Consider the following 121,896-nt stretch of genomic DNA (forward strand, 5'->3'; position numbering starts at 1 on the left):
CTTTGTAGCTAACTATCAATATACCTTTTAAGCTATTTAGAAAGCCATTTAGCCAAGTTGCTATTTTAGAAATTTACATTAAAACTGTGCCCTTTGGGCTACTTAGGAAAAAAAAGTAGCTCTCAGCTTGAAAAAGGTTGGAGACCCCTGGTTTAGGCACTTTTTGTCCCATGCTTAAAGGAATATTGTGTCATATTACATCACTAGATTACATTGTTTAGTGCAACCAAAAACAAGTGCTACACGGCACTAGTATGAATTCAAACTATGAAAACCCAAAGTGACCAAACATTATGATTCTCACTTTTTTACCTGAGCTTTTGACAAGATTTTTGGGAATTTTGGGAGTACCCGTAGCAGCAAGACAATAACCTCCCTCTAGGTGAGCCTTGTGTTATCTAAAATAAATGTGAATTTCTCGACTTGCGAAAACAGTAATCCCTTGTTTTTGGCATAGGCGTTCTAAAAAAGTCCAGCAATAAACCTTTATTTACTTATTTGATATCAGGAATATATAATATGTTAGACTGTAGCAAACTAACAATTATAGATCGACAAATAAAACCACAGCACAGAATTACAGTTGAATGAATAATCTTTATTGTCATTATACAAAAGTCCAACGAAACTGGAGGGCGTCTCCTTTCAGTGTTAGAAAGCGATGTAGAGAGCGCCAGGCTAGGTGAACCACGTCTCCGTGAGGATTTAAAAACAAGATTCTCAAGAGCTTGTAGCTTGATGTCCGTTTCATGGTTAATGGATTTAGTCAAGTAAAATTAATTTGTATAGCCCTTAATTACAAGATGTCTCAAAGGACTGCACAGGTTACAATGACACCATCCCCTGATCTTAAACCAACATTCGGGCAAGAAAAAACTCAAAAGCTCAGCACGAGGACAATAAGAAACCTTGAACGGGGCCCCACAAGTGGAAATCCTCTTCCAGGATGACCAGGGTACAATAGATTTAGCATTGTTGAACAGTACACAGAACATCGTGAACATCAACAAAAGAAAAAATAGGTAATATTTTGAATTTTTTTTCCAGAAAGTGCATGACAGCTTCCCATCTCTGCCGGCTGGTCGATGCAGGCATTGACATGCTTCAGGTCTACATGCTGGTCCGCTGACTTATCTCAAATCGTCCTTCTACCGGGTATCACCACCAGCCTGGCAGTCAGAAAAAGACAGGATAGAAAAGTATAAAGTGGGCATCTATAATAAGCTATTCAATAGAAGTGAGTCTTAAGTCTAGATTTAAAAGTTTCCTCTGAGGTTGCAGATCTTAGGGCCCGGTCACACAGCCGTTTGCGTCTGTATCGCGTGTAAAATTTTGCATTTTTTTTTTTGCCCGTGGTTGCCCGCGATGGAAAATGCGCAAAATTGGCCAACCCGCTGTTCATCGGTGGTATGCCCGCAAAACAGACGCCGGCGACTGTTCCGCTTCCTCATTGCGTCATTTTCGCGTCATTTTCTCGTGTTGACTACGGGTATAAAAGCTCCCGAGCCGGTGTTGTGCCCAAATCCGACTCCTACGCACGAAATTTCCCGTCCTACCCATGTGTAACCACGCCGTGGCCGCGGCCAGAGCACGTCGTTCCGCGTCATTTCCGCGTCATTACCTCGTGTGCCGCCCGCGGTTAACACTTGCTCAAAGTTTTGAGCAGCTCAAAACTTTTTCCGCGCGGCCAACCGCGTGTGAATTTCTGACCGCGAGTAAAGCACTGCTGTATCTCGTCTATATGGCGGTCTCAAAGCGTCCAACAGCGCCCAACAGCGTCTACTTCACGGCCAAAAATTTCTGGCCGTGATTCAGCCTCGATACGCCCGTGAAAGGCTGTGTACCCGTGCTCTAAAGTATTGAGCAGCGCAAAACTATTTCGCGCTGCCAACCGCGCGTGAATTTCCGACCGCGTGTTAAGCACTGCTGTATCTCGTCTGTATGGCGACCTCAAAGCGTCCAATAGCGTCCGCCTCACAGGCAGAAATTTCTGGCCGTGATTCAGCCGCAAACGGCTGTGTGACCGGGCCCTTAGAGAATGCCACTGCACAGAGGTCTGGACGGCAAAAGCTTTCAAGCCTGCAAACTTCTTCTTGGCTCTTGGTGACACGAGTAGACCGGCATTTTCCGAGCGGAGGCTACGTGCAGGTACACAGGGGTAAACCAAATGAAAACATTTGTATGTTAGTAAGAGAACATTAAAGTCACATCTTTGATGCTTAGACACCGGGAAACCAGAAAGCAATACATTACAGTAATCAAGCCGAGAAGTAATAAACGCATGAATAATAATTCCCGCATCTGATCGAGACAGCCTCGGGTAAATCTTTGCAATATAATGGCGGTGGTAGAAGGCTATTCTAGTAATATTTTTCACATATAACTGAAATGACAGATTAGGATCAAATATGAGACCTAGATTTTTGACCGAGTCACTATTGGTGATATTACATTTGTCAGGGTTCAGGGCAATTTGAGAACAAATCACGACAATGAGCTGGACCAACAATCAACATTTCTTTTTTTTCTGGGTTAAGGCGCATACAATCAAGTGACATCCATCTTAGTATTTCAATAAGACAGGCCTTCAGATTTCTAAAACTTAACTGACCAGTTTTCTCCAGTGGCAGATACAGTTGAGTGTCATCTGAATAGCAATGGAAACTAATGCTATACTTGCTAATAATATCACCATTGCAGAAGCAGAAAATACTAAAAAGAAAGGGGCCAAGTACAGAGCCCTGTGGAAGGCCACAGGGGATAATAGAATGTTCAGAGGTCAGATTGAAGTGAACACATTGTGTCCTGTCTGACAGGTAGGACCTAAACCACGAAAGTACTGTACGGTTCCTGAGATATCGATGCATTTTTCCAGACGAACGAGTAATTTGTTTTTGTCCACCGTATAAAAAGCAGCACTGAGATCCAGCAGCAGTAGCAGTGATGAGGCACCGGAATCTACTGCTAAGAGGAGATCATTGGTTACTTTAGGCAGGGCTGTCTCAGTCAAGTGATATGCTATGAATGCTGACTAGACAGTTTCAGAGGGATTTTTTTCCGACCTAAAGTCGTTCAGCTGATGTGCATGTAATTTTGCAAAAAATTGTAGATTTGACACTGGCCCATAATTGCATAGGCTTTCCGGGTCAAGGTTAGGTCACTTAAGCATCGGTTTAGTGACAACGACTTGAAAGCTGCCGGAACAATACCCAAGGATAGCGATATATTAATAATATTTAAAACTGAAGGTCCTAAAATCCCAAACAGATCTTTCACCAGTAAAGCCGGAAACGGGTCAAGCAGGCAAGTAGTTTGTTTGGGCCTACTGACCATCTGTGGCAGACCATCAAGGGACTAATGACTAAAACTGGAAAACGTTTCTGAACAGCCCCCGACACGGACCTAACTCAAAACCTCTGCATCCTTAGGGTAAGACGAGGTTGCAGAATGTTCATTTAAAACTTAATTCTGGATGAGTTCAATCTTTTTACCACAAAATAGCATATAATAATAATAATAATGCATTATATTTAAAAGCGCCTTTCAAGCCACCCAAGGACACTGTACAGACAATAAGAAAATACAATGTAAAAAATTGTAAGCGAAATATTAAATAAAAACAAGACATAAAATCATAAAAAACATAGGAAATGGAGAAGCTATGTGTTGTAGGCAGTCCTGAACAGGTGTGTTTTTAGACGGGACTTAAAAGTGGAGAGAGGTGTGCAGTTTTGGAGGTCCGGAGGTAGATTGTTCCAAAGCTTTGTAGCAGCGCGACTGAAGGCTCTGGCTCCCATGGTGCTCAGGTGGGCAGGAGGCAGTGACAGTCGGAGGGAGGACGAGGATCTGAGGGACCGAGTGGGGACGTGCTCCTGGAGAAGGTCGGACAGGTAAGGAGGGGCCAGGTTGTGAATGGCCATATTTATATATAGGATCAGTTTGTAGCTGATGCGATGTTGAGCAGGAAACCAGTGTAGCTGTTGGAGAACGGGGGTGATGTGCTGCTGGGAAGATGTTTTTGTGATGATGCGAGCAGAGGCGTTTTGAACCAGCTGAATTTCATGGAGGGACTTTTGAGGAAGGCCTAAGAGGAGAGCATTGCAGTAGTCAAGGCGGGATGTGACAAGACTGGACGAGAATAGCAGTGGTGCGGGGGGTGAGAGAAGGGCGGAGTCTGGTAATATTGCGGAGGTGGAAATAAGCAGTGCGGGTGATGGTGTTGATATGTGAGTGGAAGGTAAGCATGCTATCCAGGATGACACCCAGACTCTTGACCTGGGGGGAGGGGGACACTAAGGAGCTGTCGATGTTGAGATAGAAATTGTTTACTTTGGATAAAGTGGATTTGGTGCCAAGAAGGAGGATTTCTGTTTTATTGGCATTTAATTTAAAAAAGTTTGTTGTGAACCATGTTTTGAGTTCGGAGGTGAGGGGGGGAGGTGGAAGTATGGAGTTTGGTTTGCAGGAGAGGTAGAGTTGGGTGTCATCAGCAAAGCAGTGAAAGTGGATATTAAATTTGCGGAGGATATGACCAAGAGGCAAGAGGTAGACGATGAAGAGAAGAGGACCTAAGACAGATCCCTGGGGTACACCTGTGGTGACTAGGGAGGGCTTTGAGGTGAAGGATATCAGCTGGACAAACTGAGTGCGGCCAGTGAGGTAGGAGTGGAACCAACTGAGGGGAGTGTGGGTGAGACCAATGGAGGAGAGTCTATTGAGGAGGATAGGGTGAGAGATTGTGTCGAAGGCGGCGCTCAAGTCTAGGAGGATGAGGATGGAGACTAAACCGGAGTCAGATGCTATGAGGAGATCATTTACAATACGGATTAGGGCAGTCTCTGTGCTGTGGCGGGGGTTGAAACCAGACTGAAAGGGTTCATAGAGAGAGTGGAGGGGCAGGTGGGAGTGGAGTTCAGCAGCAACAGTTTTTTCAAGGATTTTTGAAATAAATGGAAGGTTGGAGATGGGGCGGAGGTTCTCAAAGTTGTTGGGGTCTGCACCATGTTTTTTCAGTGTAGGGGTGACAGCAGCGGTTTTGAAAAGTGATGGGACAATACCAGAAGAGAGTGAGGAGTGGATAATGGCAGATATGAGAGGAAGCAGGGAAGGGAGGCAGGATATAACAAGGGATGAAGGGAGGGGATCGAGCTGGCAAGTGGTGGGCTTGGATTTGAGTATGAGGTTGGATAATTCAGCAGTCGTGGGTGGAGCAAAACTGGCGAAGAAGTGACAAGGAGAAGGAAATTCAGATGGGGAGGGAGCAGACAGGTTTTGAAGGAGTTGGTGATGAATCTTAAGGATTTTGTGATTGAAGTACTCCATTATGGAGTTGCAGGTTGTTGAGGAGTACAGGTGGAGGGGTTTTGGTGGCTGGAGGATTTTGTTCATGACAGAGAAGAGAGTTCTTGAATTTCCTTCGTTGGAAAGGATGAGGCCGGAATAGTAACTGGATTCGGTTTGTGCAATTTGGTCCTTGTATTTAGCAATATGGGTGATCTACATGTCCTTATGGATGGTGAGGCCGGTTTTCTTAGAGAGTCGCTCAAGTTTGCGTTTTTTTTATTTCATTGACCCAAGAGCGGGTGTAAACCAGGGGGCAGGTGTGGAGAATGAGGCAGTCCTGGTTTTCAGGGGGGCAAGAGAATTTAGAATATTTGTGAGGCAGGCATTGTAGTGAGCGGTGAGGTCATCCGGGTTTGAAAGAGTGTCTGGGGGCGGGGAACTGTCAATAATGGAGCAGAGGGTGTCAATGTTGATATTTTTGGTATTACGAAAAGAAATGAGACGGGAGGTTTTGACAGTAGAGAGACAGAGTACGGTGTTAAAAGTGAGGAGGACATGATCGGATTCAGAAAAAACATCAGCAGTGGGCTTGGAGGGGAGAGGCCAGAGCAGCAAACCAAGTCCAATGTGTGGCCTTCAATGTGGGTTGGGAAGTCAATAAGACTGTGTATCCTGAGGCTCTCCAAGCAGGATGTGAAGTCTCTGGTGAGTGGCAGGTTGGGGTTGTCCATGTGAATATTGAAATCCCCCAATAAAATTAAATTTGGCGAGAGAGTGGATAAGTGTGTAATTAAGCTGGAGAATTAATTGATAAAATCACTATGTGGCTTCGGGGGGCGATAAATTGTAGCAATGATGGTTGGCGAGGGTCCAGGGAGCTTAAACACCAGGCATTCAAAAGAGCTTGATGCAGGGACGGAGACAGGCAAGACTTTCCACTTCTCGCGGTGGATTACCGCGAGGCCTCCTCGACGGCCACTGCCAAGGGGACGGCAGATGTAAACAAAGCCGGGAGGAGTGGAGTCATTCAGAGCAGCGAAGTCGTTTGTTTGTTGCCAGGTTTCTGTTAAAATGAGGAAGTCAAGTTTGCGTTCGGCGAGGACGTCTTGGATGAGGTGGCCCTTGTTCCCGAGTGAGCGGATGTTCAGTAGTCCAAAGTTGACGGCGGAGGTGTCATGTTTGACGGCGGCAGTGCTGTTAGCCGACCTAGCCAGACGGGCTAATGCATGAAAGCGTTGCGGCCGCAGTTTCTGGGAGGGCGTCGAGATGTGGACCAGGTTTAGTTGATTGAGCCAGGGTTTTTATACTCGACGTGTCTGCGCGACCTGCGGTGAATGTAGCGGCGTCGAGGCAGGCGAGCGATGTCAGGATGATGGTGCAGCTCCAGTGGCGGAGGCTCCAGTGCAATCCACCGGATCCGGAGAAGATCCGCGACAGAATAGTGGAGCAATCCTGTCGCTGGATGATGGCAGAACGTCAGGAGTATCAGGAATAATCCAAAGGCGGGGAGGGTTTGGCACACCATGACGAGGGAGAGAGGCCGGTGCAGTGACAGCTGGTAAGTTTAAGCTACCGGCGTTAGCCCGTGGACTAAGTTACGATTGGGGTTTGATTGATCAGGTGAAACGATGGTTCAGGTTACATCAACTGCAGTACCCACAGTCCAAAACAGAAGGGCAAAAGAAAGATCAGAAAGAATATCTGAGCTTCGAAAAGTTTGGAAAAGTTTTGGAGTGAGAAGCGGCGACATACAAGCCAGCGTCCTCTCACCCCGTAGTCATCGGCAGAAGAGGTAGAGATATTCGAGTTAAGTTGCTGTTTGGTAAGGTTCCTGATTGTGTCGAACAAAAATTTCTGATTTTTTTATGTCTAGCAATATCTTAGAGAAAAATGATGCATTAGCTGAGGCAAGAGCGAGTTTGTATTTCAGCAAGCTGTCACACCAGGCCAGTCGGAAAACCTCAAGCTTTAGAGTGCGCCATTTTTGTTCAAGTTTCCTGCAACCTTGTTTAAGTGACCTGGTTTCTTCAATAAACCAAGGTGTTTGCTTTTTTGGTTGAAATATTTGCCATTGGGGCGTCACAAAGTCAAGAACATTAACCAAAGCAGTTTTAAAGTCGTTTGTAAGTGAGTCAACAGGCCCATTATACAAAGGAAAGGCCGCAGTTGCCGGAGGTAATAGTTCTTTTAAAGCTGATGAGGTTGCATCTACTAAAACCTAAATTTTCCTTATCACAGTTAACATTAAACAGCATCTCACACTTAACAAGATAGTATCACAGATAGTATTGGGATACGGTAAACATTTGAGGCTACCACACCACGGGTAAGAACAAGGTCTAGACGCTAGAGTATTCTTATCTTTCTGGGTGGGCACATCAACTATTAATTTGAAACCAAAGGTAACAATCAGTGACTTAAAAGCAATCGTAAGTGGGAAGTTATGTGAACACTAAAATCACAAATAATTATAACCTTGTCCACATAAGTTACTTTGTCAGTTCACAGTTCCGACAATTAATCCCAAAAATTTGACTTGAAACTTTTCAGCTGTCCAGAATTCTGATAAAGCAGGATTCTGAATTGATGTCGTAGACACGAGGACTCGAGCAACACAAAACTGCCGCCATTTAAAAACCCAAAAGGCATTGGTGACTTACAGGCTCAGCAGGAATGGCTTCTGAGCGTTGTTACATAGCCGCAGCAGCAGGTCAGACCTGCGGCCCCGCTATTGCTTCCTCACCCTATAAATGCCTCAGTCTTTTCCCAGACCAGATAAACATCCATGGACCACCCGCTGGTGATCAGCATTTCTTTTCTCTCTTCTGACTTTCCTCACTGTCCGATTTACTGAATTTTTTTTTTCAATGTAACAAGCCGCTATAACACTTGTAGTGGCCGTGCTTCCTAACTTGCCTTTGGTGACATAGGCCTTGTGCGTCCAGCGTACACCAACCTAACCCAGTTGCACAAACAGACACTCACGCCCACCCAACACTCATACACAGCACTCCACAACCTGCTGCCATGATAGCATTTTCTGTGTGTTTTCTGGTGCACAACACAATGTTCGATGTAAATCTGCAAAGTAAGGAAATTGCGGAAGGAAAACGGGATACAGCGAAGGATTCATGTATTTTTAAAAGTGCACGTCTATATGGTAGTTTATGTATTTCTGCCTCTTCTTCAAATCAATATTGTTTTTGTTCATGAATGATGTCTTTTTCATCATTAGGTTAATAATATAACATGTCTTTTTATATATTTCAGAGCACAAATAACATTATTTAATAAAAAATTCCTGGATCAAGAATGATGTATTGCTGTTGATTTATAACATTTAGGTTTCTGAGATCAGTTGGACCCGTTGCCACCCGAGAGGCACAATCTGCGGTCATAACTAGTCCCCATGGCAACTGCCTTGTGATTTGTGATAGTGTGTGTTTGTACGTAGGTAGTGTTTGAGAGAATGCTGTGAAATGTATCTGCACTTATTAAAATCTCGTTCCTCACTCCTCTTTACATCTTCATTTTCTGCTGATGTATCACTTTTGACAGTCAAGACAAAAGTGATGGGTAGGTAGGTAGTTAGGTAGTTAAGTAGGTAAATAGGTATGTAGGTAAACAAGTATATACTTTAATCTTCACGGAGAGCAATTTGTTTGTATGAAGTGGTCGGATCCCAACACACAGCACAAGACACTCCCGTCTCTGTTGCTCAGTGCAGTCAGTGCAAAAGGTAAATACGACGATGTAGCTTATTGTTTGCAGGATTTTGTGACCTTTTTACTAAAGAACATTGCTTGCACCTTGATTTGAAACCATTATTTAGGACAAAATGATAGTCAACCTCAACACTTTCATGTAACTGAGACAATGACAATGTGACAAAGTTTTTTTTTACTTTTTTTGAATTTATTAAAAAGAGAAAACTAAGAAATCACATTTACATAAGTATTCACAGCCTTTGCCATGAAGCTCAAAATTGAGCTCAGGTGCATCTTTTTTCCACTGATCAGCCTTGAGATCTTTCTACAGCTTAATTGGAGTCCACCTGCAGTAAATTCAGTTGATTGGACATGATTTGGAAAGGCACACACCTGTCTATATAAGGTCCCACAGTTGAATGTGCATGTCAGAGACCAAACACAAAGCATGAAGTCAAAAGAAATGTCTGTAGACCTGCGAGACAGGATTGTCTTGAGGCACAAATCTGGGGAAGGATACAGAAAAATTTCTGCTGCTTTGAAGGTCCCAATGAGCACAGTGGCCTCCATTATTCGTAAATGGAAGACATTTGGAACCACCAGGACTCTTCCTAGAGCTGGCCGGCCTTCTAAACTGAGCGATCGGGGAAGAAGGGCCTTAGTCAGGGAGGTGACCAAGAACCCGATGGTCACTCTGTCAGAGCTCCAGCGTTCCTCAGTGGACAGAGGAGAACCTTCCAGAAGGACAACCATCTCTGCAGCAATCCACCAATCAGGCCTGTATGGTAGAGTGGCCAGACGAAAGCCACTCCTTAGTAAAAGGAACATGGATGCCCGTCTGGAATTTGCCAAAAAGAACCTGAATGACTCTCAGACCATGAGAAACAAAATTCTCTGGTCTGATGAGACAAAGATTGAACTCTTTGGTGTGAATGCCAGGCGCCATGTTTGGAGGAAACCAGGCACTGCTCATCACCAGGCCAATACCATCCCTACAGTGAAGCATGGTGGTGGCAGCATCATGCTGTGGGGATGTTTTTCAGCAACAGGAACTGGCAGACTAGTCAGGATAGAAGGAAAAATGAATGCAGCAATGTATAGAGATATCCTGGATGAAAACCTGCTCCAGAGCGCTCTTGACCTCAGGCTGGGGCGAAGGTTCATTTTTCAGCAGGACAACGACCCAAAGCACACAGCCAAGATCTCAAAAGATTGGCTTCAGAACCACTCCGTGAATGTCCTGGAGTGGCCCATCCAGAGTCCAGACTTGAATCTGATCGAACATCTCTGGAGAGATCTGAAAATGGCTGTGCACAAACGTCTCCCATCCAACCTGATTGAGCTTGCGACTTATTGCAAAGAAGAATGGGCAAAACTGCCTAAAGATAGGTGTGCTAAACTTGTGGGATCATATTCAAAAAGACTTGAGGCTGTATTTGCTGCCAAAGGTGGATCAACAAAGTGGGGCGGCAGTAGCTCAGGAGGTAGAGCGCTCGTCTTGGGATCAAGGGATCCCAGTTCGAATCCCGGCTCGTCCGTGTTACATGTCGAAGTGTCCTTGGGTAAAACACTGAACCCCTAATACCCCCAATAACAGGTTAGCGCCTTACATGGCTGCATGGCCGCTATTGGGAAATGTGGAGCACATTGTAAAGCGCTTTGGGAAGTCATTGACTTGAAAAGCGCTATATAAATGCAAATCATTTCATATTAAGCAAAGGCTGTGAATACTTATGTAAATGTGATTTCTTAGTTTTCTATTTTTAATAAATTCAAAAAAAGTAAAAAAAAAAACTTTTTCACATTTTCATAATGGAGTATTTTGTGTATAATTTTGTGATAAGAGATTGAATTAATACAATTTGGAATGAGGCTGTAACATAACAAAATGGTGAAAAAGTGAAGCGCTGTGAATACTTTCCGGATGCACTGTACATATTGGCTGCCCTAGACTATACGCCACAGATATATATGGTGTTTTGTGAAAATAATACATACACTAGCGGTGGCAATTCCAGCTTTTTTAAGAACCAGCTCTTCTCGGCTCAGCTCACACATTCCGCCATTTCTACAAAAAATTAAGTCAGCAGGGGGGAACGCAAAACATTATCACCTCCTTCCTAGTTTCAGTAAATGTTACTGAGGCTACTCTTACTTAATGTGGGGATAACTGTCATGTCGCAATGCACATTTGATACAAATGTGCATGTTTACGTCATTCAAAATCTAACCTGCCCAGAGGGCATATTTGGCTTAACATGTGTTAATTCATTAAGATTGCAAAATGGTCAGAAATTAGCAAATTAGTTTCAAAAAAACACATTCAAAATTAAATCGTAATAAAATTGAAAATTGTGATTTCATTTAAAAATAAAATAGTCATGAAATGATTCTTTTCCATACCGGCCACTCTTACTTCATATCCATAAATGGTCAATTTAAAGGTTTTATTAAAAGTCAAGGCTGCGACACCACAATTTACGTTATATTTTCCGCTAAATTCAATTCCAAGCTATCAAAATGTGAAATGAACAAATCTCTTTAGAAATTTTCCTTGCAAAGGGGAAAATGTTTTATAAAGAGACAGCAGCCGCTAAAAATGGAAAGGCCGCCTGGATTCGCATCTATCAACAAAACGGATGAATCCATCATGTCGATGTTTAAAGAAGTGGTTAGGTGCCAGCAGTTCCCCTTTTCACCAAAAGGTGACAGCTTTACCCCATTTTCCAGTCTTCTTCACTTTTCATTTTCCCAGGTGTTTTCAATTAGACAATTACTCACCTTTACTATGCTATGGATACCCTAGGCTCCCACCTCACTTTGCCAAACCGTTTAGATTCCTGAAGACTTTCACTCATCAAAACAACAAGCAACGCCTGCCACGAACCCGTTCTTCAATTACCTCCATGTTCCAGTTTTACCAGTCCAAAACCTGCTACACAAATCTCCTCCTCCGCTTCCCTCTTTGTCCCATAATCGTCCACGCAAGCTATCACTTTCAATGGTAGTGTCAAGTCTTCTTTTAAAAATGTTTCTTCACACCAAGATCCTCTCTCTAGTCTCCCTCGCAAGCCTCCCTCCTAAATCTTCTCCTCAGGAGTCCCAAACCCTTATCCCCTTCTTGCCAGTAAATACTTTTGTTTTTGAAGTTTAAAAAACATCCCTCCTAGTGGGGTTTGAACAACTCACTCATGTCCCGCATTTGGGTCTGTCCAACACCTAGTGACATGGGAGACATCAAGTCTGCAGTTGTTCTGTACTAAAGTTATGGCAAAATACCCTGATATCGCCACAACAACACTGAAAGCCCTGTTGTATTTTACGAAATCATATCTGTAGAAGCTGGGTTTTCTGCAATGACTGCAACCAAAACCAAAATACAGAGCAAAGAGGACCTGAGTAGCACACTTTGCGAGTGATGGTCCCCCATAACCCCAAGATGGGACTGTCTCAATCCAGCAAATACAGCTAAAATTGCACTTTTTTGCTCATTTGATTTATAAAACCCATAAATTGTAATTTAGCTTGACCAGCTGGAAACATATGTTGACCCGGAGAGGGATGGGCGCCAGCAGGCTGTACTGCCCAAGACACACCACATGAAATGGTGCCCCTATGACTCTAAGGGTTAAGGGATCCAACCAACCAACTAACCAACCAACAATTTCCTGTAAAACAAATCAATTAAAAGATGAATAAATAAATGCGTTGAACACACAAATACATTCTCATTCCAATCTAATTAATTGCTTAAAAATAATTATCAATATTTTGTTTTGTTTATGAAGCCCCTGAACTGTAATTTATTTTGTTTGAATTTCTAAAATAACAATTTTACATGTTATTACTATCTTTTTACTATGTTATTACCAGGTCAATTATGAAAATATGGTTTTAACCAATAAAAAACATTTTAAAAATAATTTTACTAGAAATCACAATGACCCAGCACTGGTGAGCTTTTTTTCTGAACAGTTCAGTGGGCATGGGTGGCACCAAGGTGCCCCTGGAAACACGTTGGTGACCCCTGTATTAAACAATACTGTACCCTTCATTCTTACAAGTAAAAAGAGATTCCCTCAATGATCTATTCAAACAAATGAACCAGAGAGCATTTCCATAGGAAAACTTTATTTTATTATTGAAAATGTTTGCATTTAATAACAGACTGGTGGAATGTGTTTCATATACCATTAGTCAATTTTTTTCTTTGCAGTTTCAGACATTAAAACCATTTTCCACAACATGTCCAATTCAATTGTATTAGCAAGATAGAAGAAACAGGATAAAGCCACCCAGTAACCAGGACTGGTCAATCGAACAGAAACATTGGAGAAATCAAAAGCAAATCTGATGTAACACTGTGTTAGTGACAGACTGGAGTGAAAAAAGATGAGAATGAAAAATTAACTAAAAAAAAAAAGAAAATTTTATAAATATTTATGGTACGCAAACATGGCACAAATATGCAGCAGTCATTTGGCAAATTTTTTTGCTCATATTTTTTTTAATCTAACTATGGAACAGTGCAAAAGGGAAAGGAGTGGGGATGAAACTTTCCGATTGAGCGCTAGCTAAAATACATAGCAAAAGATTCAAATTTTATAGAAAACCATTAACGTTTATAAAAATGTTTCCACTTGTTCTCATCTATATTTACATAGGCTATTTACCTAAAAAGTAGTATGCTCTGTTTTACCCAAGTGTATTTCTTTTTTTCTGAAAATTTAACTTGAGTTTCCTAAAAATGTGAATAAGGCTATTGCACCAACCCAGGATCCAGGTACAATTCTAATATGAATGTATTTACAAAAGAGAACTTTGGAGTCAAGTGACCAAGGGCTGAGCATTCAAGGAAGGCATTTTACAGAAACATGACGTGCTTTTTATTTTCCACTTGCTAAGACCCTCGCAAACCCAATTTATCACATTCAAACCCAATCTGGTCAAGTTTTAGAGCAGGGGTCTCCAACCTTTTTGTAGTCGAGAGCTGCGTTTTGTTACTAATTAGCTTCAAAGGGAACTTAGTTTAATATGATTTTTTTTAAAGAGGAGGTTAGTTCGATGGCTCACTAAATAGCTATAAAGGTACCTTGGTGGTTAGCTAGAAACATAAACAGGTAAAAAGCTAAAAGTGAGCTAGATAGCTAGCTAAAAGTAGAAAGCCATCTGAATAGCCGGATAGAAAGTTAAAAACAAAGCTTGATAGCTAGCTACAAAGAAGGTCAACATTTAGTTGATACCTAACAAGAAATGTAAAATGATTGCTAGAAAGCATGCAAAAGAAGTAAAAAGCTCGCCACATAGCTTGCTAAATAGCTAAAAAGCTTGATAGTTAGGTAAAAAGGTAGCCAGATAGCTAGCTAAAAAAAACTGCAAATTTTTTTGCTCATTTGCTTTATAAAACCCATACATTGGAATTTAGTTTGTTTAATTTCCTGTAAAATAAATCAATAAGAAGCTAAAGAGATACATTTGTTTATTACATAAATAAATTCTCATTTTACTCTCTTAATTAAATAGCTTAAAAATGATTATCAAACTTGTATACATTTTCATTTTGTTTGTTTGTGAATGACAACTTATCATGTTATTACTCTGTTGTTACTGTGTTATTACCAGGTTCACCAATAAAAACATATTTTTTCTAGAAAATCACAATGACCCAGCACTGGTTAGCTAGTTTGAGAACAGGTCTGCAGGCACCATGGCCGTCCTTAGCGGGCACTCTGGCAGCACATTAGAGACCCCTGCTTGAAAGAGTGTTCAACAAGTGACAGCAGAGTAAAGAACGCCAGATTCAAACTCATAAGATTGTCTTAACAGCTTGTTTGTTATATTCACTTTTATTCTTTAATTTTTTTTTTATTTTTTTTTTTCATTTCATTACCTGTACTTTTGTAAAATTACAATACAGTTTTCCCTCGCTCGTTCACAATTTATCTTTCACTGACTTATTTTGCTGATTGTAGAACAGTGGCAGCACAATGTTTCTCAACTGGTGGGTCCAGACGCAAATGTGGGTGCTGGACCCGTTTTGAGTGGGTTGCAGGCCTTTGCCTTGGCAAAAATAATAATAAGAACAAAAATATGGCAAAAATATTAAGAAGAAAAATGTGGAGGGTCAATTATACTCTTTAACAGTAGGAGGCGGCAATGCCGTGATTAAATATCTTTTACCCGTTCAGTTTAATCGGCGCTTTTGAGGGGTACTACATTTAATATTAATGTGATTTTGTTGCTTTTATTTCCCTTTTCTGCCCATAATAATGGGTCCCAAGAAAGTTAGTGATAAGAGGAGGTAAAAGTGGATAGTATTGACAACAATGATGGAGTCTAAAAAGGAAACAGTTGCGAAATATGAATATGATGTACGAGTGTCTGCTGGAAGGTACAGTAATTGGTTTAAAATGTTATATTTCAAGCTTTTTGCCAATATATCAATCTGTTTTAATCACATAATTTGAAAAATACTGATGTTTAAGTACACTCTTAGTAAATATTTTGAATTTATTTTAGTATGTGGCTATTTTCTCTAGTTTCGCTTATATGTGATATAGACTTTTATGCGATGTATGCTTATATGCGTGTCTATATGGTACTTGCAGTCGTTTTGGTTTTAAATTTCCTTTTTTAATTTTTTGTAAAGGTGAATATATTTTACTATGTTTGTTTTAGACTGCACAATCCTTTCATTTGATAAATCTGAAATGTTTTTTTGAGTTGGGTTGCAGCTTGTCATTAGGGTGAAGGGTGAAATGGTGGGTCCAGAAGTCAGACCAGTTGAGAACCAATGGTTTAGAAAACATAAATATGTCATTGTCTTCAGAAGTATCCCCCATAAAATATAATTTGAAACTCAAAAAATCCTGCAGAAGGGGGAAAAGCAAAATCACTAAAAACAAGCAAGTGATGTTTTGTAGCGCATGGCTCTCCAGATTTTTCTTATTGCTTTAAAACCAGCAGTCTCAAATTCAAGACCAGCGTCCAATTGCGTCCCCCACGATGATAGTTTGAGACCCCTGCCTTAATATGAAAGTTATAGGGACAGTGTGTATCATTAGCCGCCTACTGGTGGAAAATATAATTTATTTAAAAAACAAATGTTGAATTGAAAAATAGGCAAAAATCCCATGAACTATGAAATAAAAGTCCATGTTCTAAAGTACTCGTAGGTAGATCATTTTGCACTTATTAACATAAGTCTCACTTAGATAAAGCTGATGTCATTGTCAGCAATCTTGTTGCTACAGGTACCCTCAAAAACAAAAAAAGTATTTTTCCTTGATTTTGCCTAGCTTTTTTAAGTTCTTTTTTGTATTTTCTTTTCTTTCTTTGTCTTTTTGTTTTTCCCTGTTTATTTACTTTTGCTTGCTTTTCATTTTTTTTCCTTTGCAAAGGGCTGGGCAAAAAAATGAAGAATTTTTTGGTTGGGTCACTTTAAGTCTCTGTAATTTGTCTTCTTTGTAGCACTCGTTTTCGGTTGCAGGGCACTTCAAGCAACATCTAGTGGTGAATTAATACACGCTGTCCCTTTGAGATAAGTGCAACTCATGCAAAGGATGGATTTATTTAATAATGATTGATTTGTTTTTACATTAATTATTTATATTTTTTATTTCTAGACTTTATTATGTGTAGCCCTTTTTTATATTAGAGAATAGTGGAGTTTATTTCTAAATCAGGAGTTTTCTTTTGGAAAACCCAATTGAGCCCAACCTAGCCCAGACCCTAGCTCCGGCAGCCCTCAAATCAATTGAGTTTAGGGACCCCTGCTTTAAATTGACGGTGCAGGTTATCTGATCACCAGATGTCACTGTATTGTGTGGTGCAACCAAACATGAATGCTAAAAAACACAATACTACAAATTATGGAAACTCAAAGTGACCAAAACAAACATTTCTTATATTTTTTGCTCAGCCTTAAGACAAAAGGAGGGGAAAAAAGGAAAACAGAAAATTCAGAAAAAATAAAATGGTAAATAGAATTAAAGAGGCAAAGAGAGAATAGCAAAAAAAATGTAAAAAAATGAAATACAATTAAAAAAACAAGAAAACTAGAAACTCTTGAGAAAAAAAATACTAAAATGGGAAGAAGAAAAAATAAGAATTGCTGACAAAATGCATATTGACCAATCACGTCTGACTACTTTGTTCTCTTATAAATGTTTTACAATTTATTTTTGTAGATCTGGTTTCGTTGTGTTTCTTTTGGGATTACATGTTGCTTGACTTTAATATTTCTCAGTATAAAAAAATACAAAGTTTGAATAAGCTACAAGTTTATTGTAGAGTGGGTAAAACAATAAATGTTATAAGAATTTGCCTGTATCTTGGAATAATTATTTGGTCATTTTGTGTCTAATGTTACATAATAATTGCTAAATGATCATTAAATCAACACCAAAAATCTAAAGAGCCGTTTTGGAGCCAAAAGAGCCTGTTCACTTTGGTAAACTAGGTCAAAAGAGATGGTTCTTAAAAAGAGCCGTAATTCCAACTACTATTAAGAACAGCTAGCAGTCATGACACTTGGCAAATACATTTCTGACTTATTTTTTGCATTTTTATTTTCTGGGGGTGTTAGCGAGCTATTGATGGACGCTGCAACAGTTCTATTTACCCTAAATCTCACAGTCACAGCATGCTGCAGTCAATCTTTGTTCAGACATTATCAATATGTCGAAAAACAAAAAATGTTATTTTTACATATTTTTATTGTAATTTATCTATTTTCTGGATGCCTGTACATTGATTTGAAATCTACCTTGTGCTGACCTTGTAACATTTGATAATATTTTAGTTTTTCTATTTCCTTCTCTTGTGCCGGAGAGTTTGCACAATGCTATGACTATTTCTGAACATGTTAACATATTATTCCGACCTACAAGCAGCCACTTTTTAGCTACATTTTGAACTACTAGTTCCCAAAGTGGGGTCCACTGACCCCAAGGGGTGAAAACATTTTTCCAGCGGGTCCACGACATTATGTCAGAGACAGAGTAAAAATGAAACATTTTCCCATGGCACCAGAGGCAGGACTGGACTTGACTTTGATTGTGGTTTGCGCTGCACATGTTTTTTTGAACTTGAAAAGTGTGAGGCAGGGTTTTCAACTCTATTATATACGTCTATAAGCTAATCATGATATAATGATTGCACTTTGAAGTGTTTAAACATGTTTTGATTTATTGTGAAAAAATAAAAAGCAAGCAAATGTGAGCCACTAAAATTGAGTATTCTTGTACCAGAATGGTGTCCAGCACTACATTATTGGTGAAAGTTGAGGTTGAGGGTCCGGGAGCTCTTTGAACAACCCACTGGGGTTCTGGACCCAGGTTGACTTTGGGAACCACTGTTTTAAACACTGCAGCTTTAACTACGGCCCTCGGTCAGCAATTCCTTAAGTGTGGGGTGCTTGGCGAGGAAAACGTCTAGCTGCCCTTTTCCACAATCAATGTGCTCTAAATACAAAACATTTATAATGTCCTTCTAGAGGACAAACTAATTTTGCCAACATCATTTGTATAATACATAACAGGAGCAAAACGAGATGTTTGTCTGTACTTTATTTATTATTTAATATCGAATTAAGTACTCAATTTATACAACAGAATTTATTAACAGCATTGGAAGTTATCTATGAAAATTGCTTCAGTTCTCTTTCTGTCTCATCAGAGTCTTTGTCAGGTCGCTGGAGTTTGCTTTAATCCTCAAGGAATGATGACAAGCGATAATAACTTACTTGGTCACTGCGGAAACAACCTTTGACAACAGCAAAAAAAAAAATGTCTGTGTGGCACTATTCTCCATGGTATGGTTCCCCTGCTGCTGCCATCTAGAAATATAGGGCTAACATTTTAGGAGACGCAACCCTCATTCGCATTTGATTCCACATTTTATTAAACAGCACTAGTTTTCATAATTGCACCGTTACATAAACAACGTGCAGTAGAGCTGTTGGCGCTAAGTGTGCGCCTGGTTCAACCCTGCTGCTTAAAATCCAGTGCGGCCAGTACAGAGACAAAATTTAGTTCCTCAATTTGAGCGTGCGGCTTTTCATTAGGTCTGCTCTGTAGTCCGGAATTTTCTGTACACATTTTAACTTTAGCATTTTTTGGGGGGGCGGTAATGCACCAAAATGGAGTTGTCAACTGCTCTTAAACTTAGAGAGAGAAAAAATTCAAACTGGACTGTGCGGATTTCATTATTTTGACTAATATTGCGCAATGTTGCTGTTGGTTGATAAGCACACACTTTGAGCGGATCTTTTTTTGCAACCTCCGAGTTTGAATAAGATGAGAGGGCTCAGGGGAGGTCCTTGAAAGCATTTTGATTGTCTACTACCCTTAAAACGTATCAGTTTTGTTAGGTGAACACTGTGATTCACAAGACAACAGTGAACTGAATAATATGCAGGGAATAAAACTAGCAGCTGGCTTGTATGACACGATCATTGTACTATATGCCATTTGAAATTCTTTCAATGGTTAAACTTTTCATAGTATTCTTAGTATAGTGGGATTTTTTTTTTTAAAGATTTGCATATTTGCTGATTTTGTAGCCGTTTATAGGTATATACTGGGCTTGGCTTTTCGGTGAAAGTTGATGCAAATGATGGGGCTCTATACAGTCATGTATTATAAATTGAAAATGTATAAAATGTGTGAAATTTAACAAGACTTGGATGTGTGTGGAAAAAGATCAGGGGCACTGGGTGTTATGTTATACTGTACAGTATAAACTACACTCAGCGAGTGACAGAGACCCAGCTACTCTGCTCTATAAGAGCAAGGGGCCCAATTCGCTCACTTGACCCTGCTTCCCCTGGAGATGTCTTGCATTTCCAAGGCTTGAAGTATATTAAATAATAAAATATCTTGGTTGCATAATGCTGCGAACACGCACACAACACATTCATATATATATATATATATATATATATATATATATATATATATATATATATATATATATATATATATATATATGTATGCGGTTCACTGATCCCTTAACCGCATGGGTCATCAGGGCACCAATGAGAACGCAACTCTGAACAGCCGTCTCCACTCTTGACAGTCCCTGGCCTGTTCTATATAAATCAATTCGAGAAAAATGCCTTTTTACTTTTCCTTCTACTCTTAGTGTTTTACTTGTTTTGCTGTTTTTGACCAGTACATGAGCTTGAAAAAATAGAAAGGCCAGGTTTAGGTCTGCAAGTTGGACAGATGAGCCTGACACTGGCTTTGTTTTCCTTGCATTTTCAAAGAGTAAAGTCTGCCAGCAGAGAAATAAAAAAAAATATATTAAATACTGTTGTGTAACCATGTTAGCATAATAATAAAGTACACTTGGTTGCATTGTGCGCAAACACACACACATATATCATGTTCTATTTCTGAATTACTTTAATTCTTTTTTTTTTTTTTAATTCATTTTCAAGCCTCTTGTCCTCACAAGTTCTGGCAAGTACTGCCATCCATACCAGCTGACTTAATTTATTATTTATCTTTTATTTATTTTCATTTCTTGCCTGTAAGTTCTCTGTGTATATCCTAATCGTTAGTTTGATTATTATTGCGCACTATTACATCATTGTCACATTTCCCTAATCATGTTGCTGTTCTTTTATATCCACACCCTTTTGAGTGGATCTTCTTTGTCTATGACATGCAAGAAATAGAAAGGGCTTGGGGTAGCTTGGACTTTCTTATCTGAAGTCTTCTCTCCCTTCCTGACCTAATTGGTGTTAAAAGTGTCGACAAAAAATGTCCAAACTTCATATTCAGGGATCAGAATGGAGATTTTCATTTTCAGCCGAAATAGCCAGGGTCCAGGGCGGAGCCCGGTGGGGGGCTCAGGGGGGCAAAGCCCCCCTGAAGTCAACAGCATTTATCTTATTTGCTATGTGAACATTGCACTAGAATGAATTAAATCCAACAAAACAGAAACCATGTATTATGTATATATATATATATAAATTAAAAAAATAATAATATATTGACATTAAAAGCATTCGTAATATTGAACATGATCATGATACCAAATAATCTATTTTAATCATGTTTATAACAAATTTTAAATTTTGTTTATCCTGTTCGAAATATTGTATAAACACAAAAGATAAAATCATTTCATAAATAAATAGATTTATAAATACCTCAGATTGGGATTTTCTGTCACACAGGGGAACCAGTGGTTGACTGCTGCTAGTATTTGAAGTGGAAGGATTTGGAACGGCCAATAATGTTGAACCGGTGGCTGCCGATTTTAAATGCGGATCCGAGTGCATAATTTGATCGCCGGCAAGCTATTTTTGCTTTGTGCTTGTTCATTTTAGCATGATCGATCAGTGCCACACAACCTCGCGTACCATAATTGATCAGATCGACACAGTATAGACACTTTGCTTTCCCTGGAATATCACACTTTGCGATGAACTGGCTCAAAGTTTCTGTAACTTCCTCGATCTTTGCGCCGATTTTAACGTTTACTGTGACAGTCTTCTCCAGCCATGACCACTTAAATTTATTCTTGATTCCTTTATCAATCTCGGAGACAAAAGCCTCGTCTTCTTTTCTTAGTATTTTCATATTTACTTTTTCAAACACTCATTTCACCGTTTGAAAAGACCGGATGGAGCGACATGTTTGAGAAAGCCAATGCTCTGAACAAAAGCTCCGCTGATTGGTTATCAGCGAACATATCGACCAATGGTCTAAATGCTAACTTGGGGTGATGAAACAGTCACGTATCATACCTCACCCCCCCCCCAAAATATTTTCTCATCGAATTTAGACGATTTACGGGAATGACCTTTGGGGTTCAAAAACAGCGGAAATCCGCGGATCCGCGGAAAATTCTGATCCCTGCATATTGTTAGAAAATGATATAATGAGATTGTAAATGTGTTTAATTGCTGTTAAAAGTGTTGCTAAAAATTGTTTAAACCTCACATTGTTTATTCGCTGTTAAAAGTGTCAATAAAAATTGTTCAAACCAGAACTTGCAAGTTCAAAATGCATCAATGTCTTCTCTCTTTATTATGAGTGTCCACAAAAGTTTAAACTCATTCGACAAATCCAAATTGAGATGAATAAACAGTGGATGTGGCTTGAAAGAAATGTGTGCACTGGCCATGCATATTTGGCCTCAAAATTCCCTATTCTCAGAAGTTTAGGGAGACCGGTTCCTACCTAGGGCTGTTTCAAGCAGCTGCGTAAACTTCTGTTGGATATTGAATTATCTTATCTAATCTTAACACTAAGGCAAACTGCAGTTCTTATTGCCCTTAACCATTTTCCATTTGAAGGAGCTGATAGGAGTTATTACTATTAATACTGCAAGGAAAGCTGAGGAGCTAATCTTTCAATGTTACGGCCTATCTCTAGATTGTTACGAAGAGTGAAGGTGCCTAAACTGGGTTAAAAATTGTACTCTTTGTTTAAAAAGCACTTAACTCCTAAGGCATGTCGAACACACATATTCACACACATGAACACACACACACACGCACCGACACATACACACAAAAGCACAGAGCTTCAGTTCCAATTTGCTACTTCTATTTGTGCTTAACTGTATAAATGGACATTGTTGATATATTTTTTTACTCTAACCGACACTCTTGGTTTAATGATGCAGTTCAATTGTGATCAGTTTCCATTAGAGAAGCATGGACTTGATTTCTTTATGATCTTTCCTAGTGATGAGAACCTTTAGCCTCATAAAGCACTTTCATTATGCAACATCATCTGACACAGGATGGGATACATTGAAATACCTTTCAAGTAGCATGAACAGAGAAAATGGTTATAAGAGATCAAAGAATTAGGAAAAACTGTGCCATCCACATAAATAGAAAAACTGTCGGCATTGATGTATGTGCGTAGCAGTGTGTGAGAGTGTTTGTGGTTGTAACGATGTTTGGATAATATTTAGAGGAAAAAACGTATACACAATTTAGCAGCTGATAACTCACTTATCTATTTTCAAGTGATGCCAGCAAACCCTTACTTGAAAAAAAGGACATTTATTATAAAATTATACTGCGAGTACAATAAAGAAGTAGAAGTTCAAACACAATTTAGGGGAGAGTTTATAAAAAAAAAAACACCTACAAGCGTTACCATCACCTCAATTTGATATATGTTTGATGGAACTATTCGGGACGTCCATAAGAATTGTACCTGAAGACAGCGTACATCGACAATGCCCAGAAAATGTTTTAAGAAATTATTTGCAGCAAGCGTTAAGCGTGTGAATTAAGCTTGGTATTACCATCTTCATTAAAAAGGTTTCATGATGCGATGGACAAATGATTTTGAAATGACTCCCTCACAACTAGCTTGCCACAAAGACTCTCTTGGACATCGTTGAATCATTTCCAAAAATATTTTATTCTGTTGTGGGGCTTGTCGAAGTACGTGGCCTTCTCTGCCCTTTTTATGGACAACCTGAACATGTCCATCAGCTTGAAATTTATATTTATTCAAGTGATAGTAATTTGGTTGATAGGTCTTTGTTAAACTACCTACTAAATGTTTACTCCCAGTAACCATCCATCCATCCATTATCTGCACCGCTTATCCTCAGTAGGGTCACGGGGGTGCTGGAGCCCATCCCAGCCCTCTTTGGGCAGTGGGCAGGGGACACCCTGAACTGGTTGCCAGCCAGTCGCAGGGCACACAGGGACAGACAATTCACTCACTCATTCACACCTAGGGACAATTTGGACCAGCCAATTAACCTGACATGCATGTTTTTGGAATGTGGGAGGAAACCGGAGCGCCCGGAGGAAACCCACGCAAGCACGGGGAGAACATGCAAACTCCGCACAGGGAGGTTGGTAGCTGGATTTGAACCCATGACCTCAGAACTGTGCCACACACGCGCTAACCACCGCACCGCCGTGCTGCCCACTCCCAGTAACATTTTGCAATAAATTCCCTTCCTTCAAAGTCAAGTCTGCCTCCCATTAGTCGGCTCAATGGGTTCAGTCTATAAAGTAAGAATAAATAATGGTCAGTTGCTAAAATGATTTTTGGAACACCCTGTTCTAATTGGTCCAGAATGTTCCAGATCGAATGGGTGCAAAACCTTTACCATTACCACAAATAGTGGGGAATTCAAGTCAGGGAAGATCAAGGGAAGGCAGCCACTAGGTCAGTTCATAGTCAAGCCCACAACCCTAAATGATGAGGTAAACAACCCCCCTCCCCCTTTCGTTCCAAACAATATTTCACAGCTGCCTGTCCTTCCCATCACAGCTAATGAAAACTAATACTTTCTAACTAACTTTCCAACCTCTCTGACCTCGCAATAATGATCCAGAACACGTAAGCCGAAAACAGAAAAGGGAAAAATGTTGAGCAAAAATCCTCTAAACTCCCCAGAAAGCTGTAGAACGTATCAGCACCGGCAGCAGCAGCAGCTATTCATCAAGCTTCTGCTAATTGTAGTCAAAGTTCTTTTCATTCTCACGTTGACAACCAAGTATTTCCAACACAAATTTTAGAGGAGAGGAGTTGGCAGAATCAGAGTAAGCAGGTAATGGAGTTTGTTTGCAGGCATGGCGGCCGTGTCAGCTGAAACCATGGCCCTGCCCCTCGATACCCTGGGAGTGATCCAATATGTCTCATGTTTTCAAAAGTTCTTTTTTAGACTTTGTAATAGATGTTAGCAGGACTCTGCGGTGGCATCTCTTGGACTATGTAGACTGGGTGTCCGTAATCGCCACTGACTTTCTCGTAGTGGGGGCAAAAGACGCTGTCAGCAGTCCTGAGTGGGATGATGATGTCGCTGGGCTCTGAGCCGTTATTGTTCCCCCCACTGCTTCGCTTGGGTGTGGCCAGAGTGCTCAGAGACAAGGTGGCTGCATGCTGTGGCGAGTTTTTGCGGTGATGCCGCCGGTACTTGAGCAGCAGCAGCACCAGTATGATGATGATGACGATAAAGATGACACTGCCTGAGGCAATACTGACGAAGATGGCCACCCCAGAGCCGATGATATTGGATGACTTCCCACCTGTGTTGTTTGCATCACTTTCTCTAGAAGCAGCACCTGGCAGACACATTAAGAGAAGAGTATCAATAACAAAATAACCATGTTTTGTGGTCGTCTGTTATTTATAACAGTATATAGCAGGGGTCGGGGACCTTTTTGACCCAAAGAGCCATAAAAGCAAAAAATGTTTTAAAACAAATTGAGAGAGCCACATCATATATTTTCAGACAAAATTGAAAAAAACTGTCAAACACGCTCTCTAGACAAAAGCTAATTCTTCAGCACATTTTATTTCACTGTATGTCATTTGAGGATTTAATCAAATGTATGAAATGATAATAATGCCAAATCCTGTGTCCCAAATCAATGTAAATATGCCATTTACAATTTGCCTTCCACCTTAAGAGTGTCGAGGCACTGTTTCCGTGAAATTTGTCCTTAGTAACGGTTTTAAAACAATGTGCATGCAAAGTTCTTTAGTAAAAATATCACAAATGACTGCAAACGATAAGCATATCGTCATATTCACTTTGGGTGTAGACTGCATGAGCGAGAGAGAGAGAAAGAAGTGTCCACCAGTATCCCTCACCCAATCAAAGTCGTTTGCCACCCTTTTTATTTATCAGTTGAAAGGGTTTCTTATCAAACTTCTGCATTAAGTTGCTTCGGCTTCATATGGACCAAATGGAAAATGGAAATGCCGGTCTACATGTGACTCCGAGAGCCAAGAAGTCTGCAGGCTCGAGAGCGTTCTGAATCCGGGCCCCAGTGTTATGGAACGCCCTGCCTCCGGAGATAAGGTCTGCAACCTCAACGGAAGTTTTTAAATCGAGGCTTAAGACACACTTTTATTCCAAAGCTTATGATTGATGCCCACCTCATATACTGTATTGTCTTATTCCGACTGCCTGCCTGGCTGATACGAAGGAGAAGGACGATTTGAGATGAGTCAGCGGACCAGCGTCTGATCTGAAGCATGTCAACCCCTGCATTTACAAGCCGGCAGAGATTGGAAGCTGCGTCGTGGCCATTATAGACTTTCTGGACTAGTTTACAGCCTGGGGGCGTCGTTGGTGTCATGCTTTTTCCGGACATCTTCAACATCTTACCTAATGTTTACTATTCTGTGCACAGTAATGTTAATGGTAATTCACCCTGGTCAATCCTGGAAGGGGGATTACCACGTGTGAGGTCCTTTCTCAAGGTTTCTCTTTTTTCCTCACACTGAGGTTTTTGAGTTGTTCCTTGCCCGCATGCGGGTTTAGGATCAGGTAATTGTGCAATTTTGTAATTGTAATCCTGTGCAGTCCTTAGAGACATTTTTGTGATTAAGGGCTGTAAAAATAAATGTGACTTGACTTGACCTGACCAAAATCGGGATGAAATCACTTGACTTTGGAACGCCACAGAGAGATGTGCAATAGTTACATTTTATTTCGGAGCCATATGTACTCATGAAAAGAGCCATATATGGCTCCCGAGCCATAGGTTTCCTACCCCTGGCATATAGGGTCTATACACCTCATTCATGGCCGAATTTAAGCATTTTAGGGACTTTCAAAGCCAATTTTCCAAATTTTCCAGTACCATTAAAAAAGGAAATCATGTGCTGATCAAAATAATGGGAGCCCCAACCTTATCTTGGTTTAAAACCCTAACTTGCAGCCCAAACCTTAGCTCCTAACCCTCGCCCTAAACTTTAACCTAGCTGTAACTCTTGCCCTAACCCATTTGCAAACTGTAACCCTAGAGCTTAACCTATTTTGGAACCCTACATTCAGTTTAGAACCCTAACATTGAGCTCAAATTTTATTTGATAGCCCTACACCTAACCCTAGCGGTAACTTTAACCCTAACCCGGTTTCAAACGCAACCCTAGGTCTAAACATATTTTGAAACTCATCATTCAGTTTAGAACACTAATAACCCTGTAAACCCTGTAACTTGTAACTACCCACCCCTGGTTCGAGTCTATATTCATGAATACCAGATTGTTTGGATACTTTTTTACTCAGTTATCATTTTCAGAGGATTTCAAATGGTAGTTGAGTAACTCACCTGGCTTTTCAAGCACTTCATTGGTTTTGTATGGGTCCTTGCTGTCTGGATGCTTAGGAGAGTAGGGAAACCTAGTAGGCTTGTTTTTTGATGAAATGGGGTCTGTGGGATCTGAAATGACACAATACCATTCAGATTCTCAAGTGTGCAGTGTTCAATTATTCATCAGTGTTTCTGGTATAAGCAAAAGGCGGAAAATAAAATCTTAAATACATTCATGTATGTTCACAATAATGAGAAGAAATACTGTTGTTGATGCATTTAAAAACCATTTAGGTTTGTATTCTGTTATGGTTTGGTCCCTGCAGCCGCTCTTTAGCCCAAAATATGTCGGCTTTACTCCATCAATCAATCCCCTTCTTTTTTCTTCTCCCTAGGTGTTTCGAATTTGACAGCCACCTCTGCTATAAATATATCGGGCACCCACCTCACTAAACGCAGTGTTCATTTTACCTCTGAAAAGTGATGCGTCCCGGGGACTCGCATGCTCAAAAATCTATGGGTCCCAACAGAGATCTATGGGTCCCCAAAATTTAGTGTTATCGAGGTTGAAATTGTAAATCAGCGACAAACATGTAATATAAATCTATATATTCATTCCGTTTTAATCATCACAGTTTATTGGTAATACAAATCAGTTATCTCTTCAAGATTTTTCAGTTCACAACAATATTGTAAATTATACAAAATAATATTGCTGAAATAATTACATAAATCTATACTTTCATTCAGTTTTAATCATCACAGTCAATTGGATGTCGTATCCGGTTATACTTGCCTCTCTCTTCCTGCAGCAACAGAATTTCCATAGCTAATTTGTGGCTTTCATTGTCGTTGTGCCGATCCAATGTGCTTTTCTGAAAGTTCGTATTGCAAAATGATTTATGCAGTCCCGTTTTTTTTGTCACGCCGGGTACACGCATCACAGAACATGTAGCCTCCATTATCATCCTCCTCATAGCATAACCAGGAATATAATTTAGTCCATTTTGGCAGAAAAGTCCTTTTTTTGCTAGGAGTATTCTTTTATTTTCTTTCGTCGAATCGTTCGCTTCAACGCACGTGTTTTCCTTGCCTTCGCGATCTTCTGAAGAATTTCTCCACTGTTTTTTCGTGCCGGAATTATTGCCGTTGTTATCACTTTCTGCATCATGTTTCGACTTATTACTGTCACTGAAGAAATTACCAATTTTGTGTTGATTTTCACCTTAACTCGACGACAAGCACCACAACAATGACGTAATCTCGAAGCAACAAGATCTCGTTGGCCGAGATCGGCCTGCAGACGAAAACTCGAACCGTGAGACCGAAACATCAATGGCGGATCTGCCTGACGAAAAGTTTGGAGTGCCGTAAATCTTTGTTAAAAAAAATTATCGGGTAATAATGACAATTTTGTGTCAAAAAAGTTGCGTCCCGGGGACGCACATTGATTCGACACTATGAGTCCCCAGCAAAAATGATGCGTCTAGGACGCAGAGACGCGGGCAAACCAGAACACTGCTAAACGTTTTGATTCCTGAAGACTAACTCATTAAAACAGTAAGTTTCGCCTCCCACTACCTCCTCCTTGAATCCCCCCCACGTTCCAGTTTCTCCACTCCAAGACCTGCCACTCCAAACCTCTCTTTAAATGTGTTTTTAAGTCTCCTTTTATGGATACTCTTCACCCCAAGATCTCTCTCAAGTTCTTGCTTCTCGTTCCAAGACCTCCCACTCAAAATCTCCACCTCTGCTATCCACCTCCTTCTCACCAGTAAAGTTGTTGGTTGTTGCTGTGTAACTAAATGGCCCCCTAGTGGGGTTACACCAAATCCTTTGTGTCCAACGTTTGGGTATGTTCAACACTTCTTGACACTTTAGGTTGAATTTCATATTCTATGACATATACTGTTTGTGTTACTCAGTGTGTTGCCAGCTTGGAAGGCTTAATTATAGTGGCCTACGAGGCCAGGCACAAGTGTGTTGCCCATAAGGCAATCATTTTTCCTTATGATAGATGGATACTTTATTCATCCCTCAAGGGAAATTCACATTTCCAGCAGTATCCTTATGTTAAAAAATAAAATAAGGTATTTAGAATACAACAAAACACAATATAACATGTATAATAAAAAGCACTTAAATATTGTCAAAAAATTAGACACTGTTATAAAAATAAAGCAAAATATGAAGTCAAAGAGCTCATGGCGGGCAGCACGGCGGCGCAGTGGTTAGCGCTTGTGCGGCACAGTTCATGTCATGGGAACCTGTTGTGGGTTCAAATCCAGCTCCAGACTTCCTGTGCGGAGTTTGTATGTTCTCCCCGTGCTTGCGTGGGTTTCCTCCGGGCACTCCGGTTTCCTCCCACGTTCCAAAAACATGCATTTCAGGTGAATTGGCCGGTCCAAATTGTCCCTAGGTGTGAATGAGCGAATGAGTTGTCTGTCCCTGTGTGCCCTGCGATTGGCTGGCAACCAGTTCAGGGTGTCCCCTGCCCACTGCCCGGAGATGGCTGGGATGGGCTCCAGCCCCCCCGCGACCCTAATGAGGATAAGCGGTACGGCTAATGAGATGAGATGAGATGAGCTCATGGCATGAGAGAGAAATAATCTCCTCAGTCTGTCCGTGGAGCAGAACAGCGACAGCAATCTATCACTGAAACTGCTCCTCTGCCTGGAGATGATGCTGTGTAGTGGATGTAGAGAATTGGCCATGATTGACAACAGCTTGTTCAGATCCCGTCTCTCAGCCACAAGAGGCTAAGGCTGTCCAGCTCTGTGCCCACAACAGAGCCCGCCTTCCTCACCAGGTTATTCAGACGTGAGGCATCCTTCTTCTTAGTGGTGCCTGCCCAACACACTGCCGCGTAGAAAAACGGCACTCGCCACAACAGTTTGATAGAACATCTGCAGGAGCGCTTTGCAGATGTTGAAGGATGCCAGCCTTCTGAGAAAGTAGAGTCGGCTTTGTCCTTTCCTGCGCAGAGCTTCTGTGTTGGCAGTCCAGTACAGCATATTGTCCAGCATCACACCAAGGTATTTGTAGGTCTGGACAAACACGTTTTCCTTTGATGTTTACAGGTTACGGGTGAGGTGTAGGCCACCATTTCCCTGGTCTTGGTGGTGTTTAGGTGAAAGGGGTCAGCGTCGGTCCATGAGACAAAGTCCTTGATGAATTTCCTGTAATCCTCCTCTTGCCCATTCCTGATAAATCCTACGATAGCAGTGTCGTCAGCAAACTTCTGCACGTGGCAGGATTCAGAGTTGTACTGAAAGTCGGACCTATACAGGGTGAACAGGACCGGAGAGAGCACGGTGCCCTACGGTGCTCTCGTGCTGCTGACCACAGTGTCAGATGAACAACCCCCCCTGTCTCACTTTCTGGGGTCTGCCTGTCAGTTGGTCCGTAATCCATGCCACAAGTTGTGAGCATACTCCAATCGCTGTCAGTTTACCAATGAGTAGCAGAGTCTGTATGCTGTTCAAGGCACTGGAGAAGTCTAAAAAAGTAATCCCCCCAGCAGCGCTGCCCCTGTCCAGGTGAGAGAGGGATCGGTGTATCATGTAAACTATAGCGTCCGCCACTCCCACGTTCTCCTGGTAGGCAAATTGCAGAGTGTCGATGGCATGGCGGCCTTGTGGCCTCATCACATGTGATATCAGGGTGACAGGCCTGAAGTGGTTGAGCTCCTCAGGTCGCGGTTTCTTTGGAACTGTTATGATGCTGGGTGACCCTCCCTCGTTCCAGGCTCAGGTTGAAGATGGGCTGTAGAGGGTCTCCCAGCTCCAACACACAGGCCTTCAGCAGTTGTGGGGATACGCCGTCTGGATAAGTTGCCTTACTGGGTCGCAGCCTCCTCAGCTCACCAAACACCTGGGCTGCAGTGATCTTGAGTGGGGGGAGTATGTGCTGGTGTCTAGAATGGGAAGGGGAGCTAGACGGGGAGCTACAATACTCCAGGGTGAGAGCGCGTGGGGGAGGTCAAACCTGTTAAAAAAGTTGTTCAGCTGGTTAACTCTCCCTACATCTCCTTCCATAGTCGCACCCTGCCAAGTGCTGCAGCCGGTGATAGTCTTCATCCCTTTCCACACCTTCTTTATGCGGTAGTTCCTGTAGCTTCTTCTGAAACTTCCTCCTGTACTGCTCCTTCACCTCCCAGAGCTGGACTCTGAGCTCCTTTTGCATTCGCTTTAGCTCCTGCTGATTGCCGTCTTTAAAGGCCCTCTTCTTCTGGCACAGAAGGCTCTTGATGTCATTCGTGATCCAGGGCTTGTTGTTGGCACAACAGTGTCCATACAGAAGTTGATGTAGTCAGCAGTGCACTTTGCAGCATCCTCAATGTCCCCACTGTTGAACCCTACTGTAGATCCCAGTCCGTGGATCCAAAGCAGTCTCTCAGAGCCTGCCCTGCCCCAGCAGACCACTTCCTGAATGAGTGTGTGGTTGTTTCTAGCCTCAACACGTTTGGTGTGTAGTGAGGCTGAAGCAGAATGAGGTTATGGTCTGCTTTCCCCAATGCAGTCACTGTATGCATCCTTAATATTTGCATACAGCGGCTCAAAAGTCCAATTACCCCTAGTGTTGCAGTCCACATACTGGAAGAAAGCAGGTAGTGTTGTTTCCAGTCACATGGTTAAAGTCCCCAGAGATTAACAGGATGGCCTATGTTTGTAGTTTAGCAACAGCGGCGTGGATGACATCACGCGCTACGTCGAGTTGCCGTCCGCTGGGATGTAAACAATGACAACAATGGCGTGTTCAAACTCTCTGGAGAAGTAATAGGGACGTAAGCTTACCGCCAAAAGTTCGATGTCCCTGCAGCAGATGGAAAACTTTGTGTTTACATGCTCAGGATCAACCCACCTGTACGTACATAGCGAGTCCACCTCCTCCCCGCTTCCCACAGGCTTTTGTGTCTCTGTCTGCCCTAACTGTGCTGAAGCCGGGTAGCTCCATGTTAGCGTCTGGGATGCTAGACGTGAGACACCTTTCAGTAAAGCACAGCAAACTGCACTCCCTGCATGCTTTGATGTTTTTCACCAGCACAGCCAGTTTGTCGGTCTTATTTGGCAGTGAGTTTAATTTTCCCATAATTATGGACAGTCCTTAAGGCTTATATTGCCGCTAGCCGCTTAGCCTTTACTTTAGCGACAGCTCTGCAGCTACGATAGGCAGACATGGGACCAAGTCACACATGTGCAAGTCTCAAGTAAGTCTCAAGTCTTCACCTTCAAGTCCCAAGTAAGTCCCAAGTATTTTTTTCTTGGGCAAGTCAAGTCACAAGTCAAGTCCCGAGTCTTAGATTGCCAAGTCCAAGTCAAGTCACAAGTCATAAAAACAGCGACTCGAGTCGACTCGAGTCCAAGTCACTAAGTCTCAAGTCCCCATGTCTGACGATAGGCCCTCATCTTGTCAGTTAAATGGGGAATCACACCGGCATGGGAATTCTTCAGGGCAAGGAGTTGATTCTTCGTCCAAACGCATTTCTGTGCGTAAAAAAATCAATATCCATAGGATATAAAGTACTCCAAGGTAAAGTTGTCAAACGGGACAAAAACACAGATAGAAGCATAGAATAAATCACAAAACGAGCGAAATAACACAATGACACCGAGCTGCTGGACGGGCTGCCAATCGTGAAAACGCAACATACTACGTTTTAAACATAATACAAGGCTAAAAACTGATTCTAAATTCTGTGAGAACTGTTTTGTCTCAATCTTAGAGACTGCTGATAATTTGCTTTTTGTTTTAATTAGTTTAATTTATATTTTTTGTGTGTTTTTCACACGAATTGTTTTGTATTTAACTATTTTCATTTAACATCTGTAAATATTTTAATTCACATTTAATGTGTTTTTCAACGATCCCCTACAAAATGTATGAACTTACTAATTACTAAATAATTTGGTGCTGTCACGATTGCCCAGTGTCCTAACCTGGCCCCACTCGTTTGGCACCAGCTGCTGCTCGTTGCCTGATTAGCTCCCCTTCTATTTAAACTCAGTGCTCTCATTCACTCCTTCTCAGTCCGTCAACAAACCTCTGCACTTGCAAGACATGCATTTTGACTCTGTCCGGTATCCTGCTCGTGTATTCAGTATCTGGTATCGATCCCGTCTGTCCCGCCCTGTCCGGTGTCTTGCTCGTGTATCCAGTATTCAGTAATGATCCCGTCTGTCCCGTCCTGTATCTTGCTTTTGTATCCAGTATAAGGTATCGATCCCGTCTTCCCCATCCTGTCCGGTATCTGCTCGTGTATCCTGTATCTTGTTTCAAGCCCGTCTGTCCTGTCCAGTTTTGATCTCGTCTGCCCCCGACTTCCTGTTTTACCGCGGCTGACTTCTCTGTCTCACTTCTTCTGCGATTCGGCGATCGCTGGGGTTTACGTTCCCGCACATGAATTCCCCATTTCCGTAAAATAAAGCTTGTTGTGAAAGCGTTACGCGTTTGGGTCCTCCGTCTGTTCGGTTTCTGACAGGCGCACAATGTTTTATTATTTCTGGTAATATAAAGAACCGTTTGGGAGTCGAAAGCGCCAGCTATTCTCAGTGAGCTAAGCCAAAAAATAAGTTTTTCTAAATAGAGCTGTCCTTTTGGGTACTACCAGTAGGGGGCGGTGACACTCCACATAACAACGCCATAATGACAAGGCACCAGAGCAGGCTTGTTGGTTTTCATTCACTTTTCTTACTTCATTTAATGTGCCGCATATAGAGTTGACTGCAAAGAAACATGGCGATGGCAACAATCTAAGCCTTTTCAAGCACTTCACTAAACATTGTCATGACCTTGATAACACAACATTAAAATTTAAGCATTTAACAAGGATTTCAAGCACCCCTACAAACCCTGTTTGCAAACATAGAACCATTAATGCGTTTCTACACCACGTCCCTGCACATTGGCTGAATCGTGCACAAAAATCCACATCAACCATAGTTTGTGTTTTGACAGGACATTTGAATCCTACTCACTTTGTCCCACTTTCATGATCATCTTCATAGACTTGGTTTGGCATACACCACCCTCCTGGTTGTCGATGCCTTCCATGGTGCCATTTGAAGTTGCTGTATCAAAAGAAAGATGGAAAAAGTTTAGTTAGAATGCTCATGTTTCTTTGTCCAATTAAAAACCTAAAATAAAATCAAACAATATCGCTAGATTTTTGTGTACAGTAAAACATCAACCCAGTATGGGATGGAAATCAGCACAGAAAACTCAAACCCTATGACTAACAACTCCTAAAGTATGACTAAAAACATCACCACCAACAAACTATCACTGAATTTAACACTTTAACGTTCCGACGGCCTTTGTTGATTAACAAAGGCGTGTCTTCACGATGTCACCAGTCACTGATGTACGTCATGCCACAAATCATGGAAAAGCCTAAACTCTTGGGATTTTAGATATGATATGCTGACCATTTCAAAATATATTCATCACAGCAACATCACGATCAGTCTGAAAAAATTACCCGAAAACTATAAAGCCGATAACGTGCTTTTGTAGTCAGCTGATTACAGAATTCCCCACAAATGTGGACTTGTTACATCCAGCACTGTCCATTGAATCTAACCGTGTAAAATATTTACTCCAAAACACACGATAATGCCAACAGTTTATTGGAGATGGAACCAATAAAGAGGTGCAAACAATTGTTGTCTGTTCAGCTAAAACAATCTCCAATACCTTAAGAAAACTATTAAATTATAACCAGAATGGCAAACGCTCAGCCAATGATCAGCCCCAGGCAATGTTCCCTCTAATTTTCCACAGGTCTGAGCGTTCACACAAAGTCGGTGAGCAACGCTTGAAACAACAGTGAGCAACCATAATCCCAAGTGTGGCAACTAAATCATTATCAAACATGTCCATAACTTGACATCAAGTTACATTTTGCTGAGTTTCTGGCAATGCAAAATTATTTTTCTCTTTTGAATAAATTGACTCTTGTACTATTGCAAAGGTTGTACGGCCTACAAACGTCGTTTGTTCTTACAGTTCTTTCACAAGATATCCATTTCTTTTTATTTCCTGATATATTTTGTCGCATAATATTAACATTTTTGGGGGCCTATCGGTTGTAAGATACAAAACTGTACTTAATCACATTTTTTAGTGGAAGTACAATGTTGGCAACAAGATTCACTTGATATAATTGGAAATTATTTGAATGCAACACAAACTTTTTCTTCTTTTTTTCGTGTTTTTTTCTACTTTTTTTAAATTCCTTTATAAAAAATCTCATTGTGTTTACTTTTTCCGAGCTGTTACTTTTTTCTTTTTGTTCTCTATTTACTTTTTTCCTACATTTCTTTCTTTTTTTTTCTGGCTTTTTCTTAAATTTTTCCTTCTTTTTTCTCTTCCTTTTGTTTCTTTTTTTCTCAGCTTTTCACTACTTTTTCATTTTGGTATTTTTTCTTTTTTGTTCTATTCCCCCCTTCCTTTAAGTCATTTTGTGCATAATTTTACATAATATTTGGTCATGTTGGGATTAAATAAGCAAAAACTACCTGAAGAGCCGTTTAGGACCCGAAAGAGCCGGTTCCTTTTAGTGAGCCGAGCTGAAGGAGCTGGTTCTCGACTATCTCTACTAACTTTACTCAACTTCGTTCCACTTCGACTCGACTTCAAAATATCACATTTAGGACACAACGTCAGGGGAACCCGTGTATTTTTACCTTCATGCACTGTAACTTTGACTTATGTCGCTTCTTAATTAGTAATTTTGAGCCCTCATTTTTGTGCGCTGGCTAGATTTTCTTGTGCGCTGAGAATGTGCGAGCAGTGCGCAATTGCGCACGCGCGCAGCTTAGAGGGAACACTGGCCCCAGGACAATCAAACACAGTCTGCAGTTAACTTTAGGTGCTGTGACAGAAGATATCTGTGTTAAGCAAATTTATTTTCAAGAATCACACAAAATCCCTCTGTTAGAAAAAGGCACGTGCAGAAGAGGTTACAATTTCACCAAAGACTACATCAACTGGGCTTAATAAAAATGAAGAAACATTTTGTGGACTAATGTAAGTAAAATTGTCCTTTTTGGATGCAGGGGACACAGACCGTGTGTGAAACGACCCCCAATTCAAACGTCAGTACATATTGAAGAGTGTAGCATCGTGGTATCATTGTCTAGGCATGTTTTGCCTACTCTGGTGTAGGGCACATTTATCGCATACCAGGGATCATAGATCAGTTTGTGTATGTTAAGATACTTTAGGAGGTTATTTTGCCTTTTGCTGAAGAAGACATGCCCTTGAAATGGGTGATTCAACAAGACAATAACCCTGAACACAACAGTAGACGAGCAAAGTCTTGGTTCCAAACCGATTAAATAACTGCTATGGAGTGGCCAGCCTAATCCCCAGGTCTCAATCAAATTGAGAATTCAAATTGAGAATGCTGGTGGTGAAGCAAAACCAAGAATTTTTAATGATTTGTGGAATGTTTTTAAGCGATAACTTAGTAAAACAACAACTAAAAGGTGCCACAAGTTGGTTGACTATGCCACACAGTTGTGAATCAGTTTTATATATATATATAAACACTGTAGACAAGTCATGTTTATTTGTACAGCCCTTAATCACAAAGAGTCTCAAAGGACCACAGATTATTGCAAACCACAAACTATTATTGGTCATGCACCTTATTATTAGGATTGGTAAATCCCACATCATTTTGGAAAAACAAAATAGTTTTGAGTTTGTACAGTCAACGTTGCTATTTTTTTAACACACAATACTGGTCCTTGTTTGTTTTCTGATAATCGACTGCACCTACTGGTACCTTGTTTGGCATTTAACAAAAAAAAACATAATAAACCTGAAATATTTTGGGTAGTCACATTGCAATGCTATTATTTAAAACAGCAATGTGTAAATAAATATACAGTGCATCCGGAAAGTATTCACAGCGCTTCACTTTTTCCACATTTTGTTATGTTACAGCCTCATTCCAAATTGTATTAATTTAATCTCTTATCCTAAAATTCTACACGAAATACTCCATTATGACAATGTGAAAAAGTTTTTTTTTTTTTTTTACTTTTTTTGAATTTATTAAAAATAGAAAACTAAGAAATCACATTTACATAAGTATTCACAGCCTTTGCCATGAAGCTCAAACTTGAGCTCAGGTGCATCTTTTTTCCACTAATCATCCTTGAGATCTTTCTACAGTTTAATTGGAGTCCACCTGCAGTAAATTCAGTTGATTGGACATGATTTGGAAAGGCACACACCTGTCTATATAAGGTCCCACAGTTGAGTGTGCATGTCAGAGCACAAACACCAAGCATGAAGTCAAAAGAACTGTCTGTAGACCTGCCAGACAGGATTGTCTTGAGGCACAAATCTGGGAAAGGATACAGAAAAATTTCTGCTGCTTTGAAGGTCCCAATGAGCACAGTGGCCTCCATTATTCGTAAATGAAAGACATTTGGAACCACCAGGACTCTTCCTAGAGCTGGCCGGCCTTCTAAACTGAGCGATCGGGGAAGAAGGGCCTCAGTCAGGAAGGTGACCAAGAACCCGATGGTCACTCTGTCAGAGCTCCAGCGTTCCTCTGTGGAGAGAGGAGAGCCTTCCAGAAGGACAACCATCTCTGCAGCAATCCACCAATCAGGCCTGTATGGTAGAGTGGCCAGACGAAAGCCACTCCTTAGTAAAAGGAACATGGAAGCCCGTCTGGAATTTGCCAAAAAGCACCTGAATGACTCTCAGACCATGAGAAACAAAATTCTCTGGTCTGATGAGACAAAGATTGAACTCTTTGGTGTGAATGCCCGGCGCCATGTTTGGAGGAAACCAGGCCCCGCTCATCACCAGGCCAATACCATCCCTACAGTGAATTATGGTGGGGGCAGCATCATGCTGTGGGGATGTTTTTCAGCAGCAGGAACTGGCAGACTAGTCAGGATAGAAGGAAAAATGAATGCAGCAATATATAGAGATATCCTGGATGAAAACCTGCTCCAGAGCGCTCTTGGCCTCAGGCTGGGGCGAAGGTTCATTTTTCAGCAGGACAACGACCCAAAGCACACAGCCAAGATCTCAAAAGATTGGCTTCAGAACCACTCCGTGAATGTCTTGGAGAGGCCCAGCCAGAGTCCAGACTTGAATCCGATCGAACATCTCTGGAGAGATCTGAAAATGGCTGTGCACAAATGTCTCCCATCCAACCTGATTGAGCTTGAGACTTATTGCAAAGAAAAATGGGCGAAACTGCCTAAAGATAGGCGTGCTAAACTTGTGGGATCATATTCAAAAAGGATGTATTTGCTGCCAAAGGTGGATCACCAAAGTATTAAGCAAAGGCTGTGAATACTTATGTAAATGTGATTTCTTAGTTTCCTATTTTTAATAAATTCAAAAAAAGTTAAAAAAATACGTTTTCACATTGTCATAATGGAGTATTTTGTGTAGAATTTTGAGATAAGAGATTAAATTAATACAATTTGGAATGAGGCTGTAACATAACAAAATGTGGAAAAAGTGAAGCGCTGTGAATACTTTCCGGATGCACTGTATGTAACTAAGTGTTACAATATTAATTGTTCTGGGTTACTTTGTCTATGTTTGTGCTTATGCGACACGTGAAAATGTGAAATAATGAGGTAAGATAAAATGCTTATACATTTTTATTGAACTCATTCAATTTTAGACTGTTTTATTTCATTCTTCACTCGAACCTAGCGAATCATTTTCTGATTCACCGGGCTTCAAACATCACCGCTTACGTCAGGGGTGTCAAACTCATTTTAACTCGGGGGCCACACGATCGAACAAACATTCTGTTGGGGGCTGGACCAGTAGATTAAAGAGAAAGAAAAAGAGTGATAAAGAAATAAGAGAAAGAGGGGGGATAAAGAAAGAGAGAGAGGGGGAGAGCCTGAGAAACAAAAGAGATAAAAAGAGAAGTCATGAGAGAGGGGGAAAGAAAGGGGGAGGAAGAAAGAAATCTAAAAGAAATAGAAAGACAGAAGGAGAGAAAAGAGAAAAGAAAGCCCAAAGGGTAGGAAGAGAGAAAGAGAAAAGAGAGAAAAGGAAAAAAAGGAAATTAGAGCAAAATAAGTTAAAAAGACAGAGAGAGAAAGAGACAAAGAGCAACAAAGGAAGGGAAAAAGAGAGACACAGAGTGAAAGAGACAGAGAGTGGGAGAAAAGGAGTGGAAAGAGAGAGAGAGAGAGAAGAGAGAGAGAGAGAGAGAGAGAGAGAGAGAGAGAGAGAGAGAGAGAGAGATAAATAAATACAAGTGCAGTGTCTTTGTGAGAAGCACCATTCTTTAGCAACATCAAGTTGACATATTTCAACCTGCAGCTTGTTTTCATCTTGTGCTTCTCTGAGTGTTGTCTCGCGGGCCGGATTCAATCCCTTAGCGGGCCTGATCTGGCCCGCGGGCCGCCAGTTTGACACCTGTGGCTTACGTCATCAATCAACAAACAACTTGTCCCAAGGTTCATGATTTTTTTTTTTTAAGTACTCAGCACACGCTTCAGGGATTCGAAACCGAGAAACACATCACTAGCGATTAGTGTAAAGATTACAATTCTGCACAGGAAAATTAGGGAAGGAGAGAAGTACCAATACCAGGACAATAGTATTGATCTGATCCAAATGAGAAGTCGACCGATTATCGGGCGGGTCAATTATTGGCACCGGGAATTTGACGGATATCGGATCGGTATCTGCTTCATTTTATCATTTGATGAGCCGATTGTTAATCTCATGTAACTGGGACTATTGCGCCTACTTGTTCCCTCCTCTCTTCCTCTCTCCTCCTACCCACCCCGCACCTTCTGTTTGGATAAGCGACCGGGGCGGAGCCACTGAAGCAGCAGTGAGCGGCAGCTCAGCTAACTTGTTCCGATGTGCCTAGTTCCGCGAAAGAAAAGCGTGTTTGCGAGAGTGTGTAAAATGTGTATTTCACTTGTTTTAGAAAGGTTTGTTCAAGTGGAGACTCATAAATTATTTATCATAACTTTAGTTTGTCAATCAAATATGTCTGTTTGTGATTGAGAGAGAGCATTAAAAGCACGCTAAGGCTAAAGTGGAAGTGATGAGCTCTTATCAAAACTTTGGTTTGTCAATCTGGGTCTAAAGCAGGAGTGCCTAAACTTTGAAAATTTGCAAGCTTAAATTAAGTCATGTTGGTTGTATTGTATTTTATTTATTTAGGCTATTGTACAAGATTTTAAGGAACTATTTAAGTTTTATGCACCTTTATACAAGTTGCTGCTCAGCCCAATTTCATTTACTGCACTGTTTGTTTTTGGTTTAAGTGAAAATTTAGTCATGTTAGTTGTGTTAAAATTCTAATTTATTTTCTGAAAAGGTTCCAGAAAGCTAAATATGTTTTTGTGAATTTTAACAATTATTCTTAGTTTTTTTTATTACAGATTTCTTACGTCAACTTTTAAGCTTTTACTGCACCACCACTTTCACAGTCATCATCGTTATCATTGCTCTCTCCATACATTCTCAGCATATACTATGATAAGAGTATCTAATTATAATGACAATAATTCTCATTGGTGTTCATGGTGACAACTGACTGCTATGTGTGTGTGTGTGTTTTACGTCTTACAAGTATCTTTGCACCTGCTGCCTTAGGGGGTCCGCCGCTCAGGTGCAGGACCACCAGGTTTGAGGGACTTAGAGAAGAAGGCTGGAAGGGTGGGGGTGCGGAGAGTCAGGCCAGCTCAGTAAAATGGAGACTAAAAAGCTGCCGTGTCTTATTGTCTTGGCTCCATTCAGAGCACAGTGACCTGCGTTCTCTGCGTCTGCCTTGGACCCCTCCCTTACTTTAGTCCAAGATCTCTTCGCTCTCCTTCTATCAAAACTGCTGCCCGATCTAAGCGTTTTATATGGGAACCGTTGCCTTTTCAACTACGGTTATTTCCCCCTGAAGAAACGTTGATTTAGAATTAAATCAACAGAATCAGCTTCTCTTTGTCGGTTTACCCTTTTTTTGTTGGTCTCTCTGCTACTATTCGGATGTGTATTTCCGTTGCCCATGATGGGGACAGACACAAAACTTGTTTAACAAGGCCTTTACTCTCTCTTTGCTCGTGCGTCTCTCAAGAATTAGAAAAGGCATTAAGGACATTAGAAGTTCTACAACAGAGGTCGGAAAGATATGGCTCAGAGATAAATATATTGATGCATGCATCATCGATTATTGCACATGCCATGATTATTCTGATCTGCAAAGGGTTCGAACAAGTAGATATACAGTGAAGAAAATAAGTATTTGAACACCCTGCTATTTTGCTATTTCTCCCACTTAGAAATCATGAAGGGGTCTGAAATTTTTATCATAGGTACATGTCCACTGTCAGAGATATTCATTGTAAAGAAAATCCAGAAATACCAATGAATGATTTTTTTATAACAATTTATTTGTGGACACAGCTGCAAATAAATATTGAAACACCTGAGAGAATGAATGTTAATATTTGGAACAGTAGCCTTTGATTGCTATTTCAGAGGTCAAACGTCTTTCACCAGTTTGGCACACACTGCAGGAGGGATCTTGGTGCACTCCTCCACACAGATCTTCTCTGGATCAGTCATGTTTCTGGGCTCTCGCTGAGAAACACGGAATTTGAGCTCCCTCTAAAGATTTTCAAATGGGTTCAGGTCTGGAGACTGGTTGGGCCATGCTAGAACATGGATATACTTCTTACGGAAGCACTCCTTGGTTTTCCTGGCTGTGTGCTTCGATTCGTGGTCGTGCTGGAAGACCCAGCCATGACCCATCTTCAATGCTTTGACTGAGGAGAGGAGGTTTTTTGCCAAAATCTCACAATACACAGCCCCAGTCATGCTCTTATTAATGCAATGCACTCGTCCTGTCCTATATGCAGAAAAATACCCCCAAAGCATGATTCTACTACCCCCATGGTTCAGAGTAGGAATGGTGTTCTTTGGATAGTGCTCTTCATTCTTCTTCTTCCAAACACGCTTAGTGACTTGAACTTGAAAGAAACATCTCCTGAATGAAACTGGGACGCATCATCAGCGATGTTTCCTGAGTTCATTGAGTGTTTTGGGTCTTCTGGATAGTGCTCTTCATTCTTCTTCCTCCAAACCCACTTAGTGGAATTATGACCAAAAAGTTCTCTTTTGGTCCACAAATCTTTCTCCCATGACTCCTTTGTATCATCGAAATGGTCACATGCAAACTTAAGACGGGCCTTGACATGATTAAGCAGGGGAACCTGTTGTGCGATGCATGAGTTCAAATCATGTCGTCTTTGTGTATTACCTAAAGCAACCTTGGAAACGGTGGTCCCAGATCATTTCAGGTCATTGACCGACTCCTGTGTTGAAGTTCCGGGCTGATTCTTCACCTTTCTTAGAATCATTAAGACCCCACGACGTGATATCTTGCATGGGGCTCCACTCCGATTGAGATTGACCTTCATGTTTAGCTTTTTCAATTTTCTTATGATTGCTCCAACAGTGGACCTTTTTTCACCAAGCTGCTTGGCAATTGCTCTGTAGCCCTTTCCAGCCTTGTGGAGGTGTACAATTTTGTCTCTGATGTCTTTGAACAGCTCTTCAGTCTTCGCCATGTTACAAGTTAGTCTTAGTGATTGTATGGGGTTGACAGGTGTCTTTATGCAGCAAACGACCTCAAACAGGTGCATCTGATTCATGATGATACATGGAGTGCTGGTGGACTTCTAATGAGCAGATATTTCAGGGTCAGAATTCTAGATGATAGACAGGTGTTAAAATACTTATTTGCAGCTGTATTAAATACATTTTTTTTAAAATCATGTATTGTGATTCCTGGATTTTTCTTTTTAGTCTATCTATCTCACATTGGACATGCATGCACCTACAATGAAAATTTGAGAACCCTCCAAGATTTCTAACTGGGAAAAAATGGCAAAATAGCAGGGTGTTAAAATACTTTTTTTCACTCTAGGGCACAATTTTACGACAGTTTACAGTCAAGGTGCCACTCCAACAGATCCTGTTTTTGCTGCAAATTGGTAAATATTACTTTATATGAAAGCTCATTAAAAAAAATCTACGTTTATTGTCAAGACACTATAAGATGACAAGCCAGAAAACAAACTTTAACCTGAATCAAATGTTTGCCCAAAATCTTGAGCAAAGTACCTAGAAAATTTGATTGGGTGAGTCCATGAGGCTTTCACATCAGGCCCGCCAAACAAAAATTGTTAAAATACAATGACAATATATTTAATCAAAAATAAAGTTCAGCTAATAAGACATGGCCTTTGGGTGCTAACTTTGTCCCCTTTGTCACATTGTGTTGATAATTAAAATACTATAAAACAACCGTAAATTCCAGACTATAGAGCGCACCTGATTATAAGCCGCACTCACCATTTTTTGAGTGATTTTACACTTTTGTTCATACATGTGCTGCACCCATGTATAAGCCGCGGGCGCCCGCAGTAAAGCTTGAGACACAGTCACAATTTTAACTCAGGCCTGGCTGTAAGTTCCACAATTGTAACTTCATAGACAGTCAACAAATCTAGAACCACAATTCACATCACAAGTTAAAATGATACCCGTGATTAAGGTATGATGCAGACCTGTACAGTCGGGGTCCCGTTGAAAGTGATCCAAGGAAACAAAATGTATATTTCCAAAGTTAAGGGTGGGAAAAATATATATCAACTATTGTCCGCTGGGACAACAGACAGATCTACCAGTAACTCAGCTTTACCACATTTCCCATCAGCCCGCGCTTGCTCCGCTCTTTCTTTTTGATTCGTCCGTAGAACACATAACAGAATAAATCTCTAAAATAAATACATTACAGAAATATACAGTTGCAAATACATATTATACATGGTTACACATATTTACGAAGAAAGACGGTACACCGAGAGAGTTTTCAAAGCTTTAATAATAATAATAATATAACTTTCATCCCAAACCGTGCCTTTGAAAGGTACCAACACGCTAGTAGGATCGTGCTCGCAATGAATCTAGCATACCTGTGAGGAAAAGGCCTCCCGTGAATGTGACTTTCACGGTAGATCTTCATCAACTTCCTTCTCATAACTGTTGCCATCAAGGTCAGGTTCCTCAGTATCGGAACGTGTCTTAGCTTTACAGAAAATATGAGCGAAAACTTAGACATTGCACTTTTTCTTGGTGCACATCTTCTAATGGTCTTAATCTTACCTTTTAAACTCCTGCGCGGCTGGTGGCCGTTAGAAAAATTCCATAAACTAGCCGCTTCACTGAATAAGCCGCAGGGCTGAACATTTGGGAAAAAAGTAGCGGCTTATAGTCCGGAATTTACAGTAAATATCTAATTTGATGCTTAAAAACAGGGACCTAATATATTATTTTACTTTCATTCTGAAATGGAAAAAATATTTTAAAATGCTACAAAAATATTACTACAGTCATACTATACAGTAAGACCTCGCAGTTAATGGGGACCAAAACCACCCGCGATAAGTGAAAATCCGCGAAGTAGTGGCGCACCTTCAAAAAAAAATAATTGTTATTATTATTATTATTTTTTTAGACGGGGCAGCACGGCGGTGCAGTGGTTAGCGCATGTGCGGCACAGTTCTAAGGTCTTGGGAACCTCCTGTGTGGGTTCAAATCCAGCTACCAGACTTCCTGTGCGGAGTTTGTATGTTGTCCCCGTGCTTGCGTGGGTTTCCTCCGGGCACTCCGGTTTCCTCCCACATTCCAAAGACATGCATTTCAGGTGGATTGGCCGGTCCAAATTGTCCCTAGGTGTGAATGAGCGAGCGAGTTGTCTGTCCCTGTGTGCCCTGCGACTGGCTGGCAACCAGTTCAGGGTATCCCCTGCCCGCCGCCCGATGATTGCTGGAATGGGCTCCAGCACCCCTGCGACCCGACTGAGGATAAGCGGAGCAGCTAATGAGATGAGATGAGATGAGATTTTTTTAGACCCGGTTAATGGGGAGCAAAACCACCCGTAAAATGTGAAAATCTGCGAAGTAGCGACGCCCCTTCAAAAAGAAAAAAAAAAAGATTTTTTTTTAAAAATTATTATTCTTTTAGACCCCGTTAATGGGGAGCAAACCCACCCGCAAAAAGTGAAAATCTGCGAAGTAGCGACGCCCCTTCGAAAAAATAATAATATTTTTTTTAAATCTCATCTCATCTCATTATCTGCACCGCTTATCCTTATTAGGGTCACGGGGGGGCTGGAGCCCATCCCAGCCATCCCAGCTGTTTGCCAAATCACCAGTGAGAGGGGGCGCCCTAGCTCTCAGGGAGTCCAATGATCGTTGGAAAAAAAGGCCAGTCCTAAATTTGGTACCATCAAATATCAACTACCTAATAACTAATTGGAGCAATCACCTCCAAAGAGATTTCAAAGTCTACATTATCCAGTTGCTAAATAATATAATAAATAACTAAGCAGACTTATCTTTGAATTTCTGCAAATAATTTATAAGAAGGAAAAACATTTAGCATTAGATAGATTGAATTCTTTTTTAAATGCTTGGACACAGATTAAAACTTGAATATCTAAAAATAGATGCATTTGAGAATAGCGGAATCATTGGCACAATACGGCCATACTTCCCTTGGAACCTAGTATTGGTGGCCCTGAGGAAGATGAGTTTGAGACCCCTGCTCTCGACTAACATCCCGCCTGGATTGTCACATGTAAACAGACTCAAACACACGCACACAGACCCACATATAGACACACAAGAGTTATTGAAAAAAAATACTGTATTTTCACAAACATGGGGCGCACTGTGTGAAAAGGTAGTCTCGGTACCTGGTTATATTTCTGTATTCAACACGACATTGCTAGATACACTACGGTGCTAGCATCGATAAGCACTTCAGCTAACAATGCATTGCATGTGACGTCACACATCCTCTTACGCGCAAGCGGGATATTATGGCAATTAAGCAAGAGACACCTAAAAGTCAAAGAAGACTCATAGAAGTCCCATTTAACCAGTTAAACAACTTTTTTAACAGGTTTGACCACACCAACTCGTCCTCACCCCAGAATACTGCAGCCGCACAACACCCCCACCCCACCCTCTGGACACCAGCATGGACGAGGACATCCCCCCACTCAAGATAACTGCAGCCCAGGTGTGTCGAGAGCTGAGGAGGCTGCGAACCAGCAAGACAGCTGGTCCAGATGGAGTAGTCAAGTCACGTCAAGTCATTTTTATTTGTATAGCCCTTAATCACAAATAGTCTCAAAGGGCTTCACAAGTTAATACATATAAGAAGTTTAGGTTACCCGTATGCTATAGAGTAGAAGTGAGTTTTAAGCTTAGATTTAAACATTTCCACTGAGGTTGCAGATCGGATCTCAGGGGGAAGAGCATTCCACAACACCGGTGCCCGGATGGAGAACGCTCTCGAACCAGCGGAACACTTCTTGGCTCTTGGGATCACCAGGAGACCGGCGCTCTCGGAAAGAAGGCTTCGGGCCGGGACATAGGGGGATATCAGATCTGAAAGATATGAGGTGGAAAGTCCATGTATGATTTTGTATAGTAATAGGAGAACCTTAAAATCGCATCTTAGGCTAACAGGGAGCCAATGCAGGTTAGCCAAAATTGGGGTGATGTGATCGTACTTTTTTGTCCTCGTTAAAAGCCTCGCTGCAGCATTTTGTACCAGCTGAAGACTCATGAGTCTGGTCATCGGAAGACCGGAAAGTAGTGCATTACAGTAATCGAGACGGGAGGTAACAAACGCGTGAATTATGATTTCCGCATCCGACTGAGAAAGTATAGGACGAATTTTAGCCATGTTACGGAGATGGAAGAAAGCGGTTCTAGTAATTTTCTTCACATGTGTTTGAAAGGACAGATCGGGGTCGAAAATGACACCTAGATTTTTAAGTGAGTCGCTCTGTGTGATGTGGCAATTGTCTATGTTCACAGCGGTTTTAGAGAATAAGTCACGGGACTTAGATGGACCAATAACTAACATTTCAGTCTTTTCAGAGTTAAGAAGCAGGAAATTGAGTGACATCCACTCTTTTATCTCAGTGAGGCAGGCCTCCAAATTTTAGTTTAGTGTGGCAGATTCCTCCATCGGGAGATAGAGTTGAGTGTCATCTGCGTAGCAATGGAAACTGATATTATACTTGCGAATAATATCACCTAGTGGAAGCATATAAATGCTGAAAAGAAGGGCCAAGCACTGAACCCTGCGGAACCCCACAGGTAACACTAAATGGCTCAGATGTCAATTCGCCATATTTAACGCAGTGTGTTCTATCTGAGAGGTAGGATCTGAACCATAAGAGGACGTTTCCTGAGAGACCAATCCATTTTTTCCAACCGTTCTAGCAAGATACTGTGTCAAATGCAGCACTAAGGTCCAGCAGCAGCAAAAGTGATGATGCGCCAGAGTCCATTGGTTACCTTAATCAGAGCTGTCTCAACAGAGTGGTTAGCCCTGAATCCTGATTGCATTGATTCAAAGAGATTGTTCTCGGACATGAAATCATTCAGCTGCTGTGCCACTACTTTTTCAAGTATTTTAGAAAGAAACGGTAGGTTTGACACAGGTCTATAATTACATAAGTTTTCTGGATCAAGGTTGGGTCGTTTCAGTGTGGGTTTAATGACGGCAGACTTAAAAGCCGCTGGAACTACACCTGAGGAGAGTGATATGTTTAAAATATTTAGAACTGAAGGTGCAAGAACGCCAAAGAGACCTTAGTAAGTGAACCTGGAAGCGGGTCGAACTGGCAAGTCGTCGGTTTGGCCGTATTCAACATCTGTTTAAGATTATCGAGTGACAGTTCACTAAAAGGGACAAAATCTCTGGACAGCCACCATGTCGTGCATCTATAGATTTGAATGCTTTAGTATGTGTTGAATTAATACTGTCTTTAGCGATTTCTTCCTGTATGCTTTGGATCTTCTTAGTAAAGAAGGCCATTATGTCGTGGGCAGAATGAGTGGAGCTATCTGGGATAGTCTGTTGCCTTGTAAGCGATGCTACAGTGTCGAAAAGGACCTTGGGATTGTTCTTTTGTGACACAATCACCTTCGAAAGGTAGGCTGATTTTGCAGAGGCCAGGGCCGCTTTATACTTCAACAAACTATCACACCAGATTTGATGGAAAACTTCAAGCTTGGTAGCGCGCCATTTTCTTTCAGATTTCCTGCATTCTCGTTAAAGGGATCTAGTTTCATTATTAAACCAAGGTGTGCGTCTTTTAGGTCGTGATTTAAGCCGGATGGGCGCTACTGAATCCAGGGCACTAGCCAGGGTAGCATTGAATTCATTTATGAGTGATTCGATAGAGCCTATGTAGGAAGGAAAGGATGCAACTGCTCCTGGAAGAATATCGGAGAGCTCAGAAACTGTGCCCGTGCTTATATTGCGTCCAGTGAATCCTTCAGTTTTTTTGGTACTACATTTAGCTAGCACCTCAAATGTAACTAAATAATGATCCGAGATAACTGTAGTACACGATAGCACCGTCATGTTTGAGGTTGAAACTCCTCGAGTCAGAACCAAGTCGAGCGTGTTTCCATCTTTATGGGTTGGCAAATCAACCAGTTGATTAAAACCAAATGCATCAATTATAGACTGAAACGCAACAGTGAGTGAACTGAGTGGGGAGTTCATATGAATGTTAAAGTCCCCCATAATTATAATTTTGTCTGCATAGGTTACTAGTTCAGACAAAAGTTCAGCAAATTGGTCTAAGAAAGTTGTGTATGGTCCTGGTGCGCGATAGATAGTTATCACATAAATTGACAATGGAGAGGACCTCATAACAAGAGCCTCGAACGACTTGTGATTATTAGAGGTACGAGGAGTAAATTTGAGCGTTTTCTTAGAAATGAGCGCTACACGCCACCCTTTTTTAACGTGCGTGCTACATGGCTACTCTCGTAGTCTGGGGGAGAAGCATAATTTAGCGCTAAATACTCATCCGGGGGTAACCAAGTTTCACAAAGACCGATACAGTTAAGTATATAATCGCGAATAATATTATCTACAAGTAAAGCTTTAGGAGCAAGCGATCTAACATTCAAAAGACCAAATTTTAGCTTTGAATCATTTAACTTAGCTGTAGTCTTTGTAGAGATCGTCACGAGATGTCGCCGTTCATGTGCGTTGGGCTTGCGTCGGTTGACTCGCAAAATCGACGAAGAAATAATGGTTGGATTAGACAGATCTTCATGTCGTTGCTCCTTCAACTTCACACGCTTCCCTGCACGACACTGTTTTCTGTTTTCTGTCTTTGCGCCGTCTTCGTCTTCGATTTTTCTTTTTCTTCGGTGGAGCGGGAAAGCAGGGCGAACCCGAGTCCCTTTGGAGCTCATTCGGGATGTCATGGGTGGTATAGAAGGTGCCCGAAAAGTCGAAATTTAGACGCCCACCCAGTCGGATGAGCTCCTCCCGGCTGTAGGTCTTATTGGCCACGCATGTATCCAAAAAGGAAAGCAGGGGGACAGTGGTAAATAGTAGGATAGCCGGATAGCAACTAGCCGCAACGTAAACACGCGCCGCCATGTTGGAAACCGGAACCGGAGTATCCCCCCGACTGCTGAAGGCCTGTGCGTTGGAGCTGGGAGACCCTCTACAGCGCATCTTCAACCTGAGCCTGCAACAGGAGAGCGTCCCCCAGCTGTGGAAAACATCCTGCATCATTCCAGTCCCAAAGAAACCAAGACCTGAGGAACTCAACGACTTCAGGCCGGTCGCCCTGACATCACATGTGATGAAAACCATGGAGCGGTTGCTGCTGCACCACCTGAGGCCACAGGTCCGCCAAGCCATCGACCCTCTGCAATTTGCTTACCAGGAGATGGTGGGTGCTGTGAGGATTACATTTTTCGACTTCTCCAGTGCCTTCAACACCATACAGCCTCTGCTACTTAGTGGTAAACTGACAGAGATGGGAGTAAGCTCACACCTTGTAGCATGGATTACGGACTACCTGATAGGCAGACCCCAGTATGTGAAACAGGGGGGCTGTACATCGGACACTGTGGTTAGCAGCACAGGATCGCCGCAAATGGGCCATGCTCTCTCCGTTCCTATTCACCCTGTATACGTCGGACTTTCAGTATAACTCTGAGTCCTGCCACGTGCAGAAGTTTGCTGATGACACTGCTGTCATGGGATGTATCAGAAGTGGGCATGAGGAGGAGTACAGGAAATTGATTCAGGACCAATGGAGCGGTGCTAACCACCTGCATCTGAAAACCACCAAGACCAGGGAGATGGTGGTGGACTTCAGGAGAACTAGAACTCACCCAGTTCCTGTAATTATCAAAGGGGAATGTGTAGAATTTGTCCAGACTTAAAAAAAACCTGGGTGTGCAGCTGGACAATAAACTGGACTGAACTGCCAACACAGAAGCTCTAAGCAGAAAAGGACAAAGCCGACTGTACTTCCTCAGAAGGCTGGCGTTCTTTAACATCTGTAAAAAGCTCCTGCAAATGTTCTATGAGACTGTTGTGGCAAGCGCCCTCTTCTATGCGGCAGCGTGTTGGGGAGGCAGTGCCAAGAAGAAGGATGCCTCTCGTCTTAATAAACTAGTGAGGAAAGCGGGGCTCTGTTGTGGGCACAGAGCTGAACAGCCTGACAACTGTGGCTGAAAGACTGGCACTGAAAAAGCTGCCATCAAGTCAATCATGGATAATCCATCACATCAACTACACAGCATCATCTCCATACGGAAAGCAGCTTCAGCGACAGACTGCTGTCACAGTCTTGTTCCACAGACAGACTGAGGAGATCATATCTTCCTCATGTCATGAGTCTCTTTAACTCCACCCGGGTGAGTAAAAAGCCCACATTAAACCACACCCCCACATTGCATATTACCCTATTTTTATTACAGTGTGTACTTTATGTAGCACTAATTAAATAATCTATATCAACACGTTACATTGGGTATTTATGTATTATATTCAGTTTACTATTACGACATTTTACTTTTATTTTCAACACAAGGATACTGCTGGAAGTGTGAATTTCCCTACGGGGATGAATAAAATATCTATCCATCTATCATTTAGTTGGAAATGTAAACAATCTAACACAAACATAGAATTTCACGCGAAAATGTTGTAAGTCTTGACATAGCCAAAGCTCGAACTTGTGAACTCCTGCTGCTGAAGCGGGCGCCTTACCTAAAGCCAATAAACCAATAAAATCTTTTGAGACAAATCTCTCCCCATATATGCGTTGGGTATAAAGGACATATGTAGCTTTAATTTTGAGTTGCACGAAGTTCTACCCGTTACAATTTACCACTGGGAAACACTACCTTTATTTTTTGAATTTCCATAATTGATACATAATCCTTGCACTAAAATACATTTCATAGTGCCCTGTTTAGGTGTAGCATGCAACTGTACGCTTGGGTGCCCACCATCGGGCACGCTTTCCCAACCCAAAGAAAAGAGGATGTAGCACTGACGGTAGTCTGGACACATATATGCTATCTCATTCATACAATATTGTGTATGTCAGCGGACACAAGTATGGACTCTCCTTGCCACTACAGCACACCCGGCTTTTCAGATTGACTTTGTTGCTTCAATACATTTCTTACCAACTAACATGTAACATTACACAAAAAGTGATTTTAAAGGGGGGGGATTTAATAAAAAGACAGGCACCAATTAAAAGGAAACAAAAGAAAAATAAATTAAAAAGGAAAAAAGAAGGGGAAAAAAGCAAGAAAAAAAGTGAAAAGCTTGGGGGGAAAAAATAAACAAAAAAGAGTAAGAGAGAAATTATCAGGAAAAAAATAAGAAAACAGATGTCAAAAATTTGGGAAAAAACAAAGAAACAACAAAGAGAATTGAGCAAAAATATAACTCCCTTTCACATGGCAGACAAAATATATTCTGTTTTAGTTCACATTAAGAACCAAATTTGGTTTAAACACAAAAAGTGCTAATTTTCAAAATTTTCAACAAACTCTGGGATGTCTTGTCATCTTTCTCTGTCCCTCTAGTGTCAGAGATTGACACTATTTATCAGTGCATTATGTATTTGTAAAGGTGAGACACATGTGAATGAGTGCATGAAGTAAATTAATAGATACTTAAAATGGTGCTGTTAGGGCACATGGCTCCCAGGCATTAAATTGAATTCATCATTTAATTTCATGTTATTTCATTGATATCAGGGGTTGGGAACCTATGGCTAGTTTACAGTGTACTTACTTTTTTTGCAAAGGTCTTTATTTATTCATGGCTATATATATCTCATCTCATTAGCCGTACCGCTTATCCTCAGTAGGGTCGCGGGGGGCTGGAGCCCATCCCAGCAATCATCGGGCAGTGGGCAGGGGACACCCTGAACTGGTTGCCAGCCAATCGCAGGGCACACGGGAACAGACAACTCACTCACTCATTCACACCTAGGGACAATTTGGACTGAAATGCATGTTTTTTTTAAATGTGGGAGGAAACCAGAGTGCCCGGAGGAAAACCCACGCAAGCACGGGGAGAACATACAAACTCCGCACAGGAAGTCTGGAACTGGATTTGAACCCACGCAGGAGGTTCCCAAGACATAACTGTGCCGCACACGCGCTAACCACTGCGCCGCCGTCCTGCCCCTATATATATATATATATATATATATATATATATATATATATATATAGGTAAAATCAATTTACACTGCAATAAAATCGTTACACTTTCATTGTGTCAAAGTGATGTTTCTTCAGGGTTGTTTTACTAACACTGTAATAAATTCTCTGCAGAAATGTGAGGAGTGTACTTACTTTTGTGACATACTGTATGGCTCGGAAATAAAATTATACTCATGCAATTCTATAGCGTATCAATTAGGATAAGAGCAGAGTCGAGTCTGGTGCGCGTACATATGACATAGTGCTAATAGTGAGCATGGTTTGGTCCAGTATATAAAGAGCATACTCTCCACTACTGTCATGATTTGCCAATTGCCCGCACCTGCGCTCACTCATTCAGCCCCAGCTGCCACTCGTTCCCTAATTAGTCCTCCTCCTATTTAAGCAAGTCATTCTCGTTCACTCCTTGTCAGTCCGTCAGCGAACCTCCGCAGATGCAAGGCAAGCATTTTTGACTCTGGCTCTCATTCTGTTCCCGACCTCTCCTGTATCCTGCATCGATTCCGTGTCCCTGGCTTTCTCGAACGTCTCTGATTACCCGACAGGTTCCGATCCCCGATCCACGCTCCGTCTCCCGTCCAGGCTGCCCAACTTGTTCCGATCTCGACCACGCTCCGTCTCCCGTCCTGGCTCCCGACTTGTTCCGATCTCAGACCACGCTCCGTTCTCCCGTCCTGGCTACCCGACTTGTTCTGATCTCTGACCACGCTTCGTTCGCGAGGGATTACTGCTCCGCCTGCTCAGCGAGCACCAGATCGCGTTATTTTTCCTCTATCTCTGACTTCACCAATCTCTCAATCAAGCATTGTGTTGAACGTTATGCATTTAGGTCCACTGCTTGTACCACCCGGGTCAACTACAGTTTACAGTCAAGGTGTCACATCAAAAGACCCTGTTTTGATTGTATGGCACTAAGGAATGCTTTACGTGAAATTTCATTAAACAATTTAGGTTCAGGACATATTATGATCCAAAAAAACCCCACAGAAAAACAAGTTTTCTTTCAGCATTGTCTCACGTGCAACATTAAATGATGTGGAAGGCCAAATTTGGCCCATTGGCCATGAGATTGACACACTTGTAGTAAGACTTCACTCGAGCCTTGGGACAACCTCCACCACCAGTCACTCTATTTGAATAGCAAATGTACCTTTCCTCTGCATGAACCGTTTGTACTAAAGGCCACATCACATTTTATTTTTAAACATGTTGACCACAATTTAAGGGGCCGGTCACACAGCCGTTTGCGGCTGAATCACGGCTAAAATTTTGCGGGGTTTTTTTTGCCCGTGGTTGCCCGCGATGGAAAATGCGCAAAATTGGCCAACCCGCTGTTCATCGGTGGTATGCCCGCAAAACAGACGCCGGCGACTGTTCCGCTTCCTCATCGCGTCATTTCCGCGTCATTTTCTCGTGTGGACCACGGGTATAAAAGCTCCCGAGCCGGTGTTGTGCCCAAATACGACTCCTACGCAACCCGCCCCCCTCGCGTGAACGCGCATTCTGCTGCGATCGCTTTTGTTGGAAGCGTGCATTGACGTTGGTGACTTTTTCATCCGCGTTAACAAACGCATTTTGTAGAATCTGATCGCACTTTATTGTTTAAATAAACGCGTTATATAGACTAGGATCTCCCAATTGTTATAATTAGCTCGCTTTATTGTTTTAATAAGCGTTTTATATAGAATACGATCACTTTTGTTGGAAGCGCAGCCGAATGCGCGTTCACGCGAGGGGGGAGGATTTTATATACGGTGTGCATTATTATTACAGGGATGTATTTCTCGGCATAACACCGGGCTGCAGAAATCATGACCGCTCAAGACACAGTCCCGTGAAGATCAAGATTTCAAGCTATGGCACCGAAGAAGAAAGAAGAAATGTCAAGAAATAAAAATGAATTAAGACGAGGTCACTACGGTGATGGGGATCCATGTTCACCCCTTGACGTCTCGAGCACAACTGACGATGTGTTAGGCAAATCGCGCTGTATATACGCGGAGAAAGGCGTTTGACCGTCACACGCGTAACACGCTAATTTCACGTAATAACACCGCGATACAGGCGCAGAACATGCTATTACCATGCTCCACCCACGATTACCTGCTGAAATTTCCCGTCCTACCCATGTGTAACCACGCCCTGGCCGCGGCCAGAGCACGTCGTTCCGCGTCATTTCCGCGTCATTACCTCGTGTGCCGCCCGCGGTTAACACGTGCTCAAAGTTTTGAGCAGCTCAAAACTTTTTCGCACGGCCAACCGCGTGTGAATTTCCGACCGCGAGTAAAGCACTGATGTATCTCGTCTATATGGCGGTCTCAAAGCGTCCAACAGCGCCCAACAGCGTCTGCTTCACGGCCAGAAACTTCTGGCCGTGGTTCAGCCTCGATACGCCCGTGAAAGGCTGTGTACCCGCGCTCTAAAGAATTGAGCAGCGCAAAACTTTTTCGCGCTGCCACCCGCGCGCGAATTTCCGACTGCGTGTTAAGCACTGATGTATCTCGTCTGTATGGCGATCTCAAAGCGTCCAATAGCGTCCGCCTCACAGGCAGAAATTTCTGGCCGTGGTTCAGCCGCAAACGGCTGTGTGACCGGGCCCTAAAGTGAAGGCTGCTATGTTGACTCTAATCTCAGTTGCAGAGCATCCAGAAGCAAGACTGAAGTAAAATCAGTGTCATAGAAGCATCACTCTAAAACAACAATATTGACCTATCAATATTTAACTCCAGCATTTTAGAAAGGTGAGCAGCTGAGGCAGGAATATCTGGGTAATTGAGCTTGTGCTTTTAAATACTTAAACACACACACACACACACACACGTACACTTATGGAATCTTTGGTCAGCTTTCGTAGAAGCCCCACAATTGCGAAAAAAAATACCACAAAATGATCTCAGGTAGTCGGCCAAACGGGACAACTAAAATAGTGCAAGGATAGACAACTGGCAACCCATAGGCTACATAGAGCACCCAGAAATAATCTAACTGGTGCCTCAAATAATATTTATTGTAGTGTTTTATTCAATTCTTTATTCAAAATTGAATAAAAAGTGGAGTAAGGAATGAAGCTTGAAAAAAATTAGGGGGTGGTGCAAACAGGGACAATGCATTGAGCAAAAAATAAAAAAGGAATCCTCTTAATAACTCAGGTCCAGACAACTGTGCGCTCTTTATTTTATTATCAAGTCCCAGTTTTATCTAGTTTTCATTCTTTTACTTAGTGAAATGAAATGAAACGATCTGCATTTATATAGCGCTTTTCAAGTCAATGACTTCCCAAAGCGCTTTACATTGTGCTTCACATTTCCCAATAGCGGCCGTGATCTGTGCAGCCATGTAAGGCGCTAACCTGCTTATTGGGGGAAATTGGGGGTTCAATGTCTTACCCAAGGACACTTAACCGACATGTAACACGGACAAGCCGGGATTCGAACTGGGATCCCTTAATCCTAAAACGATCGCTCTACCTCCTGAGCTACTGTATCATTCTTATTAGTTCTTAGCATCATGTTTCTATGAATCCCCTTTGTAGATGAGTATTCAAAGTACACATGATTCCAACTTCATTGAGTAATTATATGTGTAAATTAAACCAGCACAAACCCTAAAACTGAACCTAAATTTATGTGTAGCCACCTTCAGAGTATTGATTTATTCCAGTATTTTCCATACCATATATAATCTGTTGCTGCCAAGTTTTAATTGGTCCCAGACAGCCTTAAACATACATACATGCATCCAAACATCCAAACATACGTGCAAACATACATACATACATAATTACATACAAACATATGAACATACATACGCACGCACGCACGGCCATCTATCTAGCTATATACCGAAGCCATATCGCCCTAATGGGTGGTAGTTAGGTTCAAGAACACACTCACATTTACTAAACATTCATTCCACTTTGTTCTTCCTGAAGCCAAACATTAACAGTTCAAGAGAGATTGCAATACGGGGGACAAAAATAAGATGGAAAAAATCGGTCAAAGCAGGAAACTGATCCGTATTGGGACTCATTTGAACTATATTATGGTTACAAAAAATTGTGCATTGTCACTGACAGAATAACCTAAATCACTCCTTCAAAGCTTAGCACTTTGTGTTCCTGAATGCCAATATTCACTAAAACAATAATGCCATTTTTGTTTTTAATTTACAAATTTTATTTCATATTTTCTGTGTTTTTCTGAGGTTCTGCGTTTTTTTAAGTCAACATTGGTTAGAAGTTGAATTGTAAATAGTTAAATGTATCTCTGCTTTCTCAGTTCTCCAAAATATTAGAGATACTTTATAGTAATAGACTAGAGAAATTTTAGATAAGCATAAATTAATTAATAAGAGTCAAGTCATAATGGTTTTAGGGCTTACAAATCAACAACAATGGCAGTTATTGATGCAGTAAAATAAATTACCAATAGCATAAAAAAGAAGAGACACACAGCTGGGATATTTAATTATTTAAAAAAAACATTTGATACTCTTAATCATAAGTTACTATTCAAAAAACAGGAACGATATGGCATCAGGGGAGTGGCCTTGGGATGGATAGAAAGCTATTTGATTGGGAGGCAACAATATGTAAAAATTAAAGAGTTGACTTCTGGATACTTGGACATTTGTTGTGGAGTAGCACAGGGTACAGTCCCAGGTCAAAAGGTTTTCAATTCGTATATTAACAATATATCATGTTTCCAAACCATTAAGATTACCGTAAAATCCGGACTATAGAGCGCACCTGAGCCGCACCTCTATACAAGCCGCGTGCGCACGCATTAAAACTTGTGACACAATCACAAGTTTAACCCAGACCAGGCTGTAAGTTCCACGATTGTTTTGTAGAGGGTTATTGTTCTATATTCTTTATCAATTATCGGTCAAATCATAATTCACTGCAAAGCCAAGAGGCCAAGACACTTGTTCCCAGCCAAGAGGCTGAGTTAAGGTCCTAGCCACAGGGCCAAGCAGCGATCCCTAACTTTTTGAAAGAGGAGTATACCAGAGTGCAGAAAAGGACAGAAAAAACTGAGGCCGAAACTGAGCGGTTTTGGGAAGCTCGTGGACTAATTGCCAGAACAGTGACATCTCTGCAATGTTTCCCTTTGTTTAATAAAAGGAAAATATTTTATTTATTAAGAACTCAATGAAGTTTCAGTTGGTGTTTTACAGTTTTATGGACGAATTGATATATTTTTGTCACATTTTGTGACACATTATTAATTTACTCTGATGCATTTCGCACCAATGTGATTTTGTTTTTCTGAAAGTAAATTATTATTTAACTGAATTGTAGTTGTTTTCTGTCGAACAATCACACAGTTCACACACAGTATGTCACATCATTATGAAATAAACCACCAAGGTGTTACTCAAGATAAAGACGTTTAATGAATAGTAGTTGTACTTAGAGAAACAATATATTAAATACACATGACGCACAGGTCAAGTATGAATATTAACTTGTGTAGAACTCAGGACAAATAGTGACTGCTGCAGTAGTAACTAATAGTTCAAACAATGCATAAAAGCACAGTATGGAAATGTGGGTCTGACTTCCAGATTAATTAATTCCATATTAACTGTGGACAATTCCGTGTACGGAGGACCTGTAAACATTGAACACCCTTGACACCACAAGGTAGGACAGACCGTGGGCCAGCCAGTACACGTAGATCAGGCCCTCTAGCCATGGTCCTGTTCCCCCGTCAGCAGCTCCTGCAGGGCCCAAATGGCCTTCTTGCTCAACCTGAAGTCCTCAATGAGTTCTGACTCCACATCGAACCATAAGCACAGCAAAGGAACATTCCTGTCCAACCTGTACACGCTTATGGGACGGCCACTCTGGAACACAATAGATAAGATAAACAATTTACACATAAATGTTGGCATAGAAAAGAAAAAGACAGCTTTACTGTGATGTAAGAAATGATCTTTTTTTATATATAAAATGACACCTCTCTTGAATGAAATTCCTTATGAACTAAGGTGTTTGGGTCGTACAGGGAAGTTTGGTGATGATATAATGTCAGCTTAAGGGTCAGGTGGATTGTTCTTGTGTTTGTTTACTTTTCATCGTGTCACACGTTAAAGACCCCTACTATATGTCATAAAATGGCATTAAGATACTAACAAGTAGGTAGTCATTTATGTCTACACATTCATAGGGTACTATGTGAACGTGGGTTGTACCTTAACCCTTACTGTATTTGACCAACTGCGTCATCTTTTTAATGAGTGGACGTACCTTTGTAAAGAGGAATCATCGCTACATAGCGCCGAAGCCGTCTTCAATTTAGCGCATTTCTCCTCCGTTGATTGGAGAAACGGAAAATGAGGTCTCACAGTTGAGTGTGCATGTCAGAGCACAAACACCAAGCATGAAGTCAAAAGAACTGCCTGTAGACCCGCGAGACAGGATTGTCTCTATGCACAAATCTGGGGAAGGATACAGAAAAATTTCTGCTGCTTTGAAGGTCCCAACGAGCACAGTGGCCTCCATTATTCGTAAATGGAAGACATTTGGAACCACCAGGACTCTTCCTAGAGCTGGCCGGCCTTCTAAACTGAGCGATCGGGGGAGAAGGGCCTTAGTCAGGGAGGTGACCAAGAACCCGATGGTCACTCTGTCAGAGCTCCAGCGTTCCTCTGTGGAGAGAGGAGAGCCTTCCAGAAGGACAACCATCTCTGCAGCAATCAACCAATCAAGCCTGTATGGTATAGTGGCCAGATGAAAGCCACTCCTTAGTAAAAGGAACGTGGAAGCCCGTTTGGAATTTGCCAAAAAGCACCTGAATGACTCTCAGACCGTGAGAAACAAAATTCTCTGGTCTGAAAAGGTGATGAGCTGTCAGGCGATCGGTAATAACACAGCTGTAGCGGTCATTTTCAACATTGCACGGACTCTCCAAGTGCCACACCACAGGTACAGACTTGAGTTGTTTACATGTGACGTAGGCCAGTACGTCACTGACGTCTACAGCCAATTAGTATTACGGCCATCTACTGGACTGGGGTGGAACCTTGCAAGTGCCGTCCAATTTCTTAGGGGACAATCTTCATTTGCACTCCTCTCACTTGAGGGGACTTCCCTATGGAGGGACCTCACTGGAGGGTTCTTAGGGCCAAGTGAGAGGAATGGGATTGGGCCTATGTCTCTCGGCTGGCTTGGAACCGCCTTGGGATCCCGTTGGATGAGCTGGAGGAGCTGGCTGGGGATAGGGACGTCTGGGCTTCCCTTTTAAGGCTGCTTCCCCCGCGACCCGACCCCGGATAATCAGAAGATAATGGGTGGTATTTGAACACCCTGCTATTTTGCTATTTCTCCCACTTAGAAAATCATGGTGGGGTCTAAGATTTTCATCGTGGGCGCATGTCCACTGTGAGAGAGATAAACTAAAAAGAAAGGCGTTGAAATTCTGTGGTCTGTGAAGCCCTTTGAGACTCCTTGTAAATAAGGGCTATACAAATAAACATCACTTGAGTCTAAAGATAAAGATGAATAAAGTTACGTTTATGTGCGTGTATATATATATATATATATATATATATATATATATATATATATATATTTTTTTTTTTTTTATTATTTTTTTTTTTGTGACATTTTTACAAAATAACTGTGGTTGCACCTTGTTTTGAAACCATTATGTACAACAATAATGCAGGTCAAAATAAGCCTAAAAAATCTTAAGTAACTGCAGCAGGGAGATACATTTAAATTACATTTTCGTTGATATCAGACACAGGCTCTGGCATTATATCTATTTCATAGATTTGTTTAAATCATCTAACATTACACAGTGAAATAAAATGCGCTGACAAATTAGCTTTTGTCTGGTGAGCAGAATTGGTAGTTTTGTTGAAGTTTGTCATAAAATATATGGTATGGCTCTCAAAAAAAATGCTTTACTGGCTCTTTTTAGTCAAAAACAAAACAAAAAAAACCTGGTATGGACGTTAATATTTTAAAGTCTGCAACACTCCATTAACTAAAACACACGTTGTTCCTGAAAAATAAACATTCTAGGGAGTTTTTTTTAAAGCACATATATTTTGTGGCATTGACATCCAATTACATCTTTATCCAAGCACAGCCCTCCTATTTCCCCTCTCTTCTACAAGGAAATATTTCCTTCCTCAACAGTGACAGCACACAGATGGCAATGGCAGAGCCTCACAGATGGTCTAATCTTCAATACAGCCCACTCTGCCCTACACAGATGGTTTTGTCCACCTCCCATATTCAAACCCAAGAGTCCTTCACTAAACTTCCCCCAAGGATCTTAGCACATTGCAGGTAATCAGCACTGCCGAAGGGCCCCAACAATTACAATCCAATGGTTTTAAACAAAAATACATTAATTCTTCACAGTATCTTGGTTTACTTTTTGAATTGTCTTTATTGTAATTGATTTCTACGTGCCGTGCAGACACTGGGTTCGTATACCTTGTCATGGCCAAATTTAAGCACTTTTTAAAGACTTTCAAAGCCAATATTACAATTTCTCCAGTACCATTAACACAGCGGTGTCAAACTAGGTGGGGCGGCACATAATAGAAAAAAAAGAGAGGGGGGAGAGAGAGAGAAAGAGTGAGGGGGAGGGAGAGAAGTTTTTTAAACATAACATTAAAATTTAAACATTTTCAAGTCACCGTACAAACCCAGCATACACCAAATGCTATCACTGTTTGTGTGCGTGACTCTGATATACTGGTGTATGCTGTCAGTCAAACAGCTGGGCGTGCACACACCAGTTCGGTGGCCTTGCGGGTGGGGGCCCGCCCTGAGACTGGGAGGTTGCTAGTTCGAGCCTCAGCGGGTCATACCTAAGACTTATAACATTGCCTCCCTGCTTAGCGCTCGGCATTAGGGTTGGAATTGGGGAGTTTGGTCACCTAATGACTCCCAATACATCAGTTGGGTTCAAATGGACCCATGAGAATCTCATTGTAAGAATGTGGATACCATTAAACTGAAACTGAAACAAGTGAATATGTCCACCAAAACAAACTGCAAAGCACAGGGACAGCTAGAATTTTAGCGGCTCCTTATATTAAAAATAAATTTTTCATTTAAATCGGACTCAGAGAAAAGTCAGAATGGTGCAAAGAAAAGCTGATCACACCACTGGGTGTTCCGTGGATTGTTATCGGGTTCGAGAAGAAAGGCGGCGTTGGAAAATAAATCAATAATTCGGCCGCAGGTCCGGCCTACTGCTACAGCTTTGTAAACATTCTCAAGAGCCAACCCTGCTGAGCCTGTATCTCACCGACCTGGAACTGCAACTCGTTTGTGACTCTTCTACTCTAAACATTATGGAGACGTGGCTTTTCCGAGGATCCCCGGTGCTAGCGGTTACTCTCCACATGACTGAAAGGAGGAGTCCACCATTTTTGTTGTAATAAATATATCTCACCTCATCTCTCATCTCATTAGCTGCACGGCTTATCCCAGCAATCATCGGGCAGTGGGCAAAGGACACCCTGAACTGGTTGCCAGCCAATCGCAGGGCACACGGGGACAGACAACTCACTCGCTCATTCACACCTAGGGACAATTTGGACCGGCCAATTCACCTGAAATGCATGTTTTTGGAATGTGGGAGGAAACCGGAGTGCCCGGAGGAAACCCACGCAAGCACGGGGAGAACATACAAACTCCGCCAAGGAAGTCTGGAGCTGGATTTGAACCCACGCAGGAGGTTCCCATGACTTGAACTGTGCCGCACATGCGCTAACCACTGAGCGTCGGTAAATATATACATATATATATATATATATATATATATATATATATATATATATATAGAGTGCATCCGGAAAGTATTCACAGCGCATTACTTTTTCCACATTTTGTTATGTTACAGCCTCATTCCAAATTGTATTAATTTAATCCCTTATCTCAAAATTCTACACAAAATACTCCATTATGACAATGTGAAAAAGTTTTTTTTTTACTTTTTTTGAATTTATTAAAAATAGAAAACTAAGAAATCACATTTACATAAGTATTCACGGCCATTGCCATGAAGCTCAAAATTGACCTGAGGTGCATCTTTTTTCCACTGATCATCCTTGAGATCTTTCTACAGCTTAATTGGAGTCCACCTGCAGTAAATTCAGTTGATTGGACATGATCTGGAAAGGCACACACCTGTCTATATAAGGTCTCACAGTTGAGTGTGCATGTCAGAGCACAAACACCAAGCATGAAGTCAAAAGAACTGCCTGTAGACCCGCGAGACAGGATTGTCTCTATGCACAAATCTGGGGAAGGATACAGAAAAATTTCTGCTGCTTTGAAGGTCCCAACGAGCACAGTGGCCTCCATTATTCGTAAATGGAAGCCATTTGGAACCACCAGGACTCTTCCTAGAGCTGGCCGGCCTTCTAAACTGAGCGATCGGGGGAGAAGGGCCTTAGTCAGGGAGGTGACCAAGAAGCCGATGGTCACTCTGTCAGAGCTCCAGCATTCCTCTGTGGAGAGAGGAGAGCCTTCCAGAAGGACAACCATCTCTGCAGCAATCAACCAATCAAGCCTGTATGGTATAGTGGCCAGATGAAAGCCACTCCTTAGTAAAAGGAACATGGAAGCCCGTTTGGAATTTGCCAAAAAGCACCTGAATGACTCTCAGACCGTGAGAAACAAAATTCTCTGGTCTGATGAGACAAAGATTGAACTCTTTGGTGTGAATGCCAGGCGCGATGTTTGGAGGAAACCAGGCACCGCTCATCACCAGGCCAATACCATCCCTACAGTGAAGCATGGTGGTGGCAGCATCATGCTGTGGGGATGTTTTTCAGCAGAAGGAACTGGCAGACTAGTCAGGATAGAAGGAAAATGAATATATAGAGATATCCTAGATTGAAAACCTGCTCCAGAGCGCTCTTGACCTCAGGCTGGGGCTAAAGTTCATTTTTCAGCAGGACAACGACCCAAAGCACACAGCCAAGATCTCAAAAGATTGGCTTCAGAACCACTCCGTGAATGTCCTGGAGTGGCCCAGCCAGAGTCCAGACTTGAATCCGATCGAACATCTCTGGAGAGATCTGAAAATGGCTGTGCACAAATGTCTCCCATCCAACCTGATTGAGCTTGAGACTTATTGCAAAGAAGAATGGGCAAAACTGCCTAAAGATAGGTGAGCTAAACTTGTGGGATCATATTCAAAAAGACTTGAGGCTGTATTTGCTGCCAAAGGTGGATCAACAAAGTATTAAGCAAAGGCTGTGAATACTTATGTAAATGTGATTTCTTAGTTTTGTATTTTTAATAAATTCAAAAAAGGAAAAAAAAACTTTTTTACATTGTCATAATGGAGTATTTTGAGTAGAATTTTGAGATAAGAGATTAAATTACAGGGAGTGCAGAATTATTAGGCAAATGAGTATTTTGACCACATCATCCTCTTTATGCATGTTGTTGTTGTGGAAAATAGACTCGCATTTGTAGAATAGAGTTGCATACAGTTAGAAATGTAGAAAAACCTGCTTACGTTGCTTACAGTAGTGAGGGAATGTTGACATCATTCGAGAAGATCCTTGACAAGATAGTCGAGTTTACCAAAATGGGCATGAGACCTACAAGGCCTTTCTTCAAGGACTCTCTGAGCAAACTGAGGCAACAACATGTCCTAATAAGGGTACGAACAACATGTCCGTGTTGATTACTGAGGACTAGGGCCGCCTTTTGGGCTGAAGCTATAAAAGCATTGTTATGTTTGGAGTTCTCTGAGTTCTTTTGGGATGACGAAATAAAAGGCTCCCCCTCATGGCTGGTTCCCGATGTACTTAATTCAATCACGAAAGAAGACTTAAAAGATTATCGAACCTACAATTTCTCCTACATTGTCTTACTCCACGCTGTATAGGCTCGAAAGCCTACTACCAATTAAGCATATCAGGTGATGTGCATCTCTGTAATGAGAAGGGGTGTGGTCTAATGACATCAACAACCTATATCAGGTGTGCATAATTATTAGGCAACTTCCTTTCCTTTGGCAAAATGGGTCAGAAGAGGGACTTGACTGGCTCTGAAAAGTCAAAAATAGTGAGATATCTTGCAGAGGGATGCAGCACTCTTAAAATTGCCAAGCTTCTGAAGCGTGATCATCGAACAATCAAGCGTTACATTCAAAATAGTCAACAGGGTCGCAAGAAGCGTGTAGAAAAACCAAGGCGCAAAATAACTGCCCGGGAACTGAGAAAAGTCAAGCGTACAGCTGCCAAGATGCCACTTGCCACCAGTTTTGCCATATTTCAGAGCTGCAACATCACTGGAGTGCCCAAAAGCACAAGGTGTGCAATACTCAGAGACATGGCCAAGGTAAGAAAGGCTGAAAAACGACCACCACTGAACAAGACACACAAGCTGAAAAGTCAAGACTGGGCCAAGAAAAATCTCAAGACGGATTTTTCTAAGGTTTTATGGACTGATGAAATGAGAGTGAGTCTTGATGGGCCGGATGGATGGGCCCGTGGCTGGATCGGTAAAGGGCAGAGAGCTCCAGTCCGCCTCAGACGCCAGCAAGGTGGAGGTGGGGTACTGGTATGGGCTGGTATCATCAAAGATGAGCTTGTGGGGCCTTTTCGGGTTGAGGATGGACTCAAGCTCAACTCCCAGTCCTACTGCCAGTTTCTGGAAGACACCTTCTTCAAGCAGTGGTACAGGAAGAAGTCCGCATCCTTCAAGAAAAACATGATTTTCATGCAGGACAACGCTCCATCACACGCATCCAAGTACTCCACAGCGTGGCTGGCAAGAAAGGGTCTAAAAGAAGAGAAACTAATGACATGGCCTCCTTGTTCACCTGATCTGAACCCCATAGAGAACCTGTGGTCCCTCATCAAATGTGAGATTTACAAGGAGGGAAAACAGTACACCTCTCTGAACAGTGTCTGGGAGGCTGTGGTTGCTGCTGCACGCAATGTTGATCGTGAACAGATCAAAGCACTGACAGAATCCATGGATGGCAGGCTTTTGAGTGTCCTTGCAAAGAAAGGTGGCTATATTGGTCACTGATTTGTTTTTGTTTTGTTTTTGAATGTCAGAAATGTATATTTGTGAATGTTGAGCTGTTATATTGGTTTCCCTGATGAAAATAAATAATTGAAATGGGTATACATTTGTTTTTTGTTAAGTTGCCTAATAATTATGCACAGTAATAGTCACCTGCACACACAGATATCCTCCTAAAATAGCTAAAACTAAAAAAGCCCCACTCCAACTTCCAAAATATTCAGCTTTGATATTAATGAAACTTTTGGGTTCATTAAGAACATGGTTGTTGTTCAATAATAAAATTAATCCTCAAAAATACAACTTGCCTAATAATTCTGCACACCCTGTAATACAATTTGGAATGAGGCTGTAACATAACAAAATGTGGAAAAAGTGAAGCGCTGTGAATACTTTCCGGATGCACTGTATATATATATATATATATATATATATATATATATATATATATATATATATATATATATATATATATATATATATATATATTTACCGACACTCCCCTACTTACGACCAAAACGGTAGATACAAACATTTTTTTTCGGGATGTCGAAAAATATCTGGACATTGTTGTAAGTTATATTTTTTATTGTGTGCACCTTTTTAAGAGTACAGGACATTACTATAGTACTTATTTCCGCCGCTACCGGCATGTGGCGCTGTGAGAGGTCACCCAGCATCCACCCGGAAGAATAAAAATCTGCTTTTTCTTCCTAGTTCGTGTGTAAATATTTGATATGGTCGATGTCGATCCTATCACCAACCCGCTAAGGACATTTTTATTGTTAAATATCAAGTCAAGTCATATCTCGTGCATCCATTCAATATGGTTGGTGATAAGTGTAAAGAAGGGGCAAGCCGTTTCTTTTGAAATTAAAGTGGAATAAGAAAGCTTGATGCAGTTGAGAAAATGGTCAGAACGCTTTGTTTCGGGCACTTTTTACCACGGAGGAGGACCACTTTAAGCGCATTTTCCAAAAGTAAGTTAAACTTAAATCAATTCATCTTTATGGAGCATATTATTTTATAAAATGTTTATTTTTCAGTACAAAACAATACAGGTTACTTATACAAGCCTTAAACATACTTATATAAACCTTAAACATACAAAATATAGCACTAAGGCAACTTACGAGCAAATTCAACTTACGAACAATCATCCGATTCTATCTCGTTCATAAGTAGGGCAACTTCAGTATTGTGTAATGACGATAAAGATAATTTATTCAACTGCATTTCTGTGTTCTTATTTGTTGATCAATAGTTGTTATTTTGTTCCAGTTCCATCTATTATGTGTTACTGATACCTAATAAATGTTTCTACTTTGTGCGTTTTGACTATCATAGGACTTTTTGGGGAACACATCAGCGACAGACAAGTATCTTCTGTACTTGGATATTACAAACGGAGTGGCCATTTTATTGTTACTTACAGATGATGTAATAATCCTTTCCCCTGGAGAATTCCAAGCCCCACAGGTTGGGGCTGAACTCCTGAAATTTAAGGGTAAATTTGACATCCTGGTCCGGTTTCACACAGTTGAGGAGTGGCGTGTCAGCCTTGGTAATGGTGCAGCTCTCCAGCTGCTCCCTGGGCACCATGTACACTTTATAATACTCAATTCCATCATCGACCCCTCCGTCCAGTCGGGGGCACACAATGTCCAGTTTATCCCCAACCTGGGGGTAGAGTACCACACCTTGTCCAGGCACAAATCTGAAAACAGAAAGAAAAAACTGCACCTTAGAAGCTGTAAAATCATCAACATAATAATCAAAAACAAGTCTCAGTTATCAAACAGATGACGGATATAATGTCATATTTTAGGGCTGCAACAACCAATCTATAAGATTCATTTAAATCGATTATTAAAAGTGTTGGCAAATAATTAGAACACCGATTTGTTATATCACTTGATTAAGTATGTTAAATCAATGCAAATAAAAAGTGCACACAATTTCGTTGTGACACTAAGAGTTGTAGCACCACCTTGGTCCGACAGAGGGCGCCAAGACTGTTTTTATAAAAAAATTGATCTAATTTTTTTTTCAACATTCTTTTGAAGTTTTAACTTTGTTATGTTTGACTGTCAAAGTTAACTTTTTTTCAAGCAAACAGAAAGTGCTGGAGAAGTACACAGAGAGAAAAACATCTGAAAACAAGTGATTATTATAAATACAGTCCAAAGAAAAATAATAATAAGTAAATGTTTAACTCTACACAAGGGGCAGATTCTTGAGACTATTATGTAAAATTGTCATATCGGGAATGTCATATGTCATATCATATTTAAAGATACAACAAACAAAAAACTAATTTGTTGACAAACATTGAAAGTGGGTTTATATTTATTGTGTATTATTTGTGGATAATTGTTTTTTGCCACACATAAAATGTATTACTCTTTCTTTTTTGTTATGTATCATAAGTCCAAATATAATATGATCTTTGGACAAGGTGGTAGGAAAGAGTATCTTAAATATTTGCTGGTGTATAGCATATATTTGTATGTATTTTTGTTTATCCATCCATCCATTATCTGCACCGCTTATTCTCAGTAGGGTTGCGGGGGTGCTGGAGCCCATCCCAGCTATCTTCAGGCAGTGGGCAGGGGTATCCTGAACTGGTTGCCAGCCAGTCGCAGGGCACACAGAGACGGACAACTCACTCATTCACACCTGGGGACAATTTGTACCGGCCAATTAACCTGACATGCATGTTTTTGGAATTTGGGAGGAAACCCACGCAAGCACGGGGAGAACATGCAAACTCCACACAGGATATTCGATCTCATGACCTCAGAATTGTGCCACACACGCACTAACCAAGACTTTAACGTGTAACATGGCGAAGACCAAAGAGCTGTCCAAAGACACCAGAGACAAAATTGTACACCTCCACAAGGCTGGAAAGAGCTACTAAGCATGCCAAGCAGCTTGGTGAAAAAAGGTCCACTGTTGGGGCTAAACATGACGGTCAATCTCAATCCAAGTGGAGCCCCATGCAAGATATCACCTTGTGGGGTCTCATTGTTTCTAATAAAGGTGAGGAATCAGCCCTGAACTACATGACAGGAGTTGGTCAATGACCTGAAAATAGCTGGGACCGTTTCCAATGTTACTGTAGGTAATACACTAAGAGGTCATAGTTTGAAATCATGCATGGTACGAAAAGTTCCCCTGCTTAAACCGGCACCGTCTTAAGTTTGCATAAGACCATTTGGATGATTCAGAGTCAAGTCAAGTCACATTTATTTATATAGCCCTAAATCACAAAAATGTCTCAAAGGACTGCACAGGATTATAATTACACAATTACCTGATCTTAAACCAACATGCGGGCAAGGAACTCAAAACCTCAGCGTGAGGAAAAAGAGAAACCCTGAGAAGGGACCTCACAAGTGGTAATCCCCCTTTCCGCATGACCAGGGTGAATTAGATTTAGCATTACAGTACACAAACATAGTAAACACTAAGTAACATGTTGAAAATGCGTTCGGAAAGCGCATGACAGCAACGACACCCCCAGCCTGCAAACTAGTCCAGAAAGTATATGACGGCCACGACACAGCTTCCCATCTCTGCCAGCTGGTAAATGCAGGCGATGACCTGCTACAGGTCAGCCGCTGGTACGCTGACTCATCTCAGATCGTCCTTCTTCGTATCACCACCAGGTAGGCAGTCGGAAAAACACAGGACAAAACAAAATATGAGGTGGGCATCAATCATAAGCTTTGGAATAGAAGTGTGTCTTAAGTCTTGATTTAAAAACTTCCATTGAGGTAGCAGATCTTATCTCCGGAGGCAGGGCATACAGAGGAGTCATTGGAGAAAGTTTTGTGGTCAGGTGAAACCAAAAAAGAACTTATTGGTAATAATTCCACTAAATGTGTTTGGAGGAAGAAGGATGAATAGTAAAATAGTAAAATGGGGGTGGTAGCATCATGCTTTGGGTGTGTTTTTCTGCACATGGGACAGGACTATGGCACTACATTAAAGACAGATTGACTGGGAATGTGTATTGTGAGATTTTGGGGAACAACCTCCTTCCGTTAGTCAGAACATTGAAAATGGGTCGTGGCTGGGTCTTCCAATACGACAACGACTTAAAGCACACAGCAGGGAAAACGAATGAGTGGCTCCGTGTGAAGCATATCAAGGTTCTAGCATGGCCCAGCCAGTCTCCAGACCTGAACCCAATCGTAAATCTTTGGAGGAAGCTCAAACTTTGTGTTTCTCAGCGACAGCCCAGGAACCTGACTGATCTAGAGAAGATCTGTGTGGAGGAGTGGGCCAAGATCCATCCTGCAGTGTGTGCAAACCTGGTGAAAAACTTCAGGGAACGTTTGACCTCTGTGATAGCAAACAAAGGCTACTGTACCAAATATTAACATTCATTAGCTGAGGTGTTCAAATACTTATTTGCAGCTATATCACACAAATAAATCGTTAAAAAAATCATTCATTGTGATTTCTGGATTTCTCTCACAATGGACATGCACCTCCGATTAAAATTTCAGACCCCTCCATAATTTCTAAGTTGGATAAATAGCAAAATAGCAGGGTGTTAAAATACTTATTTTCTTCACTGTATACTACAAACAATTTCTTATGGTATTGCTTCAAAAATACTGCGGCGCAGTGGTTAGCGCGTTTGCGGCACAGTTCTGAGGTCGTGGGAACCTCTTGCATGGGTTCAACTCTAGCTACCGGCCTTACTGTGTGGAGTTTGTATGTTCTCCCCGTGCTTGCGTGGGTTTCCTCCGGACACTCCGGTTTTCTCCCACATTGCAAAGACATGCATTTCAGGTGAATTGGCCAGTCCAAATTGTCCTTAGGTGTGACTGAGCGAGTGAGTTGTCTGTCCCCTTGTGCCCTGCAATTGGCTGGCAACCAGTTCAGGGTGTCCCCTGCCCACTGCCCGGAGATGGCTGGAATGGGCTCCAGCCCCCCCGCGACCCTAATAAGGATAAGCGGTACAGCTGATGAGATGAGATACTGTAAAAATACATAAAATGGAAATACAAGAATAGTAAAAACTGAATATCAAATGAAGTGCTTAAAACAAGGAACAAATATGTTACATTGCTTGAATTGAGAGTGTTTCAAAACCAATTTAATGAGACTAATCTTATTAAAAGAACTATAATATATAGATGTCTTCATGTATATCCAATCATAAATTTAAAAAAAGGGATATGTATCAAGAACTGGCCAGTTGGCTTCATTTTTGAACCCAACTCAGCCCCCCCTTCCAAAAAGTTGCCCACCTCTGCTATTAGACAATAGCTTGTTTTACTATTTTTGAGGACAACATTAAACCGACGCGAGTTAAAATTTATCCTCTGTTCATGAAAAAACATATGTTGCCTCCGACATGTTTTCAGTCGTGCGGATGAACAGATTTGCTCATACCGTCATTGCACAGAATGAGATTCATTACGCATAATGAAATTCAGCATGTATAGGAGATAACATCACTGACATCATTGCATGTCGTATTGTTAAATCCAGAAAAAGGCTATATCAGGTTTCAAATGAAAAACCATAAGCTTATATTTTTCATCGTAGACCGAAGCTGAAGATAGACGTGTGCCGTGGCTGGTGTCTTTACATTATTTATTTTAAAAAGCACAAGCACAATATTTATGTTTGTTTATATTTTGACACTTCAAAGTGTGTTGGGTCAAAAATGTAAAGTATGTACATTGTGAATGACAGGTGGATAAAGTAAAGATTTAGTCTAAAAAATTCTAATGTATTTCAGCAGTGTTTATTTCAATATGCATTTAACTTTAGTGTATTTGCAAGTCTTCTTCCTTTGTCTTTTTTGTTAGTTTTCAATTTATAGCTTGCATTGAGTTTTTAAAATTTTCCATACAAAACTAAAATAAAATCCCACCCTATAGAAACTCAAAACAGAGAGGAAAAAGAGCAGTTTAACATAATTTGTGGGAATAAAAAAAGCAATATACTAGAGTTGTGGTGCAATTAGAGGTAAGGGGCAGAGTCGTAAAAAATCACTCTTCTTTTTTCTTCCTCACAAATAGAATATGAAAACTTGTGATTGCTTCGGGCTCGGCCCCTCAAATCAAGGTAATTTGTGGGGCTCTGGCTGGGCCAGGCTTTTAAACCCGCGGGTGAAGCATGATTATTTTTTAGGCCTGATCTTGCTTTTAAGTACTATGCACTACAAATATGGAAGCTTTCACAAATTCTGGTTAGGATTCAAAGTTACTGAAGTCATCCCATCGCTCGTTAGTCACAATAAACCCTTTTTAATTTTCCTAACATTTTTGCACAGGTTACAGTGTCCATCATCAGTGTTTTCCAAGTACAAATTGCTGGGCTACCTGGGAGCTTCCAATGTCTCAAAATTGCCTGAGCACAGGTCACGAGTCCAGTTTTAAGTGATTTGTAAGGCTGGGGTGCGACTTATCTTATATGTGAAATTATGAACACAATATGTTGGGTCTTTTACCAAACACCTCTGAATAAAACACACAAAGAGAGACAAGTGACATTAATATTTTCTCATGAGATGTTTCAAAGTCAAAGCCTGATTCACATCTGACCACCACTGCAAGAGCTCCTCTATTTTATTACAAACAATAAGTCACAGGGTTGATAGCAAGAGGACACCATCATAAAACAAGAAACATTAAACAGACCAGAGAAAAATAAACATGACAATGCTTCTCTTCTCAGGCGAATGGTTGAGTGGTTCAAAAGGTGATAAAACTCTTTGAAGTAAGGAAAACATTTTACTCAACTGTAAGAACCTTATATAATTAAGACATTTATAATTCCAATTCTAATTCTAACATTGTAATAAATGAATAATAAATGTATTTACAATTATCCCATTATTATATTATACCATTGAGTTTTAATTTTTTTTACCAGTACTGTACAGACACTCCCCTACTCACGAACATTCGACTTACGAATACAATTTTTTTTTTTGGGGGGATTTCAAAAAATGTTCGGACATTGCTGTAAGTTAGATTTTGTATTGTGTGCACCCTTGTACCGAGTACAGGACATCACTGTAGTGCTTATTTCTGCCACTACCGTGTGATGGCGCTCTGAATGGTAACCCAGCATCCAGCCCGAAGAAGAAATCTGCTTCCTCTTCCCAGTTCATCATACTGTACTATATCCCCTCCACGAACGACAACGTTTCGAACATCGAATCTCTTGCATCCATCCAAATATGGTAGGTGAAAAGTGAAATGCTTTGACAGACAGAAGGGTGGAAGTGTAAAAAAGAGGCAAGCTATTTTGTCTGAGACAAAGGGCGATAATAAGGAAGATTGATGCGGGAGTGAAAATGGTGGACGTTGCAGATGATTTCAACATGAATCGTTTAGCCATCGGTATCATCTACAAAAACAGAGATCATATTATGCATCACGTGAAAGGTGCAGTGCCGATGCAATCGACCATCATTAACAAGAGAAGAAGGAAAATCTTAGATGAGAGGGAGAAACTTCTTACCATTCGGCTCGAGGATCAGCAGCAGCGGGGCATTCCTCTGAGCCCTATGCACATTCAGGAGAAGGCCTTGTTTATGTTTGAGGATCTCAAGGCCAAGGCTGGGAAAAGTGTTTCTCGAACAAACGTTGTCTGCCAGCCACGGGTGGTTTTCCCGTTTCAAGAAGGCTATGTGGCCATGTACGGAGAGGCAACATCTGTGGACAAAGAGGCTGCATAGCGATTCCCCCAAGTGTTTGCTGAAATCATTGAAGAGGGCAGCTATTTGGCTAAGCAGGTCTTCAATGTCGACAAAATGCGTCTTTCTTGGAATAAAATGCCAGACAAGGAAATTCTCAGCAATCAAGTGAGAAATTTAAGCTTAACCTGGAGTAGGAGGACTTTGAGGAATTGCTTGATTCCAATGAGGAGGAATTGAGTAACCGAGACCTCATGGAGCTGGAGGCTCAGCAATGTGTCGAGGAGGAGGAGGAGGAGGAGCAGGAGCAGGACAAAACGTCTATCCCCATGACGAAATTCGACACAAAACTCTTCGCCGAGGGGTTTTCGCCCATAGAAATAGCCATTGCACTATTCGAGCAGCAACACCCAAATGTTGAACGTTGCACAAAGGTCGAAAATTGAATGAATGATGCCATACAATAATACAGCATAATTTGTGACGAGAAGAAGAAAACAAGTGTGCAGTCATCGTTGGATTGCTTTTTTCCGGCCACCTGCTACCACACTCTCCAAGGGAGATACAGAGCAACCCTCATATTCTCGTTTCGGAGAAGGAAACTATTGAAGCCCATCTTCCAAAAGTAAGATAAATTAAATTATTTTACTAACTGTTATACTGTATACTTATTTTTATTTATTCACACATTAAAAATACTTATATGAACCTTACACATATTTTTATAAGCCTCAAAAATAAATTCCATGCAGAATATAGCACTTGTGCAACTTACGAACAAATTCGACTTACGAACGAGATTCCGGAACGTATCTCATGGGGGGGCGTCTGTATCTATTTTCACAAGCTATTTTTACACTAAATCGCAAGAGGGCACTCTAGGCCAGTGTTTATATTTGCAACCTAGACCGCGACGTAAAAGCGGGAGAAAGAAGCCATTGTTTAGAACCGGGACCTATCGAGAGTTGTTTACCATAAAAAGTGACACCAAGGATAAGGATTTGATCAGATTAGTGATTTAGAGTGAAGATGATAGTTCTGTAAGCATCTTCTTTTTTGTCTGAGTGGTCTGAATAACTGTTAGTATCTTACGTTGTTACTGACGAGCGTGTCTAAGATGTGTACGTACATGTAACTCTACTATACTGTGTTCTCTAGTTTATTTTCATTTTAAATTGCCTTTCAACATAGTGTTGGATTTTATCCTCCCAATAATGTTACTTATACTCGAGGTACTAATTATAAATGTTTTTTCCTTCTTTATTAAAACATTTTCTGGCTGGTGCGACTTATAGTACGGAGAGACTTATAGTCCGTAAAACACAGCTGCCATGTTGTTGACAAAAATCAAAAATAGAATAGTCGACAATAAAATTGATTGTCGCCAGACATATTTCCAACAGGGAGAGACATCTCTACATGATTATCATCTCGGCCAGGAGTCGCACATGTGCGATAGTCAGTTGTATAATAGAAATGGTGGCGTCAACTATGCGCACCAGAACCTTTGGAGCATTTTGAATAACAGATCTTTATGCTCTCCTGAATATTTTTCTGCAATCACATGCCTACAAAAGAGTAAAGCGTGGGCATCTAAGCTAAATAACAGCTGGGACGATTGCATGCCTAGTTCCAGGTCAAATTTGATCACGATCTGAAAAACTACCATAAAATTAAGACTATTAAGCACACCTGGTTATAAGCCGTATGTGCCCACATTGAAACATGAGATACAGTGGCTTAAGAATCTATTTGGCCCTCTTGAACCTTGTGACCTTTTGCCATTTTTCAGGCTTCAAACAAAGATATAAAACTGTAATTTCTTGTGAAGAATCAACAATAAGTGGGAAACAATCATAGATAGATAGATAGATAGATAGATAGATAGATAGATAGATAGATAGATAGATAGATAGATAGATAGATAGATAGATAGATAGATAGATAGATAGATAGATAGATAGATAGATAGATACTTTATTCATCCCCGAAGGGAAATTCACATTTCCAGCAGCATCCCTGAGCTGAGAACAATACAATAATAAAGCAAAAAGAATACAATATACAAATACCCAGTGTGACGTGCAAATGCCCACTGTAGCGTGTTATATAGAATAACTAAATAGTGCTACACAGAATACATATTGCAATAAGATTCGGTAATATGCAATGTAGGTGGTGTGGTTTACTGTCGGCTTTTACTCTGCCGGGTAGAGTTAAAGAGCCTCATGGCATGAGGAAGAAAAGACCTCTTCAGTCTGTCCGTAGTACAAGACAGTGACAGCAGTCTGTCGCTGAAACTGCTCTTCTGTCTGGAGATAATGCTGTGTAGTGGATGCGATGGATTGTCCATGATTGACCGCAGCTTTTCCAGTGCCCGTCTCTCAGCTACTGTTGTTAGGCTGTCCATCTCTTTGCCCACAACAGAGCTCACTTTCCTAGCCAGTTTATTGAGACGAGAGGCATCCTTCTTCTTGACGCTGCCTCCCCAACACGCTGTCGCATAGAAGAGGGCGCTTGCCACTACTGTCTCATAGAATATTTTCAGGAGCTTTTTGCAGATTTTGAAGGAGGCCAGCCTTCTGAGGAAGTAAAGTCGGCTTTGCCCTTTCCTACATAGAGCCTCTGTGTTGGCAGTCCAGTCCAGTTTGTTGTCCAGCTGCACACCCAGGTATTTGTAGGTCTGGATAAATTCTACACATTCTCCTTTGATGGTTACAGGAACCGGGGGAGTTCTGGTTCTCCTGAAGTCCACCACCATCTCCCTGGTCTTGGTGGTGTTCAGGTGCAGGTGGTTTGCGTCGCTCCATCGGACAAAGTCCTGAATCAATTTCCTGTACTCCTCCTCCTGCCCATTTCTGATACATCTCACGATCGCAGTGTCGTCGGCAAACTTTTGCACATGGCAGGACTCAGAGTTGTACTTAAAGTCCGATGTATATAGAGTGAATAGGAACGGAGAGAGCACGGTCCTCTGCGGAGATCCTGTGCTGCTAACCACAGTGTCCGATGTACAGCCCCCCTGTTTCACGTACTGGGGTCTGCCTGTCAGGTAGTCAGTAATCCATTCTACAAGGTGTGAGCTAACTCCCATCTCCGTCAGTTTCCTACTCAGTAGCAGAGGCTGTATGGTATTGAAGGCACTGGAGAAGTCCAAAAATGTAATCCTCACAGCCCCCTTAGCCCTATCCAGGTGAGAGAGGGATCGGTGTAACATGTATACTATAGCATCCTCCACTCCCACCTTCTCATGGTAAGCAAATTGCAGTGGGTCGATGGTGTGACGGACCTGTAGCCTCAGGTGGTGCAGCAGCAACCGCTCCATGGTTTTCATCACATGTGATGTCAGGGCGACCGGCCTGAAGTCGTTGAGTTCCTCAGGTCTTGATTTCTCTGGGACTGGGATGATGCAGGATGAGGGACCCTCTCCTGTTCAAGGCTCAGGTTGAAGATGCGCTGTAGAGGGTCTCCCAGCTCAGACGCACAGGCTTTCAGCAGTCGGGGGGATACTCCATCTGGACCAGCTGCCTTGCTGGTTCGCAGCCTTCTCAGCTCTCCACACACCTGGGCTGCAGTTATTTTTAGTGGGGGGTTGTCTTGCTAGTGTCCAGAGGGGGAGGGGGAAGGACAGCTGCAGTACTCAGGGTTGAGGATGAGGCGGCGTGGTCAAACCTGTTGAAAAAGTTGTTCAACTGGTTGACTCGCCCCACATCTATATCCACAGCCACACCCTGCTTGGTGCTGCAGCCAGTAATTGTTTTCATCCCTTCCCACACCTCCTTCATGTTGTTGTTCTGCAGCTTTTTCTCCAACTTCCTCCTGTACTGCTCCTTCCCTTTCCGGAGCTGGACTTTGAGCTCCTTCTGTACTCGTTTTAACTCCTGCTGATCACCATTTTTAAAGGCCCTCTTCTTTTGGTTCAGAAGGCACTTGATGTCGCTCGGGATCCAGGGCTTGTTGTCAGCATAGCAGCGTACAGTCTTTATAGGAACAACATTGTCCATGCAGAAGTTAATGTAGTCAGTAGTGCAGTTTGCCATCTCCTCAATGTCCCCACTGCTGGACCCTAGCAGGACATCCCAGTCCGTACGTCCAAAGCAGTCTCTCAGAGCCTGCTCTGCCTCGGTGGACCATTTTCTAAAAGAGCGTGTGGTTGTTGGTAGCCTCCTCACTTTTGGTTTGTACTGTGGTTTAAGCAGAATGAGGTTGTGGTCTCCTTTTCCAAGGGCAGGCAGTGGTTTTGCACTGTATGCATTTTTGATATTTGCATACAGAAGGTCAATAGTCCTATTTCCCCTGGTCTTGCAGTCCACATACTGGACGAAAGAGGGCAGTGTCTTATCAAGAGTCACGTGGTTGAAGTCCCCAGAGATTAACATTGCAGCCTCCGGGTGTTGTGTTTGTAGTTTTGCCACCGCGGAGTGGATGATGTCACACGCTACTTCCGCATCAGCGCGCGGTGGGATGTAAACAATGACAGCAATGGCGTGTCCGAACTCTCTGGGCATGTAATAGGGACGCAGACTTACGGCCAAAAGGTCGACATCACGGCAGCAGATAGAAAGCTATGTTTTTACATGCCCGGGGTTACACCACCTCGTGTTCACGTAGATAGCCAGTCCCCCTCCTTTGCGCTTCCCACTGACTTTTGTGCCTCTGTCAGCCCGAACAGCGCAGAAGCCGTTTAGCGCGATGTTAGCGTCCGGGATGCTAGACGTGAGCCACGTTTCCGTAAAGCAAAGCAAGCTGCACTCCCTGTATGCTTTGATGTCTTTCACAAGTACAGCCAGTTCGTCAATCTTATTTGGTAGGGAGTTGACATTCCCCATGATTATCGACGGTACCGTGGGCTTATATCGCCACTTCGCCGCTAGCCGCTTAGCCTTTACCTTAGTACCGGCTCTGCAACCCCGGTAGGGTCGCCTCACCTCGTTAGGTAAAAGGGGGACCGCGCCGGCTCGAGAATTCTTCAGGTCGAGGAGTAGATTTCTTGAATATACGTATTTTTGAGCGTTAAAACCCATATCCATAGGATAGAAAGTAATCCAAAGTGCTACAAGTTCCCTTGTAGCTTTTGCTTTATGTTTTGGATCATTGTCTTGAAGGAAGACAAATCTCCGTCCCAGTCTCAGGTCTTTTGCTGACTCCATCAGGTTTTTTTCCAGAATGGTCCTGTATTTGCCTCCATCCATCTTCCCATCAATTTTAACCAACTTTCCTGTCCCTGCTGAAGAAAATCAGGCCCAAACCATTATGCTGCCACCACCATGTTTGACTGTGGGGATGGTGTATTGAGTGTGATAAGCTGTGCTGCTTTTACGCCAAACATAACGTCTTTCAACATGGCCAAAAAGTTCAATTTTGGTCTCATCTGACCAGAGCACCTTCTTCCACATGTTTTGTGTGTCTCCCAGGTGGCTTGTGGCAAACTTTAAACAACACTTTTTATGGATATCTTTAAGAAGTGGCTTCCTTCTTGCCACTCTTCTATAAAGGCCAGATTTGTGCACTATAAGACTGATTGTTGTCCTATGGACAGATTCTCCCACCTCAGCTGTAGACCTCTGCAGTTCATCCAGAGTGATCATGGGCCCCTTGGCTGCACCGCTGATCAGTTTTTTCCTTGTATGAGCTGAAAGTTTAGGAGGACGGCCCGATCTTGGTAGATTTGCAGTGGTCCGATACTTCTTCCATTTCAATTTTATTGCTTGCACAGTGCTCCTTGTGATGTTTAAAACTTGGGAAATCTTTTTGTATCCAAATCCAGATTTAAACTTCTCCACAACAGTATCTCTCACCTGCCTGGTGTGGTCCTCGTTCTTCATGATGCTCTCTGCGCTTTAAACAGACCTCTGAGACTACCACAGTGCAGGTGCATTCATACAAAGACTTGATTACACACAGGTTGATTCAATTTATCATCGTTAGTCATTTAGATCAACATTGATTCATTCAGAGAGCCTTACTGAACTTCTGGACAGAGTTTGCTGCACTGAAAGTAAAGGGGCTGAATAATTTTGCAAACCCACTTTTTCGGTTTTTATTTGTTAAAAAAGTTTAAATTATCCAATAAAGTGTGTTCCACTTCATGATTGTGTCCTAGTTATTGTTGATGCTTCCCAATAAATTAGTTTTATATCTTGATGTTTGAAATCTGAAATGTGGCAAGAGGTCACAAAGTTTAATGGGGCCTAATAGTTTCGCAAGCCACTGTATTTCCGAAGAAAAACAGTACACAGAAAAAGTTTTGATAATACATGGTACATTAACCCCTTAACATTAAGTGGGCCACCGGACCTTTGATAAACAAATACGTGTCTCTTCGATGTCACCATTCACTGAAATACATCATGCCAGATATTATTGGAAAGCTTAAATTCTTGGGATTCGAGATATGATTACCTCCTCCTCTTCCTCATGTCCACTATCATCTCCTTTTTCTTGTCCTTATTGAGGTTGAGGTTGTTGTCCTCGCAACATGTCACCAGACTCGCCACTTCCCTCCTATAGGCAGCTTCGTCCCCCTCAGTGATGAAAAAGTTGCGGCTTATAGTCCGAATTTTATGGTAAACATTTTAATGTTCACATTTTCTAAAGGCATCTCAAAGTGTTTCCAAAAGTGGGCATTTTGAGACAGCCATTTAAAAGCCCTAAAAACTTTGCAACCGTGAGTTTTACTTTGCCAATTTTTAATTGTTCTAAAAAAGTTGTAAATGTTTGACTTGTCTTAACCGAAGTCAATTCATGATCTTTCACACTTGCGCGTGATAATCGCGATTAAAAACTGATCATTTACAAACATTTATTTTCGGCTGTGATTTCAATACAGCCCGAAAAATTGCACAAAGTTACATTGGGAATTTCATTGGCTAACCAATGTGTCGATCAACATTTGATTCTGTCACTATTGGCTTATGATTTTTGAAGACGAAGTAGGTCATGTCATTTCTGTCAATGCAGGCCCTCATGGGTTGTCACAGGATAAGGACCGCGAAGGTTTCAAATGGACAAGAATGGTGTCAATCAAAATGCAGGAAGGCTTTTAGGGCGGATTTTTTTTAATCTGTCGGCAATAGGCATTATCGTATGTTTCGGAGTAAATATCTTACATATTTGGATTCACTGGACTCTTGTGATTATAACCAGACCACGTTTGCGAGAATCGTTTCACAAGTGGACTATCGCAGCCCTTTTGGGTGAGTTATACTAGTTTTAGTTTTCGGGTGTCACGTTTCAGACTGATTGTGATGTTTCTAGGATGATTACATTCTAAAAAGGTTAGAATATCCCGAATTCCAACAGTTTAAGCTAACCAATAATATGGGGCATGACATATTTCAGTGAATGGTGACCATACGAAGACATGACTTTGTTTATCAACAGTTTGACGGCCCACCGGCATTAAATGCATGCAGTCCGAAAAACAAACATCAGTTGTTAAAAAGTCAAAAGCGACAAACATCAGTTGTGAAAACGTTAAAAATGACAAATGTCAGTTATTAAAACAGTTTGATTTCAAACTGTTGAGATCTGTTAAGTTCTTTTGTTACAGACTTTGCGGTTGACCATGGAATGTATCACCAAATGGACATTACTTTAGTTGTATTTACTGTTCCACTGCTGCTAATGTTTCTCTTCTTGGTTTACAGTGATATAAAAATGTTTTTGATTTTATTTCTTCATTCATTTTCTTGTCCATAAAATATGAATTTTATTTATGTATTGATATCTGTATTGACCGAGCACAATGCCTAATTTACCTTTTGGAAGCTTTGCAGTGTATTTTGGGTAAATGAAAATAAAGTTCAATTGTATTTTTATTTTCACCAGGCAGTGTCTAATTTGCTAGCAGCCCACACAACCCCCAAAACCCAGCCACCCACCCACACACCTCTTTCTCTCTCTCTCTCTTTCTCTCTCCCCCTCTCTCTCTCTCTCTCTCTCTCTCTCTCTCGCTATCCAACCATCCATCAATCCATCCATCAAACTATCACTCTAGCCATATTCCGCTAGTGGGAGGTGACTAGCGTCAAGAACTCACTCACAATCACCAAACATTAATTCCACTTTGCTCTTCCCAACCTGACACCGAAAATTAAGCACAAGCACAGCAAGGGGTGAGTTGCTGTGCCATGCCCCTTTATCAAAGAGGCCCAACAGCATACGCTGGTTTCCCCCATCTGAATTTAACCTTGCTTTCAATAATTAACTGATTCTGAAACTAGCTCACCCATGCTGGTTCTTTGTGATTTTCTAGTAAAATTACTTTTTAGAGGTTGACCTAATCTATTTAATCCTGCTTCCAATAAATAACCCTGAAATATCATGGTAAAAATATAGTAATAACATGATAAATTGTTATTTTTAAAAAGTATATCAAATTAGTAGTTGCACTTTGCACTTCTGTAATAAAAAGTAACTCGGCTTGAAAACGGTTGAAGACCACCGAGACAATGTGTAACTGGTACACGTTTTAATTGGGTGGCACATTCTTTAATTGCCCATCCGTTATCCGTCATTTACGAATGACCAAACACAAAAATAATATTATTTTCTGCATCCCTTTCTAAGAGCACAGCTCACGACTTTGTTGCTTTGGGCAATTGCATGAGCAAGTACACATGTGCTTGCACGCAACACACACTGAGGACTAATACTGTCGGACACAATAGTTAAGTAGGCCGAGTGGATATTTTCCCTGCCCCTGAGGACACACTCAGCGACACAGCAGGACGAAAAGAGGCAGTATGGTGAAGAAAGAAAACATTAAACAAATTTTCAATAGCTTTAGGTTGACATTCCATCCTGACTTTCACGCTTTATCAAAATCTCACAACCCTGTTTCACACCCAACTATCGACAACCAGTCTGTGTTCATACAAAGCAGAGGAAGGTATTCTCTGATAAGACTTTTCAGTGCTTACTTTCTGACAATCATTTTAGGATTAAGGGAGACTCCTGTACGGTAAGCATCAATGCTATCTCAGCAGGAGGAGGGAAACAAGTGAGATATCAAACATTTCCAGCGATAACGCAAAAAAGCTAACAACAAAAAAGCAAGAATCAAAGAAAACTATCTTGTCTCATGGCTACTTCTGTTTTTTTGCCACACTTTTACAAACACTGTATTTGGAGATCAGACCTATCAAATGTAAAACACGCCATAAGGCTACTTCCAAGAAAAAAAAGAATACGATAAAGCTTCATTAAAAAAACACACAGTAAGAATACTATTTTGAGAACATCATTTTTGAAAACTGGCTAAATCTATGTGTAATAACATAATAAAGTAATTTTGTTCTTAAGATTTTTTATATTTATCACCGGTGATGTTTTCGTTTGGGATCTTAGTGTACAAATCTGTTTATGTAATTGTTTGTGTGTTTGTCCACCCAAGAAAAGGGTAAAGGAGTTCAGATATGACCACCATCAGCAGTTAGGTAGGAAACGCCAGATTTGAAAACTGCATAAAAAGATGACTTGGGATGATTGCCGTAAATTCAGGACTATAAACTGCTACTATGTTGCTACATTTTAAACACTACGACTTTGAATATGTTGCAGCTTTTTTTTTTCTTCATGACAGCAACGAGGTAAAAAGCAAGCTGCTCTTTACCACAGTGCATACACTCTAAATATAAAACACCACAGTGACGTTGACAGAAATTAGTCCATGTTTTTGCTGACAATACTTATATAATATATAACAAGAGCAAAATGAGGGGTTTCACAATACATATCAATACTTACAACATAATCACAATATGTGACCTTTTTCACTCATACATCAAGTCCTCAATTATAAATCCTAATTGAACAGCAGTGGAAGTTATCTTTCAAAAACACCACATTTCTCTTTTCGTATCATCAGCGTGTGTCAATGTCAGGTCGCTGAAGCTTCCTTTAATCCTCGAGGAGGTATAACAAGTGAATGCAATTTGGTCAATATTTGCAGCAACCACCAATGACAACAACAGAAAAATACACATCAGTGTTGCAATCTGGCACTATTCTCCACAGCATGGTTGCCCTAAGGCTGTCATCTACAAATATAGGGCTCTCATTTTATGAGCCCTAACCCTTGCTCTAGGGATAGTGTCGTCATACTGGCACCAAGAGGTTGCTGGTTTGATTCCTGGTTCCTCTGAGTTAAATGTCAAAGGTAAACCATTGGACAAGACACCTGCATGGCTGCCTCTGGCCGTCAGTGTGCATGTGAATAGAAAAGTGTTAAGTACATTGTGAATCACTTTGAAGGTCTTCAGTAACAGGTCAAAAGCACTATACAAATGCAGTCCATCTACCATCTACCAAAAAAGGAAATGGATCCAAATAAAAATGCTGATCTCTTTTTGGACCTGTTTGGCGTGCTACTCATGTGAATTGTTGTTGATTACAACTTCCCCAGCATTGTTAGCAGAGAGATTAGACGTAGCACTCCAGGACAAGACTTAAAAGAAAAAAATACGATTCAAAATAACGTCACGACCAATATTTACAATCAATCAATCAAAATGTATTTGTATAGATTGTTTCAGGCAACACATTGGAACCGAAAGTGCTGTATAAAAACATTCAATGTACAATAAGAAAACGGGAACACATAACATACACAAACACGCACACAAAAAAAAAATATTACTTAGATTATCTTGCCACTGAAAAATATAACGCAGTTACATAACTCGTAACTACCAACATTGCCTGTCAGTGACCAACGCTCCATTCTGTACATAAGCAAGTACCTGTTCATATGTTGGGAAATTGCACCATTTCAAGGTGTCTGCAGGTGAAACATTGTCATGCAAGATAAGAGTATATTATGGCGTATTTCAATTGATTTTCTAGCGTTTTGACACAATTCATTTAAAGCCCTTTTTATGCTCATTTTTTTGTCAAATAGGGTTGAATTTGTGCAAAGTGAGCAGCCCTGCTATTTTGTTTTAGCATATAAGTGACACTGAAGACATGAAAGACCATTTGCTCAGCTGCCATCTCTTTGTCTAAACACCTTCCCTCGTTTAGGTTCTGTTTGACTTTTTTAAGCGGTGGGAATTGAAGCAGCAAATCATTAACTCATTAAGTGTCACGAAGAGTGTTGGGACTAATGCGTTTCAAAGAAATGCATTTACGTTTCTCGGTAACGAGTACTGTAACGCATTATTAACAACATTTGGTCACTCTACTGTCATCACGACTTGCATTACAGCGTTATTCTGCTACTCATTTAATGCAGATCATGACTTTTAAAGTTCTCTGATTACTAAAGGATCCTGTGACACTTAATATAGGGATATTGAATTACTGTATAACCTTACATTCAAGGCGAATTTAACACCATGAAATATAATACTCAAATCCGGGGGTCAACTTCTATGCACATACTTTGTTGTGTGTCACCAGTAGCAAATAATAAGCAGCACGTGGGGAAGGGTGTGTGGTAGAACTGCACCAATTTGTGAAAAAAAAAAAAAAACGAATTGCCTTTTCTTTAGACCAGTATAGCCATTTCAATGCGATTTTTGATATCAAATAAAAAGTGCATTTTCTGTGCTATTTTTTGGTGAGTACTTAACACTTGGATGCATGATCTTACAAGTACATACACTCTTTCATGACTGGGGTCAATAATTAGTGGGGGGCGGGCGATAAAAATACTAACAGCAACATGTTTTATGAGAAATTCCTGGAATCTGACAATGTTACAACTTTTTTTTATTTTTAAAGACTTTGAAGAATAACAACCCATGGGGTCATTTTTGATCCCACTTATGTAATACTAACGGGAAATTATTGGGGAAAACACAATCACATAATCTATGGTACAAGTGTGCAGAAATTTGGTATTTTTATTTGTCAAATTATTTTTGCAATACACCTTGTCTGGAGAAAAATGGAAAAGTAGAGGACATAAGCCAAAAATAGAGAGGTTTAAAACCAGAGACAAATGGATATGAGGTTTCTTGGATAAGTGTTCGCTTGAAGGGCTCTCAAGATTGCCCAAGCCAAAACATATGAAGTGTTCACTGCTTCTTCCGGTTGGTGGAAGCATTATCTTCTATTTATTTTATCAAGTGGCTGTTTTAAAGCAGTTTTAGGGGGTCAGATTCTGTGTGGGTAAATACGGCAGTGCTTCTAAACTATTTTATTTTGTATCCCATATTATAAGAAATCTTTTTGCTAACAACCAACATCTTCCAATCACCCAAACAACCATCTCCCCCCCAAGAAAAGTGTCATGTCCTGCATGGTCGCCATGACACCCAGCTGGTCCCGCCCCTTGACACCGGCTGACACAGATTGACTTAATTGCGTGTGGGATTCTTAAGGGCTCGTTTTGGGACTGCCCGTTGCGATACCATTGTTTTGTTTGACTCGAGGAAGACCTGTTCATGCCCGTTTGTTCTGAGTTATTGCCTTTAAGCCTGTTTTGTGAGTATTACCTAGTTTGAGTTTTTGATTGCCTGTAGCTTGTTTTGTTTTGTCTTTGGTCCCCGCGTGTTGGACAACTTTTATTTTCTAAATAAAAGTAACAGATCGTAACGCAAATGAGTTCACTCTTCCTGCCTCCTGGTCCGTTCCCTGACAAATAGTTTATAAAACTCTTTAAATTACACCGTTCTCTGCTGCATAACACAGAATTAAAAAAGAAAGCAATGTGGACCAACTAACAACAAAAAATAGCTTTATTAAGTGTAACAGAAAACATTTAAAGTGCATCTGAAATTTAAAAATAAAATACAAATCCTTAAACTATAAACATTTTTGACTGACCAAGTCAAACCATACACTGAAAAATGTAATAACATGAAATCAATAAATAATAATGCATTAAAACAGATAAACGACATAAATTCAATAACACAATATTTAAAAAATAGCAAAAAAAATATATAGAAAATAATTAGTGCTGGGTTGTTGTTGTTTTTATGGACAATATAAATGAATTAGCATGTTTTGCAATGCTCAAATTTACACTTCTTCCAATCACCCAAACAACCATCTCCCCCCAAGAATAGTCTATAAAACTGTTTAAATTACACCATTCTCTACTGCATAACACAGAATTTAAAAAGAAAGCAATGTGGACCAACTAACAACAAAAAATAGCTTTATTAAGTGTAACAGAAAACATTTAAAGTGCATCTGAAATTTAAAAATAAAATACAAATCCTTAAACCATAAACATTTTTGACTGACCAAGTCAAACCATACACTGAAAAATGTAATAACATGAAATCAATAAATAATAATGCATTAAAACAGATAAACAACATTAATTCAATAACACAATATTTAAAAAATAGCAAAACAAAAATATAGAAAATAATTAGTGCTGGGTTGTTGTTGTTTTTATGGACGATATAAATGAATAAGCACGTTTTGCAATGCACAAATTTACACTTCCTCCTGTAGTGCAATTGATTCAAAAAAATAATAACAATCTTTGATGTTAAACGCACCCGCGCACCCCTTGACGAAGTCTCCCGCCCCACAATTTGAGAACCATTGTTATATGGTAATTTTCAACCACATAGCAACTGTCGGAGTAACGCACTACTTTCTGGTCAGTAATCTGGGGAGTAACTGAATTACTTTTTAAATAAGGCAAGCGAGTAAGACTCTGTGGCCTTGAGATAGGGTGCTCTGCCTGACACCTGGAGGTTGCTAGTTCAAGCCAATGCTGAGTAGTACTTGAGACTTACGTGATTAGTAGCCGTTGCCTCCCTGCTTGTCACTTGGCATTATGGTTAGCAATTGGAGGATTGGCTCACCAAATGACTCCCACATTGTTCCCATCATGGACTGTTCACTCTGCTAGCCTCTGGGAAGAGGTACTGCAGTGTGCGGTGCAGGACCACCAGGTTCTGCAACAGCTTTGTCCCCCTGGCCATTAGACTGTTAAATGGTCAATCACACACATAAGCCTACACAGCTCCTAATCTGTACATCTGTTTGTTTGGTTTTTTTTGCACTACTGGCAGTTCTCTTATACCTAGCCACTCCTTTGCACATCTGTTCTCCTCTGCACTATCATACTCCAGTGTTATTGTTATTGTATAGTGACTTGTTTACCTGACTGCCCATTTTGCGCATCTGGTTAGTTGCTCCTCTTGCACTCTTTGCACTACTGTATAATACTATACATAGCTATGATTATTTAGTATATTATTAGTTCTTCAATACTCCAACTCAATAAAACATTTTATTTATATCTGTACATTCAAGGAAACTGTGCGGGTCAGATGTATTGACATTTCGTTCTGTATACACGTGTACAAGAATGACAATAAAGTATATCTGAATATGAATCTGAACATTTTAGGGCAAGTAAAATTTCCTTTAAAATAAAATTTAAGACCAAGTCGACAAAAAGTAAAAAATTGAAACAAAGATAACGAAACAAAAAACACGTGAATTAAAGGCAACTTTGAATAAATGTTTATTTACCGTATTTTCCGCACTATAGGGCGCACCGGGTTATAGGGCGCACCCCCAAAAAATAGTTCTTGGTCCTATATCTTCCATACATAAGGCGCACCGGATTATAAGGCGCTACAATGGGAACGTCGACAAAACAGTCAGATAGTTCAGTCAAACTTATTACCCCCTTAACATTCCGAAAGCTTGCAAAGAAGCAGATGCGTGTCGTAGACACGTGCGGATGCGGTGTCCGTACGATGTCACTCAAATGCATCGTTCCAAATATCATTCGGAAGGTTAAAGTCTTGGGATTCAAGAAATGCCAACCATTCCTTAGTTTCTATTTTCTTTTTCGCTCGCAACTTCACTGTGCATATGACAATAAACACTTGGAATTGAGTTTAATTTAAAAAAAGACCCATCACAGAAACATCTAGATCACTCTGAAACAAGAAACTGGGAAAATATATAGCCGGAGTAGCTCACCGAAGTCGTTGCGTTCAATAATAATGTGCAACCATGGTCCTCTTATATCCGTGAGTGTAGTAAACCCAGGAGAGTAAAATATTTTCAAATACAGAATGGTAAAACATGTTTCCTCTATGCTGTAGACAACCAAACTTGCTATTCACATTCATCTTTTTCGGCCAATTGCAGGCTTTGTTTTGCCCCTTTAGCCTATGCGAGCCAGTAAATGATAAAAAGGATCCGCCCCCTTTACCTCCAAATAACTTTAGCCAATAGTGATCGATTCAAATGATGATTGACACATTGGCTGAGAAATGAAACGCCGGCATATGTATCCCAGCATACACCGCGGACCACATCGCCTACGAGGAAAAATCTAGTCGGCGGCTGCTTGCCTTTGTTGCGAGACCTTGCGACTTAATATTGATCCATATATAAGGCGCACTGTATTATAAGACGCATGGTCAGTTTTTGAAAAAAATAAAGGCTTTTAGGTGCGCCTTATAGTGCCGTAAATACAGTACTTTTTTTTATGACATTTTGGTCCAGTTTAAAACTTTCCATCTGCAAAACATAACACCTTTAAGTGTTAGACAAGGAAAACAATAAATAAAAAGGATGTTTACAGTCGAAACTGGCTTTAAATGAGTTGTGTCAAAACGCTAGATTAGAAGATCAATTGAAGGTAACTACTAATTCCAAAGAACTCTTCTGATATATTTATGAAGCATTTTTATCATGATGTATGAAAAATGACTTTTTGGTCCAGCGTACCTGCTATATTCATGACCAATTTTGAGTGTTGCATGCTTGGAAAAAAAACTTTGTTACTCCATGGATGTTGACAGTTGATAAATAAAACTAAATATTTGTGTTTTTGGTTCTAATTTTGTCCCCATTATCCCTTTGTACCTACTACAGAAATATTACAAAATTACAACAAAACTAAATATCAAATTTTGTGTTTACAAACAGGGGCCTAATATATTATTTTGTTTTCATTCTGAATATTTAAAATATACTATCCAAATATTACAAAAAATACTACTACAGAAGTATTACAACAAAAATACTGTGCCACAATTATATAAAGTGGGACCTCGTTACTTCGCGGTTCGACGTTCGCGGCTTCAGAGCTTCGCGGTCTGTAATGGTAAAAAAAAAAAAATATATATATATATATATATATATATATATATATATATATATATATATATATATATATTTTTTTTTTTTTTTTTTTTTTTTTTTTGAAGGGCGTTGCTGCTTCACAAATTTTCACTTTTACCGGGTGGTTTTGGTCCCCTCTAACCGGGTCTAAAAAATAATAACTACAAAAAAAATAAAATAAAAAAAAAATTGCGGCGGAACGTCAGCGGACGCGGGATAAGGCGGCCGGCTGGATGGGACTGGACGGGGGGGCACGGCGGGGTCACTCCCGGGCTGCACGACGGAGCGAGTTCAGCGGATGCGGCGTCACACGGCGCGACGCGAGAAAAGACGGCGGGCGTGATCAGGCTACCCCTGTAACCAGACATGGGGACTTGAGACTTAGTGACTTGGACTCGAGTCGACTCGAGTCGCTGTTTTTATGACTTGTGACTTGACTTGGACTTGGCAATCTAAGACTCGGGACTTGACTTGTGACTTGACTTGCCCAAGAAAAAAATACTTGGGACTTACTTGGGACTTGAAGGTGAAGACTTGAGACTTACTTGAGACTTGCACATGTGTGACTTGGTCCCATGTCTGCCTGTAACTGGGGAATCCCCAGTTACATATATATATATATATATATATATATATATATATATATATATATATATATATATATATATATATGTAAATAAATAGGGCAGCACACGCGGCACAGTTCACAGTCTTGGGAACCACCTGTGTGGGTTCAAATCCAGCTACCGGACTTCCTGTGCGGAGTTTGTATGTTCTCCCCGTGCTTGCGTGGGTTTCCTCCGGGCACTCCGGTTTCCTCCCACATTCCAAAGACATGCATTTCAGGTGGATTGGCTGGTCCAAATTGTCCCTAGGTGTGAATGAGCGTGCGAGTTGTCTGTCCCTGTGTGCCTTGCGATTGGCCAGGATCAGTTCAGGGTGTCCCCTGCCCACTGCCCGATGATTGCTGGGATGGGCTCCAGCACCCCCGCGACCCTACTGAGGATAAGCGGTGCAGCTAATGAGATGAGATATAAATAAATAAAACATGTAGATGTCTTGATGTATATTTATTCATAAATTAAAATATTGATTTGCTCTCCTGGATCGGCCCCTTGGCCAAATTTTTTAACCCGCTACTCCAAATAGTTTCCCACCCCCAATCTAAGTGGACCAGGATGCTACACTAACGGCAGTTGCAGTAGTGATTGGAGCCATAATAGATAAGACCAATGCGGCCGTAGTAATTCAGAGAGACGCATCACCCTCGCGTCATTTAAGCTCAGGGACCCTATATCCATGTCCACAAGTGATGGCACTTAATTGCCAAAAAGGGAACATAACCCCCAAGAAAAATGAGAAATTATTGTAAATCCAAAATTGTAGCAATATCGCTAACCAAAATAGCAACCAGTAAATAAACAGTATTCAGCAATGGTGACCACAAATGATAAAAGCATTAAACTGTCAATTAAAGCAACATGATCGTTTCAGTTTGGAAAAAAACATAAAACTGGTGCCAGGAATTTAGTTTTAAACATTTTCGAGAGACGGTGTGCCTCGAAATTTGACAAAAGTCGTTGCCTTGGTTCAGAAAAGGTTGAGAGACACCGCTATAGGCTTATCCCTTTGTGACTCTCGTTCTTTGCAAATGTTTACAGTTTATTTAGAAGAACAGTTTAGACTGTGAATTCTGGCCAAATGCAAAATGTCAATAAAGCGAGGGACAAAAAGGGCGAGCCAAGGTATAATGAAGGTTAATCCACCCAGAATGATTTGCAGCACGGCGGTTTTTGCCCTTCATTGGCCAAAATGATGAAGGTTTTTAGGCTGTCACCCTATTACCACTCTTTTTCTCTCTGGCTCTGTCTGTACTCTATTTACCTTTCATCTAGGCCTGCGGGATTTGAGCAACCCGAGACATAATTACCCTCCTGGTCTCTCGAGGGGCCCTCAATGCTTTCTTCTCCTGCTCTGTTTTGTTTGACTTTTCTATTTTCCTTTGTTAATGTAAGATCTTTCATAATAGACACCTTCAAACTCTCTAACAATGTTTTAAAGGCACACACTTAAATATCTGAATTTTGCCTCCAGACAATGTTGGGAATAACGTCGTCATAAATAACGCAGTTACTTTTTTGAGCCAGGGCACGTTTTTTACAGTGGAAACATTTCCCGGCACACCACTAACCAAAAATGTTTTAAAATGAATCTGAACAGTATATTTAATTACAATATGATTTATAATACCCCCAGTTTTTACAGCACAGACACTTGACAATGACATCTCATCTCATCTCATTAGCTACACCGCTTATCCTCAGTAGGGTCGCGGGGGTGCTGGAGCCCATCCCAGCAATCATCGGGCAGTGGGCAGGGGACACCCTGAATTGGTTGCCAGCCAATCGCAGGGCACACAGGGACAGACAAATCACTCGCTCATTCACAACTAGGGAAAATTCGGACTGGCCAATTCACCTGAAATGCATGTTTTTGGAATCTGGGAGGAAACCGGAGTGCCCGGAGGAAACCCACGCAAGCACAGGAAGAACATACAAACTACGCACAGGAAGTCCGGAGCTGGATTTGAACCCACGCAGGAGGTTCCCAAGACATGAACTGTGCCGCACATGCGCTAACCACTGCGCCGCCGTGCTGCCCTGCTACATATTTGCAGAAAATGATTCAAAAATGTTTTATAGAATCTTACATTTTAAAAAGTGACATTGGATAATTTCTCGCAGCACACCTGACGATCTCTCACGGCACACTAGTGTGTCGCAGCACAGTGGTTGAAAGTCACTGACGTAACTTATTTTTCGACATTACATTACAATGCCGTTAATGTTACAAAAGCGGTGTGTCACACATTTTTGTGCATGTCTAAGTACTTAATAGTGGGTTTTTTTACATATGTTTGTATGCGTGCATTTACATACGTTTTTGTGTGTATTTAGACATTCAATGTGTTTACGCATGCTTTGTGTGTTAAAGTACATTTTTAACACACAAAAAATCAAGGGTGAAGAAATTTGTATTTCTTTTACATAGTGGAATCTCTACCTAGAGGTTGCTGCCTTGTCTTTCTGGCGAAATTTGCTGCTACGCTGTGCTCTGTGGTTCTGGTTTAATTTGCATTAGACAACAGTGATATCTCGAGTAGTGGTCAAATGTTACACACTGGGGAATTAAACATTTTCTGCAAGTGTTGTACCTCGAGATGTCTTCAGTGAAAAAATATATGCCTCATGAAAGGTTGAAAAGTGCTTACCTAAAAAGCCTTATTTGTCTATCACATAAATTTCATGCAGGTTCCCCCAGGATTTTTCCATTCAAATTTAAGACTATTTCAGACCTTTTCAAAACCACATCCAAGGATATTTAAGGCCAACCTTGCACCTATTCTGGCATACATTTATAAAATAATGCAATAGAATCAGGCAAAATGACTGCATAAAAGATGTAATAATCACTTTTTAAATCAAGCAAAAAAGTGTGTGCATGCGCACACCTGGTGCAAATGTAGTACAAATACAGCATACAGCCCTATAAAACTCTGCCGCAATTTTTTAACACTATAAAAAACATAACTGTGTGAGGAGTGTGTGTTTTTGCGGCTATATCACACAATACAACATCTTAACATATTAGACAAAATATATACTTAATCACTCAACCGCAATGGGCCAAACCTACACTTTCCCATCTTTAAGTTATGTCTACAATGACAGCACACTGTATGCGAATCTTCAATGTACATTTAACTCTAAAGTTGAACGTTTAATCCATCAACAGTCTGGAGGCGACCCGTCGGACAATTGAGAAGCAAAGTCGTGTCTTCACGATGTCACCAGTCACTTAATTACATGTCATGCCACATCTCGTTAGAACGCTTAACCTTTTGGAATTCAAGATATGATTTCAAAATGTACTTATATAGAAACATCAATTTACAGAAACGTTAGGGGGTTACCAGGCAATGGATGGACTTGAACAGTCTTTTAAACCCAACGTGTCATCTAGAGGAGTCAAGAAATATCTCAAATACTACTTTTTAATTGTGTATACATTTTAGAGTACCGTAAATTCCGGACTATAAGCCGCTACTTTTTTCCCAAATGTTCAGCCCTGAGGCTTATTCAGTGAAGCGGCTAATTTATGGAATTTTTCCGATGGCCACCAGCGGCGCAGAAATTTAAAAGGTGAGATTATGACCAGTTGAACATGTTCACGAGGAAAGACTGTGATCTCTAAACTGTAGTATGTGTTTTCTGTCAAGTCAAGGTACGTTCTTATACTGAGGGAAGATCAGAACGACTTACCGTGATATTCACAGCTATGGGTTGCCATTTATTTGATACATTGCGAGCGTGATGCTACTAGAGTGTTGGTACCTTTCAAAGGCACGGTTTGGGATGAAAGTTATATTATTATTATTATTAAAGCTTTGAAAACTCTCTCGGTGTACCGTCTTTCTTCCTATATATGTGTAACCATGTATAATATGTATTTGCAACTGTATATTTTTGTAATGTATTTATTTTAGAGATTTATTCTGTTATGTATTCTACGGACAAATCAAAAATAAGGGGCGGAGAAAACGCGGCCTGATGGGAAATGTGGTAAAGCTGAGTTACCAGTAGATATGTCTGTTGTCGTAGCGAACAATAGTGGGTATATTTTTCTCACCCTTAACTTTACAAATATACATTTTTCTTGGATTACTTTAGACGGGACCCCGACTTTAGAAGTCTGCATCATACGTTAATTACGGGTATCAATGTGGTTCTTGATAAAATGAGGAATTTACAGCATGGTCTATGAAGGATGCCGCTTGGTATTGCAGTACCTCCGGGAACGGTGCATTCACAATGATTGCAGCAAGGCTTTAGGGCTAGGACCTTAGCTTGGCCTTTTGGCTGAGAGTAAGTGTCCCGGCTCCTAGGCTTTGTAGCGTATTATGAACTGGCAGATAACGGATAATGAATAACGAAGATTGATCAATAAACCTTAAAAACCCCAAACCCCCCCGCTTGGGATGGCAGAGCTATGCCCTTGCACAATAGTATTGCCCTTTACACGCTGGTTAACTACTGTTAAAAGATAATAACTCTGAAATTGTTTAATTGATGTTGAAAATGTCAGGAAAAAATGCTAAAACATCATATCGTCACGTCATATTGTCAGATATAACAAAATTGTGAATATGCTTGATGGCTGTTGAGATTGTCGTGTTTGTTTTGCTGCTGTTGGTGTCGGTGGATTTGTTCAGACCAAAGACAATCGACTTTGGCCTGGACGGATCTATTGACACTAACAAAGATGTTATATAATGAAATTGTGAATATGCTTGATTGCTATTAAGATTTTCGAGAAGGGTTGTTCAAAACGTCACATTGAAATATAATATTGTGAATGTGCTTAATTGTCATGATTGTTTTCTGTTATTAGTGTCAATAAATTTGTTCAAACCAAAGAAAAAAATTGCCGGGAACGGTGCTTTCGCAATGATCACAGCAAGGCTTTAAGGCTAGGACCTTGGTTTGGCCTTTTGGCTGAGAGTAAGAGTCCCAGCTTCTAGGCTTTCTGGCGCATTATGAACTGACCAATAACAGATAATGGATAATGAATAAAGAAGGGTAATGAATAAAGAAGATAGAACAATAACCCTTAAACCCCCCCACCCCCTGTGACTTTGCCGCAAGTTTTACTGCGGGCGCCCGTGGCTTATACATGCGTGCGGCTTGTATAAGTATAAAAATGCGAAATTACTCAAAAATTGGTGGGTGCGGCTTATAGTCAGGTGCACTCTATAGCCTGGAATTTACTTCCAACTTCAAATCGGCGGTCTCAGTCGCTTATTCATGATGAACCCGTGTCTCTAAGCAGAAATCTGACCCCCTAAAACAACAAAGGAACCCACAGCGGTCCCCCAACACACGCAAACGTACCCCCGCACACACTGCCTGGTCACAAAGAGCCTTGGGGCTTTCACGTAATCTCTTAATGAACTGCACAGGAAAAGAGGGAGCACTCTTTATACATAAACCATGTAAAGCGGGCCTCACTTTTGTCTCTCCCTCCCGACTACAAAATGGATTAGAAGAAGCTGTGTGAGTCTATGTGTGCTGTGTGCGTGTGTTAAAGAGACTGGTCTGGAGAATGTGGAGGTTGGGTGTTTCCTTTTTTTTCTTGAGAGGTTCATGCATGAGGGCAGTACGCATTACAAGAGCATTAAATCGTCATAGCCGACGGGGCTTTGAGATGGGGTTTTTTTTTCCTTAAACATGTGCTCATGTAACATGGATGCCTACAGAAAGTTGAAGGACCAGCCTTAAGTTCTCTTTGTTCTCTGCCCCCCACCTACATATAAAGCCATGAGACTGGCCAGGAGTCTTCACATTTCGAACAAGACTAAAAGAAACACATTGCATTAACAAGGTTCAACACCTTTTTTCATGGTACAAGATTATGGAACCAATTTTCCAAGTTATCCAGTACCCTTCAAAGCAGAAAAAATAAATTATCATATTGTTGATAGTAATTATTATTGATTGTCGTTATAATAATCTAGATTACGGGTGTCAAACTGACGGCCCGGGGGCCAATCACAGCCCCCACGATGATAGTTTGAGGCCCCCACCTTGATATGAAAATCAAATGGACAGTGTGTATTATTTTCCCACTAGACAATGCTGTATTCTGTCGTGCCACCGAAAACCAGTGCTAAAAGAACAACGGAAGAAGACAAAATGCGGAGACTCAATGTGACCAAAACGCACTGTATCATGTTTGAAAAGAAGACAAAAAGAAAAGAAAAAGGAAAAGAAAATAAGGACCAGAAAAAATAAAAAGGTAAAAAAGAAAACACAATATAATAAGGAAATAAAATACAAAAAAATATAGGTAAAATGAAAAACATTTTTTTTAAAAAATGTTTTTTTAATTTTTGTCTGTTTTCCTCTTTCATTGCTTTCTTTCTTTTTCTCCATTTTTCTTTTTTTTGTTTTATTTTCCCCTACTTTTCTTTTTATTCCTTTTTCCTTTTTTGTCTGTTTTGAATTTCTTCTTCCCTAGTTGTATTCCTTAAAAAATAATTTTCCCTTCATTTTGTCTTTCTTTGTGGGTAAAAATAGCTAGAAGTAGGGTGCTATTTGTTCACTTTCAGTCTCCATAGTTTATAGTCTTCCTTGGATTTTTTTTTTGTATGCACTACACATAACAGCGACATCTAGTGAACAAATATAAAACCCCCGACTTAATTGAGTTTGAGACCCCTGCTTTATATTTATCTCATCAACACTACTGATTTATTTAAGGTGGGTGGAAGCCAGACAAAATCAATTCTTCTTATAATTTATTTTAATTTAATGCGTAGTTTATTGAGTCAAAATGGCAGTAATTTCAAGCACTTCACCCAAAATTCAAGCACTTTTAAAACCTCAAAAAAAACAACGTTAAAATTCAAGCTTTTCCCAAGATTTCAAGCACCCTTACGAACCCTGAATAACCACCATTTGGTCCGTGCATAGAGTTCCCAACAGTTGCTTAACCCTTTATTGACCAAGTATCGTACAGACTGCTTGGAATTGTTTTCTTATTTTGGTCATGAAAAAATCCGAAATCATGTTATAAGGATTACTTCTGGCCCTTCTTTTCCCCAGAAAAATTTTTTTTTAAATATATTTGGCAATCTTTAACATAAATGTTTTAAAATATTGTAATAAGAGTTTAAAACAAAATACAGACTTGCACTTTTCGGGATTTTTAAGGAAGTAGAGACTATAACAGAACATGAGCACATTGTAAGACAATATAAACTGGAAAAATGAACTGTTATATACAAAAACGTTTTGAGTCTTGCTCTCTCAGTATGTGTTGAGTAATAAAAAATGTAGTAACAGCTTGAAATAAAAAACAAATCAAAAACCGGACTTGGATTTTCAGGATCATAATGAAGTAGAGAATGGAAATTAAAATGAACACATTGTAAGACAACATAAGCTGAAAAAATGAACTGTTAAAAATGTAAATGAAAAAAGTTTGAGTTTTGCTCTCCTTGTTTTCCATATATTGTCAACAATATTTCACCATAACACCGCGTTTTATGGGCATGTGTGGCAGATGATAAAGCAATTTCTGGAGACAGTGACCCATATCATACATGACCCACCAGTATCCCAATTACTTTCCCATTTGACAATCAAAACCTATAAAAGCGTGTCTTCTTTCAGGAACTGTAGTGATTATTTTCTTTAGCCCAACGTCGTGGAGTTACGATAATTTAAATCGCGCTTTCAAAACGGGGTAATTGTAGTGGGAGGGTTAAAATGATTTTCTCCCGTACTTAGAAGTAAACGGACGGTTCCCCCCGCAACTCTACTGAGGAGAAGCGGTGCAGATAATGGATGGAGGGACGTACGGTTTTCATATTGCAGTCAAGTAACGCATTTTGTCCCGTAATACAGTGAGACAGTGGTCTTTACATAACTATTCGCTATATAATTCCAGGGGGGAGACCTACTCTGTGACCATGAGCAGGCATCATTTTATCCACGAATATGATGCTAGGGCAGAGAAGAAGAAACTGCAGCACGCGGGCTACATGCGGCCCGTCAGGCTTTTGAAGCCAGTCTTGTGCCAAAATGTCCTACCTTTGTGAGACGTCCTACCGTAGGTTGACGAATTTTGTTTTCTTTATAATCAAGTAAAATGAGCAACACTGAAACTCTGAATGATTGCAAACAGAACTTTTACTGATAGTATGGAATGAGATTTGGCAAAATCCGTCCAATACTGTCTCAGTCTGATGCGGAAACTATAATTCATGCATTTGTTACCTCCCGTCTCGATTACTGTAATGCACTACTCTCCGGTCTCCCGAAGTCCAGAATCAAGTCTCTTCAGCTAGTACAAAATGCCGCAGCGAGGCTTTTAACTAGGACAAAAAAGTACGATCACATAACACCGATTTTGGCTAACTTGCACTGGCTCCCAGTTAGCCAAAGATGTGACTTCAAGGTTCTCTTAGTATTGTACAAAATCATACATGGACTTGCTCCCTCTTATCTTTCAGATCTGCTCTGCCCCTATGTCCCGGTCCGAAGCCTACGATCTGAGAGTGTCGGTCTTCTGGTGATCCCGAGAGCAAAGAAGTGTTCTGCTGGTTCGAGAGCGTTCTCCATCCGGGCACCGGTGCTGTGGAATGCTCTTCCCCCTGAGATCCGATCTGCAACCTCAGTGGAAATGTTTAAATATAAACTTAAAACTCACTTCTACTCCATTGCATACGAATAATAACCTACTCTTCTTGTCGGCTGAAAAATAGTCTGTGTAACATAGTGTACTAATCTGTGAAGCCCTTAGAGACTTATTGTGATTAAGGGCTATACAAATAAAAATGACTTGACTTGACTAGTCAACAAACACCCTGCTAGAAAGCTACCGCAGAAACACAAGCCAGACTTAAAAACTACCTCAAACAAAAGTGCTTTAAATCAGTGAAAGAGTCAAATGAGACTGAATAACAAAAATTGTAGGTACTCACCGCTTTTAAAGGCATATTTATATCAGCAATGCACACTAGGCATTGGTAGGACTTCTTGAAGGGTAAGAAATAATTTCAAAACACCGGCCCACCAAATAAAAACGGGAAAATGTCAAAATAATCCATTATTACACTAATGACATGGGTGCAAAACTCACTTAATTACATGTCTAATATTATTGAATACAATGTTTCACAACATTGATGTTTGTAAATTCAATTCAATTTTTTCTTGTAAAATGTAGTCGATACCCAAAACAGAACTCAATAAATGATATCACAGTCTGACCTGTCAGCCCCTAAAATACACAAAGGACAAAAGGAATGCACACAGACATGCACTTATTCAGCGGAATGTTTGCTGATTAGCAACAGTCAGGGATTCTTAAATCCCAGGCTCTGACACGCATCACATTTTCACCAAGACCAAATGTTGATTTATTGAGAACAAAATGCATTCTCAATGAACTGCTCTACGACACGTCAACAAATTATTTTGTGTTAAAATGGAAAATACTGACTAATAGTAAGATCAGGCCTAAAATATACAGGCCAAACCGACCCAAATTAACTTGATTTTAGAGACCGAGCCTAAAAAAAACCCTGAATTTGCATATTTTGTTTGTACGGACGAGGGAAAGGACAGAGGAGGAAGAAAGTGTGACTGTAGCCGACCTCCGGGGCTTAGCCACCCTCTGCACATTCAGAGATTTAAAGGACAAGCTGAGCACACTATATACCTTAAACTGCGGGACAAGCTGTTTTTAGCAGCTAACGACACACCACTAATTGAAAAACCAGCCCAAGATAATGATAACATTTGAGGCCGGACCGAATTTTGGGTCGGTTTCAGGCCTAAGATCTTACTTCTATTATGAACTGACAGGCGAGCTAGACTGCTTTCATCAAATCAAGATTGACTTTTAGCTCTTCTCGTAGAAATTAGTCAAACACCAAATTAAATCACAATCAGAAATCAGGGGGATTAATCAAAGTAAAAAAAAGATTTACAAAGTAAATGAAGTAAAAAGAAAAAGAAGCAAAGATATTTTATCCATTCAATAAAATTTACATATTATGCTACACTTGATTATGCTGATTTAGATTTAGACGCTCCCCTACTTACGACCATTCGACTCAAGAACAACGGTAGATACAAACGTTTTTTTCGGGATGTCGAAAAATATCTGGACATTGCTGTAAGTTCGATTTTGTATTGTGTGCACCTTTTTCCGAGTACAGGACAGTACTGTAGTGCTTTTTTTCCGCCGCTACCGGCGAGTGGCGCTGTGGAGGTGACCCAGCATCCACCCCCAAGAAGAAATCCGCTTACTCTTCCGAGTTCATGTGTAAATATACTGTAATGTATCTCCAGCTAAGAACTTTTTTATTGTGCAATATCTCGTGCATCCATTCAATATGGTTGGTGTAAAGTGTAAGGAAGAGGCGAGCCGTTTCATCTCAAATAAAAGTGGAATATGGAAGCTTGATGCTGTTGAGAAAATGGTTGGATTGCTTTTTTTCAGCCACTTTTTACCACGGAGGAGGAATTCGACTAACTCTTGAAGCTCAAAAGGGTAGGACGTTTTGGCAGAAGACTGGATTCAAAAGCCTGATGGGCCGCATGTAGCCCGCATGCTGTAGTCTGCTCTACTCTGCCCTAGTATCATATACGTGGATAAAATGCTGTCTGCTCATGGTCACAGAGTAGGTCTCCCCTTGGAATTATATTGTGAATGATGAAATTTGATTTATGTTACACAAAATGTCTTGTTATAAAAATATGATTACATAACAAGAATAATGTGAAAAAGTGTTTTTGGTTGTCAAGGAGACAGAACCTAGATAAACACCGGCATTTTTTCTGGGAGCCTTTTTTCTCCTCCTTTTTTGTCAATTGTTTATCGAATCTGTTGATTTTATACTCATTATAACCATTTATTTGAGGATCAGTGGAAAACAATTAAAATGTCAATTAATCAATCAATTAATACCAACTAAAATAGCTTTCCAAAATACTTCCGGATGCCTTTCCAGGCAAGAGGTGCCCGAGCTGTTGGAAATTCAGCAGCTGCTTAGGTTCTTTAGCAATACAAGAATAAGACAAAGTTGCCTGTGGCACTTAATACTACAAAGGCTAAAGTTAACCCCCACATGCTATGCAATTACTGGCATAAGAGTGACCAAAAGCATACTCATGAACACTACCTCTTTACGCTATACCCTACCGCTTTTTTCCCCTTGCCGATTTCTTTAAACAAATATTTTTTAAAGACTAGAATTTTAGTCTACATCTGCTTTATTTTAAAGCTAAACTATGTGTTTGTTTGTATAAAAAAACAAAAAAAACACCCCAACGATCGAATTAGATTTCCCTTTTGGTAAAAGTTTGCCACTTCCAGTTTTATGCTATACAAAAAGCCCCGAAACAAACGAATGGTTACATCTGCGGGCTATCCGCTTCTCATATTTCTTGAAAAAAAGTCAGATAAAATATAATCAACATCATTTGTCGTCAAATGCTTTAAGCATTGTGCAGTTATTTGAATTGACATTGAATTGACCCATCGAGACAAGGCTTCTTAACCCTTCTATTGTGTTTGTTTTCAGGTTACACACCCCATTAAAGTGGGTCATTGGCGACCCGTGTCTTCAATCAGCTGTAAAATACACTAAAAACGAGAATACAGCATCTTATTTTCTTCTTATCTCTTGGTTACTTTATTAGGTTTCCTAATGTGAACTTCGTGTTCATGAGAATCTTAATGTGTCGTCATGTGCCGACTGAAAAATTCTGACTGTGACGGCATGTGCCGGTCAGATTCTGTCCACTCCACGCATCCGCCCGGTATTGCAGTACCTCCGGGAACGGTGCATTCGCAATGATCGCAGCAAGGTTTAAGGGCTAGGACCTTAGCTTGGCCTTTTGGCTAAGAGTAAGAGTCCCGGCTCCCAGGCTTTGTAGCGTATTATGAACTGATCGATAACGGATAATGGATAATGAATAAAGAAGATAGAACAATAACCCTTAAAAAATCCCCCCCCCCATGAAAATATGTTTTTCTAATTTTTGTTGTGGGTCCATGTGACTTTTATCAACCAGTATACCCTTAAATTTCAATTTTGAAAATTGTTCAAATGAACCCTAAAAGAATGATGTAAATAACTCAAAGGTTATTTTGTTACTTGAATATTTGTTGGGGGTATCACAACACATAGAATAGAATAGAATAGAATAGAAAAGAATAGAATAGAATGGCTTTATTGTCATTATGCAAAGTGTCATGAAATTCAAAGCTGCCTTATACAGTGCACATATACACATAGAATTTAAAATAACCTAGAATTTAAAGGTAACACAGAATTTAAAAAGTAACATAGAATTTAAAAGTAGTGAAATTACCAATATGCTAAGGAAAACATCTAAATTTACACAACACAACAACAATCAATGATGAATATTGGTTATTTATCGAATATTGGTTGTTTACAGTGCAAATACGGATCGCATGATATGACAAAGAGATGCAGATGACGTCCAAGTATGCAAAAAATATTTTAAAAAATTGTATCATTAACTAAATTAATATCTATAGTGTTAGGGTTGGTTTTAACTCATGGATATTTACTAAAAATCGACTTTTTAGCCATATAACTTTAATGCAAATATAAAATAAAAAGCTCAAGTCAAAACACAAAGTATACATTTGCAAGACCAAACAAACAACTGCCAAAAAGGACCAAGATCGATTTCCTGTTCCAAAACATATTAATAATAAAATTAAATTCAAAGTATCTGTGTACAAGAACTTGCATACGTATGCAAGTATATGTAAAGATGCAAAAAAGTGTGTGGCAAAAAAGTGACACATTTAGTGTCTTCTGTGCAGAGATACTACTTGCAGTTTCAAAACTATTATTTGCTGGCCGGGAAGCTGTACAATTTGTCCGCACCTGCTGGGAATATCAATTCAACAAAAGTGGCAGGGAATTTGATTTACTTAAATTTTTATAAATGAGAAAAGGGGTGGGATAAGTTTTCTTCGTCCCACTCCCTTTCAGGTATTCTGTTATGCATTAAAGTGATGTGTACACAAAGAATGTAACTGCCTGAAATGAATACAAAAATAAATGAGTGAATATCATAATTAAAACACAAACACACACACACACACACACAAAACTGCAGTTGGGAATTTTTTTAAACATTTTCAAAGGTGTACCTTTATCTTTTTTATTGGGGAAAAAAAAAGCGTGCCTTTGCTCCAAAAAAGGTTGAAAAACACTGGTGTAATTGATAGACTTGTTCATTGTTGTTGTTTTTCAAATGACTCAACACAAGTATTCGTGTGCAAGACAACAAAGGAAATTCACTTTTCATTATGTATACTGTAACTATTTTCTATAATATTGAATTTTATATATTTATCTTGAAAATTTTGTGTCTGTTCGCTTTTTTAAGAATCCTGACAGAGGATAGCACCAGTTTGTGTAAGAGTGGCTGGCCTGATAAAAACATTTGTTTATTTCACTTAAAGTTATATACGTGTCAAATTGAATTATGATAACATTTTAATAAAAAATTTTGCGAAAGGCTTTTTAACTTAAAAGACGTTTTTATCAATCGAATGCTCGTTTTAAGGCTATTTTTATTATTTGAATGTTCCTTTTTTAAATTGAATTATGGCATTGCTGGACTTTCATAATAACAAACTCTCACCGTAATACACTGGAGCCATCACAGACTCTGCCGCTATGCTGCAAGTGACACAAGTGCCAAGCAAAAGAGGAGACATGCTAAAAATCAAATGGAATGAACCATTTCAAGGCAGTGGGGTATTTCAGAGGCTGAGTTGTTCACGTTTGTTTTGTTTTACTTTTTTTTTTATCTTGCGTTTTTTTCATTTTATTTTATCCTGTCCTTTATTAAAGAAAACAGTTTTAAAGATGCTATAATATTTAAGGGTGCTTGGGTTGAATTTGGAGTTGCTGAGAACACAGTGTCTTGTCTCTCTTTTTTACACCAACCACCACATGCAAACACGTTTCAGTCATTAAAAATAGTAATTCAGTCATTTAAAGAAGTTATAAATAAATAAAATATTGAATAAATAATGTACCTCTGTGTTCTCAAACGCAACTGTTCTATTACTAAGAGGGTAAGAATTCAGTATCATAAAAATGGTCAATACTAAATGGACTGCAATTATACAGCGCATTTCGAATCACTGAAGACCTTCCAAAGCGCTCTACAATGTATTTTACACTTACCCATTCTCACACACACACACACACACACACTATTATTTCTTCCCTTTTTTTAATTGGTAAATGGTTTATAGAAAGTCCATCAAAATGTGATGATAATTTGTTCAACTGATAAGGAGAAAATACATAATTGTCAGAATACATCTTAAATTTTATTCCGGATGGGATGTTTTTAACTTTAACCACTGTTCGTACTTTGCTTCTCCATGATTGATGATAAAATTGACTGAATCATTTTAGGGCAGTGGAGTTTTTCCGACCCTGTGTTGCTCACATTTTTGTTTTATTCTACTTTTAAAAAAAAATGTACCCGGCGTTTTTATTATATTTAAGTATATCCTGTCTTTTAATTAAGGAAAAGAGAGTTTAAAAATGCCATAGTGTTGGGGGGGCGCTTGGGTTAAATTTCGGGGGTGTTCAAGCGTCCCCCAAAACGGGGTAGTTACGCCCATGGTCTGTACGTGTCAGCGAGCGCGCGTGTGTGTACTTACTTGGGATTTGTTGTGTTCCAATAAATAGAATCCAAGATGAGTGCCCGACACATATGTGCTTTGAAGAGCAGAAAAACAACTCCGCAATTATATATCCACATCGACTCCCTCATGTTTAGAAAGATAGGTGCGGGAGTTTGTAAAAAAAATGACTTTGCTCCCCCTAGTACCCCGTTCAAGAGATTTTTCCACCGTCCAGGAAACCTCGTTTCTCAGCTTATGATCCTGATCCTGCCCCAGAAAACACCCCAAGCGTTCTAGCGCATGATCAGAATGAGACCTGATGCGTTGATTCACAGCCGTCTGTCGATGTACATTCCTCGGAACGAGCGAGTCTTGGGATAAATCCTCTTTGTCTGACTGCGGCAATTCGCATCCAAATGCACAAAAAGGAGCAATGTGAAAAAACGAGCTGGGACTAGCAGTAGAACGGAATAATGGGGCCTCTTTTAGATGGATCCGATGGTGGGAAAAAGCTAAAATTAATGTCTGGGGGGGGGGGGGGGGGGGGGGGGAAGAAAAACAAAAATGAGCAGAAATGAAGAAAATGACCAAAAATGGGAATGAAATAAACGAAAAGTGGAAAGTGACCCTAAAATACGTCCACAAGAGGGTTGCGGTAGGTAAATACTATATTGACAATCAGTTGCGACCAAATGCGGACGAGGTTTGAATGGATCAGACTGCTTGCCTGGCTCGCGGCTCAACCTGGAAGGAAAGTCACTGAGAGACGCCAAATGAATATATCGGGTAGCCGTGTGTCCTTCGCGAACGAAAAAGCTTGATGAGCTAGCTCACCGTTAACCAGGACTGGGCTCCCTTTGAAAGGCTCTTTCTTACTCTCTATCTCACTCTTTGTCTCTCTTTCTGTCGATCTTTCTTACTTTCTCAATCTCTGTCTCATTTTTCTCTCACTTTTTCTCTCTTCTTCTTTCTCTCTCTGTTTCTTTTGCTCTTTTTCTCTCTCTCTGTCTCTTTCACTCTCTGTTTGTCCCTTCTTCTTGCTTCTTCTTTTTCCTTTCTCCTTTTCTCTCTTTCCTCCCTTTCCCTCCCCTCTTTCCCATCTCGTTTTCTCCATCTCTATTTCTTTACATTTCTTTCTTTATTTATTTATTTCTCTCTTTATTCCTTTCTCTCTTTCTTTCTTTCTTTCTCTCTTTCTTTCCTTTTTTATTTATCTCCTTCTCTCTTTCAATTTCTCTCTTTCTTTATCTCTAGTTCCCTCTTTCTTTCTCTTTCCCTATCTCTCTCCCTCTCGCTGGCTATCTTCCTCTCCCGCCATTTCTTTTTCCCTCTCCTCTCTCTCTCTTTCTTTTCTCTTTCTTTCTCTTACTTTCAGTCTCTATCCTGTTTCTCTTTCGCTCTCTCTTCTTTTCTATCTCTGTCTCTCTCTTTCTTGCTTATTGTTTCGCTCTCTCACTTCTTTTTGTTCGTTCTTTCTCTCTCTCTCTCTTTCTCTCTCTCTCGCTGTGGCTCAATCTTGAAAGCGCTCATCACAGACCAATATGAGTGCTGTCATAATTATTATTATTATTATTATTATATCTGTGTTGTTTCCTTAGTACAGGGATTGGCAGGGGTTCTTCCAATGAGCCGCCAAATACCTAACATTCATTCATGTCAATAGGTGATATAAATGTCATATAATGGGTATTTGCTCACAGGGTAGCACGGTACAGTTAATAAATTATTTTGTTTGATAAAGTACTTCAAGACAGAAACTGCACTGCAGAAAAAACAAAATTAATCAAATAAAGTAAAAACCTTTCACAATTTATTTTTTGTTTTAATCATTATTTCTTTATTATTGTCTATTATGTCCCCAAAAAGGGAAAAAACTGTAACATCTTAAAAATATTATTTCCACTGGAAAATCATTTGTGCTCATTTCAAGTATTTATTTATCTAGATCAATAAGATAGAACTGTAGAAAAACTCTGAAAACAGGTTAAAGTAAATCGAAAATGAATTAAGAATTATTACCAAATATAACCCGAGTTACCTCCGGAGCCACAGTGATGACAAATTATGAGAACATTTTTGGTCAATTTCAAACTTAAAAAAAAAACCCACAGTGGTTAAAGAGTTTATTTTTAAACATTTTCGACGGATCGATTTTGTAATAATTACCATTACTACTACGACTAGAGTGTATACACTCTAGAATATATATATATATATATATATATATATATATATATATATATATATATATATATATATATATATATATATATATATATATATATATATATATACATATATATATAGTAGTACTAGTACCAGCAGTACTAGTAGTACTAGTCTATTACTAGTAGTAGTAGTAGTAGTAGTAGTAGTAAGAGTAATAGTAGTAGTAGTATTTGAGCCTTGGCTCCAAAAAAAAAGGTTGAAAAACACTGCGATAGTTTATTGTTTTTGCCCATCATTCAAATCACCGTTGTTGTTTTTTTTTAATTGAATCGGGGTTGGGGTTTTGTTTTTGTAACACTAGGAGGCACTAAATATTATAAATTGACCCTTAAAAATCTGAAGAACCATCTGGAAGCCGAAAGGGGGGGGGGGTTTAAGGGTTATTGTTCTATCTTCTTTATTCATTATCCATTATCCGTTATCGGTCAGTTCATAATACGCTACAAAGCCTAGGAGCCGGGACTCTTACTCTCAGCCAAAAGGCCAAGCTAAGGTCCTAGCCTTAAAGCCTTGATGCGATCATTGCGAATGCACCGTTCCCGGAGGTACTGCAATAACGGGCCGATGCGTGGAGTGAACAGAGCTCTTATTACGACTCTTTTCAGTGAAGAGAGCCGAAGGAGACGGTCCTTTAAAAAGCGTCAGAATTCCCCTCACTAATATTAGGTGAATATCGGGTTAACTAAAACCCCGCCCATAGGTGACGCTGATTGGTCCTGGGTAGGAGAGTCCACACAAGCCCATTGTCAGTAAAATAGGAGCGACTTGCTTGGTGAAAAGGAGATCCAGACGATATGATTAATTAACACACAGCACATGGGGGACCAATCCTCGCAATCATTTTTCAATTAAACAAAAAACGTTCAATTATTGGGTATCATCTTTGTTAGAGCTGTTCCGTGCATCTGCACTTTAACGTTTTCATTGTTGTCTGCGCATGGGAGAGTGGATCGGAATTTCGGTTTATTGTCTGTCAAAACATAAAAACCTGAGCATCATCTTCTAAACTGTGAATTCTTTCTCGTGGAGGACAAGCACGCAGCATCTCTACAATTAAGAGCAATTGTTAGAGGGCAAAAGACTGATTCAAGTATGTTAGATTTTTTTTTCAAAGAGCAATATCGCCTACTAGCGGATATACTACATCGAAAGATAAATATTTCTATTTCCTCAAGTTTTATGAAAGCAGGCTCCATTAAGTCAGTCAGAGTAAGTATTGAATCAATTGTTTTTTTTATCACAATTTTACACAATTGGCCTACTGATTATTTGCATACTTTTAGAAGGAGTGTGTGCGCCTTTGCATATGTGGGTTTGCTTTGGCAATCCACACAATGAATTTTAGCCAATTAGTCTTGTCTACACTCGAACAGCCTACACCCAGCTAACTCACGTTGAAAGGCGTTCAGCCCAACATAGGTGAGAAACTTTGGCACTTTTAAACTTAATTTCATTTGCGGTTGTGGATTGTGTTCATTTGACAAACCGTAATGGAAGGGTCTGTTGCCATTTGCCAGGTCTTGAAAAACCAGAACAAGGGGTGTGTGATACTGTGATTTTTGGTATCGATCCAAACAAAGCAAATACATCAATCAATACCGATCCAATTATCTTGCGACAATTTGGGATTTATATATCTTTTTGTTGTTGCTAAGGGCAGCACGGCGGCACAGTGGTTAGCGCGTGTGCGGCACAGTTCTGAGGTGATGCGTCTCTCTGAATTACTTCGGCCGCATTGGTCTTATCTATTATGGCTCCAATCACTACTGCGACTGCCGTTAGTGTAGCATCCTCGTCCACTTAGATTGGGGGTGGGAAACTATTTGGAGTAGCGGGTTAAAAAATTTGGCCAAGGGGCCGATCCAGGAGAACAAACCAATATTTTAATTTATGAATAAATATACATCAAGACATCTACATGTTTTATTTATTTACATCTCATCTCATTAGCTGCACCACTTATCCTCAGTAGGGTCGTGGGGGTGCTGGAGCCCATCCCAGCAAGCAGTGGGCAGGGGACACCCTGAACTGGTTGCCAGCCAATCGCAGGGCACACAGGGACAGACAACTCCCACGCTCATTCACACCTAGGGACAATTTGGACCAACCAATCCATCTGAAATGCATGTCTTTGGAATGTGGGAGGAAACCGGAGTGCCCGGAGGAAACCCACGCAAGCACGGGGAGAACATACAAACTCCGTAGAGGAAGTCCGGTAGCTGGATTTGAAGCCACACAGGTGGTTCCCAAGACTGTGAACTGTGCCGCGTGTGCTGCCCTATTTATTTACCAATATATATAAAGGGCAGCATGGTGGCGCAGTGGTTAGCGCGTGTGCGCCACAGTTCTGAGGTCGTTAGATCAAACCTCCTGTGTGGAGTTTGCATGTTCTCCACGTGCTTGCGTGGGTTCCCTCCGGGCACTTCGGTTTCCTCCCACATTCCAAAAACATTCGTGTCAGGTTAATTGGCCGGTCCAAATTTTCCCCAGGTCTGAATGGGCGAGCAATTGTCTGTCCCTGTGTGCCCTGTGACTAGCTGGCAACCAGTTTAGGGTGTCCCCTGCCCACTGCCCGAAGATAGCTGGGATGGGCTCCAGCACCCCCGCGACCCTACTGAGGATAAGCGGTGCAGATAATGGATGGATGAATAATTAGTTGGTTTTGAAACACTCACAATTAAAGCAAAATAATATATACGGTCCCTGTTTTAAGCATATATTTTAATTTATGAATAAATATACATCAAGACATCGACATGTTTGATTTATTTACATCTCATCACATCTCAAACCAGAGTGCCCTGAGGAAACCCACGCAAGCACGGGGAGAACATATAAACTCCGCACAGGAAGTCCGGTAGCTGGATTTGAACCCACACAGGAGGTTCCTAAGACTGAACTGTGCCGCACATGCACTAACCACTGCGCCGCCGTGCTGCCCTATTCATTTATATATATATTTTAAATTGTGTGGAGTTAGCATGTTCTCCCCGTGCTTGCGTGGGTTTCCTCCGGGCACTGTTCTATATATATATATATATATATATATATATATATATATGTATACATATACAGTGGAACCTCGGTTTTCGAAAGCCTCTCAGTTCGAACAAATCGGTTCTCGACCAAAAATTTCGAGAAATTCCTGCTTCGCTTTTCGTTCAAAAAATTGGAGTTTGAACGCTGGTACGCTAGGGGCGACGCTGAGCGGCGTACAAGTGTAGATTGCCCCCACCCCTCGTGAAGAACTGTTGTCACGGCAACGCGCACTCCTTTTCTGTAGCCTGGGTTAGCTTCATGTTTACGTTCATGGTAAGCCTTCAAGGATTTGGAACGGATTAAAACAATTTACATTACTTTAAAAAAAAACGGCTTCGGTGATCGTACAAATCGGTTTTCGTACAAAGAAATGGAACGGATTATGGTCGAGAACCGAGGTTCCACTGTATATATATATATATATATATATATATATATATATATATATATATATGTATACATACATACATGTTTGTTTGTTAGTTTATTCAACCAATTAATCTTCACATAAAAATCATCGGAAGTTGTCTCGGCTCAGTGAGAATTTTAAAATTTAACAACATTCAACATTCCGAATATAAAACGAAAAACAGAAATTACAATTTACAATTATTAAAAATTCGGACATCACTTGGGTAAAAACTGTTAGTAAACCTTTTAGTACCCTTGAATGACTTCAAGCGTCTACCTCTCCGTAACGATATATATATAGATTCCAGGGATGGCCCACAATCTTTTCCGCTGTGCGGATTACAGAATTGAACTTCGACAGATCTTTCTTTGTGATTCAACCAAACAACAATAGAATTTGCTAAAACACTTTCAATAATCGCACGATAAAAATTGACTAGGACTTCCTGATTAACATCGAGGAGTTCAACTTCCTTAGGAAGAAAGTTCTTTGGCGTGCCTTCTTTAGAATTTTCTCAGAGTTCAGTGCCCAGCTTAGATCCTCTGAAATAAAAGTCCCGAGAAGTTTGAAATGTTCCACCTGCTCGACTCTTTTGCCATTGATAAGTAAAAATTCCTTCTGGTTTTTGTTTTTCGTCCGAAAGTCAATAATCATTTCTTTGGTTTTGTCCAAATTCAATATCAAATCATTTCCATTGCACCATTCCACGATGTTATCCACCTGCCGTCTGTATGCGCTCTCATCATTGTTCATAATGTAACCAGAAACAGTAGTGTCGTCAGCAAATTTAACAACTAGATTGTTATCATCAATGGATTTGCAATCATACGTAAATATGGAAAAGAGACAAGGTGATAAAACACATCCTTGTGGGGTACCAGTGTTTAGAACGAGATCTTTCGAGGTGTGATTGTAATTTTAAAAATAATGTTATTGCTATATTGCATGATTGCTTTCCGACACTATTCACTTTTTCACTTGAGTCAAAATGTTGTCGCCATCATATAGATTGCAAAAGAAAGATCCATCGTACCGCTTATCCTCAGTCGGGTCGCAGGGGTGCTGGAGCCCATCCCAGCTATTTTCGGGGAGTGTATGGGGGACACCCTGAACTGGTTGCCAGCCAGATGCAGGGCACACAGAGACAGACAACTCACTCGCTCATTCACACCTAGGGACAATTTGGACAGGCCAATTAACCTGACATGCATGTCTTTTGGAATGTGGGAGGAAACCGGAGTGCCCAGAGGAAACCCACGCAAGCACGGGGAGAACATGCAAACTCCACACAGGAAGGTTTGGCAAAAGCAAGATGTGGCGTAAAAATGTAAACATGAAAAAAGTATCCATTGCTCTACTTTATTTAAAAATAATAATAAACGTGTGAGGGCGGCACGGCGGCGCAGTGGTTAGCGCATGTGCGGCACAGTTCATGTCATGGGAACCTCCTGCGTGGGTTCAAATCCAGCTCCAGACTTCCTGTGCGGAGTTTGTATGTTCTCCCCGTGCTTGCGTGGGTTTCCTCCGGGCACTCCGGTTTCCTCCCACATTCCAAAAACATGCATACCAGGTGAATTGGCCGGTTCAAATTGTCCCTAGGTGTGAATGAGCAAGTGAGTTGTCTGTCCCCGTGTGCCCTGTTCTGGAAACCTGTTCAGGTTGTCCCCTGACCACTGCCCGATGAATGCTGGGATGGGCTCCAGCACCCCCTCGACCCTACTGAGGATAAGCGGTGCAGATAATGAGATGAGATGAATAAATGTGTGTACCGTCAAATTAAAAATTAAATTAATAATTTTGCTGCTTAATGGCACTATCCATTCAAGAAACTATCAACTTTTATATTTCAGATAGTGTTTTGTCGCCATCAAGTGGACGTTATTAGAAAACAAAAATGTGGTGTAGAAATACTTTTACTTTCCCTTAACATGTGGAGAAGTCCAACTTTGTCTGTGATTGAAAGCATATTCCTCAGCCTTTTGGTGCTTTTGTCGGTCCAGACTACAGAGGGTTGTTGATATGATGGCTTTTGGAAAAACTCAAAATTGAAATATATGTTTCCGTTAGAAAACACCAAAAAAGTGTTGACAAATTGGGCTATCGCTAGGTCTGCCTTGCACATTTGGGACAGATTGTCAAAAGGCGGCAAAAGCAGATGTCTTTGGATCATTTTTTCCTTTATTCTTTGGTGGTTTACATCATGTTCTTCTCATTTTATGTTTATTGTGTAGAGATCTAATTTTAACATGTATTTATCAAAAAAATATACTGTACTTTTGCGGGGCTTGGAACGGATTATCGCATTTACGTTCAAAATCTCTATGAAGTATCCAGGTAACTAAGTCACTCCCATGGAGAGTACATTGCTTTAAATTATTATCTGTTTAATTCAAAATTTAATTTGGTGGTTACCTAATCGCCTAGCAGATAGTGCTGACGGTTTCTCAACCAAATTAATTCAACATAGTCTCATATTGTCTCCAGTATTTATCATGAAGGAAGCAATACTCTAAACATATTTTATTTTTGCTATAAATTATCGATTTAGTAATGTGGTGAGGGGCCATCTCTCCCTGGGAGGTGTGAGAATTCTCCCACCGTGGTCCGCTGCGTGTCGGAAGAGGCGACTCGAGTGGAGGGAGCGGGAGGACTGGGGATCCTCTCCCCTATCTCTACTACCTAAGAGACAGCAAGGCAAAGAAAGGGGGGCAGGAGACCAAAAGGTCTCGCAAACCCTAGTTATAGGGTCACTAAATGTGAGAGGATGTGGAAATAAAGCAACTGAGTGGAAGAAAGAGGAGATCGGAAGGATGATAACTAAGAGGAAAGTTGATGTGTTAGCCTTGAGTGAAACAAAGATGAAAAGACGAGTGAATTACAGCTTGGAGGTATGTATGGTAGAAAGTCTGGAGTTACGCGTGGAAATGCTAGAGAAGGAGTGGCTGTGCTTGTGAGTGAGAAAGGAAAGGAAAAACTGGTGGAGTGGAAAGAGATATCTTCCAGAATGATGTGGGTGAGGTTAAAGTGGGGTGTATAAGTATGGATGTTTATAAGTGCATATGGACCTGGTTCAGAAAAAAGTGCTGAGGAGAGAAAGGAGTTCTGGAAGGATTTGTCCAAATGTGTGGCAAGTGCGAAAGAAGGTTGGTAAGTGGTAAAGGTGACCTGAATGCTAGAGTGGGTGAGGGAATAGTTGAAAATGTGGTTGGTAGATATGGAGTATCAGGAAGAAATGAGAGTGGGAAGAAACTGAGTTATGCGTGGAAAATGAGTTGGTGATTGAAAATACATTGTTTAAAAAGAGGGACGTGAATAAGTATACCTTTTTCAGAGTGGATGGTGGTGAGATGGTGGACAGAGCACTGATGAATTATTTAGTGGTTAGGAAAGGGATGTTAAGTAGATTAGTGGATGTGCACGTTAACAGAAGTGAAATGACTGGTATGTCTGATCATTTTTATGTGGAAGGAAAACTGAGAATAGATGGATAGTGGAGGGCTTGTTATAAGAAGAGTGTGAGGGAAGAGGTGAAAATGTCAGTTGAATAAGGCAGAAAAGGAAAGAGAGTTTAAAGAGAGGATAGGGGAAGAGTATGAACGGATTAGTAGAGGTGGAGAGTGTGGAAATGGAATGGAAGTGGTTTAAAGAGGCAGTTTTGAGGAGTGCGAAAGAAGTCTATGGAATGAGAAAAGTTGGTCGAGGTATTAGAAAAGGAAGTAAATGGTGGAATGATGAGGTCTCAGAGGCTCTGACAGAGACAAGACCTGCCTTCTAGGAGTGGCTGCAAGATAAGAGTGGTGATGCGTATGAAAGGTATAAAGTGAAGAAAAGGTTGGTAAAAGCGGTAGTGAAGGCAGCGAAAAGGAAAGCAAATTATGAATGGTGTTGAAAGATAGGAGTGAACTTTGAGGAAAGGAGAAAAGTGTTTTGAGAAGAAGTGAAAAGAGAAAGAAAGAGTGTGTCTGGAAAGGAAAAGAAAGTGAAAGATAAGGACGGTAGATTGCTCATTAACGGTAGTGCAGTCAGGACGAGATGGGCTGAATATTTTGAGGAGTTGCTAAATGTGGAGGATGGGAGAGAAGTGAGAGTCGAGGCGATCAGTGGTATGGGGAGAATGCCCGTGTTGGGTGATTTAAATGTGAAGCCTGTGGAAACATGGGAGGTGCAAGAGACAGTGAAATAAATTAAAGGGTTGGATGGTTGTGCAGCTGAATGCTTGGAGAAAGGTGACACAGCTATGATTGACTGGTTAGTACGCTCGTTGAATGTATGCTTTTTAAGTGGTGTGGTTCCTGTTGATTGGTGTAGTGCATGTGTGGTTCTATTGTATAAGGGTAAAGGTGATAAGTATGAATGTAGCAATTCGAGAGGTATCAGTTTGTTGTCTGTGTTGTCCAGGTAAGCTGTATGAAAGAGTCTTGATTAAGAGAGTCTGACGAAAAACGGAGGAGGTGGTGATGGAGAAGCAGAGTGGTTTCAGGAAAGGAAGATGACGTGTGTATCAGGTGTTTGCAGTATGACAGGTGTGTGAGAAATATTTTGCAAAAGGTAAGGATGTTTATTTGGCTTTCATGGACTTGGAAAGAGCGTATGACAGCGTTGATAGAGAGGTGTTGAGGCAGGTAATGGTAATGTATGAAGTGGGTGGAAAGTTGTTGGAAGCATAGAAGAGTTTTTATGTGAACAGCAGAGCATGTGTAAGAGTAGGGAGTGAGACAAGTAGGTTGTTCCCTGTGTTGAATGATGTGAGACAGGGGTGTGTGATGTCACCATGGCTGTTTAATGTGTAGATGGATGGTGTGGTGAGAGAGGTTAATGCAAGAGTATTTGGCAGAGGTGTAGAGAGGATGGATAAAGGTGTGGCACGTTAGTCAGTTGTTGTTTGCAGATGACACAGCGCTTGTGGCTGATTCTGAGGAAACATTGAGAAGGTTGGTAATAGAGTTTGGAAGAGTGTGTGATAGGCGTAAGTTATGTGTGAATGTTGGGAAGAGTAAGGTGATGAAGTGTTCACGTGATGGAGTGGGCATGGCGTTAGAAATAAGGTAGCATGGACAGGTGCTGGAAGAAGTTGAAAGCTTTAGGTACTTGGGTTGTGATGTGGCTGCAGTTGGTAGAATGGAATGCGAGGTATTGCACAGTGTGAATCAAGGATGCAAGGTTTTGGGTACTCTGAGGAGAGGGATGAGTAAAAACAGTATGAGTATGGATGTTAAGAGGGGACTGTATGAGAGTGTGATTTTGACGACTGTGTTGTATGGTGTAGAGACTTGGAGCCTGAACGCAGATTTGAGAAGGAAATTAGATATTTTTGAGATGAAGTGTTTGAGGAGTATGTTTGGAGTGACAAGATTGGATAGATTGAGAAATGAAATTTTGAGAGACAGAACTGGAGTAGTAGTGGAACTGAGCAAGCGTGTGGATAAGAGAGTAGTAGGTCGGTTTGGACACATGGAGAAGATGGACGAGGAGCGGATGTTGAAGAGGATCTACAGAGCAGAAATAAATGGAGGAAGGCTGCGATTGACGTGGATGGATGGTGTTATGAGTGCACTGTAGGAAAGAGGTCTAAATATAGTGGAAGCTAGAGCGCTTGTTGGTGACAGGAATGAGTGGAGAGGTGTTGTAAAAGGATAGTGGGATGTTTAGACGCGTTATAAGGGATGGGCAGGGCACCCGTATTATGCGGCAGGGGTAAACCAGTGAAAGCTGTTGGGCCCTGCTGTTGAACAGAAGATTGTGTTGTGTCACCCTGACCTGAGTGACATGGCCGCTTTCTTGTGTCCCATTTTATCTGGATGGACGAAAGCATGACCAACTTAGGTGCCAAGGTGCTTAACTTGTTTAAGCATTTGGGTTGACCATGGTCAAAAATATCTTTGTGTGTGTTTTTTGCTACTTTTTCCCTTTTTTTATTTTCTTTGTTTTTGTATGTGTTTGTCTTGCTGTCGGTCACCCCTCTCGAGGGATATCACCAGGGTGGATACATAAATTATCTATCTATCTATTATTCAGTTTATTGATAATTAATTAATATTGTATCAGTCCAGAAGGAAACTAGTCGAGACATACAAATAAATAATGCATGTGTTTACATTTATTTACCTGACAAGGACAAATTGAAACACACAAAAGAAAAAAAGAAGACATTGTTGACGCAAGCCTGTGCAGTCTTCGAAAACAGAACAGGAAAATAAATTCAATTGCAATAATGAAATAATTAATCCGTAAAATCACTGTTACAACTCCTTGAAATGATCAGTAAATATTTTCATTACATGTCAGAAGTGAAATACTATCTGATCCTGCACCAAAGAGTTTGTTGTGAAATATTTTGTTGGGTTACCTTACAGCACCAAAAGAAGTCTCGGCCTTCTAAAGAAGAAAAGCAGCACTACATGCTCTCCAACAGATACATTGAAGGATGAATCAAACAAACCTTTTGCATATACAGTGGTACCTCCACTTATCAATGCCTCTACATACTGAAGTTTCAGGTTACAAAGTACACGGCAGGACAAATTTGCCTCTAGTTACAAAAGCGTCTTAGGATTCAAAGCCAAAAAACAATGCAGTACACGGTGCCATTTGCCGCGACCAGAAATCTACCCGGCAACTGAAAGGCAGAAATATATCATGTTTTTCCGCGTGTTCATTTTCTACGACCAGACAAAGTAATTGGACTTCGAAAAATAGAGCTGGAGAGAAATAGTTTCAGTTAAGGATATTTATTAATATGCACTCCGGACAAACTGATGAGGCAAGGTCCCTCCCGGCAAGATACCAGGAGTGCGTTCCCGCCAAAAGGAATCGATGAATGTTTTTTCCCTTCCCTCATAGTGAGGATGTTGTGCAAAAAGTGGAACATGCAGCACTAACAGACACTGAGAACTCAGAACTCACATTAGAAGGCAAAAGAATGAGCTCCCTGTACAAAGCTATGTCTTCAAGGTTGTATGATACGCTGACACATCGGAATACCATTACTTAAAGGACACTGATCAATAATTAAAAACTTCACTAAAATATGTGGATAAATATGTGCATTAACAAGCACTAAAATGAATAATGTGATTATCAAAGTAATGATTAAATGATAAACTCACATAGCTGGAAAACTCATGTGATAGTGACTACGTACTCAGTGACCTATATTCATCATCTAACACAACTCAGCGCATATATGTGAATCCTGGCATGCTTTTCGTATCTCCTTCCGACTCTGTCATTACCTCTGTATGCATGAATCCTACCATGCTCCTCGTGTCAGCTCCCTTTCTGCTCTGTAAAACGCCTACTAACTATGAAAAGACCCAAATGTTAGTTATTGGTCCCATCTCAATGTCGTGTCTTGTTCTCAAAAACTGCTCTGAACATTGACAAATGTAATATCACCCTGAGTGACTCAGTCAAAAACTTGGGTGTTTTATTTGACCCTGATATGACCTTTCAAACACACGTTAAGAATATTACTAGAACAGCTTTTTTCCATCTTCGCAACATTGCTAAAATTCACTCTATGCTGTCTCAGTCGGATGCAGAGATTATAATTCATGCGTTTGTTACCTCCCGTCTCAATGACTGTAATGCACTACTCTCCGGTCTCCCAAATTCCAAAATCAAGAGCCTTCAGCTGGTACAAAATGCTGCAGCGAAGCTTTTAACTAAGACAAGAAAGTTTGATCACATTACCCTGATTTTAGCTAACCTGCATTGGCTCCCTGTTACCTTAAGATGTGATTTTAAGGATCTGTTGGTAGTATACAAAATCCTGCATGGACTTGCTCCCTCAGATTTAATTTCCCCCTATGTTCTGGTCCGGAGCCTTCGCTCTGAAAATGCTGGTCTAATAGTGATCCCAAGAGCCAAGAAGAGATCTGCAGGTTCAAGAGCATTCTCCATTCGGGCCTCAGTGCTGTGGAATGCTCTTCTCCCTGAGATTTGATCTTCAACCTCAGTGGAAATGTTTAAAGACATGCAGAAAAGATGGGAAGGAGTAAAGAAAAGGAAGAGACTTTTTCTGGCCATCAAAACAAAGAGACGATAGAAAGGTATGAAAACACACATCACCGTGCAGGAGTTCAGAGACAGAAGGCAGCCATCATTCCATAAGCCCAAGGTTAAAGTTTGGCAATCTTCCATGAAGTCTCGGAATTTGTAAGAAAGGACTCACCCAGAAAAAGTATTGATTGGTCAGGCTATCGCTCATTATGATGACGTCTGCTGTCGCACATTTTAAGAAATGCAAGGCAAAAAACGGTGCTCAAGACCACTAAACAAGGAGGCCAGTTAAGTCAAGTCATTTTTATTTGTATAGCCCTATATCACGAAGAGTCTCAAAGGGCTTCACAGATTATTACACTATATTACACAGACTATTTTTCAGCCGACGAGAAGAGTAGGTTATTCATATACTATGGAGTAGAAGTGAGTTTTAAGCTTAGATTTAAACATTTCCACTGAGGTTGCAGATCGGATCTCAGGGGGAAGAGCATTCCACAGCACCGGTGCCCGAATGGAGAACACTCTCGAACCAGCAGAACACTTCTTTGCTCTTGGGATCACTAGAAGACCGGCACTCTCAGATTGTAGGCTTCGGACCGGGACATAGGGGGAAATCAGATCTGAAAGATAAGAGGGAGCAAGTCCATGTATGATTTTGTATAATACTAAGAGAACCTTGAAATCACATCTAAGGCTAACTGGGAGCCAATGCAGGTTAGCCAAAATCGGTGTTATGTGATCGTACTTTTTTGTCCTAGTTAAAAGCCTCGCTGCGGAATTTTGTACCAGCTGAAGAGACTTGATTCTAGACTTCGGGAGACCAGAGAGTAGTGCATTACAGTTAAAAGGTAAATTAATATTTTTATCCATTTTATTTTATGTTTTTTAACGGTTTGTGCCTCGTTAATTGTGCGGTAATCTAATTTTAAAATGTATTTGTTTAATGTGATCTTTTAAGATTTTTTTTTTAATATATACTTTTGCGGGAGTTGGAATTGACTTGTGCATTTACATTCAAAAGATGTTTCTACTTCCAAAGGTTTCAGGTTACAAAGCTACTACCAGAACAAATTAAATTTGTAAGTAGAGGTGCTACTGTACGCTCCTATACGAACATTTGACTTACAAAAAAATATACGAATAGATACCAACAAATATCTGAACATTGCTGTAAGTTAGATTTTGTATTGTGTACCTTTTCCCGAGTACAGGACAGTACTGTAGTGCTCCTTTCCGCCGCTACCTGCGTGTGGCGCTGTGAAAGCTCACCCAGCATCTACCCCGAAGAAGAAATCCGCTTATTCTTCAGAGTTTGTGTGTAAACATACTGTACTGTATTTCCAGCGCACTAGGAACTTATTAAAGAACTATTTTATTGTTAAATATCTTGTGTCCAAAGTGTCCCTAGGTGTGAATGAGCGAGCAAGTTGTCTGTCCCTGTGTGCCCTGCGATTGGCTGGCAACCAGTTCATGGTGTCCCCTGCCCACTGCCCGAAGATAGCTGGGATAGGCTCCAGCACCACCGCGACCCTACTGAGGATAAGCGGTGCAGCTAATGAGATGAGATCTTGTGTATCCATTCAATAGGGTTGGTGTAAAGTGTAAAGAGCCGTTTCATTTTAAATGAAACTGGGATAAGAACGCTTGATGCGGTTGAGAAAATGGTTGGATCGCTTTTTATCTGCAACTTTCTACCATAGAGGAGGAAGTCGCCTAACTCTTGAAGCTCATCTTCCAAAAGTAAATTAAACTTAACTTTATTTATCTTTATAGAGCATATTATTTTATCAAATGTTATTTATTTTGTACAAAACAATAGAGGTTACTTATACAAGCCTTAAACATACTTATATAGACTCTTTGTGATTAAGGGCTATTCAAATAAAAATGACTTGACTTAAACATAAATTCCAGACAAAAGATAGCACTGAAGCAACTTGTAATGACGCAATGTTGTATAAAAAATGATTTAAAAAAAAAAGTAAAATACTTTTATAAAACGGTGTCAAGGCGCCAGACCAGTATTACGATAACTATTAACGTCACAAGAGCCAATTCACTTCTTAAAATTGATTTCACATGCTAAGTGGCTCACATATCACACAACACGGCCAAGCGATAAGGTACAGTAATGAGTAGCCAACGCTTTCATTAATCGATCTTAATTCGTTGTCGCAGCCCGATAGGATAGTCATGTTTATTTGTTTAACCCTTAATCACAAGAAGTCTATGACCACGGTGTTTTGCTATTTATAAGTCCGCTTAACATTGCAGACATCCCGGGTTTGATTCCAGCAACCGGCCATCTTGTGAGGGGTTCACATGTTCTCTATGCCCTCGGGCACTCATGTTTACTCCCACATTCCAAAAAGCACAGCGAGGCCCACGACCCACATTTTTTGTAGATCTGAGATAATTCTAATTCATGTTTTTCCTGGGATCCCGTGCAAAACATGAAATTACTAATTACTAAGTAATTTGCTGTGTTTTTTTATTATATCATTATTGATAATATAATGATCTTCATCAAAAATTCTCAATGAGCAAAACCAAAAAACTGTTTTTTTAAATAGAGCTGTCCTCGTCAGGGCAACGGGTAGGGGGCAGTGACGCTTCAAAAGACAACGCCACAATGACAAACCACCAGAGCAGGCGTGTCGCCAACATTTTCACGCATTTTCTTTTCAATTTTCCTTCATTTATTGTGTGGGCTATGGAGTCTGACTGCCAAGAAATATGGCAATGGAAACCATTTCAAGCACTTCACCCAAAATTGAAGCATTTTCCTGACCTTGAAAAACATTTAAATCAAAGCATTTTCAAGGATATACACCAGTACGAATCTGTAGGAAAAGGTTGCGGACAACTGTCCTAAGGAAATCCCTGACGTTAGCAGACAAATGTTGAACAAATGACAATATAAATGTCTTAACCGATTTATTGGTTATTTGTTGTGACAAAAGGTAAAGAAGGAAACCTAGATACTGCATACCAACACACCCACCTCATGCACTCACTCATACAACCTTATACAGTACACAATTGCGCACACGTAAAAGGACACAGAAACAAACAAGCACTCGTTGACCCCAACCGATATCTTACCTGCATTTGGCAATCCGCAACCCTTCCAGGCTAACCAAGAATGTTGATGTACAGTTACTGTGCTAAAGAACATAAATGATAAGATAGTTTGGAATATATGAACAAGTAAGTGGCACCCCACCCCTGGAGGGAAAGAACCTGGCCTATTGAGTGAATGTGGCTCATTTTCCAAATGAGAATAATAAGCAAAACTACATTAAACTTTCACACAATCAAATGCTACGGGAACATTAATACTGCTAAAGAGTGAGAGAGAGAGAAACACAAAAGGAATTTCTCCCTGACTGTTCATTTTTGTTAGTCATGGACAGCTTGGGAGTGAAGATTCATCCTTACTGAAATTAAGGGATGTTCATTATAAATGAAATTCAGAAATGCTACACTCAAACAACATTCTAGAATGCACAACAAGGTA

The 121,896-nt window shown here is 40.6% G+C and overlaps 1 protein-coding gene across 1 annotated transcript; it reads right to left on the reverse strand.

Annotated features, from left to right (window-relative positions):
- Nucleotides 1-23,006: 23,006 nt before the first annotated feature.
- On the reverse strand, nt 23,007-105,223 carry efnb2a (ephrin-B2a). Its single transcript, XM_088352969.1, has 5 exons — nt 104,729-105,223; nt 67,119-67,402; nt 34,014-34,106; nt 27,055-27,165; nt 23,007-25,053 (listed from the first exon to the last, which is right to left on the reverse strand). Exons 1-5 carry the CDS (start codon nt 104,839-104,841, stop codon nt 24,650-24,652), a joined length of 1,005 nt encoding a protein of 334 aa, XP_088209095.1. The 5' UTR covers nt 104,842-105,223; the 3' UTR covers nt 23,007-24,649.
- Nucleotides 105,224-121,896: the final 16,673 nt, after the last annotated feature.

Source organism: Urocampus carinirostris, chromosome 14, assembly GCF_059441175.1.
Source record: "Urocampus carinirostris isolate Australia breed hairy pipefish chromosome 14, RoL_Ucar_1.0, whole genome shotgun sequence".
In the NCBI taxonomy this organism is placed as follows: Eukaryota; Metazoa; Chordata; class Actinopteri; order Syngnathiformes; family Syngnathidae; genus Urocampus; species Urocampus carinirostris.

Coding starts and splice junctions, on each gene's coding strand:
- efnb2a (XM_088352969.1), bottom strand. CDS start 104,841: ATGAGGGAGTCGATGTGGATATATAATTGCGGAGTTGTTTTTCTGCTC. Junction 27,166..34,013: donor GATCATGAAAGTGGGACAAA/GTGAGTAGGATT, acceptor GTGTCATTTCAG/ATCCCACAGACCCCATTTCA. Junction 25,054..27,054: donor TGAAGTGCTTGAAAAGCCAG/GTGAGTTACTCA, acceptor TGTGTCTGCCAG/GTGCTGCTTCTAGAGAAAGT.